At 40.8% G+C, this 107,197-nt stretch overlaps 1 protein-coding gene across 5 annotated transcripts; it reads right to left on the reverse strand.

Moving 5' to 3' along the window:
• Positions 1 to 20,463: 20,463 nt before the first annotated feature.
• Positions 20,464 to 97,542, reverse strand: IGF1 (insulin like growth factor 1). 5 transcript variants are annotated; one of them, XM_023728975.1, is made up of 5 exons: positions 97,316 to 97,449; positions 92,365 to 92,521; positions 37,036 to 37,217; positions 35,327 to 35,381; positions 21,067 to 21,116 (listed from the first exon to the last, which is right to left on the reverse strand). In XM_023728975.1, exons 1-5 carry the CDS (start codon positions 97,376 to 97,378, stop codon positions 21,091 to 21,093), a joined length of 483 nt encoding a protein of 160 aa, XP_023584743.1. In that variant the 5' UTR covers positions 97,379 to 97,449; the 3' UTR covers positions 21,067 to 21,090. The 5 variants fall into 5 exon arrangements, with proteins under 5 accessions (XP_004373822.1, XP_004373823.1, XP_023584744.1 ...); XM_004373765.2 differs by lacking the exon at positions 35,327 to 35,381 and having other exon boundaries at positions 20,464 to 21,116; positions 97,316 to 97,542; XM_004373766.2 differs by lacking the exons at positions 35,327 to 35,381; positions 97,316 to 97,449 and adding an exon at positions 95,475 to 95,714 and having other exon boundaries at positions 21,008 to 21,116.
• Between the last annotated feature and the right edge of the window lie 9,655 nt (positions 97,543 to 107,197).

Here is a 107,197-nt window from a genome sequence, read left to right on the forward strand (position 1 = left end):
TTGCTTATTGGTCCAGTTGTGAGGATTTTTGTTTTCTTTATGTTGAGGTATAATCCATACTGAAGGCTGTGGTCTTTGATCTTCGTCAGTAAGTGCTTCAAGTCCTCTTCCCTTTCAGCAAGCCAGGTTGTGTCGTCTGTATAATGCAGGTTGTTAATGAGTCTTCCTCCAATCCTGATGCCCTGTTCTTCTTCATATAGTCCAGGTTCTTGGATTATTTACTCAGCATACAGAACGAATAGGTATGGTGAAAGGATACAACCATGAGGCACACCTTTCCTGACTTTAAACCACGCAGTATCCCCTTGTTCTGTCCAAATGACTGCCTTTTGATTTATGTACAGGTTCCTCATGAGCACAATTAAGTGTTCTGGAATTCCCATTCTTTGAAATGTTATTCACAATTTATTATGATCCGCACAGTCCAATGCCTTTGCATAGTCAATAAAACACAGGTAAACATCTATCTGGTATTCTCTACTTTTAGCCAGGATCCATCTGACATCAACAATGATATCCCTGGTTCCACGTCCTCTTCTGAATCCTGCTTGAATTGTATTTTTATAGGAATTATATATATGTTCTGAATTCTTTTATTTCTATTGTATGCATTATATATGTTGAAGCTACTTAACCTTTCTAAACCCAGTTTGCTCAATAGATAAAAGGGGGAAAATAATCATGATTGCTTAATAGAGTTGTGGATTATTGTGATAAAATGTTAAAAACCCTTAATGCAGTACCTGGCACACAGAAATCTCTCAAAGAATGGTGCTGTTATTGTTGTTTATATATTTTTACCTTAATGTATAATTTCTTTCCCTTCAAAAAATCCTACGAGATTTTCCTCAGGAGCCAACTCAGTTATTCATTCATTCATTCATGCATTCTACTAATCTTTATTGAGGGCCTGTAACTGGACCAATAATCAAAATCATGATAAATGAAGAAAAAAATTGAAGTTGTTAGTGATTTCATTGTACTTGGATCAACAGTCAGCGTACATGGAAGCCACATCAAGAGATCAAATGATGTATTACATTGGGCAAATCTGCTGTAAAAAAAAAACCTCTCCCCCCACCCCCATTGTGAAAGTTTCTCTTTAAAGTTCTAAAAAAGCAAACTTATCACTCTGATGACTAAGGTGCACTTGACCCAAGCCGTGATCTTTTCAGTTGTCTCTTATGCATGTAAAAGCTGGGCAATAAAAAACAAAGATATGACAAGAATTGATGCATTTGAATGGTGGTGTTGGCGAAGAATATTGAATATACTATGGATTGCCAGAAGAAGGAACAAATTAGTCTTAGAAGAAATATAAGCAGAACGCTCCTAGGAAGAGAGAAGGGTGAGATTTGGCTTGCATACTTTTGACACATAATCAGGGAAGACCAATTGCTAGAAAAGGATATCATAACTGCCAAAGTAGAGGGTTAGCAAAAATAAGGGAAATCCTCAATGAGATGGATTGACAGAATAGCCAAAACAATGGACTCAAACATATCAAAGATTGTGAAGATGACGCAGGACAGGGCAATGTTTTGTTCTGTTATACATAAGGTCGCCATGAGTCCGAGCCAACTCCATGGCAACTAACAACAACAACATTATGTATCAGAGAATGTTTTAGGTGCTAGGGATGCATCAATGAACAAAATGCAGAGTCCCTGCTCCTACAAGCAGACATGCTAGTGAGATAGACTGACAATAAGCCAAAAAATACACGTATCATATGTGTGATATAGAGTCATTGGAGAGGGCTATGAGGAAGGATAAAGGGATTGAAAATTCAGGACAAGATGTGCTATTTTAGGTAGGGTGGTCAGAGAAGTTCTCTCTGAGTAGGTGACATTTAAGCAGAAACCTGCATAAAGTGAGGGAGATCCATGGGAATAGCTATGGAAAGAACCTTCCAGGCAGAGGAAACAGCAAATGCACAGGTAGGGACATAATTTTGCTTTCCAGGAATAGCCAGAGGCCAGAGAAATTAGAGTAGAGTGAGAGGGATATCTGAGATAGCCAGAAAGCAGGTCATATCAGGCCTGGAAGTCCATGTGCAGGACTTTCAGTATTCTCCCGAGTATGATGAGATGCCAAGGAAGGGGAGATTGTGAACAGGGAGTGCCTTGATCTGATTTGATCTGATTTACATTCAAACAGGTCACTCTGGGTGCTGTGTTAAGGATAGACCATGGAAGCCATAAGGGCAGTAAGGAACTGAATTAGAATTGTGAAAGATGACAGGGCCTGTGATGAGGGTGTGTGTATGAAGATGGTGAGCAGTTGGAATGTATATATTTTTAAGGAATAGCTAATGGGATTTGCTGATTGGTTTGACTTGGAGTGTGAGAGAGAGACATCAAGGATGACTCAAATTTTTGATCTGAGCCATTGGGTCAGTAAACCAAAAAAACCAAACCTGTTGCCATCGAGTCGATTCTGACTCATAGCAACCCTTTAGGACAGAGTAGAACTATCCCACAGGGTTTCCAAGGAGTGGCTGGTGGATTCGAACTGCCAACCTTTTGGTTAGCAGCTGTAGCTCTTAACCACTGAGCTACAGCAACTGGGTCAACAGAGAAGCCAGTTTTGGAGGGAAAGGATTATTAAAACTTTCCTGATCACTTTAATAATATAGTGCAGACATTATGGTGTCCACTAAGAATATTGAAGATATCATGGACTGCCAGAAGAATGAACAAATCTGTCCTGGAAGAAGTACAGCCAGAATGCTCCTTAGAAAGGAGGATGGTGAAACTAAGTCTTGCTTACTTTGGACATGTCATCAGGAAATACCAGTCTGTAGAAAAGGACATCATGTTTGGTAAATTAGAGGGTCAGTGAAAAGAAGGGAAACCCTCTATGAGATGGATTGACACAGTGGCTGCAATAGTGGGCCCAAACATAGCAACGATTGTGAGGATGGTGCAGGACCAGGCAGTGTTTTGTTCTGTTGTACGTAGGATCACTATGAGTAGGAACCAACTGGACAGCACCTAACAACAACAACAAGAACAACAACAACAGCAACAACATAGACATTAAGAGCAAGTTGTGACCCACATGGTATCACATAGACTTCGACTCACAACTTAGTGTTGTGCCTTTGGGCGTGTTACTTAATTTCCTTGGGCCCGGGATCTCCATCTCAAAAAGGAGCACAGTAATATCTACCTCATAACATTGTTGGGATGATTGAATGTGGTTGTCCATTTGAAATAGTTACTGACAAGCAGGCAGTACTCCCTCCATAAATCTTATTCCAAAAGGAACCTACAAATATTCCTGAGGTCCTTTTGAATATCCTATTCTTTGATTCTGATATTGATGTCATGCATTAGAAAGATTCATATGGCAGCAGCATATAGTTTAGACTGGTGTTTTGGAGCCCTGGTGAAGCAGTGGTTAAGAGTTCAGCTGCTAACCAAAGGGTCAGCAGTTCAAATCCTCTAGCCGCTCCTTGAAAACCCTGTGGGGCAGTTCTACTCTGCCCTGTAGTGTCACTATGAGTCAGAATCAACTTGAGGGCAGTGGGTTTGGTTTGGTGTTATGGATTGAATTGTGTCCTTCAAAAAGGGATGTGTTGAAGTCCTAAGCCCTATACCTGTGAATGTGACCCTGTTTGAAAATAGGTTCTTTCTTTGAAGATGTTATCAGTTAATGAGGTCATACCTGAGTAGGGTGGGTCCTAATCCCTTCTGGGTGGTGCCTTATTAAAGAAAGAACAGAGACAAAGTCACACAGGGGAAGATGCTATGTGAAGATACATCTTCAAGCCAAGGAATGCTAAGAGATATCTGGGACTACCAGAAGCTGGAAGAGACAAGGAAGGATTTTCCCCTAGAGTAGACAGAGAAAACATGACCCTGCCAATGCCTTGAATTCGGACTCCTGCCTTCAGAATTGTGAACAATGTATTTCTGTTCTTTAAAGCCACCCACTTCATAATATTTTGTTATAGCAGTCCTAGGAAATTAAGACAACTGGAATGGGGAGACTTGGAGGCAGGGGCCTGCTAAATTGTCCTTTGAGAAGTGTCATGGTCAGTGCCTGAGAAAAGAGGGGACTGAGGACACCGAGAAGATGATGCAGAGGGAGACTGCACAGGACTTGGAAAAAGAACTGTGAGAAGTAGGAAGACTTGGAAGAAGAAGAAGAGGCATATTCAATTTAGATTCACCAACCTGAAGTACTGGCAGGACTTGAAGTTAAACACTAAGTCAAACAGTGCCTGGCTTGCAATAAGTGCTCAGTGTCTGTTGAATGAATGGTAGAACTTCTATATAAGCACTGCCCAACAGAAATATAATGAGAGCCACAAACATGAGTGTTATGGATTGAATTGTGCCCACCCCCCCCCAAAATGTGTGTCAATTTGGGTAGTCCATGATTCCCAGTATTGTGTGATTGTCCACCATTTTGTCATCTGATGTGATTTTCCTATTTGTTGTAAATCCTTCCTCTATGATGTTAATGAGGTGGGATTAGTGGCAGTTATGTTAATGAGGCAAGACTCAAACTACTAGATTAGGTTGTGTTTTAAGTTGATCTCTTTTGAGATATAAAAGACAGAAACGAGCAGAGAGACATGGGGACCTCATACCACCAAGAAAGAGCCAGGAACGTGTGTCCTTTGGACCTGGGGTCCCTGCGCTGAGAGGCTCCTGGATCAGGGGGAGATTGATGACAAGGACCTTCCACCAGAGCTGACAGAGAGAGAAAGCCTTCCCCTGGACCTGACGCCCTGAATTTGGACTTCCAGCCTCCTAGACTGCGAGAGAATAAACTGTTTGTTGAAGTCATCCACTTGTGGTATTTCTGTTACAGCAGCACTAGATAACTAAGACAACGAGCTGCATGTAATTTAAAATTTTTCTAGTCATCACATTATAAAAAAAGAAAAAAGAAACAGATGAAACTAACAGTGATAATATGTTTTATTTAACCTGATATATCCCAAATACTATCATTTCAACATGCGTTCAATATAAAAATATAAATTATGTTATAATTGTTTTCTTCATGCTAAGTCTTCGGAATCTGGTATTTTACACCTACAACATAGCCCAATTTGGATCAGCCACATTGCAAGTGTTCAGTGGCTGCTGTGTTGGACAGTATAATTCTTGGTGGTGGTGTCAGGCAGTGGATTATACTGACTGAAGCTCAGAAGACAGATCAGTCTGGTATCACCTGCATGGAAGAGGAAACCAGATAATTGAATGAAATTTGTAAGGGAGAGAATGCTAGAGAAGAAGGGAACCCGGGACAGAACGGGGAGACAATTCATTTTGTAAAGCTCTCACTTTCTTATTAGACTGCCTGGCCCCAGAAGAGAGCTGAATTAGTAGTAGTGATTCAATCCATGTTTTATAATATCACCCTCTTTTGTTTCCTGTGCTCTACTATTTGCAAGTACCTGTTCATGTACAGTACTTATTTCTTGTTCATCTCTCCCTTACTATGATGTAAGTCTGTTTTGTTCACCACTCTATTCCCAGAATAGTACCTCTCACACATTATTGTTGTGTCTAGCTGCCATAGAGCCTACCCCTGACTCATAGTGACCCCATGTACAACGGAACAAACACTGCCTGGTCCTGTGCCATCCTCATGATTGGTTGCAGATCGAACAATTGTGATCCATAGTGTTTTTACTGATTTTCAGAAGCAGATCGTCGGCCTTTCTTTCTAGTCCATCTTAGTCTGGAAGCTCCATTGAAATTTGTTCAGCATCATAGAAACCTGAAAGCCTCCACTGACAGATGGATGGTGGCTGCATGTGGGGTGCACTGACTGGGAGTGGAACCCAGGTCTCTTGCATGGAAGGCGAGAATTCTATCACGGAACCACCACTGCCTCCACTCTCACATGCTAGGACTCAATAAATGCCTGTGGGGTAAAACCCAAATCCTTGCCTTCAGAGAATTGGCAATATGATTGGCAGACAAGCATTACATAGGGAAAAAATAAACTAATGATAGATTAGTAGAGAATTAGATTCCTAAATGAACAATAATGCTAACGCAGGCTCCAGGAGTTTAGAGTGAAAAATTCAAAAGGTTGAAGTAGCCTGGAAAATATGAATCATAGTACACGCTACGTCTTAAATGATGGATAGACTGAGTCAGTATAAGAAAGGGGAATACTTTCTAGGTAGGGTAAATGACTTATACAAAGGTGAGAGTGCATAGTTTAGTTGTAACAGATATTAGGAAAAAGTAACATATCAGATTGAAAGGGTAGGGTATTGGGGAACCACTGAAGGTTTTTGAAAAGGGGTGCTAAACAGAGTTTTAAGAATGGTGTATAAAATGGATTGGAGGTTGGAGAGCTGGTAGGCAGTTATTTTAACTGTCTAGAAGGTGAAGAGGGTTGGACTAAGATGATACTTAAGGCGACAGGCAGGAGGAGACATATGAGAGATGTTTGAATAAAAGCCTGGATGGACTTTGTTTTGGACTAAATGTGCATTGGATGGTTGAATGTGTTGCTAAGGACAACTCCAACCAATGTGAACTTGACTGACTGATTGAGTGATAGTGCCATAGAGTAAAAGTTTCCAATGGCAAATTACATTTAGGGATGGGGGCTGAGAGAGGGAAATGGGTTGAAATCAAAGTGATGGAAGATATCCAAGTGGAAATTTCCAGTAAGCCTTTGGATAACTAAGGGATTCAGAGAATGCAAGCTCTTTCCAAATCTTCTGTTCTTTTTGCCTATATAGAAAGTGTTTACTTTATGTGTTTCCCTGTGGTTCTGTTGATTACATTCTTATGTGTGGTTTGCAGCTCTTCTGGCTTCAAACCTGTATTTGTTTTGGGCATGGTTGGAGTAGAGTGCTAACGAGCTCAAGGTCATAGGTTTGATCCCCAGAAGGGCCGGTTAGCTACACGGAGAGGAAAGTTGTGTTCCATGGTTCACAGACTTCACCCCTAATCCTGTCTACTTGTCTCTAAAATGTGTAGTGTTGGTCCCAAGGGGGTCTGGTGAGAAAGTGTGAGTGGTTGTGTGCAATCTGTCAAAACTACTGGAAGAAGAGCTGCACGTAGGAGTATCCAAGTTGTATCTTCAGGAAGCTTTGTCTGTCTTCCTCAGCTCTTAGAACAGAGACCACATTTTCAGAGACAACACCATGGCCAAACGCACATGGAACTGTCATGTCCATGCCCACCCACATCTGCTTTCCCACATTCATTTACTTCTCAGGTAAAGGGCAGTGCGGGAGTGGAATGATCCAGGAGTGTGTAGTTCTTCTGTACATGTGTCTACTAGTTGCAGCACTATTAGCTGGAGTTTGAGAATTGTTGCACTGGTGGTTCAGTGCTAGAATTCTCACCTTCCATGAGGGAGACTCAGGTTTGAATCCTAGCTAGTGCACCTCATGCATAGCTACCACCTGTCTGTCAGTGGAAGCTTTCGGGTTGTTATAATGCTAATCAGGTTTCAGGGGAGCTTCCAGACTAAGAGGGACTAGAAGAAAGGCCCGGCGCTTACTTCCAAAAAATCAGCCAGTGAAAACCCTATGGATCACAATGGTCTGATTCACAACCCATCATAGGGATGGTGCAGGACCTGGTAGCATTTTGTTCCATCATGCATATGGTTGCCATGAGTTGGGGTTGCCATGAGTCAAGGGAACTCTACGGCCGTCAACAACAACAACAACAACAGTATTGTACAAACAAACCCAGAGAGCATGAATGTTTCCAAAAGACTAAGCAAACCTTTCACAGGCAAAATTTCCCTATCTTACCTGGCCGCTTGGCTTTCTGCATACTCTTACTGGGAAATATAAGTCTCCACACGGAAGTTTTGCAAAGTGGTCATACAAGGATATGGCATAGAATGTGCTGTGTTTAAAAGAATGATGGTATCCATAGAATGGCCCTTAGACAAACCCACAGAAGGCATCTTCCACACAAGTACAGAGCTGCCAGCATATGCTGGGATAGCATCTAAAGTCTGTTTCCGTGGATACTGCATTTTCAAAAATCAGTCCTAGAGGTTCTCAAATTGCTTTTCCAGTTGACTGATACACCCCTGGGTCCTGCAAAAACAACCCCAAAGAGCATCTGGAGTAATGTTACGCACATATTGAAAGATTCAAAATAAATCCTCGCAGCTTAAGAAGGACTTGAAAATGGGTTCACTTTTCCTTCAGGGAACCAGAGTTTGCCACATCAGGGATATTTCTATTATTTGACATTATGGAAATTTTAAAAGTCTGAGGAGTAAGAGACCAGACCATCAAATACGACTTAATAGATTGCTCAGAATAATAGCGATGGCTCAGAATGAGTATGCTGTGGAATAAATGTTATGAATAGCAAAAGGCACAATAGCTAAAGTTGTATGCTAATAAGTTCAGGAAAACTTGTTGACAAACTAGCGGTGTTTGCTTTGTGCATAAGGACAAACAACTGACTTCTTTGCGTTGTTCCCTTGAATTGATTATAACTACCAGAGTAATTATTTTGGTATTATATGGGCATAGACTGAAAGTATCATATTAGTAGTTAAAAATTATTATGTGAAAAGGTTGTACTTCTGTCGGCTGGGCTGGGGTGAGGTGAAGAAAGAGGAAGAATTATAGCAACACAGGCCAGAAAATGTTAGACTTGATATTTTACATTTTGCCTTGTGGTACAAAGGTTTTTAGGTTCAAACACTAGTAGTTTTTCACTTGATTTTGCTGAGTCGGAGTTAAATCTGGGGAAAAGGTGGCCACTTGATCACTGTTAGAAAAGTTGAGACTACAAGCCATAAAATATATGAAAAGGGTGTGACAAACCCAGCAAAAATAATTCCACCTCAGTATGAGTCCCTGAGAAGCCCTGGTGGTGCAGTGGTTAGTCACGTGGCTGCTAACCGACCCCACCAGCAGCTCCACAGGAGATAGGTACAGCAGTCTGCATCTGTAAAGTTTTACAGCCTTGGAAGCCCTATGGAGCAGTTTTTCTCTGTCCTACAGGGCTGCTGTGAGTCGGAACCAACTTGATGGCAGCGGGTTTGGTTTTGGTATTTTTTTTAATGAGTCCCTAGGTGTGCAGCTATTTAAGTGCGTGGCTGCTAACTCTTTCAGCAGTATGAGTCCGCTCAGAGGCACCTCAGAAGAAAGGCCTAGAGACCTACTTCCAAAAAATCAGCCATTGAAAACACTTTGGAGCACAGCTCTACTCTGACACACATGGGGTCATCATGAGTTGGAATCAACTCTGCGGCAACTGGTTTGGTTTGGTTTATCTTAGATCCTTGATTAATATTCTTATTCCTAATAATAACAATGGAAGGAATAGTAGTAAAAATTCCAGGACCCATGCCAAACAAGAGCTGATGAGCAGGCTAATGCTGCACTGTGTCAGTATTGTCACCTAGCCACAGAGAAACTAAAATGTTGAAAAAAATTAGTTAAGACAATGTAATGAGTTTTCTGTAAAGCTAAATTTATTCAATTTAGGAAACTGCCCTCCATTCTCAGTATATCCATGCCATTTTTAAAAAATTAATTATCTTGTAATGAAATGATAGTGATGAGAGATAGTAATTTTTGCTTACGTCCTTATTTTGACCAAAAAAAGATTTTGCCACCCTATGTCAATTTCTCCCTACTTCGAGTTTAATTTTTGGAAACTTCAAAACTAGTTTGAGAAAACTGAAAGTTTAGAACTATTGTATGACAATGTTTAATCCTCAAACACCAATATTAGGTGGTTATTATTATTACTACCTTTTCAAAGAAGAAAAAGCTGAGTCTCCCAGATGTTTTAATTTGTCCAAAGATCCCATCTAGAAGTATAATGGCCACGATACAAACCCACTTTTGCTTTACTATGTTATTCCTGTCTGTATTTGTTAGGGTCCAGTTAGGGGAACAGACACCATTCTAAATATTTTAATCAGAAAGGATTTAATGTGGGTGATAGAAGAGCTGAGTAGTGAAATTAAGGAGGGAGCCAACCCAGAGATGAACAATATCAGAAAGTCACTACCATCCCTAGGCCTAGAGAGACACAGAGAGGAGGTGGTGTTCCCATCCGGGAGGCACCATCTGAATAGGTTTAGGTCCACATAGTGAGGGGTGAATGGTGCTTGCCTAGGGTGGGGGGCAAGGACCATGGAGGGAGGAGGTACAACTACTGCTGAAGATACTACTCGAAACAGAGAAAAGGGAGGAAATACTCTGGCTTCTTCCTTCCTCTGCCCTCCATCTTTTGCTACTACCTCCTGTTGGCCAAATTAGAGAACCTAGGTGCTGGGAAATGTAATTCCTTGTGAAACAAATCACATCAAGGGAATGGTGAGGAAATGGATTTGAGAGCGAATAAGTCAACAACTGGCACATTCTAGTATAAATATGTTTCAAATTATTTCGTTGTGCAGTTTACTGTGGCACTGAGTTCTACAGATACCAGGAGAGACTTTTCAATATTAACAGGCTAAGAGAATCTATTTGTCTATTGGAGGGAGTTGGGAATGTCTCAATTCCCAAATGACCTTTAAAGCAAAGAGAGAGGCAAAGAAATAAGGAGAGAAATTTGGTGCTGGGGTAACCCAGTCTTTGAGTATTTAAGGTTGCATGATGGTGGCTGAGTTAGATGCTCTGGGCCAAATAAGATGGAAAGCATAGCCCTGGGGTAAACTTTCTGCCTGTCTTATTCTTGTCTCCTTCCCTCTCTTGAAGCGCAATCATGCTCCCTCTTTTTCTCTCTCCCTCTCTCTCATTTCACACACACACACATACACACACACATACACACACACACACACTTTTTAGAGATTTGGGAATGGGAAGGACAACTCCATGTTTGTGAAGTGAAATGATGGACTCAACCATAGTGCTTGCATAGAGAAGATGCCCTGAATAGAGTCTGTGACCTCCACCATTTCCATTTGAAGACCCTCCAGAGATGGCTGGGGAGCTAAGCAGGAGCCATTGAGTTAAACAAGAGAGGTAGAGTTAGGAAGTTACAGGACAGTTACTCAATCTTTACCTCTCCTGGTAGTAACCACTAAAAAGAGAAATCTCCCTACCAGGCCCCATTTCCTACCTTACTTGAAGTCCAAGGTCAAATTTTACTTCTGATGTACCGCTGCAGTTGTCTCAAATCCAGTTTACATCTGTTGCTGTTTTTAGTGACTGCTTTATTCTTTTCAAAGTCATCTCATCCCATCACAGGGTGAAGGAAAGAACATTTAGAAACCAGATGTTGCATTAACCATAACCATTATCCTTTATTGGTTCCCAAAGATGTTTAATCTCTACACATAAACAGGTGAGAAGGAGTAGCTTTCAGCTCGGCTGTACATTTAGGTTACCTCACTAAGAAGGGGGCAAAGGCTCTGTCTTCCAGACTACACATTCCAGAGAGTGTCATAATTGGTGTGTATAGGAGTGGCTCCACTCTATCCAACCCAGTGCCCCCCTTTATATAACAAAGATTTTTACTCTACCCTTTAACATCCCAAAGTGAAATTCATAAATAATATTGACACATACAATTTCAACAAAATCAAAATGATGCCTGAGCTATAATATAAAGGAGAAATAAAAGGAAAGCAATTTGCAATAAAATAATATGCATTGCAACATAGAAACACTCAGGCACAGCTCTACTAGAAAACATAATGAAGTGGTCGATGTTTGCACCTAGATGGGAAATGCCATGAATGTGACAACTGTAAGTGCAGGCTGATACTAGTGGGGAGTGGAGAGACTCAAATACCACAATTAACATTGCTATCAATGATATGATTTTCTAAAACAGTGGACAACTCTTGGTTAAGTTCCAAACAAAATAAAGTACCACCTTCCCTTGATTTACATGGTAGTGCATTTTCAGAAAATTCAGCTTATATTAAAATCATGCAAAAATACTTTGCGTGTATAAATAAATTGGAGCTATATTCTAAGCTTAGGTAATTATATACAGGTTTATCATCTACATGAATGTCTGGAGCTCTGACCCTTGCCCAATAAATGCCAGTAACAACACCCATCATGTAATAACCCAAGATGTCCCCATCTAGGGCCAACACTGTATCCTTTGGGAACCACTGTACCCTTTGTGCTGACAGACATTTTTGATGGGCAGGGATACAGCAACATGAGTCTCATGAAACTGTAGGCTGTGACTCTATGTTTGTGTCTCTGGAAGCACTGATTCACCCATATCCCTTGAGACCACCCTGATTTTGATAAGCCGCCAAGAGAAAAGTAGGGGGATTGTTGGCCAGAGCTTTTGGCAAGATTCTTTATGATCAGCTTTTAGTTTTCCTTATAAGTAGTTTATTCCTTACTGAGGTATTGTGAGAGTGGTTTACCATTGAATGTTCTATACAGAAAGTGAAGAACTATGAAGAACTGACATTGCAATGTGAACAAGTAGAGGAACTGCAGTGGGTGATATTGAAAGCCCATTAGATACATTGATTATTGTACGGACATGCTTATTTATCTTGATAATATCATGCTTAAAAGTAGTTTATCACTCAAATCTGTAATTAATTGTATTTCTGCCTGTAGCACGTAAAGCCAGACTTGAACAAGAATGTATCAGTTAGTATATGAAGCGGTCCTTGTATCTATGAATTTGGGCATGAATGGTAAAGTAGTTAATAGCAAAGGTTTTGATATCCTTAGACCCAGGTTCAAGGCTGGCTTTGCCTTTCTGTGACCTTCAGGAAGTTAAATGATGTCTTTGTGCCGCCATTTCCTCATCTGTAAAGTGGAGTTAATAATAGTGCCTGACTCACAGGATTGTTAAAAGACCTAATGAGATAATATAGGTAAACCAGTTAGGGTAGTGACTGGACCACAGTAAGTGCTCAGCAAATATGAACCATTGTACTTGTTGGGTGGTGGTTATTACCACTGATACAGATCTTACAGGAAGGAAACAATGTTATTTTTAAAAGAGGCTGTAATTTGATCCAGATAAACTGTCCCTTAGGGACAGAATTGACCTTTTGTTTAGGAAAACACACTTTTAGGGCATCTTCAGTAATGAAAGGTAAGCCCTACCAGCACCCCACCGTGGGGAAAGCTGGCATGTACAAAGGGTGAGACTGCTCTGCATCAGAACATGATAGAATTTCCCTGCAAGATCTTTCAAAGGGAGGAGATAAAGGGATGGATAGGAAGGAGTTCCTAGGAGATCTGACAGCAGAGAGGAAGCAATCTTACTAAGATGATAGGAGGTACACAGTAGCCAGAAATTCCTTGATAGATCTGTAGGAACAGTGATGTCTGACATTGAATTAGAGTCGTTTTCTACACTGTGCTGAACAGCCTCCCACTTCATTATTTACAAAACCTTCAATGAAAGGCTGTACCCAGATTACCAGTGGCCCTTGAGTCGATTCTGACTCACGGCAACCCCGTGTGTTTTCAATGGCTGATTTTTCAGAAGTAGATGGTCAGGCTTTTCTTCTGTGGCACCTCTGGGTGAACTCAAACCTTCAACCTTTTGGATAGCACCTGAGTTTGTTAGCTGTTTGCACCCCCGCAGTGACTTCGTCACCAGATTAGCCTCCTGTGAATGATGTTTTAGGGGAATGAAGGCAGAAAGGTATTATCCAGGGTGGTGGTGAGGGGAACAGAGGATGGTGAGGGGAGAAGAAATACAGATAGAAGAAATGACCACTTGAGAAAGAGGCAACCTGGAGAAGTCAGCCCCAGGGAGATCCATGAAAACCCTGGGGAACAAGGTTGGGAGTGATGATGAGCTGGGCTACCAATGGCTTGTGGGAAGATATTAAAGGAAACTTCAGTATTATTATTTCCTTAAAACCAAATATAAAGCTCATGAGCCTTTTTTGAATTTGGTTAACTTTCTAAATAGCTAATGGCAAGCTTAACAAAAGGAAAATGGAATGAGGTGCTCTTATACCATAAGAGGGAAATTACTAATCTTTTCACCTTGTGAGTCTACAGATGGTGTTGTTGATCACAATATCTATTCAGAAACGAATTAGAAAGATTTATTGAAACAAAAACTCCATGCTTAGTGATCACATTCTTATAAAATCTCTCAGGAGTGTATGAAATACAACTTCTATATTATGTACCCTGTATACTATGGTGTGGAGCCCTGGTAGCACAGTGGTTTAAGAGCTCGGCTGCTAACCAATAGGTCAGCAGTTCGAATCCACCAGCCACTCCATGGAAACCCTATGGGGGCAGTTCTACTCTATTCTTCTATTTGGATCTTTTGGCAAGAAAGTCTTCTCCCAAACACTTTACGTCATAGGTTGTAACTCACTGTGGGATTACGGTGAGTGGGATCAGTTACTTTAACCTGCTTTATTGTTAATGCATGTATTATACAATTCATACATCTCTTACATAGTTGGTACAAGTCCTTTGAAACATATTTATTTTGGAATATAATCTATAAATTATATATCTCCATTTTGGCATATGATTAATTTCATTTTGCTGGGTAAGTTTTCATGTTTATCTGTTGCAATGACTTTAATTAGTAAAACTGCTACGTAACAGTAGAATTCTTAAGGAATGACACATTACACCAACATTATCCAAAAGAACTAATTAATCAAACATGATTAATTTTAATGTAATCACTAAAGAAAGATATATCATTTTATTATGACACTCTAGCCATACATTTTCAAAATATGCTTATTAAACAGTAAAAGTAAGATAATGATTCAGTTAGTTACATTTTCAGAAGTCATTAGGATTGATACTCCTCTGCCATAAATGAACTGAATAATAATTTCAAATACACTCAGAATTAATTTAATAAAAAAATATGCTTTGGAACTAAGATCTCATGAAGGATCAATCACTCTTTTCTGGTTTCTAAATAGCAGGGAAAGTTAATTCAGTGTCTGTAAGTTTATTTATCACACTTGGCCTATAAATGTGATAAAAACATTGTAAAGCAAAATACATGATGTAATCCCAGTTCTCAGAGTTCATGAACTTTCTTAGCCAAAGGAGATCTGATGTGGTATTTGGGGCCTTTATGGAAAATGAATACAAGCTGCATGACGCTGGAAAGTTTTTGACGTTCTGAATAGACATTTTCATGATACACAGACACAGATAAGAGATGGGAGTCGACAGTTGAAGTTTCCAGGTCCCTCCTGCAGTGTGTTTAGCAGCAGGTACAAGATAAATATCCAAACAAAATCAGATTAAGGGATTAACAGAAGTGACTTTGCTAGGGGTGGGTGAGTGGGCCAGTGGGTGGCTTGGAAGGGATTTTAGAGTTCTGTTTTCATTTTTCCTACTTTACATCAGTGCATTTTGAGTGAAAGAAAATAAGTAATGTTTTCTTCCTTTCAGGATACAGTAGGCCTGGGCAATTAAGAAAAGACAGATTCTAGGGATTGAGAAAAGTCCTTTTGAAGGGGACAGGTGATTCACGGTAGGAGTTATTAAGTAGGAGAAACTCTGTCTCCATCTTAGCTTATATTTCAATTATGCAATAACATTTAGACTTTTGTGTTTTTTTTTAATTAAAAAAATGTTATTGTCGTTTTCCCCTGAAAAGACCACATCAATGACAGATGAAGAACGCAGAGAGAGAGGGACCATGTTTCAGATCCATGTGTAATCATAAATTAAGAGAGAACACATGAAATGCATGTTTTTCTAAAAGGTTCCTTTAATTCTGGGGTTCCAGGTTGGTCGACCCTTTTTAAAATTCTGAGGTGCATACTGTAAGAATAAGAACTGGAAGGAATAAAATCCAGAAATCCCCTGGGCCCACTGTCTCATCTATGAGAGATTCCTTTAAAAAAAAAAAAAAAAAATTGTTCCAGGTAGGGACTTGGTTATTTAAATTGATATCTTTATCCTGTACCATATGTACTTAAAGCTTCAGACAGTCCTCTCATCTCCTTTACTTTTAAATAAAAGTCACACAAAAAAGATATATATGTATCAGGTTCTAACACCTACCAGAAAAGTCTTTAAGAATATTAAAATAGCAATAAGCAAATATGTACTACAGGATTAAATACTAGCACTGAAAATAAACGAAGAGTCAACAAAATTTTCCTCTTATTTCTGCCCCCTCAGATTCTGGACTTTATGCTCATTACAGGGAGGGGGAAAAGAATCCCAATTCTTCCATTTTAAAATAAATGATGACATAGCACAAATCCGATCTGTCTTTTGAAAGCACTGATGGGAAAGTCCACATGATTTGAGTGGGGACGCCCTTTCTTATGAAGAGAGCCAAAAGGTTCTGTCTCTAATAAATTAGTACACTCTTTTAAGATTAAAAATAGTAAAACACTTTAAATAGTCTGATTATAGTTTCAACAACAAGTCAAACATACATTTCTACCTAGCCTATAGTTTTAAGGAGTCTATGTGGGTTTAACTTATTATTCCTCATTCCAATATTAAAAAAAAAGAAAAAGAAACAAGTCATTTTTGAACATTAGGATTTCATTAAGACTGTATAAAGTAAAAAACAAAAACAACAAGAACAAAAAACAAAAAAATCTTCACAGATTATTAGCCATCTCTGTCAACAATTTCTCGTAAGTTCTCTCTCCTTATCAGTAGATAGCCCCCGTCTCACAAGGAAATACATCCCAACACTTCCTAATGAGATCAGTGATTGCTTTTCATGAGAGCCACTGCTCTTTGAGATGTTCAGGTGAAGGGAGAATATCTTCTGCGAACCAGTAAATGCCAAAGAATCACCCAAGGGCGGTGTGGCAGAAGCTGTTTTTAGCAGGTAAATCTATGGAGGTTTTTTTCCTCTTTGTTTTTATTTTCTCCAGGTGCTAAATATCTGTTTTTAGAGCAGAGAGCACAAAAATCAGTAAGTAACCTTATCATCCTTTGGTTCTGCCATTTGCCTATAAGGCCTTTTTTTTTTTTTTTTCCCCTCCCTATTTATACTCCATGCTCTTGATCAAGGTGTTTACGGTGGATAATACGTCGCTAATTTTTGCCGAGTCTGAGAGCCAACAAAATAATGGCGCCTTCTAATTTTTAAACGTTTCCATCTCCTGCCCCTGCACCCCCAAACTCACAGTTTGGTGAGAACAGTACATTTACTTGTGAGTGATAAAAACTTGAAAGGTGGTGGTGACAAGACCTAATGCTATTTTATTAAGCCGTCTATCTATAGAATTGTTGTTCTCATACTTTAAAAAAATATGTCTATGCTTTCTTTTTTTTTCTTTTTTCTTTTTTTAGTCAAGTACTTTCTTAAAGAAACAATAGCACCACATTGGCAGAGCTGGCCAAACAATAAATGGGAAAACAAAATGTGCTACATACATCTTTTACTCTAAGCCTTTTCCCAAGAGCATCAACTAGTAACAGAAACCCTGGAGCCACAACGTATGACGTGGTTTCATCTACACAAACATGGACTTTCTAAGGAGGGGGAGAATTCTTTAATGGAGGCAAGTTTTTGTGTTTTTTTTAAGATTTTTTTAAGATTAAGTGATTTTTTTGATTCTCACTATTCCATTGTACACTTAGGGTGAGCGCGTATTTGTGTTATTCCATCGTACGCTTAGGGTGAGCGTGTTTGTGTGGGCGTGTGTGTATGTGTAGGGTGGGTGTTGAGTTTTTCTTTATCTCTAGGAGAGTGGGATCCTAATGTGCAAATTAAACCTTAAAATGTTCAAATAAGACTGTTATACTCTTTGGGGAGATGGGAACAGAGATTTGATCTAGGTATTGAGTACTGTCAATTAAACTGGACATTAACCTATCCACTGAAAGCTCATTCCTACCGATATTTATAGCTCTTTCATAAAGATCTTGAAATTGTCCCATTTTTAAATTCTACAGCAATAGAATTCTAAAGTAAAGCTTATAAAGTTTTGAGTTGGGAAATTTTAGCTGCTCCCTTGTATCAATTCCGGGTCATTCCACTGTATTATATAGTGATCAACTGACTTTGAGAGTTTATATCAATTTATCTTCTAGTTTATTCCTTTGAAAATAAATAGTGGGTTAGTGCAAGAGTCGATTTTTAATTAGTTGATTTATAAGCCAGTAGGAGAGTGGGTGCAGTGATTAAGAGCTCTGCTACTAACCAAAAGGTCAGCAGTTCAAATCCACCAGCTGCTCCTTGGAAACCCTGTGGGGCAGATCTACTCTGTCCTATAGGGTCGCTATGAGTTGGAATAGACTTGATGGCAGTGAGTAGGAGAGGGTCATGTGTTGGCCAAAGTTAAGAAAGATAACATGGCTTTGCATGTTAAAGCTTTCTACCTTGGGAGATTTTTGGCTGGGAATAGAATCAAGAGAATAAGTCATAGCTACTCTTAGAATTACCATATCCATCTATGTCAGGAAACTCGTAAATTGGCAGAATTGTGCCTGTAAAGTTTCGCTGGCAGTCAGTAATATTAAAGATACACACAGGGAACAAGAAAATAAAAGTCAGAAGTACCATGTTGGGAAGGACAGCCCAGCATCTCCTCCACAGAACCTCTGTCTGGAAAACAGGGGGAGGGCAAAAATGACTTACTTACTTAGTTTCTTTTGTATCTGTCTATAGTGGTCAGAACCTTGCTCAGCATGCCCAAGGTGCTCAATTCAAATCATGCCATGGACTGAGAGAGTTAACACGCTTGTTGACTGAGCAAGAGTGCCTTCCTTTTGCATGTATTCAGAGATCGAGGAAGTCTCTTTTCTGGCCTCTAAACTTTGAGATGACCCAGTGGGAGGATAACCAAAGATGTGGTTATTTTTGTTTTTCATATAAACTTCCCAAGAATATAAAGGATAAAGTTTGCATGATGTAATCAAACTTGGGTGTTTTTCACCAAAAAGTTCTAAGGCAGATAAAAAGAACTAAATGCTGGGTCATTTATTGTTCTAATAAGAAAATCTTGATCCATAGATGGGAAACCCTTCTCTAGGCTACTAAGGGCCCATCCCCACCATGAGAAATTCTCCATAGCAATTTTTAGTTGACTGGTTAAGACAAACCACAGAGGGCTAAGTAGGAGCCACTCTCTTAAGCAGACATGTGGGAAACTTTCCGATTTAAAGGAATTATTGCCTCTCCAAGAGCTACTCTAGTCTAGCATATTTTAACAAAAATTATATATATATATATGTGATACACATACTACACACTACACACACACATACACACCCACACACACCCCCAAAGGTAAGAGTAAAATTCATTAAGGAAAGTAACTTTGTGACTTTTTATTAGATATTATTTCAATATTTAAAATGTAGGGCCATTTTTCTCATATTGCCTAAAGAGAAGAAATAAATATGTTTTCCAAAAGGAAGAGAGTTCTCATTTATAGTATTAAAAGAGGTATTACTAGATAGATAGTAACTGCCTGGAAGAGCGATTGAGTTCTAGCAAATGGAGTAATTTAATCACCCTTACACTGGTAGAAATCTCTTTTAATTTTTCTCCTTTGTCTTTTTCTTTCTTGCTTGCTGTTTTACTTATCTTTGTATTCATAAATCTAATGCAGAATTCAAAGTTCAAGTGTACATCAGATGTTTCTAACTTAATTTGAAAAGTGTTTGAAAAGCTATTGAGTTGTTTGGAGAGTTTCACTGACAAGACTTGAGATGTCGGGTGCATTTGGTTAATCAATTCTCTAGCTATGCTGTGAAAGGGTTGTTTACAGAATTCCTTGCATCCTAGCAACTCAAGGGCTCTGACATTGCATCCTCAGAGCAATCCAGGATAAAAATCTGGAGCATTATCTTTTTAATCCTCACACCACCCCTGTGAGGTAGGTAGATGACATATTGCCCCCATTTTGCAGATGAGGAAACTGAGGCACAGAGAGGTGAAGTGACTTGCCCAAGGTCACACAGTGGTGAGTCCATGGCAGAGCCAGTAGATGTTTGTTTCTTCAGTGAGAAAAAGAAACCAGGACTATTAAAATTCCTAGCTTTATGCTTTTTCCACTCATGGCTTCCTCTCTGGACTCGCCAATCAAATTTACCTCGGTGGACTTTTGTGTCTTAAGTTCCTTTTGGAAGGCATAACTGGGGGGATTTTGCCTTCTTTCCCAAATGGATGAGTTTTACAGTACCCTTCCTCTTTGTGTGATCTTTGGCTCCAGGCTTCATCTTTTGTTTTGCTTTCACCTTTTACTGTTTTGGCCAGATTCTTTCATATAACAAACTACAAAATAGCACCATTGTACTAAAAAAAAAACAGAGTTTTACATACTGTTTGATATATTCTGTATTATTGATATGCTAAATTTACATACTGCTCTATATGGAAAAAATAAAAAAAGGGAAGTTACTAATTAGGTTGCACTCTAACTCATCATTCAAAAGAACCATTGAGAGTTTGAGACTTTCTGTGCTTAAAACATGCGCCTAAAAACAATTGGCCTTGAAGTTGCAACTATTTGCATTTTTAATTTTAGCAAGATGTGGAAAAATAAAGCTTTGTGTCTAAAATAAATGCATCCAACTTATATTTACTACAAATGCCACAGATGGAATCTTGTGGGTTAAAAATGAGTGTGCTACTTGATGCTTACTGCTGCTATTGAGGAGGCCAAGTTTGGCAAATACAAATGTGATGGAGCGGCAATGGGGATAGACAAACAAGGTTATCAGACACTGTAAAACAAAGAGCCCGTGTTGCGTAGAAAGAAGTGCAAATAAGAAAAAAATTAATAAAACCACTTAGACAAGGCTGCTAATGGATGGCTCCAACAGCCAAGATGGAGAGACAAATTTAGTGCAACTGGATCTATGAAACACCCATGCATTTGTGGCTCTTGAGAGGCAGGGACTAAGATATATATATATATAGATAGATAGATATATATATATTTCTCTATAGAACATCATTGATAAAGGATCAACAGCAATCTACCAATTCCAGGGCCATAGCTGCAAGGTGCAAAGCTTTTAACAATCACTCCTAAAGACAACGTTGGAATGTTTACTTGCGTATTTCATTGGGGGGAATGCCCATCTTTCGAAATGTTATCAAATGTGTTTTTTTGGTAGATCTTCCAATGTTTAACAGGTAACATATGCAGAGCAAAGGATTCCGCCAGTGGCATGTCATTCTTCACTCCTCAAGACAGTCTTCCTACATTCTGTAGTTCTTGTTTCCTGTACTCCCTCTACTTGTGTTCTTCAAATGTACTTCCTATAAACAAGGGAGAAAAAATGACATTAATTTGATGAAGTTTTATGTACCCATCTATTTCTAGCATTGGATCTCAACCTCCGGCCCTAGTGTTTCTGAGAAGAACATAAACAGGTCTTTTGGCCAAACCTCACCCAGGCTACTTCTGTGTACCTGTGGTTACACAGATATCACAGATTTCTTTATAATGACACAAAGATGCGTTTTCCTGTTTCTCCACTGCTATCACTAATTCACTGATAGGAAGGGCATCCTGAAAATCCAGCCTTCTCTGTAACATTTTTTTCCTAGTGAGGAAACAACAACAACAACAAAAAATAAAAAAATGGATTCTGGGATCATACTTTGTTGTTTCATTGCAGTTTGCTCTCTTTTCTTTTTTTTTCATCTGGAGAGAAGCAGGGTTTTCAAAGTAGATGACCGGGATGTTTTGTAATTGATTTAGACATATGTAAAATCACAGACTTTTTCTTTTGGTATGACATATTAAGCTGGGTTCAAATTCTAGCTCTTAAATTTTCTAGCTATGTAGACTTGAATAAGTGACAATCTCTTTGTGCCTCAGTTTCTTTATCTATAAAAATAGGATAATGATAGTATCTACCTTATAAGATTAAGGATTGAATAATCAATGTATGTAAAATCACTTACAATAGGCCTGGCCCATCGTAAGCACTACATAAGTATTAGCTATTATTATTATTACATATTTGTTCTTCTTATATTACTTCATCTCTATTGAAAATTAACCATCCCTGGACTAAAAATCCTGAGTTTCTTGCTTTGGAGCTACTGATCACTCAACAAGAAGCAATGCTGGGAAAAAAAAAAAAAAAAAAGAAGAAGAAGAAACAACAATATTCCAAGGAATGTTGAGTTTTGTTTAGATTATAGACTCTATGAGAGCAGGGACTTGTCTGTCTGTTCATTGTTACAGCCCCAGTGTCTAGAACAGTGCCCAGGATATTGCAGGTGCTTAATAAATATTTGTAGAATGAATTCAATAAATGAATGGATGAGTATGAGGGGCCCTGTGATAATTTGCAGAATTGTCATACTTTTCCTGTAGTTATTATTTTATCCTTTAAAAAATAATATTTAAATAGAAAAATTTACTTAGACAAATAAGGGATACGTGAAACAAAATCGAGGGGGACATGGTATTTACATGCATACATTTACAGTGCTTCCTCTATTGGTTTCACCTCTAGCCAGAGCTCTGGAAGGATGGAGTGGACAACTATTGGTATAGAGTGAGGTACAAGAGCCACAGTACCCTTCTTCCCCAGAAAATGTTTCCATCAAGACTGATAACAAGATTTCTCACCAAAGTGGCTGGAATTCCCAAACTCTTCCTTTTGGCTAAGGTAGTGACTGCCTCACACAATCACAATATTGTTAGGAGCTAAGGGACCTTAGAAAGCACTCAGACCTGAGACCCAAGGCCAGAAAGAGTAACAGGTTTTAATGCTGAGGCTAAGGGAAAATCAATTTCCACTCCCTGGAAATAACACTGTAGGCCCATCATTATTTGGCAATCTCTCTAACACATGGTTTTCAGCTCCACATGGGGCATTAGAGTTATCACCAAGTCCTTCATGAAAGTTGGTTAGCACTTTGTGAGCTGATGGTCAATATCGTGTACTGACTGAAGAGAAGGGAGATGACATTATTGTGTAAAAATGTTTATTAAAATATCTAGTTCAGTGGTGACTGCAACAAGCTGGTGGGACAAAATTGGACCTTTGTAGAGGATAGCTTCAAATATCATGTGTTTAGAATTCTGGCACTTTCTCCCCAAATATCATTTTACCAAGTCCACTCTGCATGTATTTGTTGCTATACACAGCATCACTTGTTAAGACACCAGTAAATTTGTCTTCCTAATCGTACATCTTATTCTTACAGGAGTTCTCTAGAAAAATGAAAGAAAGACATAAGGGAGTAGAGAGTAGAATCACTCATGTCCCCAAGTTTCTCGAAACATTTCTGTTCACTTCTTAATGGATCCTACTGATAGTATGTGGTTCATCCAAACCCAAAGCAGCTATTATAAATAATGTCACTTCTCTGCCAACCTACTAACCAAATTAACTAACAGGAAGCAAAATACACTAATTTGAGTTTTACCTTCTCAGCTCAGAAACAGATTTCTAAGAATCTGGATAATCCCCAAACTAGGAAAATGCTTAAGAATTAAATGTTAACACAACAAAAGAAAACTACGTGGGGTGTATAATCCCTGGGCTTCATCTTAAGTCAAATTAACTTGAATGTTCTAGAAGAAAACATTCAGGTATCTTCTTGATACCCTTATTGAATTCATGATGGCCATAGCAAATAGGTTAGACTGGCCAATCTTAGCCTTTGTTTCCAACAGTGGAATTCTTTTTCTTTTCTCTCAGAGCAGAAGGTGTTAAGTGTGAAGTCTAAGCAGAGGGATCCTCTATTTTTTCTAGGTTTGTCTCAGCATCACAACAAAACTATGGGCAGAAACTCCCTTGAGTAAAGTCAAGTCTGCTCCAAGTAGCCAACTCTGCTCCAAGCAGCATGGCTCCCATGCACACACGAATACGGTGGAGGCCATTCAAAACCAGCTGGGATGTCATCTGGTTTGTATTTGGCTCTTTTCCCAGGCTCTTACATGTGACCTCGTTGTTTCAGACAACGAGAGTGACAAAACTAAAGCACTCAGGGACTTGGTCTCCATTGCATCTGTTGCTTTGCTCATTTTCTTAATTTAATTATGCCAGCCACCCTTGACAGTGGGCTGCAAGGGAGGCGTGTTAGAAGCAGCCGTCAGAGCTGGCACCCACCGTCAATGCACTTCTTGAAGGGTTATGAAACTGTCCCACATTCAGCCAAGCAAAAAATTTTCACTTCAACAGCTTGTCCAAGACAAACAAACCAGCCGAAACTGTTTCTAGCATGCAACTAGACAGATTTTTGAAAGGAAAACAGTAGTAAATACTCTTTCCTATTGACACCAGACAAGCTAAGATTATTAAAAAATACATAGATCTTGGTCCTCCAGATCACTGGGATGGGTTGAGGAAATTTATCCTTCTGAAGGAAGAGTTAACCAACTCATTGGGGAATAAGTTTGAGAAGGGCTTAATTTGTGATATAATTATACCCATGTGTACCATACACAGAGAATTAGGAAGCTAGGAAAGGCCCTAAAGAGGCCATTAACATTCTCCATTATTTCTCGGCTGTTATCCTAGCTCCAAACTTTCCTTTGGAAATCTACCCACAAACTTTTTGACTAAAATCACTGAAGGCTAACAACAATGGCAATAATAATAATAATCTTGCTTAACATTTGCAGGGTGCTCGATATTTTACAAAACGGTCTCACCGGATCCTCACAAAACCTTTTGAAGTAGACAATATTTTTATCAGTCTCATTGTACAAGCTGAGGGTTGCTAAGGTTTAATGACTTGCTGGAGGTCACATGGGAACAAAGCGATAGACACAGGACTGAAATAATTACAGTTTACATTGCCTGAACATTTATTATATGCTGGGATTATATTATGCATGTTAATTGCATGTATTTTCTTATTTAATGCTCATAATAAACTTTGGGGATGGGTATAGCATCTTGCCCCTTTGTAGCTTTAAAGAACCTGAAGTTTAGAAAGGTGAAACAAATTGCTTTATTTCTTAAACTGAAGACGTGACAGTGGTTGGGATTTGGACCAGCTCTTTCTGATTCTGGAGCCCACTATTATCTACTCTGCTATACTGCCTTCCCAAGATGCAAAACAATAGTTGGTGCCTCCAGCTCCAAAGCTCTTTCCAGTAGCAGTAGTCAATAATGTCACGAGCTGCCCATGATTCCAGATGTTGGTTGATGCTGGTTTAGAGGGTAAGGCAATGCCCCGAGGACAGACAGAAGACTCTAAACTAGGAAGGTGGCTGCCCTCCCTTACCATAGATGTGAGCTAAACCCACTTGTATGACTGCTGACAGAGGGCTGGTAGCACAGTATTCAATCAGCAAAAACTGTTGTTGTTTGTTGCCATTGAGTTGGCTCCAACACCTGCCGACCTTATGTATAACAGAATGAAGCATTGCCGGCTCCTGTACCAACTTCATGCAAAAGCTACACCCCTGAATATTACAATCCCTTCTTTTTCTCCCTGCCTATCTTTATGAGATTTTTGCCTGAGAGACAGAATCTAAAAGAGGGATGATAATAAGCTCTTTAAATTTCAGGGAGGCAGCAGCGATATTTTCAACAGGCTATGTTTCCATCTCCACCCACTCCAAACAAGTTATGTATTATGTAACATAAAGTCTAGGAAAAGCTTGACACCCTATAAAATACTGGGATAATACTGTCCAACATTGGCTATTAGCAGCCTGTTGTACAGCATAAAAGTCTTAACTCAGCATCGAATTTCTCCCCAAAAGGGCAAAATTGGGGGGAAAAAAAAGAGCAGCTATATTACTGGCAAGATGGTCCAGATATCAGCTCTTTACCTGTTGAAAAGGATGTGCTGTAGTTATAGTGCTGGTTTATTCTGGAGACACATGACATTGCAGAGGATGATTTAGATGTCTCAATATCAACTTTGATGTCCCTCTACTTCAGGGAATCACAACAAGTTCAAATTCCAGGTTAAGTCGGCCTTTCATCTCTGGGAGCCAAGCAGAGTGAATGTCATGGGATCAACCTATCCCTTTGGGATGTGACTTAAAATCAAAGCACAAGGTGCACATTTCGAGAGACCCTTGCTCCTCATGTGCATGGCTGCCTCTTTAACAACGAGTAGGAAGTGTGCATTTACTGGACACAATGTTGGTCTGCCCAGCCTCTTGCTTTTTCTGGAAACTGCTTCATCCCTCTTTTATGGGGTTACTGGGGGAGTGGCCATTTTTTACAATATGACCCTCTCCTCTGGCCATAGTTGGATGACCTAGGCTGGGCCCCTCACCCAAGCCAATTACTGAGTATGGAGATGACCCTAAGGCAGACCCATTCCTTAGAAACCTGGGACTCCTTTGTTAGCCAACTTCAGCTCAAGGACTCTCTGATGGCTTTGCTGAGTGTTCCTTAGACTGTACGGCAGTCTAGGACATTTGCACCCAACCCTCTCTCCCTCTTCCCCTCACATGGGGTCAGACTTGCATTGCGGTGATGGCTTGCTGACTCTTCCCAGATCCTCTACTACTTCCTTTCACACAGGCATTTCCCCTAATCAGATCCTTGCTCATTTAACCCTGTCTCTTCTGCTTTTCAGAGGATCTGGACTTACACTCCTGGATTGGGTTGCAGCTACCGCACACAGGAGTTGTTTGACCTTGATAATCACTATGTTCTATATCAGTTTCCTCTTCCTGTAAAATGAAAGGGTGGAGTAACAGCACCTCCAACTCATAATGTTGTTATGATTGAACATAATGACCCTTACACATTTACCTGGCATGGAGAGATTTCGAGAATTCATGTTGTGAGGTTGATGTTAGCAACATCAATCTGTTATGGCTTCTGTGCTGTCAGAGTCTACTCTGGTTCTACATTTGTTAAGAGCATAGACATGCTATAGATTCAATTATGCACGTTTGTCTCTCCACTAAGGAGTAAGTTCCTTGAGAGCAGGTAGCATGTTTCCTTCATCTCTGTATCCAAGCCAGGAAATGCTTGTTAATTTAAATTTCCTGCAGGAGTGGTAGAATAGAGTTCAGGTCAACAGCAAGCACTGCATGGCTACCTACTTCCTGCTGTGCTCTGTACAAGGACAAATAGCACAGAAGTTCCTCCTGCCTCAAAGCTTACAAGTGGTGAGTTGTGGTACGGTAAATATCAATTAAGAAATGCAGGAGAGAGAGCAGTGCATGTTCAATACACTGGAGTCCTCCTTGGGTTTGGGTTCTGAATTCTGCCACTTGCTAGCGCAAGAACTCGGCAAGACAGGTAGCCTAACTCATTCTAAGTTTTCTCATCTAAATGGACATAATTATAGTATCTACCCCATAGGATTATGGTAAAGATTAAATAAGGTAACTCACCATAGCCTGTACCACAAGGCAAGTACTTAATAAATATCAGCAATTATTATTGCTTTTTTTTTTTTTTGTACTCACTATTGCTAATACACTTCCCATGTATGGGTTGCCCCTTCTCTAGTCCAGTGCAGGGCAAGAGTAGCTACCTCCTGGGTGCTCAGAGCTTCCTTGAGTGCTAGGATAGTAGAAGTATAGCTCTTTTTCCTAGTGATTGGTGAGTCCCTATGTGGTCCAAATGGTTAACACGCTTGACTGCTAACCGAAAAGTTGGTGGTTCGAGTCCAACAAAGGGCACCTTGTAAGAAAGGCCTGGTGACTATTTCCCCAAAATCAGCCATTGAAACATTGAACCCTATGAACACAGTTCTACTCTGATACACCTGGGATCGCTACGAGTTGGAGTTGATTTCAGGGCTTTGAACTGGTTCTAAACTGGTTCAAGACTGGATTATTGGCAGGACTGTGGAGAGCAACACACATTCAACGTGCCACGGTTGGCAGCCGTCTTTGAGCGGGACACCACTGCCGGTTTCCTACTCAGGTCAAAAGCCAAGGCCCAAGAGATTTGATTGCTATGCAATGCGTATGCTGCCCTTGTTTCTGATGGGCCATGACTGAACCGCTTTGTAGCCCTGCCCTGTTTCTGTCTGCCATGACTGAACCATTTGGAACCGATCTGAAGCCCTAGTTGACTTGACTGTATGGCAACTGGATGGCGCATCCCTAGCAAATCCCCAGGAATCAGGAAACATGTATTTGCCGCATCATTATTTGAAGATTATCCTGACTTAGCAACTTTCTTACTCTTCAAAACACCAGTGGACTCTATTTCAAATATTCCTACCTATGATGTAAGAAATCACTACCAACGTGGTTTAGAAGCTTGGGGGAGGTGGGGGCGAGTAGAGAGAAAGAAAGAAAGAAAAGAAAAAAAAAAAAAAACTGCTGAAGGGTACTTTCCCTTGCTGGCAAGAGATATCTATGTTGACTTTAATAGTCTTGAAGGATGTTTGTAAAATACAGGGCTGCTTAGACTGCTGATTTTATGGGCAGCTTGTTTAGTTAGCTGTTTGTGTTTGTGTTACATTTTTAAATAAGAGTTTAAGCACACTATCTTTCCCAGAGAGAGTTGATTTTGGAATTGCTGAAAAGTTCAAATGTTGTGGTATTTAAAAAAGTAAAACACCAGATTCTAGCAATTTCACTGATATGTGCTAAAGATTCAGCACATTCTTACCTAAATACTGGACTTGATTATTCTTTTTCTCTTAAGCTTCCAAAATGCCATTGTTTCATCCGATACACAATTTATGCTAGAGAACTTCAACCAGTGTGTGTGGTAATTTATACGCATCCTGTGGGGAGGTGTAAGCCCAGGGTTTTAGCTTTTGGTGTTGTTTCATCGCAATAGTGATGAGTTCACAGGGTTAGTAGGAAAGGGTGTTGCCCTCTTCCACTCATTCTTTGTGTGTGTGACAAATCTGGGCAGAACATTCAAATGCCGTGTTCTGAATTTTCCTTCTCACTGAATTGAGAGAAATTTTGGAAGTTTGGAAAGCTCTTCTGAAATTTTAGGATGAACAAAATAACACTATGACAAGTTAAAGTGATTTGCATCTGTTTGAGGTTGATGGAAGCCTTCAGCCTATAAAAGTAAACATGCAGGGTGCCAGCCAGTGTTTTTCCAAGGCAGAAAACATGGCACAATAACAATTCATGCGTGTATACAGTTTTAAAAAATCAGAATTGCCATGTTGTGCCAAAAGCACCTCTACTTCCATCCTAGAAGAAGGAAACAAATGTCATTATTTACAGAGAGAGAAACCAGGGCATTCAACAGTGACCTAGGTCAACCAATACTGATAAAATACCAATTATCATGCTGTAACTTATTGATTGATTCATACCTTCCATGTCTTCTAGTCCTACAACACCCCATGAACTCTTCAGCATACCACACTGGCACCATGACTACATGTTCCCAAGTCTACAACTGTCAACCGATTAGGTATCTGTACCCAACCCTCAACTTGCCATGGTGTTGCTCCTAATCATTGGAATTTTTGTCATGCCGTAATTGTTATTGACAGGTGTGAAAATAGCACATCATATTTTCACAGATGGCACTGCTACTTGGTCTTTGATTACTTAACCTCCTGGCGTTAGCCAGACAGAAACCTCCATGAGAACGTTTACACATTTTATACAGAGTTTTGTAAAACGTTTGGCATATGAATCCTAGCTTGGAAGCCTGGGCCATTTGGCCAGTTTGAGTTTGATGTAAAAATTCTTGGTATTTCATTGGAAACTTTGGAGCTATTTTACCAGAGAGAAGAGTTGCCATGATGTTCAACTGTTTGCAAGTCTTGCTCTTAACATCCCACTTTCCTATGGAAATTCTGACCATGCCAGTTAGAGGAGTTAAGAAGGACAGTAAATAAATGTATGTTCCTTTATCTGACCCAATGGGGATGAAAGTGTATGCCAGAGTAAATAGAGGAGGTTAAAGGTTTATGGTCAAGTAAGGGGGAAGAGGTGCAAGAGGCATTTGATAATTTTTGCCCATAATCCTGAATTTCTAATATCCATAGGATTTCAGGATGATAGAAGGAAGACTGATGGATGCACTGATCCTGGATTATGCTAGGTCCAGAATTATTCCTGGAAATTTCTAAAGTTGCAAATTGGATCTATAGGAAAGTTACTATTTTTGTAACACACGCCTCTCTGAAGACCAGATAAGAAGTGGTCGAAGCCCCTGAATCCTTAGAAGATACAATAGAAAGAGAGCTGATGTCTATCTGCCCATCCAACAATGTTCCTTTTATTTCCCGAGTAATATTTAATTTAAGTCTAGAACCTAGGCCTTTGAGAAGACAAGAAACTTACGCAGTTCCTCCTCAGTGATGATTAGTTTTTATAGAGGAATTTACCTTCACTTAAAGAAAAAGCCAGGAAACTGTATTTATCTAGAATTTCAGAAAATCATTCACCCCAAATCCCCACTGGGTGCAACAATGCTAGAACACAAAACTACGTACACAAAAAGACAGAGAATAAGAAGAAGAGAAAGTGAGATAGAGGAAAAAGAAAATACTTCTCCTCCTCTCAAGTAAATCTCCACCTAAAACCAGTTTCTTGTAGTTAATTGCAGATTCTTAGTCACCACAAAGACATTTAGAATGAAAATCAGTTGGATGAAACTTTCGTATTCTTATATCTATCAAATCTGCCCTTTTTCAAAAGAATTAGTTTTTTGACCAGTGGTTCTGAAAACTATAAACATATTAGTTAATAAAATAGAGATGGGAATTCTCCAATACGTTTTCTAGCTTCTGTTACTCATCTAGCAACAGCACATTGAAGGTGTAACTGAGTTCCTACCATGATGAGAGCTTTCTTAGCTGTTATCTAGAAATACCTGACATGGACCCCTAGACCAATTGTTTCATGTCTCTCATCATTTGCTGCTATTTCCAATGTCCATTTCCCTCTTCTTGAGGTTAAAACTTAAGTTTATATCCTTAAATTATTTCTTATGGTTGCTGGATACAAATGGGGTAGTACTGAAGGCATTAAGGTATCGCATTAAAGAAGGACCCAGATATGTGGGCACCAGGGGAAGAGTCTCAGCTTTCAGTTTGACCCTTGAGGATGGGGAAGCTGATTTTGGCTTTGCAGCAGCTACTCCATTTTAAAAAGTGGATTTGTTTTGCTTAGGGCAATAAATATTACTGCTTTTCAAAGGAATCAGTAATTGAGATTTAAGCGTTGAGGTTGAGCATCCAGCTCCAGGTGTCGTCAAGTCAATTCCAACTTAAGGTGAGCCCATGTGTGTCAGAGTAGAACTGTGCTCTGTAGGGTTTTCAATGGCTGATTTTTCAGAAGTGGATTGCCAGACTTCATAAGAGAGGATTCTGCTTCATCTAAAATTATTCATCTTGTCATTGCTACCCAAGGCTTCCTTCCACTTTAACTTCAGAGTATCAGCTCTGTCTTTGGGTTAAAAGTCAGCTCCGTGTTATTTAATTGAAAAAAGCCCTACTCCCTTCATACAGACAAGTGACGAGAGTAGACCTCATCTTCCCCCTTGGATGCTCATGGCCTTAAGAAACTGCAACCTTTATTACTTAAGAAAACATTGATTCCCCTCAGGGGAGGTGAGGTGGCCATAAGACGGAGGAGGAAAAAGGGCGTTGCTCTTGGGGAGCCCATTTCTTTGCCTCCTTTTCCACCCTTACATCCTAACATTACACACATTTTAAGCTGTATGAGGTTTTGTTTGTTTTCAAGAGACGTTTGAAAGAAGATCAAATGCTTGTGAAAGGCACTGGATTGGCAGCCCTAGAAACTGAAGTGTCCCGGAAGCTGTGTGAGCCCGGAAATATCCCACGTTTCTATTTATTTTGGCAATTTTACTTAAAACTAGCAAGAGCTAGAGTTCATGCTACAATTAAATTTTCCCCAGGCACCATGAAATGAAAATACATACTACTTTTGAGTTTAATTGATTGAAAATGGTGGTTTTCTGAAAGTTCATTCTATGGCCTCGAAATAAAAGTTAACAGTTCCTCACATGGGAGAGCTGCGCTATCATTATCATTTAAGTTGGGATTCATCACAGAACCAGGGATTCTCTGGATTGGAAGGGTGGTTAGGTCATCTAGTGCTCTTCTTCTCCTATCGTATGCTTGAATTCCTATTACTACATCACCAGAAAGTGTTGGCAAGCTGGGGCTTGAAGTTTTTGGTGATATGAAACTCACTTCTACTTGAGGAGGTCTATTTCTTTTTCAGTTGGCTCTATTTTTGGAACTAGGTAAAATAATATTAGCTAATACTTTAACAGTGCTTACTATATGCTAGGTACCATTTTAAGCACTATAATATGCATTTGTTTCCACACACATACACACACATACATTTATATGTATATTATCTCAGTAAGTCCTCAGAACAACTCTTGGGTAGATTCAATTATTACCTCCACTCAACAGATGAGGAAACTGAGGCACAGGGACATTACATGACTTTCCCAAGGCCACACAGCGAGTAAGTAATAGAGACAGAATTTGATTCTGTACTGTCAGTCTGATTCTGTAGTCTCAATGAGTATGTTTTATTGACTCTCAAATCTATGTAACTGTCCTTGATACCTACTATAGAGGCTTGCACATTGTAGGTGCTCAATAAAAACTATTTTCAACAATTTTATTTAAGGATCATGATTCCTTACATATTGCCATTAGTTTCATACACAATCATCAATTTGGCCTAAGTGCTGAAGTGGAAACAGTGGAATTTTAAATGACGATTATTACTTTGCCTACTTCAGGAAGGCACTGAGGGGCCTAATATGTACATAGCATTTAAAGTACTCAGCAGTTGCCACCTGTAGGAGTAGTTCTTCCAACAGTTTCAGTTTAGGCTAGAAAAGGCAATCCCAAACATACAAGGTTTGTGTTAAACTCAGCTTCTCTGCCTTCCTTTTTTTACTTGCCTCACTATCGTATGTGGGACGAGAGGAATCATTTCATCTCAGAAATACAATTTATTTTCTGCCTATTTCATTTGTCCATCCATCCATCCAGCACTATGTGCCATATATCATCATGTGCTTAGGTGCTGATACTAGAAAGGAGGAGGTGGAAAAACAATAATAGATACTTTCTGCTTTCTAGTTCATATTATTCAGTAATCATATATAGGCCTTTAAGACGCTTGCTTTAATCCATCCCAAAAAGAAGTGTGCTTTAATGCATACTCTGGGAGTTAAGCATTTTTTAAGCAGAAAGTTCTAGTGCTTTTTTTTTTTTTTCTTTAAAAGCCTTGTTATAGTTCTTCTTGAATTAAGTTTCTCGTTGGGTATAATTTTAGGCTAGGGAAGACTGGATGTTTTCTGATGACAGCTAAAGCAAATCAAGAATTATAGTTTACTCAAAGCCTTGAGTTGTAATTGACATTTACTCAGTCATCAATGAAAGAGGGAAGAGATAACCCTGCAAGGGACATTTCCATGGTCTTGAACCCTTAATTCTTCTGCTGAACTGTGGTCCCTCGAAGAGGCATCTGTGTTTGCAGGCTACTCTCAAGTGATGGTCACAGTAGGGACTGGCCAGAGCCTGAGGCTGGTCCCAAAGCATGGATGTCTTAGCAGGAGAACTCAGTGTCTCCTGCTTCCTTAGTCCTAAGGCTCAGTATCTCCAGGTGGCTGACCAGGTGGGCTCAGATAACAGTCTAGCTGTCATCTATCCTGATAAGCCAGGATCCACTTTGCAACTCTATGTGGCGGTGGCTTGGTTCCCATCTGTGGTTTTGATATGCTTCTGATTGGGCCTTTTCCTGCTGGGTTGAGCCTTGGGCATCTCCACTGTATTCTAGGGATCTTGAGTTTTCAGTGAACTGTGGAGGAAGGATGATGCTGACGTAGAAGGCAAGGCAGGGGCGTGAAGGAACAGGCAGAAGACATTTCCTTTATACTATGACATCTTCAAAGTAGGCTATGTGGATGAAATCCTTCACTTGTCAGTGTAGTCCTCTTCCTACCTTCACATGTCATCATTTGCTTGGCCAACCACTTCTTTCCTGCACCTTCTCTCAGCTCTCATAGGTGACAATTTGGATGATCTGAAATACTTTTTGATTCATTGTCTAGGAAGATGCTAACCCTAATGATTAAACAAAGGAGTTGAATGAGATGATCTCTAAGACCTAAATTATGTGATGCTACTTAGCTTTTCTTAACTCTCAGGAAAATCCAGTGCCGTTGTTCTCATTCACCTCCTTCCTTTTGGTGGAAAAATATTAAACTAATGGGGTACTTCATGGGTTCATTTCGGCCCCATCTTTTAATTTTGGAAATGTTTCTTAGTTCATGTTGATTATGTGCTGTTCTTTGTTGACCAGAAGGAGAGCAGCCTAGAACCCAAGCAAGTCATTTCCCATTTCTAGATTTCACTGTTATCTTTAAAGTAAGGGATTAAACCAAATGATTTCTGAGTCCTCTTTAAGCTCTAACATAACACAACCAATTTCTGTTGAGTTGATTCCAACTTATGATGAATCCATGTACATCAGAGTAGAACCGTACTCCATAGGGTTGTCAATGGCTGAATTTTTGGAAGTAGATCACCAGGCCTTTCTTCCAAGGTACCTCTGGATGGACTCAAACCTCCAGCCTTTTCATTAGCAACTGACTGCATTAACTGTTTGCACCATCCAGGGACTCCTCTAACATAACATGGTCCTAATGTTTTTATGGAGCAGAAGTTCACAGGATTTCAGATCTAGACATCTGGAGGGGTGTGTGTGTGTGTGTGTGTGTGTGTGTGTGTGTGTGTGTGTGCGCGCGTGCTCATGAGAGAGAAGGAGAGGGATATTTCTAGGAGATGGAATCAGAAGGCAGCAGTTAGACATCAGAATTCCAAAGTGCAAAAAAAAAAAAAAAAAAGGTCAGTGACCACCTCTCACAGGTTACCTCACAGGCCTGACAAGCCGTTAAGCAAATACCAGATGTCCTTTGAACCAAAATCTGGACTTGACTAAGAAACGCAGCCTCCAGTGACGCTGAAGGAAAGGAAATCTGGAAACATCTATGACACAATTCAGTCCGGCAGAGAATTTTGGGCTAATATTTAACCCTGGACATATATTGACATGGCAATTCTTCTACAATAGATTCACACAAAATTTTAAAAAATGCATATAAAAGCCTTGATTTTTTGTCTGAAATTTTTATACTCTTATTAAAAAAAATTGTTTTTCTTGAGGGAGGATGTTGTGTCATGTTTGCTTCTTTTAGTATTTCTTTTTGTTTTCATTCTTGGCACGGTCTTTCTTTGGACTTTCTTGGGCATTGCATTTTTCTTTTCCATTTTCTCCGCTGTTTGTAGCCACATTCTACAGAATGTTTACTCCTCTTCCTTCCATCACGTGTTATCTCTCCCCACCAGGCCTGTGTGTCTTCATTTCCTCTATGGTGTTTCCTGCCTTCCTTTCTGCTGTCTGTTTCTCTCTCATCGTCCTTGCCTCTGTCTGCTTACTCCTTCTCGCCTCCATTTTCCTCTTTTGCCTCTGTGTTAAGAGTTTCTAGTTCCAGTCTCCCTTCTCTGCTCTTTCTTCCGTCCTCTGATCTGCTGACTGGCTTCTGCCCCCTCATTCTGCTCCCCTCCTGGGTGTTTCATTGGCCCACCTTTCCATCTCCTCTGAGACTTCGTTGTTTTCTTGTTGGTGGATGGGGGCTGATGCTGTAAACATCACAAGAATAATTGCATTGAGAACAGGTGGTTCCTGTGGTGTCCCCGGAAGACAGAGCCTCTGAGTCTGGGCTCCATATGGTGTGAGGGACGGAGCATCAGTGCCGGAAATGTGTCTATACCTTAGTCCCAAGACCCAACATTGCAGATCTTTGGGACTTGTCTCTGACACCTGCCCCCTCCCTAACTAGACATCGAGAGGAACTAGGTCACCTTGGAAGAGAAAGAATTAACCTGCCTTCACCCCGTCAAGCACTTTCCTGACACGTTCACCTAAAAGTTACCTCTGAGGTACGTGCTCCCTGACTCCCCGAGTGGCTACCGCGTTCTTTCTGGTTCCTTCTATCACCCAGGGTGGCTGCCTGGGGATGCACCTCTGCTAAACCCACAGCCCTCCTTCAGCCTTGGCTGCAGTTTAGGACCAGGAAGCAGCCAAGGTGTCACTGTGAATTTCTTGGTCTCTCATCTCTTGCTTTCTGCACATGTTAGTTTTGGCTCCAAAGGTGAAAACCACATGCTGGCATTTTTTAAGAATCCCCGAAGAGAACTAAATGAGAGCTGTTTATTTCTCTACTCATCCTGCTTTTCCTTTTTCCTCCTTCACCTTCTCTTTAGTTCTCATTCTTTCTACTTCATGAATGAACTAAAATTTTACTTAATCGCTTGTATTCATTTGGTCATTCATTCATTCACTCATCAACAAAAATTCATCAAGTGGCTAATGGGCATTAGTTGTTTTCTATATTTCTGATGGCATAGACAGTACTTCTAAGCTTTGTTCAAAGTCTAGCTCTTAGAAAAAGACATCTGCCGATTTGGTCCTTAGAAATTTCTAGGTGTTCTTAGAGCCAAACAGAAATTTCTGTTTTTAACATTTAAAAAAAAAGTTATATTTGCCACTGAATGTGAATTTCAAATAGTTCCCATTTTAGTGTATTTTCTTTTACTTTGCACCATCACAAAATCCCAGAATTTGAAAGGGTACATGCCTCGTTATTAATGACAGACGCTAACACTTATTCGACACTGACTTTGTGCAGGCACATGAAAAGCATCATATGTGCATTGACTTACTTAATTTTTACAACAACCTGCTATGGTAGATATTATTATTATCTCCATTTTACTGATGAAACTGAGGCTTGGATAGGTAGTGTTATTTGCCCAAGGACTCTCAGCTGGTGAGCGGTGACTTTAGTTTTGTCTAATACCAATAGTTTAATCTCTACTCTCTACTGTCTTCCAGATCATCCAGAGCAGTTGGAGGGAGAACTTGCAATGCCAAAGGACCAAAGGATGAACATCTAAGATGGGAATGGAACTTTCTTGACCTGTAAACTAGGTGACTATCAGTTGCTGTCAAGCTGACTCCTACTTATGGTGGCCCTATGTGTGTCAGGGTAGAACTGTGCTCCATAGGGTTTTCAGTGGCTGATTTTTGGAAGTAGATCACCAGGCCTTTCTTCTGAGGCACCTCTGGACTTAAACCACCAACCTTTTGGTTAGATGCCAAGCATGTTAACCATTTCTACCACCCAGGAACTCTAAACTAGGAGACTATGGGGCATGATTTCTGTTTGGCCTATCCCTACATCTAAGAGAGAGATCACTTGAGGATGGCCAGATCCCACCCGGGCTGGCTTACCTTCTGAGCCTTGGGCATGTCAGTGTGGCGCTGGGCACGGACGGAGCGGGCTGACTTGGAGGGCTTGAGGGGTGCGCAGTACATCTCCAGCCTCCTCAGATCACAGCTCCGGAAGCAGCACTCGTCCACGATGCCCGTCTGAGGCGCCCGCCGACTGCTGGAGCCGTACCCTGTGGGCTTGTCTGTACAAATCAAATGCAGAGTGGCCTGTCTTAAGAGGGGAGTCTGATATCTTCGAGTCTTCCACCCAATTCCTGACACCTTTCCTCTCCCCACATCTAGTCAACCTACACATTCTCCAGTGTCTCAACCTCTCCTTGATGCTTCCCCAACAATCCCAGACCACACAGATCCTTCTGGAATCCGTTCTGGAATCTCTTGGAGTCTGTACCACACTCGTTAGCACTAACGCATTCACTACGTACTTCATTTGTGCTAATTATCACCACCGCCTTAGTAACTTGTAGCCAAGAAGCTTGTCTATGCCCAATCCTAGCACTTCCCTACCTGTTGGGTTAGTTGGCAGGTGGCCAGGAATATTAATTAAAAGAAGATCCTGTGCTAAGACCCCTTAATCTTTTTAGCATTGTTGTTGTTACTTGCCTTCAAATCTATCTTGATTTCTGGTGACCGCGTGTGCAGAGTAGAACTGCTCCATAGGGTTTTCAAGGCTATGACCTTTCGGAAGCAGGTTGACAGGCCTTTCTTCTGAGCTGCCTCTGGGTGGGTTTGAATTGCCAGCCTTTCAGCTGGTAGTCAGGTGCCTAACCATTTGCGCCACCTAGGGACTCCTCTTTTTAGCATTAAGTTCCCTTAATCTTTTTATATGCAGGACAGCTCAAATGTTTGCTCTTTTGCTTAACTGCTCCACTGTAAAATCAGACCGAACAGCAGAGAGGTTTCAAATCTGGAAAGGACTCCTCATTTGATTGAGTGAATGTGGAAACTGAGACTCAGAGTTGGGAATGACTTGCTCAAGGTCATTCATATGCCAAGTGATGGAGCCAGAATTTAAACTCACACTTATTTGCTGCAAAGCCCAAGCGCCTCATAGAGCCCAGGAAACCTGTCGTATGAATCTTTAAAACTCACTTAAGCTCTCTTGAGTCTCCCTTTACCAATTTGTATAATGGGCCAATAACATCTTCCTTGTAAGGACTGTTTGAGGATTCAGTGAAATAATGTACGAAAAGTGCTTAGCACAGCCCGACACATAGTAGATCCTAAATACATATTGGTTCCCACCTTCTGAGCCCCCCTTTCCAGGGTCTTCTATGGCCTGTGAAGGAATGGTAGTATCACAATCAATTGCCTCCCGTAGCCTCAGAACTTAGAGCTGATGACAATGCCCGTGTGATAGTGCTCTCTCTCCCACATCCCCAGAGAGATCAGAATAATCAGTTTTATTTTCTTATGGAATAACTCCTAGGCTGAGACAGAATGAACTCAATTTCCATCTTTCAGGTGATTCTGATAGCTTGGATACCATGAATCAAATTTCTTTTGATATTTGCAAATCACTTAGACCTCTCCATTTGGCAAGTAGGTTTGGGTTTGGTTTGATTTTGTTTTATTGTGTTTTGCACACACTTTTCCTGGCTCTAGAATTAAAAGAGGACAAAACAAGCTTACACAGAACTAAAAATATACTGAGTTAGTTGTAAACTTTTTGTCAAAGTATAACATTTATTAAACCAAAACTTTCATAAAAACTAACATAGAAAACAGACAAAAGTGAAGTTGCTCTGGCTGAGGCATGGGCAGGAGGTCTATATCTCTACCTTCTTTCATCTTCCTCACCTCCCTCGGGGGAGGTTGGGGTGGGTAGGTCTTCTCTAATGATGCCCAGGCTTCATGGGAGAAATTTTGTGAACTATTGATCCAGAAGAATGCAATAAATCAATCTGACATATTTTCGCTCTCAATTCCTAACACAGAAGAACGCATTATATTTTAAATCAAGTCTTTCAAGTCGCGATGACACCACCCTTCAGGATGGGGCTTTGAAAGTCAAAATCCCCATGTACATTTTGAACTCTGTAGTTGGGGGAGTTCAGACCCATGGTAATGGCCTGCTACCAAACTAGTTTGGCTGTCAGTCACTGAGGCAAGCTTCCTGTGGCTGCTTGCTGCTCAAAGCACCAGTCGTTGATGGCATCTCTAAGGGCACAGATATTATCCTCTGCTGGATGCTTCCTCCATAAGTCAGGTTTATTGTCATTCTTAGGGCAGCTGGAGGTAGTAACTCAGTGAGGGTTCATTTGTAGTCTCTCTGGGCGGGGTCCGCTGCTTTCCCTTGGAGCAAACCCTATGGTTTCCTCCTGGTTGTGGGGCTGGGGAGGAACCAGATAGCTGGCCCCAGTCGCGCCTCAGCAATGCTTTCTCTTGCCATTGGAGGATCAACTTAGTGCAGAAGCGGTCTCTTGGCTTCTGCTCACAAGCCAGACCCTGGCAAACCAAGACAAGACTGGTCCCCCGAGTTCTATAAAGAATTTTTTTTTTTGTTGTTGTTTTTATAGTCTTTCCCTGGGACTATAAATTAGAGGAAAAACACAAATGGCTTGCATGGTTCTTTGTAATCCACAAAGGACCTCTACATACTTCCTGCTAAGTGGCTATTTCAAGAGGCCAAAGGGGTCAACTAGTAAAGAGCAGTTGATACGCTTTGGTTTTTCTCTTAGAGTGGGGATGGAGGAGAAGGTTACTTGGTCTAGAACATGGGAACTGTCCCCGTAGTTCGACACAAGTAATGACAAATTATTGAGGCTATAAATTTCTTAATGGGACATAATTGGGACTTGCTTGTTGATTATGCAATAGCAATGTGGTGGTTGGGTGTGAGATGATGGGAATGGTTCTAGAAACTTTCAAACTTGTCTAACTCAGAAACAACTGATTTCAAAATGCTTGCTTATTGGTTGTAGATGGAGAGAGATGGGCTTTGGGATTCCAGGACTTATTTACCATTTCCATTTCAAGCATCTCCCACTTGATCCTGCTTTTTGATATCGTATAGGTGCTGGAGCTCCTTGCCTGCTACTGGAGGAGGCACCAACCTTCACCTTGGAATGGCAGAGAACATTTCTATGTGTTGCTATAATTCTCTTCTTGTGACTATCAACAGTTATGAAACTCATCAGAGTTTTTCCTCTTGTAAAATGGAGAGTAATCACCAGTACATCAAAAATAATAGCACACACCAAACATCTGGTTTGTTACCTCTCGTAGGCGAGCTCAGAGTTTGACAAGGCTCAGTCTATAAGATAGCTGTGCTCTTCAGTCCACAGACTGATGAATTTAGAAATGGAGAATTAGGACTTTTCTGTAATGTTCCATAAAGGAGGTTCATCTGAAGTTCATATCTGTTTTTTAAATGCAGTTGAAGTAGTGCTATACAGACTTGGATTTTGCCTTAGCTGTAACTATCTCTAGCTGCCGCAGTTCTACAGAGATGTTTTTCTTTGTCTATTCATAATGTCTACAATTGACTCATTGTACTTCATTGGGAATATCTGAATATAACAAGCTTTACCTATTGGCTTTTGAAGTTTAATTCATCCTCTGAAGTGTCCTATAGACTTGATTTCTGGTTCTACAACAAGATATTAAAAAAAAAAAATAGCCATTTCTCACCAATGGAGAGGCCACAGCTGAGGGTCAAAGGCTTGCCCTTTATCTTCAAATGCTTTAGATTGCTTCTTTTTCCAGAAACAAAGTAAAGATATTTGCTGTTATGGGCTAAAGCTGGAAACTTGATACAATGTGGTTTGCTAGAAAGACAGTAAACCAATTTGCTCCTGTATCAATTTTGAGAAAAATAGATATTTTTAATGACCTCTAAATGGAAGCTGTTGTCATTATGATTAATTTTTAAATGAGATGTAACCAATTGTTCCATATTTGCCTTTAAAAACTCCTTATCAGGCGCTATGTGATTCTGTCCCAATGGGCAGAATCAGAACCAGTTGGTGAATAGAAAACAAATATTGGCTTGATATAAGAAAAAAGTTGCTAATGATTTGAACTCAAAAGGGTTAAAAATGGGACGGGCTTTCTTGAAAGGTAATGGACTCCCCATTAGTGGAAATAGTTAAGTAAAGGCTGCATGAACACCTGTCAGAGGTCCTAGGAGCAGATTCCTGTATTGAACAGTAGATTACTGGTAAGGTCCTTTCTAATCCTAAGGTTTTATAACACATGAAAATATGGAGGCAAAATCTCATCTGGGCCAAATATCCAGTATGGGTGGAAATCACTTGCATTGTCTTTAAGAAAGAAATTCAAATATTTTCTAGCTTATCAGCTGCCTTCAAGTCGATTCCAACTCACAGAGACCCCATGTGTATGAGAGTAGATCTGTGCTCCATAAGGTTGTCAATGACTGATTTTTCAGAAGTAGATAGACAGACCTTTCTTCTGAGTTGCTTCTGGGTGGACTTGAACCGAAAACCTTTTGGTTAGTAGCTGAGCATTACCCATTTGCACCACCCAGGGACTCCGTAGCTTAGAAGGTGAAAATTTGTTATCTGTTTATCAGAGTTCCCTAAGATGCTCAAAACATTTTTTTGTCATGCTTCCTTGAGGCAACAACAAAATATAAGTGACTGAGATAGTCCTTCCTACAGCAGGTACAGTCTAAGAGTTCTGCCATATTAGCATTATGAAGTATCCATATACTCACTCAACCATTAGAGTGAACAGACATGTATAAAATTTTACAGAATATTTCTTGCTGACAAAATCGTAACACCGAAAAAAATGTATATTTTGTCAGTAGTTTTTCTCCAGAGTTTTCATAGCATGAAGGCTAAAGATTGCTTAGCAGATGAGTTGGCTACCGCCTAACTTAGACCTTGACTCTCCTACCAGTAGACATAATGTTTAGTCACAATGCACTGCTGTTTCTTGAAAGTTGGCCAACAGACAGAATTCCAATGGTTAAACAGCTGGCTTCTATAATAACAGCACTTCCCTTTAAATAATGCATGGTCAGTGGGGTAATTCAATAATCTTCAGGGCAAACTTGCTAGTTACAAGGGTTTTCGGCAGAATTGTGGCATCATCAAAACCACACCAATTAGCTGAGTCTCACATTTTGTCATGGATGCAAGCAGCTCGCTTCCTTCCATCTCTGAAGGGGAATGTGGAATGCTGAGATTTAACTGGGGTCATCAATTCTGGAGCAAAGAGCTGTGGTGGTTCATCACTGGTAAAACGGTACCACCTCTGCTAGTGTTGCATAAACTTGAGTTTCTTTTAGGTTTCTGGAAGTGCGGTTGGGACCTGTACTGGGCTGTGATTTCTTTTGATGCTTCTCTTGCCTACTGAGAGAGCTTTACTTTACCTACTTTATTTCTATCATTGGAAAGAGGAAAAATTAATTTGAAGAACAGGTATTTAAATAGTAAAATAACGAACACATTTTTTCCAAATAGGGACATATCCCGTCTAAAGACAAGCATTTGTCCCTCTTTGGGTTCTGAGCATAAAACTATTCTCTAGAAATTGCTAGCAGGAGGAAGTTCTAAAATGGATAATTTTTTGAAAGCAAGAAAAAAGAAAATAATTCAGATGGGATTTTCAGGGCTATTTCTAGACAGTTCTCAATTATGGGTCTGACGGATAACACAAATGGGATTAGATAATAAGAAACGAATTTGCATTTAACTTTTGATTAATTGAGTATTGATTATACTATTAAATATTACAGTTAAAATCTATAGATGCCAGGAAATTATATTTCTTATACCAACTATTTATCCAAAACCTCTAGACATGTTGACAATTTAGAATAACTTGGAATGGTTAGTTTATTAGGACAACATTGCTCTGTGGACCATCTTACCTAACACAAATTTATTAATTTGACATTTTTCCGTGGGATGTTGTTGTTGTTAGGTGCCGTCAAATTAGTTTCGACTCCTAGCGACCCAATGTACAACAGAATGAAACACAGCCCGTTCCTGCGCCATCCTCACAATTGTTGCTATGTTTGAGCCCATTGTTGCAGCCACTGTGTCAGTCCATCTTGTTGAGGGTCTTTCTCTTTTTTGCTGGCCCTCTACTTTACCAAGCATAATGTCCTTCTCCAGGGATTCGTCCCTCCTGAAAACATGACCAAAGTATGTAAGATGAAGTCTCACCATCCTTGCTTCTAAGGAGCATTCTGGCTATATGTCTTCCAAGACAGATTTGTTCATTCTTCTGGCAGTCCATGGTATATTTAATAATCTGTGGGATACTAGTAGGAAACTTGGGTAAAATGTGAGTAATCCTACAATTGTCTCCATTTTAGCATCTTAATTGCTATTTTCATTTGTGGAAAAGGGAGAATCATTTTCCAATATTTCCTCCAAATTTGATGGCTTTCTGTGAAAAACTGAGCTCTTTTTGTGAATTCCTAGTATAGGGAAAATTATAATAAGACTGTCATCTAGACCCAAAATGTAATACATTGAATGGTTTATATTTCCTGAATTTATAGGATTTTCATTTAATTTAAAGTTTCTTGGCGAGTCAATATTTTGCCTTTAAATTTTTTTTTTTTAATAAAAATCACACTCGAATTGAAATAATTATTAGGATATATACAGTCATCTGCTTAGTAAAGATATGGAAGGAAGCTTTTACTATAGTAAACTGACCACATCATCATGCACTTGGAACAATGTATGTAATCAAACATATATTTGGGGGATTAAGTGAATTATTATCAATATCAAAGCTGATGTAAAACCATTTTGAAATTAGGATCATTTTTAAAAAAGTTTTTCTGAATATATATATATTGCCTGCCTTATGTGTTGATAGAGAATCCCCTGCATTTCTGCTTTTCTGGGGAAGGATCTTTCCGAGTAGAATTGACCTTTGGCATTTTTAAAAATGAACACTGAGAAAATGTTCTCCTTTCTATGAACTGCATGTCATAAACTTTTCTTGAAAACCTATCAAATTTAGGCATTGATTTCACTTTTGGCCTGTGTTAATTTTTAATTGCCAGTGTTTGCTGGTCCCACTACCTCTGGATTGGGTGATCATTCTTTTCTAGGAATCATGGCTTATTTGACCTGTCACCACCCCCACCACTCAGCAACTTTTTCTCAGCTATTAATCCCCATAACCCAAAAGACCAAAGTCTCCCCATTACCCAATCAAGTCAATGTTTGTGATCTCTGGGTCAAAAAGGAATGAATCCCAGCTCCATGTGGCTGCTGCTTTCTCCAGACCCTCCCTTCTTTTGAAAACCTCAACTCAAGGGCAGGTGTGAAAAGGATGCTGTTCAGCCCACTTCTGTTTCCAAGGTCAGGGAGCTAAACACAAGGCCTGGGTGGCAGGCACAACTAGAGATTCAGAGCAGACACGTTGCTGTTTTAGGACTCTTTGGAGAAATGGGCAGACAGAGTGGGAAGCAAAGTGATGTATTACTTTAGCCTGATACAATTCCCCGGACGGGGAACATCTTGCCAGGACGGCACAATTTACTAGCTTAGGTGTGATTCCAGGGCTTGGAAGAGATGAATGCAGCCAATGAAATTATACTTGGGCAAGAGAAATGCTTTGCTGGACAGAAATGTCATCCTAAGGGACTGGTTTGGTTTATCAACGTCTAAGGTAAAAGATAATCAAATGCCAAGAGGTCATTTTTATGTCTGAATGATTTCAGTGGGGCCTGCTATATAAGTTAGCTACCATTTCCAGTTATAGAGTTTCTATTATTTAGAACATATTGTAGGATGTGAGAATGATCTGCCTGTGAGATCTGTCATATCAATGAAGGAGGTATTATGTGGAGTGGTTAAAACCACCGGTTTTGGAGTCAGACAGGCCTGGATTCTGCCATTTATTCACTGTCCACATTGGACAAGGACCAAACCTTCTAAGCCTCAGATCCTCATATATAAAATGAGGATAATCAGAATACCTGTTGTGAAGATTAAGTAATAATGTATGTGAAGTGTTTTGCACAGCGACTGGTATATAGTAAACTCTAAATAAATGTTAACTATTATAATTATTGGGGCCCTGGTGGCGCAGTGGTTAAGAGCTCAGGCTGCTAACCAAAAGGTTGGCAGTTCTAATCTACCAGCCATTCCTTGGAAACCCTATGAGGCAGTTCTACTCTGTCCTTTAGGGTCACTATGAGTCAGAATCAACTCGACGGCAATGAGTTTGGTTTGTTTTATATTATTAATATTATTGGAGTTCCAGGGTGGTACAAACAGTTAACATGCTCAGCTGCCAACCAAATGGGTGGAGGTTTGAGTCTACCCAAAGGTGCCTCAGAAGAAAGGCCTGGTGATCTACTTCCAAGAAATCAGCCATTGAAAACACTATGGAGCATAGTTCTACTCTGACACACATGGGGTCTCCAAGAGTAGGACTGGACAGCCACTGGCTGAGTTCATTATAATTATTACTATGGAGTTGAGTTGGCTAATCTAGCTAGCTGGGCAGGTGTCCTCTTCCTCTTTTACTTTTCCAAAATGCATCCCTTCCAACGTTTGGTTGAAGAAGATGACTTTTCTAAATGGAGGACTATAGTCTATTCAAATAAATGCATAATTGTTCCCCTGAAAGAAAATAAAGCTTTATGTTGTATGGACTGTTACAAATAGTTTTAAGCCAGGGTAGATACTCTATGAGAATGGATACTCTAATCAAGTAAGCAAGTCAAAGTCAAATGGGGTTATCTTCACCCATTGTTACCTTTGATTTCTCCCAAATAATCCCCCAGCTAAAATAATTGGTTTTGAGTCTTAGCATCCATCCACTTATTTCTAAACAATGTTGCAAGGCATAGGGTAGGTGAGAGAGAAATACATACAATGGAATATTATTCAGCCATAAAGAGAAATGAAGTCCTGATACATGATACAACATGGATGAACCTTGAAAACATTATGCTGAGTGAAATAAGTCTGTCACAGAAGGACCAATATTGTATGATCTCACTTACATAAAATATCTAGAATATACAATTGCATAGAGTCCAAAGTTAATTAGTGGTTACTAGGGGGATGGGGAAAGGAGGGGTAAAGGCGGTGGGGGCGGGGTCTCACTGCTTAGGAACACTGAGCTTCTGTTAAAGGTGATGGAAAAATTTGGAAATGGATAATGATGATGGTTGAACAACATAATAGACATAATTAATGTCACTGAATTGTACATGTGAAGAACGTTGAAATAGCAAATATTTTGTTACATATATTTACCACAATAAAAAAGAAAAAGAAAAAATGGAAATACATGGTCAGAGCAGATTCCCAATCACTTTCAACCAGCATATGTATTTCTCGTCTCTCTCTTCACTCCATGCCCCACTTCTATCTTTCCTCTTCTTTCTTTCTTTCTATTGCCATCCTTCCTCTCCGACTATTGACAGCCATTGGCACGCCTCTTACTCACTGATAAACTTTGGGGCAAAAGCTCATGGCTTGCAGAGTTCATGATAGGCTAGGAATTAGAGTTGAGTTCCCTCCCTGGAATGACTGCAAACTATGGCTTCCTCTTTTGCCAACCTTGCTTTGGGAATGAGCAGTCACCAAGTATACAATGTCACCAGGCCCACTTAATCACTACTCCATCTTGGACCCACGCCTGGATTAGATTAAAACAGATATCAAGAGAAAGAATAAGAAGGGACGTTGAGGAATCGTGTATGTGGACCTCGGTTATCTCATTTTGTTGGGAAAGACTGTGACGAAAATTGTAAGCTGAGTCTGGCTCCAACCTGGAGATTGTAGCCATGCCACCAGCATTATCTCCTATACTTACACTGTTATTGTTAATTTACTTTTTCAGATGTGGGAAGAGAGGCCTTGCAGGCAAAACATAAGGCATTCATGAATAGAAGGGGGTAATGTCCTTCTTTCTGGTGCCACAGAGAGATGAATCAGCCAAAGGGGTATTAAAACACTTTCTCTTTATTTTTAGTTTCACTCCAAAGTCTATCATTTCTCTTTTCTTTACAACTTGGCACCCGCCTTGTGTTCTCAGGGGCCCTGCTCCCAGTCAGTCTCCTCACTCGGGCCCCTGCTTTTTGCTTGGGGCACATCTGCAGATTTTCCCAGAGGTGGGTGTGACACGGTCAGGATGGTAGTTGAAGGGGTGATGGCTGCCAGGGAAGTCTGGCTTGTCTGAAGGGAGAGTGCTGGGAGGTGAAGGCCCCGTAAGGAGAGGCATCCGGACCTGCATCAGGGAGTGAACTGTTGGAAGGCAGCCTCCGCAGCAAGAGACTGCCCTTGGCACTATGGCAGAGAAGGAAACAGCCAGAGTCAGTGACATATTGAACACAGGGAGAGGAGGAGGGTGGGAGGGAGGAGATGGGTAGGGCGCTACATGATATTAATAACCCCATGGTTTGCACTTGAATGCCAGTTGGGTTGTGTGTGATGTCCCTTTCATGCCAGTGTGTCAACACTGTTATTCTTGCATTGAAGGCTCCTAGAGAGTGTTTTCTATAGCACCTAGCACAGTGCCATATGCAGAGAGGAAATAAAAAGAAGGCAATATGGTATATTGAAAACAACACTGGATGCTAGCCCTGGCTCCTCTGTGTGAACTCACAAGTCTCCAGACTGTCTGAGATTCTGTTTTCTTGCATAGACAACCAATGTACTGAATAATATCAAGTGCCGCTTCTAACAATACAACTCTAAAGATCATTTGGATGGTTATGCTACCCACTTTTAATCAATTATCTATGTTTGGTGTATCAGTGTTTCTCCCTAATAATAGGGAAGTATAACAGTGAAGAGAAGTTTGATGGGGGAACCAGGAGTTTCCTCTTTTTAAGATTTAATTTTAGATAAAAACAAGATTTATAGGCCTGATGTAATGAAAGCAAAAATCAGTGTTGATCTTGATGGCAGAAAATATCCAATATGGAGGAGGGCTTGAGAGTTTAGGGTATTTGTGAGTTCACACAAAGGAGCCAGGGCTGGCTTCTAGAGTTATTTTCAAGACATCAGGAGACAGATCATGTTTGGGAGTTGCACAAGCCAGCACAAAGTAGGATACAGGTTGTCATGGATTGAATTGTGTCCCCCAGAAATATCTGTCAACTTGGCTGGGTCGTGATTCCCAGTATTGTATGATTATGTACCATTTTGAATCTGATGTGAGTTCCTTATGTGTTGTAAACTCTATCACTATGATGTAATAAGACGAATTAGCGGCAGTTATACTGATGAAGTCTACAAGATTAGATAGTGTCTTAAGCCAATCTCTTTAGAGATATAAAAGAGAGAAGCGAGCAGAGACACATGGGAACCTCATACCACCAAGAAAGCAGTTCCGGGAGCAGAGCGCATCTTTTGGACCTGAGGTTCCTGTGCTGAGATGCTCCCAGACCAAGGGAAGACAGGCATCACAAGGACCTTCCTCCAGAGCTGACAGAGAGAGAAAGAAAGCCTTCTCCTGGAGCTGATGCCCTGAATTTGGGTTTGTGGTCTACTACACCGTGAGAAAATAAATTTCTCTTTGTAAAAGCTATCTACTTGTAGTATTTCTGTTATAGCAGCACCAGATGACTAAGACACAGGTGTGAATTAGAAGGAAGCTAAAAAAGGGGGCTTAAGAGTATTTGGTGGAGTTGTTGAAGCAGTAGGAAAGCATCAAACTACATTTTGAAAACCAGGATGCTAAAGGACTTAAGGAGCAGAGATCGCCCTTACTTCTGTTGACACTCGGGTTTAAGAGTTAGTGTGAGAAGAATCTTTCTAGAAATCTGCAGGCATGGCCTTTTCTCATTACTCTTCACAAAGCTGCATCTTTGAAAGATGAGTAAATATGAATAAATGTCTCTCTCTGTCCTGGGGTGGGGAGGAACAGTTGCCATTGAGTCAATTCTGACTCATGGCAACCTCATGTGTGTCAGAGTAGAACAGTAGAAGGTTTTCAATGGATGATTTTTCAGAAGTAGATTGCCAGGCCTTTCTTCCAAGGTGCCTGTGGGTAGACTTAAACTTCTAACCATTCGGTTAGCAGCCAATCGTATTAACTATCTACACCACCCAGGGACTCTTCTGTCCTAGAAGGGTTGTTAATATTGTTGACCAGAATGCTTAACTTACTAGTGCTTGATGTATGCTACCATTTAGTTTCACCAGTTTCCTTAGTGTCTGTCAATGGTGTATGAATCCTCTGTATGATATTCATTCCCTTTCAGTGGGACAAATGCATATTTTGTCTGGAAAATTCCAGCCACAACTACATATTATCTCATCTCTGAGAATCTGAATAGGCTTCCAGATAAGCCAGCCTCTGTGTCATTGTACCCAATGTCTGCCTGGAGGACAAAATCAGAAGATATCAATTACAAACATGGTTTTATAAATGCCACTCCCCCTCCTCCCCTTTTTGGTAAAACAATCTAATGTTAAGATTATTAAAACTTTTAAAGTCCGTACAAGGAATTCTCAAGCAAGTTGCAGTGTTATTGATCAGAAGTCCGAGAAAGTATGCAGAATGAGGATGAAGCTTAAGGGTTCCTTTAGAGTGAGACTGCAATATTTCAGGAACTTTCAGATAAAACCCAGGCTCATCAGACCATTCTTTCTTTCTTTTCTTTCTATGGAATTTTGCTGCTATAATTTTTCTCCTTTTCCCTTTAATATTTGATTGCTTAAGCATGACAAAGTGACTTTAAGTTCTTTCCTTGAATTATTATATTTTAGAATTTCACGTATCTTTGGATATGAGAACAAACTCAGGGTCAACAGAAAAGGTTTCTTAGTACTCTTCTGGCAATCATTGAGCCTTTTAGCTTTTAGCCACCACACTCCTCTGACTCCCCACACTGAATATTATTTTCCTGAATTGAAGAAGTGAGCTATGAATAAGGGGAAAAAAAGAGGGGTGGTTAAGTTGTAACTTGTCTCTGAGCTAAATCATGTTCTTATTTCATTTGGGATCGACATCATGCCTGCATCCCCAAACTAACTCATTAAATGCTTTTTTAGCAAATTTCATTATCCGTCAGGAAAAATCTCTGATTTTCTGACTTAAATTCAGCAAAGAAAAGTATTTTCAGTTTGTGATATTGGCTGGAGAAATCAAACTCTTTTTAAATTCTTCCTCACACACTCAAACACTGTGAGTGACCACATCACTCTGCCCTGGGACTCCACTCTGAGGCAATGGCCTCTTGACCTTTTAGCCTGTCACTCACTTCTGTGAATTTCCTTTCTGAGGACTAGAGTTGGGTGGTCCAGGAATCATTTTCCAATGTATCATATAACCTATCAAGGCACCCTGGTGGTAAAGCGGTTGGCTGCTGAGAGGTCAGTGGTTCGAACCCACTAGCCGCTCCATAGGAGAAAGATGAGGCAATCGGCTTCAGTAAGGATTACAGCCTTGGAAACCCTATGGGGCAGTTCTACTCTGTCCTATAGGGTCACTGTGAGTTGGCATCAACTCAGTGGTAGTCGGTTTGGTTTTTTTTTTTGATCATGGTTGCAGAATCGATTGGCCTCATTGGGAGCAAACAACATGAGGCCTAATGTGACATAAGATGAGGAGGCTCCTTTGGTGCAGTGACATTAAGGAAGGGTGACTGTGGACCATTTTAATTCCTCTGAAACGTGCCTTCTCTCTGCTCTCTTTTGTCTCAGATCTGGGCTTGGGAAGACTGCCATGAGGCATTGTTTATGCTAATACCTGTGCGTCTAATTTGTTATTAGTTGACTTTGAGTCAACTCTGACTCATGGTGACCCCATGTACAACAGAACAAAATGTTGTCCAGTCCTGCACCATCTTCATGATCACTGGTATGCTTGAGTCCATTGTTGTATCCACTGTGTATTTTGAGTGCCTTCCAACCTAGGGGGCTCATCTTCCAGCACCATATCAGACAGTATTCTCTTATGATCCATAGGGTTTTCATTAGCTAATTTTCGTAAGTAGATTTCCAAGCCTTTCTTTCTAGTCTGTCTTAGTCTGGAAGCTCTGCTGAAACATGTCTGTCATGTGGGACCCTGTTGGTATTTGAAATACTGGTGGCACAACACATAAGTAACCGCAGTTATCACAAACTGACAGACAGGTGTTGGGTGCATATAATTAGCTCTGACCTACCTCTGGCAGGAAGTGAGGGACTGAGTTCAGGGGCTAAATGCTCTCTTCTGATAGTCTTTCAGCAGGGAAGCCTCCTTTCTCTCGTCCCAGCCTGGTGATATACTTCTGAAAATCATCCAATGAAAACCATATGGATCATAACAGAATATTGTCTAATATAGTGCTGGAAGATGAGCCCCTAGGTTGGAAGTCACTCAAAATACTCAGTGGTTCCAAGAATAAACTTGAGCATACCAGCCATGGTGAAGATGGCACAGGACTGGGAAATGTTTTGTTTTGTTGTACATGGGATCACCAAGAGCCAGAGCCAACTTGACAGCAACTAACAACAACAACAGATTGATGAGAAGAATGACCCTCAAGGGCTTGTAGCAGCTTCTATATTATAGAGATGGAAGGAGAGAAGTGAAACTTCTTGATTCTGAGTGGTAGACGTGCTACTAAGAGAAAGTGGAGAAAGCTACGTACATCCTTGTTCCTGAACTGTGAGATAAAGTAACTGAAGATAGCTTTTAAAGAAAAGAATGATAGGAAAAAGGGGACTGTTGGTTCAGCAACATTTTAATCTACTTCTAAAGACTTGCTGATTTACTTTTTTCTTCTCAAGCAACTTCTCCTCCTCCTTATTCTTCTTTTTCATTTCCAGTTCAAGAAGATACTCTGGTAAAGGTCATGTGTGAAGTCCCAGCCTTCCCATATCTTCTCCTTGAGCCAGTCCTCCCATGGGCCATTGAGATCTGCCCTCAGCAGGCATTTCCCGCAGTCAGACTATGAAGCGTCAGAAATTCCTTGCATTCTGCAGAACATCTGTGTCTTCTTTTGCCACATCTTTTTGCCTGGTACTCAACAGGCTACAAATCACCCCGTATTTCTCTTTCCAGGCTGTTGATGTCTTAACACTCTTCTTTCAAACAAGATGACTCTCTTGTCCTTGGCTGTGGTTCTTGACTTCCCAATCTTCTCGTGCCCCCATCTGGGTTACTCATCTGTGGCATCACCAACACTGTCTCTTTTTCCTAGAATTCTGTATGGTCTGAAATTACTCATTTCTCCAAATGTCAGAGTTACTATGCAAACCATACTACTGGTTTGAAGTTTAGTTAAGCTCCCTGACGTGATTTAAACACAGTCGTGCCAAAAAGGCCTCCATGCAGGCAAAAACACTTGCGAACACTCAAACCTAGAGGATACTGACTAATGAGGGAGAAGAAGCTATGTATAATAAGACCTAAAGATGCAACCAAGTGAGTCTGGAAATTTCTCCATTAAGCATGAGTTTCTTGTGGGATTGAAAGGGGGGCATTTCATTCCTCCATTCATTTTATATTTAAACTTATTTCTTTGAGACTTAGAAAAATGGGAGCCTTTGAAATAACACTACCAATACCAACCAACCAACCAGTTGCTGTTGAGTCAATTCGGAGTCATAGTGAGCCCGTGTGTGTCAGAGTAGAACTATGCTTCATAGGGTTTTCAGTGGCTAATATTTTGGAAGGTGGTTGTCAGGCCTTTCTTCCGAGGTGCCTCTCTGGCACCTTTCAGTTAGCAGCCGAGTCCACTAACTGTTTGTACCACCAGGGACTCCACACTACCAATACTTTCCCTTTATTGAATGCTTTCTATTAAGCTACTATAGTGAATATTACTTTTTATGCCTTATCTCATTTATATCCTTATAGTAACCACATGGACTAGGCACTATTACTATATCCATTTTACATATGAGGAAACTGAGGCTTAGCAAGGTTAAGTAACTGGACCCAAATCCTACAGCTAGTAAGTTGCAGAGCCAGTTCACTTCAACTGGGACTTCTTGAAAGTAGAATTCCCTGGTGAGCAAAAACTCGGAAGTTCATACTGTGACTGGGCTTCTTAAAGGCACTGTGATGCTAATATTCAGGAATAATAGGGATGAAGTCATCAGAGTCAGCTCACCAACCCCTGGGTCTGAGGACATGCAGTAGATAGAGTTTTCTCCTAAGTATTCTGGAGAATGCCAGAAGGAATGTCATACATGGCTTTTGCCCTTGAGAGAGAGAGAGCAATCTGTGCTACCCAGCAGTTTAGGGCTCGGTTGGGTATTGGATGCTCACATCTCACCCAGTACACTGTGACTCTTTCCAATTTTGGAAGGGACAGTCAGCTCTGCAATGCAAACAGACGATCCTGTTTCCAATCCCCTGAATTGCACAAAGCTGTAACAACTTCAACAGCAATTGAAATAAAGTAATTGTATTCATAATCCTAGTATCCTAACAAATCACATTATCTTCAATTTCTCTATTTTTTCGAGTTCTCATCTAGATGCACACATCATTTGACATATAGTCACAGTCTAGATTTAATGAAGCATTGTGCTTTTCTCACTTAACATTATGTTGCAAGCATTTTCCACATTGCTACATAATCTTCATAGTCATAATTTCAAAGGCTGCATAATATTTTATTGAATGGGTTTGCTATCATTGATTTCTCTCACCATTCTCCTATTATTAGACACTTAGGCTATTTCCAGCTTATCATTATTTTAATTAATGCAGCAATAGGTGTCTTTGTACACATAATTTTCTATTCCTTTTAAATCATTTATAAGAATAAATTCCCCAGAATGGAATTACTGAGTAAAAGGGTATTATCAGACAATCCTATTTTGATGAAAGCCCACGATTTTGCACAAGGACCAGAAGGAATTTAATCAACAAAGCAGAAAAATTAGATCCAGATTTTTCTCTCAGGATTAGAAAAGAGACAGCCAAGATGGAGTACAAACAGGAATCTTACCTGCAACCTGTGAATTAGAATAAAAGAACCGATTTCTATTTTCAATTACTCGTGCAGTTTCCTCTGACGGAAACATGGGGTGTAACCAAGACTTGGGCTTGGCATCCTAAGTTGGCTAAGTAGAAGAAAAACCAAGGAAAACGAAATGGATGACAAGAGACCCTGGTTCTTAACTTTCAAAATCACCAAGTACTTGTGAGTTTTCTTGTCTATGAGGCGGTTAGGTGGAGGCTCAAGGAACACAGCCGCCACGGCAGCCCCACACCTCAGGGTATGGAGTGGGGGAGTTTGCATCCTAAATTACAAAGGGTCTGCTCCCATGCTTTTTCTGAACCCAGATCCTCCCTAGAGAACCTGGCTCCTGCCCAGTCCAGTGTTTCTCAGCCTTCTTTCAGACTGTAATACCTCTGACAACCTGCCTCCCTCTCCAGTCCAAAACCTGGCTAACCACATCTCCCCTCCTTCCAACACATTATTCCTCTCCTGCTTATACTCATTCAATCACAATTATTTACTGAGCACCTACTATGTTCTAGGGAGTCCCTGGGTGGTGCAAATGGTTAATGTGCTCAGCTGCTAACCTCAAGGTTGGAGGTTTGAGTCCACCCATTGGCACCTCAAAAGAAAGGCTTGGCAATCTACTTCTGAAAAACCAGCCATTGAAAACCTTCTGGAGCACAGTTCTACTCTGACACACATAGGGTGACCATGAGTTGAAATCGACTCAACAGCAACTGGTAACTGGCGTCATGTTCCAGACACTGTTCTCAACACTGGGGATGTGAAGTGAATGAAACAGACAAAAATGGGACAACAGGTCACTATCCTCTTTATAACTCCGATTACCGTGACAATTTTAAAGGAAACTAATGCGGGAATACTGAACTCAACAGTTGAATGACAATTGCCCAGCGCCCAGCTATTTGTTGATGTTTGAGTCTTTACTTTCTGTTTTGTGAAGACTGGCCCATTTCCCCAACATGATTTTAAGAGTCTTGAAGGCACAGACTGCATCTCAGGCTTCTGTGTTTAGAAGCGCAGCACTGGGCACCCATCACATACTTCAAAAATGCTCATCGATTACTGGGCTGGTAGGTCGAAGTGTAAAACAGTACACAGAAGTAACGTGAAGACATTTTTACATTGGAGAGAAGAAACCAGATTCTCTGCTTCCTCTATTGTTAAAGGGGGAAGATAATAGAACCTATTTCTATAGGGTTGTTGTGAGTTAAGACACATAGAATGCTTAGAACAGTGTGGGGCACAGAGCAAGTACCTACAAAATCTCATCTCACATCATCATATTAGCATCATCATCAATTAAATAATTGTGTAGCTGGTTGGTGCAGTGGTTAAAGCATAGGCTCTGGTGCCGATTTGCCTGAGTTTAAATCCTGGCTCTACCACTTCTTGCTATGTGGCCGTGGGTAAGTTACTTAACCTCTCAGGTCTCACCTGAAAATGGGGATGCAAAGACTACCTACCTCACAGGGTGCTTGTGATGACTGCATGAGTAGGCACTTGCTGACTGTTAGTTCATATTATTATTCAAAAAAGAGTCAGTGAGTGCCAACTATCCGCCTGGCACTGAACTCCATGCTCAGAATACAGAAGAAGAAACAGTAGACACAGTTCCGGCCTTCCGGGAGCCTGCAGTTCGTAATGCACTTTGGCATTACTGATAGTTAATTCCAGCGAGTGCCTGACAATCCACAAATCACTTTCACACACGTTCTGTCCTTCAGTCATTTCAACAACTCTATGAGGCAGATGGAATTATTCCCATTTTATAGATGAGGAAACTGAGAGTTTAAATGACTTATGAATCTGGAAGTTCCTTTAATTTCACACGGTAAGCCCTCTCCACTCACATACCAAAAAACCAAAACCAAACCTATAGCCGTAGAGTCTATTCTGACTCATAGTGACCCTATAGGACAGAGAAGAACTGCCCCATAGGGTTCCCAAGGAGCAGCTGGTAGATTCAAACTGCCAGCCTTTTGATTAGCAGCCGAGCTCTTACCACTGTGCCACCAGAGCTCCACTCACATACCTGCCCTCACCCCCCATGAGTGGATTAATTTCTGTTTCTGTGAGGCTTCCTGAAACAGCTAGGGCCCAACATGACTAACACACCATGGGGTGATGGTTACACAGTTACACATACCAAACCCAACCCAAAACCAAACCCATTGCCGTCGAGTTGATTCTAACTCATATCGACCCTTTAGGACAGAGAAGAACTGCTCCATAGGGTTTCCAGGAGTGGCTGGTGGATTTGAACTGTCAGCCTTTTGGTTAGCAGCCTGAGCTCTTAACCACTGTGCCACCAGGGCCCTGTGACACATACCAGTGGTTCTCAAATTTGAGCCTGTATCAGAATCACAAAAATTATAAAATACGAATTGCTGGGCCCCACCCCCGGAGTTCCCGATTCAGGAGGTCTGGGGGTGGGACTCAAGAATTTGCATTTCTAACAATTTCCTACTGATGCTGCTGCTTCTGTGTGATTATCCTTCTGACACGTGTATGTACTATATGATTCAGCGCTATAGCACCTGGGAGAAGGAACGAGCCAGTGAGGACTGGAGTCCTGGGAAAGACTTCTTACACTTCAAAACCCCCAGAAAGGCATTTTACCTCTTTTGATAACTGCCTAGTAAAGGTATCCATATGTTAGTCTGGTAGCAGAATCAGTTTTATTGCAATAAGAAAGAAAAAAAAAAAATCATGACCCTCCAAAGTAAGAAAAAAATGAACTGAAACGAAAAACACATGTTGACCTTTTTCCCTTCCCTGTATTTTTTATTTGTGCAGTTTGTGTCATTCTGAATTCCAGCTAGCACCTGCACACAACACGCCAGGTTGCAAGGAAGGAAATTAGCACCTTAACCAATTCCCCAGACAAATGGAAAGCTAGAAACACAAGGACGACCTCTGATATTGAAAGCTGCCTTTCCAAAGAACCAGGTTCAATTTATTTTTAAGCTTACAAAATTGTCAGGTGGGATTCAAACCAATCTGCTCAACTGTAAAACTTAGCTCAGAGGACAGACTTCCTGACAACCCCAGTCTTCTACCTTCTCTATGCCTTCCCCTTTATGACCTCCTAGGGTAATGCAGAAAAGCCAAAAATGTGGAGTGGGTCCTTGGCACACTTTCAGGGTCACATCATCAAAACACCCTTTCACAGATCATTTGAAACTCACAGCAAAGGAGAACTAAAGGGAAATACATCACCGGTGATTGCATATAGAACCAAGGTGGTTATATAAGCCAGAGGATATTCAATTTTGCAAAAGGAAAAATTATAATTTGTTATTTGTCAGTCAGGCAACACATAATCATCAAAATTTCTCAAGCAAATGTTCAGATCAATCCCACTGAGTGAAGAGGGTTAATTAATCCAACTGCTTCAATACATAAATGTCAGGAAGAGGGCAAACGATGCTCTATTTCTTTTCCGAGCCCTTCTTGTGAGGCTGTGTGTGAGGCTCCCATAGCTTTAAATCAAATGATGTCCCACAGGGCAGAAAATCCATATTGGGAGCACCAGGAGGGAAAGCAGGGGCCACTGCTAGCTTGACAATTATAACCTTCCTCCAAGTCCCTGTTTCCATTTCCCTTTAAAGAAGAAGTTGGGTTTTTAATGATTCCCTTTCTAGTCACTTCCTTCCCATTGCCTCACTAGGTCATTACAGCGTGCGCCTTCTTCACAGATCTATTTCTGGAAAAGATCAGAGGGAAAATGATCTCATTCACTAATTGGGAAGCCAACTGGGTATCCCCAGGGCTGACCGGTACCTCTGTGTGAGGAGTCTCCCCCACCTTCTCTAGCTGTTTCTCATACAGAAGTCATCACAGGATTCTATTTGGAGTCAGCTAGCCATGGGCACAGGAGTGCTTATTAAGTATCCCTTATGTGGAGAACACTCCACCAAAACTGAAGGAAGCTTGGGAGAATGTAGGACACTTGGTTTGGGCCCAAGAAACCCACAGGCTAATAAAAAATATGGACCAAAAGATCAAAAAAATTTAGTAGAATTTTAGCGTTGGACAGAGCCTTAAAAATCTTTCAGTCCTGGTTTTTTTTTGTTTGTTTTTTTTTTAAATCTTGGGGTCTATGGGTGAGTTTTGGTACAAGGTCTGTGAGCCCTCTGACATGGTGTACAATTATGCATGCCTATGGATTTTCCTGGAGAGAGGAAGTGCAGACTCCCAAAAGCTTCTTCAAAGGCTCCATGACCAATCCAAGAAAACTAGAGAGGGACAGGCTCAAGCTCACAGAGAAGCAGAGGCAAAATCAGGAACAGGACTTCCTGCCTTCCGTGGCAGTCTTCTTTCTATTATACCTTTCAGAAACAACAAGGGCTGCTTATGATTTGGAATCATATCCAATGTTAAAAAACACCAAAGGATCCCAGGTATCATCTCAACCTAGCATTCTCCAGAGAATGTTCTTCAAGACGCTCCATGCAAAAGCTTAGGAAACAGCTGCAAATGTTATCCCATTCTGGAGATTCTTAAGATCCATCAGCCTATTCAATGTTGTGAAAAGTTCTGCAGTGAAGAAATCTATTTGATGGTGTGCAATCTGCTTTCCCCACACTTAATGGGCCACTGGACCCTGGTTTTCAAGGAATAACTATAAACTTCCTAAGGAATAAAGGCTCCTGTATGATGACATTCCTCCCATGTATCAGTTCTTTGGATTAAAGACCATGAAAGAATTCTTTGGAAATGTGAGTAAGTAACTGAGGAGCAATGCATTATCAACCATGAACATACCAGCAAAATTAGTTCTGGGACTGGGAGAAGAGAACAGGAAGAAGATTGGTTTATGAAAGGAGACTCGTTCAGAAGAGCAGAACCTGCTAAGCATTAAGGTCTTGAGAGTCCCCTCCTTGGGGAGACTTTTTCTGTTCATCCCATCTAAAATAGCCACCACTTTGAAGTCTAACACTCTATTGTTTCTTTCAAAACACTTATCATGAGTTGGCATGGTCCTGATTATTTGTTGGTTGACTTGTACTTTGTCTCCCTATTCCCTCATCCCCATGTTGGAGTCTAAGATCCATGGAGGCAAGAGCCTTGTACGTCCTGTTCACTGCTATGGCCCCAGAACAGGACCGTACAGAGTAAATGCTTACTGAATACATTTCTTATACATGTATAGACACGTTAACGAATGGATAAACTGTGATTTGTTCATTGCTATATTTCCAGTGCCTATTACTGGTACATGACAGAGTTTGCTGAATAAATGAATGGGGGCTGGTGGTCTGTGTTGTTTTTCATGCCCAAACCACGCTCCTGGGTGTTGGGAGAAATGAATGATATAGTCAGCCCTTTCTAGAACTAATATAAGATTGAGATTCCTTGCTCAATGTTTGAAATAAAAGAATGTTTTTCAGATTATACCAAGTTGGAAAGTATCTTCTAATATTAGAAGTTTGGACTGGAATTTGAAGCAACCTTTAACAACTTAGAAAGGAGGTCATTAAAGACAAGATGTTTAAAATGGACAAAAATGTGCTCCAACTGGCAGATACAAGTACTATAGCAAAATAGCTGTGGGCCCTGTGTGAGCAAGATAGTACTACAACAGAACTGTAATACGAGGCTGGCGTATGCAGAGAATTATGAAATGAAAGCCTAGAGAGTAATCCTTCCACAAAACTTGGCAATGCTGAGGTTTTAATTAGAGTGGAAACTCAGATTTCATCCTACTATTTTAAGCCTCATTTGGAGAAGCTGGAAAGAATCCAGATAGGAGTAAGGAAAATGATTAACTGGGTGGAAAATGAAGTTAAGGTTTAGCCCAAAAGAGAAAAGGCTGAAGTTGACTTAATCACCACCATCAGGTACAAGAAGGGTTATTATCACACAGACTATTTTTCTTCTTGTTCCACTGAGGCCTGGACAAGGGTAAACACACTCATGCTACACTGAAAGTGTTTCCACTTAAACATCGGGAAGAACTTTTGATTTTAAGGGGGAAACACGCTGACCCAGGGCGCTGTGGGAAGCTGAGCAATTGGTACCCTGGAGATCTTTAAACGTAGGATGACAACCATCTGCCTTGGAAGGCTTAGATAGAGGCGGGGGACTGGGCCTAAGAACCTCTTGGCTTTACTTCCATCTTTGATTCTGCGTTCAGAATCATGGCCACTAAGTGCCCCCATTCCACAGTAATCCTTGCATTCCCGGCATAAGACAGACCCCACACTGTCAGAATTCGAATGGTTTCCCCTGGGAGGAGCTCAATTGTTCTCTTCTGAATGGGAAGGAAACTGATAGTGTTGCTTCAGCTGCTTCCCTTCTCCAGCCCCCACAGAGAAAAGGCCAGCTTTTGTCCTGACAAGCCTCCCCAAATTCTGGAATGGACCTGCTCTCCATCTTGTGTGGGATTGGAGACAGTTGATTCTTCCAAGAATCGTGGAATGTCAGAGCTGCAAGGCCTTTCAGAGCTAATCCAGCCCAATCCCCTTGCTGCTCAAATGAAGAAACAGAGACCTTGAAAGATGAAATGACTCCAGGTCATGCAGCTAGTCCTTTCTAGAGCTGAGGCTAAAATGCAGGCCATCTGGCTTCTTGTTCCACACTGTCTCTTCACTACCTGGGCTCATACTCCAGTTGGAGGGAACATTTTTAATGCAGATGAATGTCTAAAAACATATCTTGTGTATCTGAACTGTAGGTTAAAAAATGAGCAAAGAACAGCAGAAATTCTAATAGTAGGTTATGGATACCTGGTAGTGTTATTCAGCTGGAGTGAGCAAGGTCAGGTGACCCATACTCTCTAAAAGGTCAATTTCCCCATGCTTCAGTGAGGCGTTCGGACCAGGAAATTTTCAAGTCTTATTCCAATACTTTATAATTCTGTGATTGTAAATTTCAGTTACAAAAATAATAATAAGTAGAAAATCAGGTGGTAACTAAAGGGATGAATATTCTGTAAGATCATTTGTAGTATAACTTGGTAGTGCTTAGCCCCTTTGAGAGTCTAAGAATGGACATTTTCTTTTCTTTTTATTTTTAAAATTAAATTTTAATTTTAATATTAAGGGGGTGCTTCAGTTATCACTCATACAAGGAAACTTCCAAACTGACTCCTCTGGGCTGCCCTCTCTCTAAGCTTTGCTCAGGTCCATTAATGACTCACATGAATTGTCTTCTGAATGCCCAGCTATCATCCAGTACCTACAAAACTAAAGTCAATGTCTTTGCCATTGACCAAAGTTAACCAAGGTCAAATTCTCCTCTGGATTTGCCTGTTGGCATCTTCATCCTCTTACTTACCCAGACTCCAAATCTTAGAATCATCTTTGTCCACTTTATACCACCTTCGAGCAAAGATAGCAGGTGATAGAGGACAGCAATTGCAGGAGTCAGGAGAGATGACTGCAGTGGGCCTTAGTTGGGAAGCAGACTGTGGTGTGGACTAACTTGGGAGATGTGCTGTGTCACAAACTGTCATAGCTCTTGGGCAGAGCATGGACTTCCAATGGAATGTGGAATGGAGTCAAAAGACATTTTATGTAGATATTGGAGAAAAGTGTGATCCAAGGAGACTGGGAAGCTTGGGGACATCTGGTTTACACATACATTCTCTCATTTAACTCTTACAGCAATACTATAGATGACATTATCCCAATTTTACAGTTGAAAACAATGATACTTAGAAAAAAAAGCTTATTTATCTAGAGGATACCCACCTATTAAGTAGCCAAATCAAGATTCAAATTGAGGTCTGCTCAATCACTAAATAATTCTACTAAACTGCTTCTCAACTTAAGAAGAAAATTCCTGATAAAGGAGAAGCTCAGTGGTGCGAAAGACTATGTATGAAAGAGGACTAATTGGCAAAAACACATTATTGCTTAATAGCTAATATACTGGACAATGAATAAGGAAGAATTGATGCCTTTGATTTATGGTGTTGGTGAAGAATATTGAATAAACCACAGACTGCCAGAAGAATGAACAAATCTACCTGGGAAGAAGTACAGCCAGAATGCTTCTTAGAAGCAAGGATGGTGAAACTTTGTCTCACATACTTTGAATATGTTATCAGGAGGGACATCCCTGGAGAAGGACATCATGCTTGGTAAAGTAGTGGGTCAGTGAAAAAGAGGAAGACCTCCACAGGATGGATTGACCCAGTGGCTGCAACAATGGACTCAAGCATAACAATGATTGTGAGGATGGCGTAGGACTGGGCAGTGTTTTGTACTGTTGCACATAGGGTAGCTATGAGTCATAACTGACTCGACGGCACCTAACAACAACAAAGCTAATATACTGGGATTAAAACTGGAAGAGACTTTCCCGTGCAACTCTATGAGTGGTTATGAACAAAAGAATCAAGCATCCAAAATCAAAGCCAGCTTTGTCCACTGAGGTAGAAACTGCTTTATTCTTCATTGAGCTCCATGGGACCTCATATGTAACAACTCCTATATGTCTGTTGAAAACCACACCACAAGCATCACTGTCATTGAATGTACTGGGTCATGGATTTTATAAATAATGTCCCCCTCCCCCTTAGTTTGAAACTTTACAAGAGGTACCAAAGGCCCAAGTACTGTTTTCAAGGGCCTTTGCTTCTCTGTTCTCATTCATCCTGGTGTCTATAGTTTTCTGTCCTTAGCATCTTCCAAGAGGAACTTAGTATGAAATAATGGAAAACCCAGTACACCAAGCCATAGGAGCCCTGGTGGTGAAACTGTTAAGTGCTTGGCTGCTAACCAAAAAGACAGTGGCTTGAACCCCTCAGTTACTGTACGGTAGAAAAGACCTATTCCCATAAGGATTACAGCCTTGGAAAACCTATGGGGCAGTTCTACTCTGTCATATAGGGTCGCTATGAGTCAGAACTGACTGAAAGGCAGACAACAACACCAAACCATGGTCTTTTCAATCACCTCATATGCATGTGAAAGCTGGACAATGAAATAGGAAGACAAAAGAATTAATGCATTTGAAATGTAGCGTTGGTGAAGGTTATTGAATATACTGTGGACTGACAAAAGAATGAACAAATCAATCTTAGAAGAAATACAACCAGAATGTTCCTTAGAAGTGAGAATGGCGAGACTTTGGCTTGTTTACTTTGGATATGTCTTCAGGAAAGACCAATTGCTAGCAAAGGACATCATGGCTGGAAAAGTAGAGGGTTAGTAAAGACAAGGGAAACCCTCAATGAGATGGATTGACACAATAGCCCAATAGCCACAACAGTGGACTCAAACATACCAGTGATCATGAGGATGGCACAGGACTGGGCAACATTTAGTTCTGTTATACATAAGGTCACCATGAGTAGGAGCTGACTTGATGGCACCTAACGACAATAACACCTCTTAACGCAAGTAAAGTGGCATCATGGACAGTGCCAAAAGAGTAATATTTTTTTCTATCCTTTTTCGGAGGGACTTCTCACACTAGGTTGCTTGACCTGATACATAGGACAAAGTGAAAATGAATGTTCTTTGTATTCTAAAAGACTCACCACCCTGACCGCCATCATTTTAGACTCTTTTTTTGAGCTCTGCTGATCCTAACTGTCATCTTGTATGGTACTGAGTTTATTAATTGCTTCTGTATTGTTCAGCACCATCCAAAAAGACAGAAAGGAAAGGGCAACTGAGGATAAAGATATTCTCCTGAGCAGCCACTCAATTTGCTCCAACACATCTGGCTAATGGATAGGGTGTGAAATTGCTCAAGAATCACAGCCACCAGAAGCCTTGTTAATGTTTTCATGCCCAAGGCCTAAAGTCTGGAGCTGAGGACCTTGTGGAACAGAACTGTTGTAGCAGTCTCTGAACTATCTACCTAGGGACTTTTACATGAGAGAGTAATCAACTTCCATCTTATTTAAGCCAATGTAATTCTGGGTCTCTGTTACTCGCAGAGTATCTTAGTGGTAACCGCTTCTTGAATGAACAGAGTTGAACAGGTCACTGGCTGGTTACTGGTGCCTCAAATGTCCCCATTACAGATTTATTCCACTGGATTAGGATATATTTATACAAAGCTTCTGGAAAGGAAGGTAATAGATTACCCAGAGAGTATAAATAAAGCAGGAGGAGGCACAGAATAGGGAAGTTTGAGATGCCAGAGGCAGAGGCAGGCTTTGGTAGGGTACTGCTGTGGACAATGAGGGGCTAAGATGGAAGGGACCCAGTGGAGTCAGGACCTCCCCTGCTCTTAACATCATGGACAGGATAAGTCCAATTTATATTTAGTCTACGTACGAGTGTTGCCCAGGGGCTATTCTTTTCTAGGAAATTCACCCCAGATCTGTGATTACACAGAGCAAAAGTTCAGGTTACATCAGTGTTGGATTAACAGTGATTATGACACATTTGTATCACGGATTCTAGACTGAAAAAAAGGATAGTTAGGATCAGAGGAATAAAACATTTTCCCAATACTGCCTCAATTCACAGAGGAAAAGTGGAGCTCTTTCCATGAGCAGTCGTTCACTGATTAATTAGTTTATAAATTCATTCAACAAACTTATTTCTAATCTAAAATCATATCTAATATAGACAGTCTTCCTGAAAAACTAGGTTGCAATTCAATTTAAAAATAACTCAATTTAAAAAGCAAACAAAACTATTGGTTTTCTGCCATATTTAAGGCACTATCCTAGGTGCTGTGGAGTATGAGAAAATGAATGAGTAAGGCAATGTCATGGCCTTCGAGGAGTTAATGATTCAACGGGGGGATGAGATAACCCACAAATAACTATAATACAAAGCAAAATAAGGTGAAGCGCCTTAGAAGGTACAAGGGACAATGAAGGTTCAGAGAAGGAGCCCTGCTCTGAGTTACTGAAGGGCGGCCTCCACTCATTACAGAGATGAGAGTTTCTTGGATTGGTGTAACACATCATTGCTAAGGCTTTAGGTTTGCAGAACAAGGGAGCACAGTAGAGATGTGTTCTCAGCTGGAGGAATTTGAGCGGAGGCCTCTGTCAGGATGTTGAAGAAGGGTTGCCTTCTCAGCAGAGGGATTCTGTGAGTTCAAAGGTCTTTTCCAACCCTAAAATTCGATGTCTCCTCTGCCACTGGTCTTGACAGAAGCTCTTATCCTCTGGACTACCTGGGGTCTCTAAGTCTTGTCATGTTATATCCACTTGGCAGAAATGGAGCACAAAGGTGGGTAGTCATGGAGACCTCCAAAGAACACCACCTTGTGGATTCTCCTATTTCATCTCATCCAGTAAAGTGAAGAGAGGCAGAATGTCCAAGGAGTAAGTGCTCAACCACATCAAATGTGAGGGCATGTGATGGAGACTTAAAAAGCATCTTATCGAAGTTATAGATTCTTCTGAATTGAGAAAATTCATTCAGAGTGTATCTATTTTATCGGTGTAGATTTTCACATAGTAGATTTTTCAAAGGGGAAAGCACTCTTTTCCAGGGATTTTATATTATTCTCCTTATCACTCTTTCTTTCCTTCGCTAAATTTCAAGCTTTCCTTGCCTAATTCACTCATTTAGTGCTCGAAGCTAAAGATCTCCTTACTTTTCCACAACTCTCACAGCAGTTGTTTCATAACGAAGAGTAAGAGGGTAGCACAAAGAGCTACGTGAACTATTTTGGATGTGACAGGAACTGTATTTGCCTTGGTCCACTTTCTGGCTTCCTTTGTGAGCCTTCTCTTACTCTCATGGCCCCAGTAGCTTTCCGTAAGGAACCAAAACCTGGTTACCATGCAGTGCTTCTCTTGGAGACAAATGGACTTCCAACTGCTATAAGACTAAATTAGACCTGATAAAGCACCACTCTTTGGACTCCTCAATCTCCTTTGCACCCCTGTTTGCACAATTGTAGGCTAAAGCTCTACACCATCTAATTTGGAGATTATGGTTATTACCACTCTGTGTTGATAATACAGAAGAAGTACACATTTGCCTTTCTTTTTTCAAACTCATTGTCATTGTTAGGTGTTGTCAAGTCGCTTCTGACTCATAGTGACCCTATAGGACAGAGTAGAACTGCTTCATAGGGTTTCCAAGGAGTGGCTGGTGGATTTGAACTGCTGACCTATTGGTTAGCATCTGAGCTCTTAATCACTGCGCCACCAAGGCTCCTCAAACTCATTAGGTATACTTAAAGAAGTTCCTTTGCTATTTTAAATTTTGTTTTCTCAATGTTTGTGTGCTGTTTGTCAGTCCTCATTCCTTCCATTTATGCATCTCATGTTTTTTCCTTCTTTCCAATTCCTCCAGTAATACCTTGCACAGATTTTCAGAAGAAGGGTCTTGAGTAATTTTCTCCTAAACCTCTGTTAATTGTAGTCAGGATTTGAGGTCTAAGGATATAGAGTGACAGAAGTTCAGCCTTGAAAGAGGCTTTAGAGGCAAACTCTCTCCTTAATTTAGGGAGGATCTTGTAATGGTAGGTTAGTCTGATGGTCCCAGAGGAGAGCAAGAAGTATTTTGGAAAATTAGATTTCTCATGAGAAGATAAGCAAATGTCAAAATATAAACTCTAATGCCATATCTAGCAAGTCATAGTTCCACGTCTGGAATTTGAACAATGGTTTCCCACCCCTAGTCCAGATTATCTATTCTCAGAACTCTTCTAGGTAGACCAGTTGGCTCATAGGTAGGAATTGATTTCATCAATGAAGTTGTATCAAAACCTGTGACTTCTATGCACTGATCTTCAAGGATCAGAGACCATTGCTCATCTTTCCACAGAACACTTTAGTATTTCTCAAACAAGTAACTTGAAAATGATTTAGTTTGTTTTTCTTATGTCTGTTTTGCTCGTTTACTCGAGTGGGTAATGAGCTTTCAGGAAGCCAGAGCTTCCAGAAATTTGAGATCAAGGTGCCAAGATACAGATAGGCCCATGGACATTTTATGGTTTCCTTTGCATAACACCTCAGGAACTGTGGGCTTTCCTCGGACAAGAGACTCCAGTATACCTGGAATGCTTCAGTGCGTATAGGAAAATGGAGAAAAACGATGAGTCAGATGGAGACCGACACATCAATATAAGTTGGTTGGGATAAGAAGCAGAAAGACCAAGAGCCCAAAGTGAACCTAATAGTGGGGCTTGCTTGCCAGAAAGGATTTAAACCAGTTGCTGTATCTATCAGTAGATGTTCCACAATGCATGCTGTAGAAGGTGCTGAGAAGACAAAAAAAGGTGAAAAGAAAAAGAAGAACAAATGATGAGAAAAATATTCCAACAGTTGGGAAGGAAAGATAGCTTGGGAAATACACTGTATAGCTATTTTCCCTGATGATTCCAGTTTATGAGGTTCTCTCCTTTCCTTGATCTCCCTAAGCATTGGATCTGCACCTTTATGGGTAAACTGTAAGCACCTAGGGGATCCCTGAAAGTTCAGTTCAGTACAATATCCCCAGTACCTGGGACAGATTTTCAGAAGAAGGGTCTTGGGTCATATGTGTCTGGCACATAATAGATACTCTGTAAATATCTGTCCCATTGTAGTGCTCAACTTTGCAGACCTATAATGGCTCAATCTGTGCCAGGTTAGTCTCACCAATTAGATAATTGTTGGCTATATCATATACTTGTTTGATATCCTCCCAGAGTGTGTTGTGCTCTGCTTACTGTTGTTATTGACTCTCTGAGTTTGGAGAGAACGAATGACAGATATTAAAAGTATGCTTTTAAAAAGATAAGATGTTCTCTTCCTAATGGCTAATATCACCTATGGGAGAATGAAAACTTCCAGGTCAGATAAGAGTTGAGTAAAAGAGGGCGAGCTTGGGCTGGAATCTTCCAGAGCAATTTGGCCCTCAGAGACATCTAAGCAGTAAAGCAATCTAAGGACATGGGCCCTAAAAAGAAAACAGCACCTGCCTTGCTGAGCAGTCTAGTCTGGAAACTGCTGGGTTAGCAACACGTTGCATCCTGTGAAAATCTGTGACTTCAATGTGAAAATAAGAGGTTTTAATTAAATTGGGTGTTTCTGAGTCTTTTGCAGGGAGTTGGGGTTTGAGGTCGAGAAGCTGGAAACTTTATCAGGATGAAGGGAGACTTCTCAGAAATCCTGGAACCCCACGGTTCTTGAGATACATCATCCACGTGTGGCCGCATTTCTTGCCTTTAGGAGTGCTGATACCACTAGCATTCTTTTGTAGCCAAGCAGGGCTAAACTTGGAATGGTGTTTTTGGTCTGTGGCCTGGGACTGTCCACATTGTCCTTGTCTAAACTGTTTTTTATGGGTTGTCAGTTTTCAGGAGTGGGGAAGCTCCCTGTGGAGCTCATCATTTCTTTGTCGTTTTGTTTTTAATTTGGAAAGATGATCTTAAAAAGGTATGATAGGATGAGGGAACATTTGTTTAGGCATCAACGAGTGGACTCTGGTATTCAACTCAATTCAGGCAATGTTAATGCGGCACCTTGTACATACCAAGCACTGTTCCAGTTTCTGAGGATATAAAGAGGATTATGACATCAATTCTGGCCTCAAGAATTTCCCAAGTGAACACATAACTGACTCGTATACAAGTAAGATTGAGAAAATTACTGTAGATATGAATAAAAAGGAGCCTGGAGTAGGAAAAGATAAATTCTTGTTGATGGAGTTGGAAGAGGCCTCACTAAGGAGAAAAAAAAAATGAGCTTGGCCTTAGGGGTAACAGCATTTACACAGTTAGGGAAGAGGGTATAGAAGAAAACCCAAAAACTAAAGGCATGCTAGAGGCAGTATACTGTAAAGGTTAGGAATATGGGTGCTGGTGTTGACTGTCTGATTTACAACCTTGCTTTTGTCACACTTAGAAGCATTGTGCCCTTATGCATGTGAGGTACTTCTCTGTGTGCAGAGCTTCCACTAAATATCTGTGCATGTACTGATGCCATTGTAGAGCTCAACTTTGTAGACCTATAATGGCTCAGTCTGTGCTAGGATGGTCTCATCAATTAGATAATTGTAGGCCATATCATATGCTTGTTAACATCCTTCCAGAGTATGTTGTGTCCAGTGGCCTCATTTGTAGAGTGAGGATAATGATAGTACCTACCTCTCCAGGGTTGTTGTTAGGATTAAAAGAGCTAATACATATAAGTGCTTAAAATAGTACCATGCACAGAAGAGCTTGGAAAGCACTAGCTATTATATACATGTTGGGCTTATCTTGCACTACTGTCTTTTCAGGCTTATCCTACACTACTCCCCACTACTACATTACCCAACAAGAGGCTCGATGTCTCATATAACCTGCAAACATGCCCCCGTACTTTGCCATCTGCAGACTTTTCCATTCGATTAGCTTCTCTGCCTCAGATTTCTCCATCTGTCAAAATCCTACCCATTCAAGGCCTAAACACATGCTTTGACTTCCAGACAAGCAGGAGTACCTTCATTGCACTTCACAGACATTTTGGCAAGCTTTCTGAAACTTGCCACTATCCAACACCGCTACTGACCCTCCTTAGTGATTCATGAGGTTTGGGGAATGACAGGGTTTTCTCCTCCTTCTCCCTGGGTGAGGACTGCATGCACCAGGGGGAAGGGCAGATTGATCTCTCTGCTATTCCTAGATTTCTCTGAAAGATGAAAGCAACACAGAAGGAACAAGATAAATGCTCACATCAGCTGGTCACCTGCACGTGCCAGTGTTTGACTTAACCAAGCTGAAGGCTGCTGCCACTTTTGTGAATAAGCCAGTACTCAGTGCTCTTCAAAAAGCTCCCAAGAACATTCTAGGCCAGGCTATTTAAGAATAAAAAGAGGGTTCATTTTTGAAAATTGTTTCACAGATTGAGCCAGGGGAGTGATCCAATATGGATGGAAGATTCTCCATGAGGGGGTCAAGTGAGTCAGAGACCAGCACTGGATATAAAGTCAGGCCGTTGGATAGAACCCCAAATAAATGCAGGGACGAGTAGGAAAAAGATGCCTTTCCTATTTGTTGTTTACCTATCAATTTGGGAGACAAACTGGTGATGCCGGGCTTGTGTCTTCACATTAAGCTGTGTCAGAGCCCAACATTAGGGCAGGGTTCGGCAGAGAGGTTCAGGGCTGAACACACAGGACCAGAGCTTCTTTCTCACTTCAGCTCTCTCAAGCCTGCAGAATCTTGGCAGGCCATGTGGGGGAAAAGAAAGGGAGGAAGGAGGACATGGCCTCAGCCACCCACCATGCCATTCCTGGGTTTTGATTAAAGGGGAAAATATTGGCTCTGACATCCTCCGTTTGCAAGATCCAAATGTGTTTTGACTTTTTAGAAGCACCAGGGGCTCAGGTTTCGTGAGAATGATCTGCTCAGAACTTCTGACTCAAAACTTAGAGCTGCTCGGCTTCTCAGTGGTTGAATGTACAGCAAGTGCAGTTAGCAAAGTGACATTGCTATGGCTGTGAGTTGCACAACAGCATGATGTCAGCCTTCTGATGGGATCTTGGGTGTTGAGCAATGCCACTTGGAAGAGAAAGGTCACGCACAGAAACCTGTCCAACGGTTCTAAGAATTTTATATCTTCAAACATTTTCAATATATTTCTTTATGTGTTGGGACTCAGACTTTCCAAACCCCTGATTAATGTTTTTCCAGAAATCTCCCCTGAATCTCGGGTCACGCAGTGAATTTCCAGTTGACAAGCTAAGTTCTTTTAAAAACATCTCACACTGAATCCAGAAACAGGGAATTTAAAGTGGGGGAAGAGTTTCCCAAGAGGGTCCCTACTCATTGCATCTGTCTAAGGGCTTCAAACCAGTCAGAACCGGTTTAGTCATGGCTGACCAAGTGAAATTGGAACAGACCCGAATTTTTACAATTTGAGTACTCTGGAATGGTAACCGGAATAGGCAGAATTACGGATGGAAGCCCTGGAATGGGACGAGGCGTAGTGAGCCCTTTCGAGGGGCCTGATGAGGGAAATTGGGTTACTGGCAGCACTGTGGAGAGCGACACACATTTAAAGCGCATGTGGTCACTTGCTGTCCTTGAGTGGTGCACCACTGTTTTCGGTTCTGCTCAAAATCCGAGGGGCCAGAGATTTGGTTGCTATGCAGTGCGTACCCTGCCCTTGTTTTCTAAGGCGGAGATTAGGTTTCTAGCAGGGCTTTGACCCATATTTTTTCCCATTCCAGTTAACATTCCGGTTCACCCAATTTTTAATAATTTGGGTCTGTTCCGGTTTTGGTTTCTCAGCCATGACTGAACTGGGAAGAACTGGTTTGAAACCCTGATCTGCCCTCTCTTCCCACTCCTCTCTACCTAAAAACAAAAAACAAAAATAGTTGCTGTCAAGTTGACTCTGACTCATGGCAACACCATGTATCAGAGTAGAACTGTGCTCCATAGGGTTTTCAGTGGAGAATTTTTCAGAAGTAGATCCCCAGGACTTTCTTCCAAGGTGTTTCTGAATGGACTTGAGCTGCTAACCTTTTGGTTAGCAGCTAAGCACTTAACCACTTGTGCCGCCCAGGGACTCCTCTCTACCTGAAGCGTTCTCCTAAGGCTGGGTCTATGAGGAGCCCTTGTGGCACAGTGGTTAAGTGCTAGGTTGCTAACTGAAATGTGGTGGTTTGAACCCACCAGCTGCTCCTCGGAAGAAAGAATGATGTGGCAGTCTAATTCTATAAAGATTTACAGCCGTGGAAACCCTATGGGGCAGTTTTACTCTGTTCTAAAGGGTCTCTATGAGTTGGAATTGACTCAACGGAAATGGGTAAGGCTGGGTCTGGGGAAGCTGGAACCAAGAACTTCCCTGAAATAAGGTGGGTAGACTCAGGTAAGATTTCCCATTCCCTCATCTTAGCAGGCAGGAGACACACATTCCATTGTGCCTGGTAGAGGATTGAGATACCCTGCTGCTCCATCCACCATCCCTTGTCCCAGGATGAACCTAGAAGACTGCTTGGATGGGAAGCTGGCTTTCTCTCCCTGGTACTGGCAGAAATGAGTCATGAATAGGAGGAGAGGACAAGTAGTCAGTTAACCAGACCTAAAGAGTTGGGATCCCTCTAGAGAATGGTTCCCCCAGAGTGAAAGGAAAATGGCCCCATATGTGACAAGTGCCAATTAGCAACAGCCTATGGGATGTTGCCCTTCCTCTACTTATCTTTTGTTCCCTCTCTTTGGTCATTGTGCTCACTGCTAAGACATGTTTACTAAAGGGTGCACATGCACACAGTAATTCAGTAAAGAATCTCCTTCATGGAAAGGAGGACTTTTGGAATAGGATATGGTGGCCACCTTGGGAGCATCTGAGGAGAAAGTTTTACTCCATTTTGAATTCCTGACACTGATATTCAATTTTTTTATTTAAAGAAAGGCATGTGTGTGTTTTTACATGTGTCTATGTAAGTGTGTGTGTGCACACATGTGTGCTATATAATCTTCAAGGTAATAGGAGGTTCTGGGGAGCTAATGAGATATGAACAAATGTACTTCAAAAACTAAACTGAATTCTGAACTCAAATGAGAAGAGTCTTCATTTAGGGAAAATCAGAGAAAATACCTCAGGGAGGAAAGGTATCAAATCTGACTGCTAGTATGTAATAATATTTTGTCAGAAGTTTTTCTCTCATTTCTGTTCAACTATAGACTTTCAGCTAACATTAATCTTCTAATCAAAAGGGAACACATCTATTTATAATTGACACAAATGATAGTCCTATTTATAGTTCACTTTGGCATTCATGTTTCTCTGTGGGAGATTTTCCCAGAAACAAAAGCCTAGTTTTTGAAGCAAATGTGTTCTGGGGCAGCCTTGATCATATCTGTTGCCCAAGAAATGTATTTGATTAACCTCTTATCCCTACACATGGGATGGTGGAATGTGGGAAGCCATTAATAGACCAGTAACAAAGATACTCCTACTTTTGTCCTTCTAATTCCAGTCCACAGAAATCATACATGACCCATAAAGGAGTGGTAGTTCCCAACCTCTAGAGGAAGATGCATGGCTGCCATCTTGGCTAGCCCACTAGCAACTTCAGAATCTACTCTGGTGGTAGCCTTCCTTTAATTCCAACAACACTTACTTGAATTCTTTCTAGAAATCTGTAACTGGCCTTGATTTCTTGGGAATTTTGTGATGATTTCATAGGCATAATTTCAAAATACCCAATTCTCTCTCTCTCGTACACACACACACACACACACACACACACACACACACAAAACCCTTTTGGTAGGCAGGGTTGGGCTTATTGTGCCCATTTTACAAATGACAGACTTGCCCAAAGGCACCCAGCTTATAATCAGCAAAGCCAAGACACCTCAGTGTGTCTAAGTCTCCTTACCTTGTATTTGGAGCTCTTGCTGATACCCAGTGTTATGTCTTGGGTAGCAAAATAAATATTGTTCAACTAGACCCTCCCAGTTGGGTTTCTTTTTAACTCAGAAAAATCTCTGTTGTGAGGAATCCTTGTGCTGGAGGAAAAGGAATCAACAATTCCATGTTCTCTATGTCAGATACTAGCTGGACTAGGTGATACAGAGGGTCAGGTGGGAAGGGAACCTCATGACTCTACACAGAATTTGGATGCATCACAACTTGAGTTGGAAAGACTGGCCTGGCAACTTCACAAGAGGAAGGATTTTTTCATGAGCTTTCCGTCAACTCAAAGTCAAAGCAGCTTGTTCTCACAGTATTTCTGGCCTTTCTCAGGCAACAGAGCACATCCATACATACCTCTACCTAGCCAAGGACCCAGGCAGACAGAGGGCACATGAAGGTGACAAATTCCACCTTACTTTCAAACATCAATAAAAACTTCACAAGATTGTATATAGGCTGAGGAGAATGAAAATTATTGCTATTCAATCGGAAATTCAATAAACATATTTAGAGATCCGCCATGTCAGGGGGAATCAGGAAAAAAAATACCAGTTTTATTCGTTATTATTTACACTTACATTAATGCTGTATTGACTCAATGGCAATGGGTTTGGTTTTTTGGCTTAATGCTGTAGGTTTACTTTGCTGCTTATTCCTACATATGGTAAGTGTTGCTTTCTTAACCAGACTGAATGTATCTTAAGGTGGGTGCTAACATGATACTTTGAGATAGAGGTAGATGCTCATTAATATTAGTTGCCTCCTCTGTCTTTCCTTTTTTTTCAGCCTTCTCTGGATTCCTATCAGTATGCTGGGTACATTAAACATTGCTGAGTTGAATTACATTTTAAAAGAGTGACTTTCGTCTCTTTGGTCCACATTTTACAGTTGATTATTTGGATCCAAATCCATTGAGTTGGATCCATTTCTGGAGCTAAGGAGATTTGACTATAACCTCACAACTTTTTGACAGTCTTTCTGCCAGGGCAAACAAGAATGAAAGCTCCTTTGTGGGCACTCAGTAACTTTGGAAATGGACACATATGAGTGTAGTGCACAGAACTCTTTCTCTTTAATTTTTTCCAGGGTATCTGTACTCTACCTGACATTGGCTCAATTCACTGTTTCACTTGGGCCCCAGGAATAGACTCCTGTGATACTAACACAAGTTGAGCACACTAAAGGATTTCCTGATGTTCCTTGTGAGGCATGCAACAGTGCTTTAATTTGGAGATCACAGACACCTTCCAACAAAAAGGATCATGTTCTGTTTACCTAAAATCTCTCAGTAGTTTCCTTTAAATATAGTATTCCTCACTCCCTACTTGAAAATGCTAAAAAAGTCCATGGGGGCCTTCCGACTTAGTGGTGTCCACATTTCTAGTGAGTTACTGCCTTCTTAGGGGCATACACAACTAATATAGGCCTGTAAGGCCAAAGGAAAATGAATAACTTAATTAATGCCAGGCAGACATTGACTGTACTGCATAGAAGGGACTATGTGAGACCTTACAGAGATTATAATGCATAGTCCTTTTCTACATGGAGCTTAGAGTCAACCAGATGGTATAAGGTAAGAATACTCAATAAATAAATAACCCCACACGATATAGAAAAGATTATAAATTCTGTAGAGTAATATTATTGCTATTTACAGGAAAGAGAGCTGAAATATGGTAAAATATTTTACAGAGGAAGTTAGATTTGTGAGAAGAACATGAGGAAAGCTCAAGAAAGAAAAAATATGGGGTAGAACGTCATCTAGGTTAGATGTTGCAATATGTAGAGGGCAGCTGTAAATCTCAATGCCTACCAGGGCCAAGCAAGTAAAGGAGTGACATGATCCAGAATCATACAATAGAGAGTGGTGGGGACTTGGGTAAAGTGGAAAGCATGTGCAAATCTAAAGGGAAAAGTCATTTAGTAAATATTTGCAGATAATTCAAATGTTTATAAAAGTCCTGTATTTGCCAAACAAAATCTTTCTGAGGACTGAATAAGACCTACAGACAGCAAGTTTGTGAGCGCTGCTGTAGGGAAATATTAGGAAATACAACCGGAAAGCCAGATAGGGGCCTTACGTAAAATGCCTTGCTGTCAAATTAGAGAGTTTGGACTCAATTTACTTAGCCATGGACAGTCACTGGAAATTGTTTAGAAAAGGGATAAAGTGATTAGAACTGTGCTTCAGAAAGATTAATCTCATGGGTGGGATGGCTGGTGTCAAGCAAGATTGGTCACAGAGTGATCATTGAGGAGGCTGTTGCAATAGTTTTGGTGAGTGATGAGGAGTACCTAAATAGTGATGGGAATGTAAGAAGGGACACATGTGTAATCTTCCAGTGAATTGGTAACAGCTGTTCTGGATCTTGGTGCAAAACAAACTACAATGCTACAACACCCTTTGCCTGAAGAGTTGGGTTTGATGGTCTCCACTGTCCTAAACACTGTGGGTGATTGCATAACCTGTCCATTGCATTGGCTGGGAATCTGGCCTCTCCTGCTTTACAAGGTCACTGGCCAAAAACTCCACTTGCTCTTGAAGAAATATACCTTTAATGATCTCTAAATTATTGAATGCTTAGTTTTTTCATATCTGGGTTCTTCCTTTACCAGGAGGCCTTGGTTGTCTTTTCAATTCTAGCTGAGTTGTACCCTTGCTATGGGGAACTATGGAGTTCTTATGGGGCCCTGGTGGCACAGTGATTAAATGTTCAGCTGCTAACCAACAGGTGGGCAGTTCAAATCCACCAGCTGCTCCTTGGAAATCCTATGGTGCAGTTCTACTCTGTCCTGTTGAGTTGCTGTGAGTCGGAATCGACTCAATGGCAATGGGTTTGGTTTTGTATGGAGTTCTTTAAAGATAAGGTTTGTATCTTATTCATACCAATCAGCAGTGGCTAGCCTAGTTGCTGGGTGATAATATGCACTCAATAAATACATGCTGAATTGATTACAAAAGAAAGGTGTATGGTTAAAATTCAAAGATACAGTTCATATCTGGAGCAGGGGTAATATGTGCCAATATTTGTTGAGACCAGATAGGTATATAAATGAATAAAGCAAGCCTGCAAGGTACTGCGAAGTGCTGGAGTGGCACACATCCTGCCTGAAGTCCTCCAGCTGACAGCCGCCACTCAGGAGCGCAAGACTGGCATTGTTACACATCCAGCTTTTCAGGAGAAGCTATTAATCTGAGTTTTTATTTAAAATGTCTTGATTTTTACAATTCTAAAAATTTAAAATATATTATATGAACCAAACAAAACATGTATGTGGGCTGGATTCAGCTGGGGTAGGAGTGGGGGATGGCACCATTCTGTGATATCTATTATAGAGTATTATTAACTTCCTGAAGGTAGGGGCTATCATTAGAGTCTGGCTAACCAAAAGGCACTCAGTAAATGGTGAATAGGAGTAATATAGGGAGAATTATTCCCATCTGACTCAAGCTTGGGGGTGTATGATTGATATTTAATTGGTCCTCGCACACTAGAGTGAAACCTTTTTGAAGGCCTGGCTTCATCCTCCCCTTGTGCATTGCTTAACCCAGAGCAGATGCCCAGCTGACGATTCTACAATTAAATTGATTAATGCTATAATTTTGCTTCCATACATTTTACTAAAACATGAAGCAAAAGTAATGAAAGAAGAATGCTAACAAAAAACAAACAATGAGGTTCATATCCAATCGGATTTCTTAAAGGATTTTAGAGATTGCCATGAGACAATATTAGATGTTAGTTCTGGAAAAGATCTTAGAGGTTATCTTGTCAACATTATTTCAAGGGGAAGAATGCCAAGGAATCAGGGATATTGTTGTATTAAAATATTGTTGGATTAAGTCGAAATGAGATAAATATATAATTGTGGGCTATGTCCAATACCGCTTTATCCTAGATTGGAATATAGTCAAGAGGGGGCAGGTGCTTAAAGTTCAAGGAAAATGTATGGGAAAAAAATGTGAAGACTGTATCTATGGCTTATTTTTTTTCCTGGAAAACTGGCAACAGAGATCACAATGATCCCATTTCAGAAGTGGAATGCCTTGGTTCATCTTACAGAATTTCATTGTTCTAATGTAAAAGGGTTTCCAGACCCTAGGGACTAATCAACAAGTTTATGAAATTATTTAGTGGCAGAACTCTGAGTAAACTCAGGATTTCCTAAGTCTCCAATTCAAAGCCCTCCCTTTTTTCTAGTGTCCTTTCAGGAACAGAAGTTACAAACTGATCCTCTCTACCTCACTTTCCTGTTCTGCTGCAGGATAACATTCTTCTGAGGAAGCCATGCCTTTCAGATACCTAAACCAGTTGCCAGTGAGTCAATTTCAACTCATGGTGACCTCACGTTTGTCAGAGTAGAACTGTGCTCCGTAGGGCTTTCAATGGCTGATTTTTTTTCAGAAGTAGATCACCAGGTCTTTCTTCTGAGGTGCCTCTGGATGGACTCGAACCTCCAACCTTTCGGTTAGCAGCTGAGCACGTTAACTGTTTGTCCCACCCAGGCACTCCTAAACAACAACAACAAAAAACCAAACCAGTTGCCATCAATTCAATTCCAACTCGTGATGATTCCATGTACTTAACAGTAGAAATTCATTCTACAGAGTTTTCAATGGCTGTGATCTTTTGGAAGTAGATTTCCAGACCTTTCTTCCAAAGCACCTCTGGGTGGATTTGAACCATTAACCTTGTGGTTAGTAGCCAAGTGCTTAACTGTTTGAGCTACCAAGGGACTCTTAGACCTTCAATAATGGGCTTAGGCTGGGGAAGCTGTTGAATTCCAGAACAGAGTCCAATGAAGGCTGTCAACTGGGAAGCCAGCTGTGTCTTTTTGAAAAAGTTGTTTTAAACCTTCTGATAGGTTACAGAAACACACTTTTCTCAGCTTTAAACCATTTCTCTTAAATCCCGATAGGAATCGTAATGGAACTAATCAACTCAGACTCATTATGCAGGGGTATATCTAAGGTATGGCAGGTAGGGCGCCTGCCCCGGGCGCCGCTTAGAGGAGGGGCGCTAACGAGCAGTTTCTACTGGCCATCACCAGCTGTGAGAGATCATTCAGCAAATTAAAACTAATTGCCATAGGTGCTATTTTCAGTAGATAGGCCCCTGCTCATAAGAAATAATATTAGAACCTGGCTAAGCATGACAAAAGAAGCAATTCGATCTGAGTAAAACACACGTTTGTCCACTCAATGCAATTAGAAATATTTTTTTTTTTTAAGGAGTCTTGTTTGGCTGTTCTTGAAAAATGTAACTATTGAAAAAGAACCTGGCAAGATCTTTATGGCTGGAGCTCAGTTCCTGGCCTCAGTGATGGGCTTGGAAATTGCAGCTACAGCAACTAGGAGTTCCAATTTCCAGTTCACAGAAGGTCAGCCCATGGGGTTATCCTTGGAGCATTGCTATACTTCCTCTGAGGACAAGCTCCATCAGCTTGGGGGAATTGGGACTTGATAGAGTTCAATCAGCACATACATTGTTAATGCCCACAATCAGGTTTGACCCCAACCACATTTTTCAAATCTTCAATAAAAATTCAGCTCCATCTTGTGTTTTCTCTCTTAACAGATGAGAGCCACCAATTGACAAGAACCTGTTATTTCCTATCAGCCCCTAGACCCAGGCTCCTGAAATGCTACTGTCCATACAAATCCCCTGGACATCTGCTTAAAATGCAAATTTTGATTTAATTGGTCTAGATTCTGCAGATTTAATGATTTAAATGACAATATAGATTTAATGATAAAATTTTAATGATTCTGCATTTCTAACAAGCCCTCAGGTTGCTTTGAGTAGCAAGGCTCTAGGTCGTCTTCACAAACTAAGCTGTATTTTTGCTAAGCAACAGTGACATGTACCCCTTGGAAGATTTGTGTATCAAACCAAATTTGCCCATCATAAACAAGAAGTTGCTTCTTGCCACAAAACACTTTTTATGGCTACCAATCAAGTCTGGTTTCTTCTAAGAGATACACCCCTCTGTTCTTTATTATTGCTGTTGTTTTTATTAGGGGGGCATCAAAATCAATTACATAAGCCGACCACCCATTGAATGACTTTAAGACCCTACAGTTGCCTATACCTCACTTTCGAGAACCAGTCAGAGCAGTCCTTCTGTGTGTCTTTAGCTTACACATAATGGTGTTTTGTGCAATGTTACTTCACCTTCGTCTACCTTCTCTGGTGGGGAGATTTCCATAATAACATGCAAAGCACTAATAATCTACAGAAATGCCAGCCAGATTTGTGGCACTAATTCCTTTCACAAGACTTATACTTCATATGACTCAGGGCCCATTTACTGTCTCTCTTAAGGTAAGCCTGATATGCCTATTGTATGAGTGTGCCATTGATCTTAGACTCTATCCCCAAATATCTGTTCCATAGGGGGAGGCAAGAATTGGCAGGAAAGAAGGAATCTTTGGAGAGCCAAAAAAATCTCTACACCAAATTGGGAGAGTGGACTTATAAGGTGAATGCAATTAACTGGCAGTTGCGTCTATGCTGAAAACACAGTCATCCCTGTAATAGAGAACATTTGCTGTGCTTGACAAACTCATAGCGAAATGGTTGGATCCATAGGAAGGAACATGCTGAAAATGGTTTCAATATGATCCTGTTTTTTCACTCAATAGCCATTGATTGAGGGTGTGCAGCCAAAAACAATGAGAAAATGAGCCAACAATAGTCTTACCCTTTGACCATATTAGATATAGCTGCAGCTGAAATTTGTTATATATTTCAGGGATAACAAACATCTATACAGAACAAATATTTGGCAGCGAGGCAGCTGATGAAACCAGGAAAAATTAGACAAATTATCAATTGCTCGCTCTCAAATTACCCCAAAAAGAAATTAGATCCATTTTCAGTAGCTTTGCTTTCAAATTTCTTCATTCCATGAGTCACCACTCCCCTCTGCCAAACTAAATATGTCTATGAACGGTTGGAAACTTTAATGGAAAGAAACATAAAACTCAAAAGACGTAGGGAAATTTAAGCTTCATGGAAGACCTTCATGGAAGACTAGCAAGTCAGGAATGTGGGGAGACAGAGATAATGCACTGACAGTATCTTTTGTTTTGAGTAGCTTCTGAGTTAGCAAGCAATTCAGGATGTATGTGCCAGTCAACCAGCTGACGTGACTTCAAATTCAAATTAGCTCTGCAAAGAAACTAGCTCTTTACTCTTTTTTTTTTTTAAGCCTCCAACCCATCAGACTACTAGGGTCTAGGAAGATCCATAGCCAGACAGTCAGTTTGATCAGATTTTGGATAAAAGGACTTGATGATGTTATCCAATGGATGGAAGCAACTGTAAAAAGTTTTTATAAATGGTTAAGGGCTTGAAATTTCAAAGAACATTCTGATTTTTTCAGGGACAGGTCACCCAATATGCAAGGTAGGCATGGGCTTGATTGTGTTTACATACTAATCTGTAGTGCACAATTTCACATGAGTTTCAAAGATGTGGTGCAAAACACATGAAATTGTGTACTACAGATTAATAAGTAAGCACAAGTAAGCCCATGCGTACCATGCTTACTGGTTAATCGCCCATGGATATGTTACACAAAAATAATATGACATAGCAATTTGCTCTGCATTTATGGACTGTGGTTACTAGTATTACTTTCATGTGAGTTTATCAAGATTTAGTTTAAAATGTCTAGCTGTGCAAAGAGCTCCAGACTGAGAGTGAGGAGACTGAATTCTAGACCTGACTTTCCTACTAGCATGCTTTGTGATCTCATGTACATCAGGTACCTCCATGGATCTTGGTTCCTTCATTTGGGAAGTGAGAGCAATGGACCAGATTGACCTATGGTTCTTTCTACCTCTCCAATTCTTCAGTTCTGCTTTGGCAGATAGAAGTTACTTGTAGTGTCCTGTAAGGACTGGTGCTTCATCTGTTATATCTGCCTTGGGGCTTATCTGCTGGGGCTGTACTATTTGTCATGGGGCCTTCCCTTAACTACCACCACTTCTTTTATTGTAAGTGCTTCTGCTAGAATGTAAGAGAGGAGTTGAGTGGAGGTTCTGGTCGCAAAACCACTTCCACAACTGGAATCTATTTGTGATAGCTACTGTGGTGACCCAAAACCAAACCCATTGCTGTCAAGTCGATTCCGACTCATAGCAACCCTATAGGACAGAGTAGAACTGCCCCATCGGGTTTCCAAGGCTGTAAATCTTCCCAGAAGCAAATTGCCACATCTTTCTCCCATGGAGTCACTGGTGGGTTCGAACCACTGACCTTTTGGTTAGCAGCCATGTACTTTACTGCTGTGCCACCAGGGCTCCTTGCTCTTGTGGTAGCCCTTGAAAACTGCCTGTGGCTAGAATTAGCTCTCTGTTGAACTAGAAGAAGTTTTCAGTGGGGGCAGCAGTGAAGGAGGTCCCAAGAAGTGACACTTCAGACTGACTTTTTTTTTACTCCGATATCTTTAATCTCCGATCCACAATGGTAGTAATGGCAAATGGAAAGTTACAGGATATATTCTAGGGACTGGTAGAAGGAAATAGTTTTTGGGATCATTTTTTTTAAAAAAACATCCAGTCAAAGAGTTTTATTAAGTACCCAATGCTGAATGCTGTGAAGGACAGAAAAAGAAAAAAAAAAAAAAAAAACTTAAGCACTTAGCCTCTGTTTCAAGGAACTTTAACATCTGGAATGACAACTTCCAAAGGAGCTCAAAATAAAATAGAGAGGATGGAATTCATGGCAGCAATAACCAGTATTTGAGTGTGTAGTTCAGAATTGACTTTGCTACGTCAAATATTGAGTCTCTGAGAATCTTTGATTGTGAGGCCTCTGGAGTAGAAAAATTACATAGTCACTGGCCCCTATGATGATAAAATTCACAATTTTTATTTCATCAAAAACATGCCCAAAAAAAAAAAAAAATCAATTCCTCTAAGTCAGCCTGTGATAAGGAAGCAGTTAGCTGGGCAACCTGAGAGTACAAAAATACTTTTCTGATTAGTGAGTACATTCCCTCTGCTGAGCACTTCTTTTTGAGGCTAAGCAGAAATCACCAACAGCTGACTTAGGAGAATGGAAATCTTTTGCCCGCGTATGATACCTCAGGAGCTACCTAACCACCTTGCAGGGGACAAACTCCTTAAGCGAGCTCAGGGTGGTAGAGTGACAGGCCTCATCTCTTCCTTGCTTCCTCCAAGTTAAAGGAAGCAAAGGGTGATACTAAATGAGCATTCTGAAGATCCATTATTTAACTCTTGGGAGATGTTCTAAATGCAAAGTGATATGAGAGTAGGAAAATACCAACAGACTTTTCTTTTTAATTAATAACGTTGAGAAGATACACTGCCAAATTAACTTTTCTAGATTATAACTATCGCAGAGGTTGTGTTTAAGCTGAACCATTGAACTGATTTGTGACTGATTAGGCCATAGGCAAACGATCCAATTCTATCTATTAATAGTGACTTATATTTGGATAGTCCTTTCAGTGTTTGAAGCCCTTCCATATGTGAGCCTCAAAACAACTCTAAAGTATAATATTTTTTATTCCCATTTTACTGATGAACACCATAAGACCCAGGGACATTAGGTAACTTCTCCAAGGTCACAGATCTGTTAAGCAGGGGAGCTGGATGGGACGCAAACATGGAACTTCTGACTTCCAAAGTAGTATTTCATTAATCTCTTTTTGCTTTTTGGTAGGATGGTTTCCAAGCAATGAAATGACTGTGATGATACTCAGATAGGAAAGACACAAGAAGAGAGGAGAAAAACTGTGATCACTACCTACAGGCCTTTTCACTTGTGAGGAATTGAGAGCTTATTTATTATGGGACCAAGACAGGGAACGGCTACAAATGTTGAGGTCAGAGATAACCAGCTTCATTTTCATTTGCTCCAAGTGGTCACAATCGAACTTTTAAGCACACATTTTTGCTCTAGACCATTTCTGCATACCGTTACCACTCTTACTGAAATAAAATGAGTTCTGTAACTATATGGCCAAAGGGAGGACCTGCAAATAACTTTTTAAATAGTCTACGGAAAGAGCTTTCTGTTTTCAGAGAAAAGCTTTCAGAATCACAGTGACTCTTCCCATTGCTTACTCCCGGAGATGGGCCACAGACTCCTGACTAGCAGTTAATTAGTTTGTGTGTCGCTTGCACTTCTGGCTTTCCCATCTCTCTAGTCACTTCCTTTCTGGTGACTTCTCTAGTCTACTGGTTCTTGACAGGGGGTGATTTTATCCCCCTGGTGACATTTGGCAATGTCTGGAGACATTTTTCATTGTCATGACTGGGAGAGGGGTACTACTGGCATCTAGTGGGTAGAGGCCAGGTATGCTGCTAAACATTTCTAAATGATCTGAACAGGCCTCCCTACCCCACCCCCTCCCAACAAAAAAATCATCTAGCCCAAAATACCAGTAGTGCTGAGGTTGAAAAACCCTATGGCCAATGGCACTGTTGGAGAAATTGAATAGGGAGTATGAGAAAGAATAGGATTTAAAAATCATGTCAAGAGGAGGGAAGGGAAGAAAGAGGAAGCTGAGGTTTACAATGTCCCCAAATCAGTTTAATCCAGAATTCTAACTCCTAATGCTCCCTTCCCCAGTTTCATAGACAATCAGTAGTTGGCTACATATGAGTTGGCTCAGCGAAGACTTTCTTAATCACTTGCCTCTGATGAAAGACCCATTTCATTAGGGTAAATGGCACAGAGTTAGTCCCAACTTCCCACCAATAGTCACAGAATTGACTGTATGACTGACACTTATTCAAAGTTTAAAAAGACCCTTCAAATAGCCTTTCTAGGACTTCATAAAGACCACAGATGAAAGAAGAAAGTCAGAAGAGATGCATAAAGTATTTGCTTGGAAGTCCGCAAAAAAAAATCAGGTGTAAATTTCTTTTGGCCTGGGGCTGTCAGAGAAATCTCCAGCAAAAAAGTTGGTCCAACAACTCGTCAGACTGTTTCAGATTTTCCAGGAGCACAGCTTTGCTAAGTCATTCCAAAGCAGTTCTACCCAAGTTGACATTGGAGAGAGTGACCAAAGAGTCAGAATAATATAATATACAATAATAGTCTAAATTATGACCTTAAGTGGACTTGGAATGCCTGAAGCACATCTGAAAGCTTTGTGCACCTTATAGGAAACAGGCAGGGAATCACTCGAGTGGGTGCAAATTTCTACAGCAGGGGAAATGAAATCATTAACTTAAGGCTTAGGTGAGCTTATTGGAATAAAATTGCCAACAAGATCTATGTTCATGTGGGTGAGCTCCACTGGAGCTCCACATGAAATAAAATTAAAAAAACCCAGTTGCTGTTCAGTAGATTCCAACTCATGGCAACCCCATGCATGTCAGGGCAGCACTGTGTTCCATAGGGTTTTAAATGACTGATTTTTTGGAAGTAGATGGCCAGGACTTTCTTTCAAGGCATGCTGGGTAGGCTCAAACCTCCAATCTTTTGGTTAGCAGGGTAGCATGTTAATGCACCGTTCCACCCAGGGACTCCAACTTTGACATAGGCATGGTTAATTACTGCTCAATGGAGGAACACTGCCCTGGAATCAGAAAACAGATTCAACAGTATCTCCTTCTACCTCTGCCACTAATTAGCTGTGTGACCTTGGACATGTTACTTCTCTTTGGGTTTCAGACTCCTCATCTTAAACATTAGCTTTTGGCTATTTAATTTTTCAAGGCCTTCCAATCTTGTAGCTATCCACAATTTTACTTCCTTTGAACAATCAGAAAATTTTAAGAGGGAGATATTAGCATAATGTATACTTAATTAATAATCAGGTTCTTGGGTGGCTTCCCACAGCCTGCAACATGCCTTCTTTTGCATGGAACCAGTTATCCCTGTGGAAAGTCTGAGCATTTAAAGTAAAAGGTTTTAATTAAAAAAACCATGTGGTCCCCACTGGTTGCACGATTTCTCTTTGTGTCCATGCTGCTGCTGATCAAGTATTGCAAAGCCATTAATTATCCTAGGACAAATTCAGAGGGCCATGTGCAAAGGTTCTGGCCAATTGCACAAAGCAATATGCCAGATGTAAAGTAAGTGAAGGGTTTTTCTTGGTATTTAAGGTTCAGTGAAAAACTAAGAGGGGCAGCTATGCCAAGAATGAAAAGCCAGAGCTTGCCAAGTGCTTCTTTAAGTGGCTTTAGCCAATGCGAGACTAAACAATGCATTAAATAGGCATACAATTCACTGCAGTTAAGGAATTGCATGTCAAATAACAGCTCTTTGCTATGTTTTAAGCATGATCTTGCATATAGATAATGACAAACAAAATGCTGTGTTGTCATCTCCTTAGTCTAACAGCTAATAAGTCCTGGGGATTTGAACTTTCCAGGCAACCAAAAGTAATTCCTTGGGATCTAAGAGCTTGCTGATGTTTTGCAGCGAGGTGTAGGATGGAACTCTGCCAGGGCAGCAGCTCAGTGCAAAAATGATTTTTTTTGCCACCATGGTTGTCAGAGATGTCTGGCTGCATAAAAGAGCAAAGCTTCGCAGCCAGTCATGGAGAACAATGAGGAATCTCCTTGGAAAAAACCTCCTGCCTGTTTTCAGCGTGTCAGATTCTTTGTTGTGGGCTGTGTAATCAGAATGTAGGCTGCTAGAGAGACGAGGCTGGCTCTAATGGAGGCTCTGAAGGAGGCTTGTTTGGCACATGATGTCTGGACAGAGTATATAAAGGCCTATAGAACTTGTAGAATGCCCAAACTCTCTCTTGGACCCAAAATGTCTACCCTACCGGCCGGTAAAGACAGGACACATTCCAATACCAGTGGTCTTCAATCAACTGATTGAGTGATACCTATGCAGGTGGAAGTCTTGAATACGAACATCTGGCTGCTACCACAGCTGTTTTCACTGTCAAGTGGGGAAAGTGTGTCCCTGCTTTGTTCCCCGTCTGGATTATAGGGCCCTGTGACCACCTCCCCTTTACAGTCTCTCTCATAGTGCCCCAAGAAAGATCCTTGCTAAAATAATCCTTCTTCAACAGATCTTTGAGAAAAATCAATGCAACTAATAGCTGAAAGAAATTAAACACTTTAGGTTTGCTGGCAGAGGACTCTGAAGTCTGCCAGATGAGAGCTTCCCCAGATCATACTGCATGTCCTGGTGCCCACAGGTGAGCTACAGCAGTGTTCTGCTGAGTGGGGTCTAAGAATCCAGACTGAGAAGGCTCTTGGACAGCAGCAGTCTCTAACCAAAGACTTTTCTCCTCTACCCTGAGAAAATTCTACTAGTGGTTTCTTCAAAATTCCCAGAAGGTAAATATAAGGTCGTGGATATCTCCCTCATGCCTCCTTTCAAGGAAGTACTCAACATCAACTGAGTCACCCAGGAATTCCTGCTGCTTATCTCCCTAAAGAGGACTGGGGTTTTAGAAGCAACTCTCTTCCTCTACAACACCTTCAGTCTCTAAACAACGCAGATGGTCAAATGAACACACATCTTGGAGACAAGAGACCTTGACCATGTTTCTGGATCCACCCAATAGGGTAAGTCACAGTGTCTCACATTTCTCATTTGTCCGATGAAGCATGATCCTTGCCCACCAAGACTGAGGTAAAGACAAAGTGGAAGAATCAATACAACTGATTTTTAAAATTTAATTTATGCTGGACAAACGTAAGACTTTCTTCTTGTTCATGTTACTAATATAACTACATAATTGTTGCTACTAAAAGTGGGTTATATCAGCTGCCCCCAAGGAGAGGAAATGAGTGTACGGTTAATTGGGCTGTTCAGATACCTCACCCTTTGCAACAGATTCTGCAAGTGATCTCAGAAGGGAATAAATAAGTGTAATAGCTAACATGTATATGGTGTTTACCATGTGTCAGGCAGTATTCTAAATTAATAAATTCTAATATATTAACTCATTTAACCTAACACTAACTCTATGAGGTAGGTCTCATTTTACAGATGAAGAAACTGAGGATCAAAGAGGTTAAGTAATTTTCTCAAGATCTCCCACCAAGTAAGTTGCTGAGCTGGGATTCAAATCTGGGATGTTTGGCAATAGAAGCCAGACTTTTGGTCTTAAACCCTTCACTCTCTTGCTTTTCGTAATTCTCCATTAGGGAGGAGATGGTCTTGAAGGGAGTGAGTGTGTCTGCAAATGCCCAAAATTGCACACTTTCTTCTTTAATTGCAGGTAAGTCGGTACTAATAGGTTGAAAAAGACTTTTGGTCAAGGTTTAGAGGTCTATAGGTTCTTATTCATTCCTTCTAATTTAATAAAGTCCAACTAAAAACTGACCTACTCATTTGTCCTCACATCCAAGAGAGAGAAAATGTAAAGATGAGAGCCATCAGCTGGTCCTTTCTAGCAAAGAAACATGGAGGCCTGCTTTCTTAAGGCATGTGCTCCATTGACCAGATGATCTGCATGTATTTGGTTATGTATGAGCTTCTATTCCATCCCTGAGGAGTTGAAACCCAGCTTAAAAGAAAACAAAGAAGTTGGATCTTCTTTCTTTAAGTTCTTTTCGTGGAATCTCCTATCTCTGTGGGCCAATAGAAACTGTGTTAGCAAGGCAAAGGAGACTAAACGTTCTTTGGTCACTACTTAAACCCAAGGTTTTCCTTTCTTGAAAAGCACCAAATCCTTGTTAATTACAACCTAGAATATGAGTCTGTTAAAGTTAGAAGAGGTCATTTACTTTAACAAAATCCTCTCATTTTATAGACAAGAACATTTTAGTCCAGGAAGTTTAAATGCCTGTCAAAGTAATAAGGCTAATGAATGACAGGTCTGGGAGCAGTTTACTGAGCACTATATTTCAAATGAAAGAAGTTTGAATTAATAATAATAACCTAGCTCTAGCAAGGTCGTTGCAATCAATAACAATGAAAGTTAATTGCAAAGTTTCACTTCAGCTCTGTAAAAAATAGTATATTTTGACACATAAAGAATGCCATTTGTTTATTCAGACCTGTTCTTAATAACTATGCATTGGAAGCATGTTTTACAAAAGCTATAAATCTGGAATAGCCCAAAGCATATCCAATGTTTTTTCTAATTGATTTACTTCTCCTTTTCCCCCCAGACTGCTGAGGTAAAGCATATACAGTTTATTTAAGGGTCTGTTTATAGACTCTTAAAACTAAAAAGGACCCCAGAAACTCTCTTTCTTTTGGTTGCTCTTAATTGAAACCACCCAAAATGGCTGGTTGTCCACCAATTTCTTAACTAGATCCAAGGAGAGAAATTCCACCAGCCCCTAAAAAGCATGTTAAAATGGTTAATCACCATGGCTGTCAAAAATTATATCTATGGCAAGCTTAACTTGTATTTCACTTGAGGCTCTTTTCCTCTTGCTGGTTTCCTACAAAATGAGGTTATAACAAGCCAGTCTCTATGCGGGCTCCATCAATCTGGTCAGATAATAGCTAGCTCTTCCCCAATGTGCTTTCACATCCATTATGCCACCATTTTTCTCACAGGACTGTGAGAGTACAAGGCTGGTTGATAGGGTCTATTACTATGACGCATAAGGAAGAATCGGTAATTAGCTCTTCACTGGAACTTTCATTTCATAAAATGTCTGGGGAAGCTGCGTTAATTATAGATGAACTGTTCCACTTAGGCTGGGAAGATGTTCACAGAACAGATAATCCAGAAAGTTGCTTCTACTGTGCTCTAGTGGAACTTGGGCTTGTAGGAAAATATGAGCCCATTCACAACATTAGATCAATCAGTACAAAATAAGCATTACATAAACTTTTACTCAGAACAGCTCTGTTTCTAATAGGGTTAAAAACTCTCTTTGTTAAGTATTCTGGATGGACAAAAACGATACAGTTACAGAGGTAGTTTTCTTGTAGATGCTTGAATTTCAAACTAAGATCAGAAACTGCCTTCCACTATTAAAAAAAAAAAAAAAAATCCAGGCTTACTTCCAAAATGAATTTGAAGCAGCTTAACATAAAAGGCACAGACACAATGAAACTTTGAAATTAACGATAAAAACAAAAAAACAAAACAAAACCAAGAGTCAGTTGATACGAGGTAGAGGTGGGGAAGACCGTTTTCCTCTGAAAAGTATTTTAAAGACTGCAAAGGCTTAGAGCTGACTTCTCCACACACAATAAATCTCAAGGGATGAAAAGGAAACTCAATAAAATTTGTTGACAACAGCTAATGCCTGTAAGAATAATTGGCTCAGACACAAAGCAGACCATCACTGTAGCTTGGGGATGACCAAATGCAGCCTCTAAGTCATTGTCAGTATATATTGTATTCAGTTAAATAAAAGAAACACAGTTTTATCTAATAACTGGGTAAACCTGAGGTGACAATTATCCCAAGTAGTGGATAAAACCTAACTCTTGATGGTTATTATGACTAAGGTCCCAAACATGTAATACATTCAATTTAATTGGATTCAACTGGATTAAATTGGATTCATTTAGAGTCAATTCAATTCACCAATCAAATGTGGACAGCTACTAAGTCAGTCAGGCATTAGGCTATACACTGGGATTCAAAAGTGAATAAATATGGCCTTTGGTATCAAGAAGCCAGTCAAGAGGGCATTATTCTTGAGAGAGTAGAACCTGGTAAAGGCAGGTGATTCAAAAACTTCTCCCAAAATTACTCAGGAAAAGCATAAAGAACTATAATCTGTTCTTCCATGGTTATTTTTCCTCTTATCACACTTGATAATACTTGTGTGCATGTTTTTACCTCCTAACTAGACTGTGAGTTCCTTCAAGGTAAGCTCAATCTCTCTAGGCATCTCATTCATGCCTGGTACAATGCCTTACAGACACTAGATAGATGTTCTATAGTTGTTTTTAATTAAAGAATTCAAAGGAGATAACTTCTATTAGACAAAGAGGACTGTTGACTAGAAATTTAAAAAAGAATACTTTTGTTCATGAGGATCTATGTCAGGCAAGAGATGAACATAAATCATGGAATTCTATAAGGCAGAACATATGAAACATATATACTTCATGACGGTAATAATACATAATCTCCTAGGATTTACAAAACCACTTTCTATCCAAAGTCATATACTAAACATCAAGAGTTGTCTTATATAACCTTACCCTCCATGTTATTAAGGTAGAATCAAAACACATTTGCCACAAATACATCATTGAAGTGACAGAATGAAAGAACTTTTTCTATGCCTTGAAACTGGTTTCTGTCACAGGTGTCCAATATTCTCACGTGTCTGTGTTAATATATATAAACAAGTATCATATAGTTATTTAGGACCAAATCATTCTTTCTATTCTCATTTTTCATCATCTAATGCAGATATCACAGGCACAGAAGTATCCAGCTTCCATGCACCGTGCATGGAAATCCTGGAGCATGTCATGTTGAACATCATAACAGAGGATGCTTGTAGTTTTGGCAATTACCTAGTGAACTGGATCAAAGGAAATTGCACAAATAGATTATCAAGGCAACATAGCATCCTCTTGGGCATAGTAAAGTGAGAACCACTTATTCATATTTTTAAGATGTGGATCAGTAGCAGCAAATCATAGAATAATTACAACCCATTGTTGGTTGATGTTGATGTTGCGTGTTTGCCTTCTGCAGGTTATTTCAGAGGTAAGACAAGTCTGCTATTCTAAAAGCACCCACCCAATAAACTCATTCATCTACTCCGTAACAAAGAACTGGATAAATTCACTCAATTAAAGCATTGACTGGAAGCAGAGTGGGAATGTAACCATTCAAATGGTAGAAAGCAAGTCCTATTCTCTGTCACTAGTCATTTAAAGGCTATTTGTCGCCAAAGCCACAGTGAGTAGAAATCATTAGTCTCTGACCAGCCTTTTCCTTCTCATCTCCCCTACCCATCCTGAGAACACACACACACACACACACACACACACACACACACACACACACACACACGCGACACCTGCCTAAAGAGAAGCTGAGATCTGGGAAGAAGCTGAGAGGGACTTGAAATGTGTGAGTCATCACAGGAGCTATTCAAAGCCTAGTGGGTAACTGAGGTAACCTATCTACACTTGAGTGATATGAACCTTTAAGAATGATTCATGCTCACTGTGGGTCATCAGTTTCCTGGATTCTAAAATTCCAAAGAAGTATACAGAATGAGCATCTGGCTTTAAATCTTTCATTGCCTTGTAATATACGAGACAGATGCACTTAATGTAGATTATTTAGGTGATCAGTTCCCTCAGGCAACATTGACTTGTTGTGTTTATTATTTGCAAGCATTGACTTTGCTGTCTACTTTTTACTGACTGTGTACTTTTTAATCACTTGAGACTCACGTATGGGATAAGTGGCCCTGCACTTGTCAAAGACCTTTTCCAGATCTAAATATCCCTGGAGACTCTGAGAGACGAGCTATGGCAAAGGAGAGCAATAACAAACAAACAAAAAAACCCAAGGTCAATTTGCATAGAGGGCAAATTAGTACAGTTTGCATTTAGAGAGAGCCTGGGTATTTGCAAACTTGACTGTGAGCGAAGTTCAGCTTCTGGCAGTTCTTGGTGATTTCGTGTTGCATGGGGACATCTGAGATGTGCCCCCTTAATTCTTTTTTCCAAATCCACATGGCTGGAGAGTCTTACTATTTCACCCCAAAGTACATAGCACTTAAAACAGGACTTCATGCTTCATATGTTTATACGTGCACCCATAGGTCTCAAAACCCAAAACCTCAATACCCCAGGACTCATCTGTACTGTCCTTTCATTGAAAGGCAGGAGTCCTGGTGGTGCAGAGGTTCAGAGCTCAGCTGCTAACCAGAGGATCTGCAGTTTGAACCCACCAGCACTTCATTGGAAACCCCATGGGGCAGTACTACTCTGTCCTATAGGGTCGCTGTGAATCGGAATCAACTTGAGGGCAGTGAGCTTCATTGAACGGAGTGGAATAGCAAGAGTAGACCTTAATTGTTGAAGGAAAGTTCAGCAGGAAGTAGTTAAAAGCCAAACTGTTAAGGAGGAAAATTTCATCCTAAGTCTGTGGAACCTGTCAAAGGCTCAATGAAGCACTCCACTTCCTTTAAAGTGAGGAACCTGAGGCTGACGATGGCTGCCAGCCATGGGCAGTCATTCAGTCACTCACACACACTCCCTGCGGTTGTAAATCCACAGAGCTATACACCTCAGACTTTAGGAGTGCAGTGAGGGGGAGGGCTACTTACTGAAATAAAAGCCCCTATCTCCACACACGAACTGAAGAGCATCCACCAACTCAGCCCCGCAGAGCGTCTCCGGCCCCGCTGTGGCAGAGCTGGTGAAGGTGAGCAAGCACAGGGCCAGGTAGAAGAGGTGCGACGAGGACATGATGTGCATCTTCACCTGTGGGGAAACAGAAGGAGGGTCACGTTTCCTCCTGGGTCCTTGCAAGGGGAGTGGGAGGGGACAGGGCTGCATTCCTCCCTCCCCAAAGAAGTTGCCATTTAGTCAATTCCAACTCATGGCAACTCCTCTTGTTACAGAGTATAGCTGCTCCATACGGTTTTCTTGGCTGTAATCTTGATGGAAGCAGATTGCCAGGCCTTTCTTCCACAGTGTCTCTGGGTTGGTTTGAACCACCAATCTTTAGGTTAGTAGTCAAGCACAAACCGTTTGCACCACCCAGGGTGCAATCTCCCCCAGTATTCCATCATTGTCATTGATCAGAACTACCCCCACAGAAGCACAACAAAGTACGGGAGAGGCCACTGGGTGTCGTGGACTGAGAGTGTCTTGTCATCAAACCACCAGTGTTTGAGTCCCCCTTGCTACTTTGAAACCTTGGAGAAGTCCCCCCTGAACCTCAGCTGCCTTTGGGGGAGAAATGGAGTTACTGTAATTTTCTCTATGGGTTCCTGCTACAATTAAATGAGATAAAATACCTAAAAATATTTATTACATAAATGATGAATGCTATTAGTACCATGAAGAGTCCATAGCACTCTGGGAGGCTAGTGGAACTTTCTGAATCAACAAACATTAAATTGTGTTCAGCATAGATTTGGGGCCAAATATGTTTTGTTAATTTAAATTCTTTAAAAGTGGGCTATCCACAGCTGGCATATGATCCATTATTGACCAGAATATTAAATTAACCAGAATGTATTCTCCAGCTACTGAACAAAGAGAATTTATCGTGGCCAAAAAAAAAAAAAAAAAGAGACAGAGAGAGAGGGTAGAGAGAGAGAGAGAGTGAGAAGAAAAAGGAGAAAGAGAAAAGAGAGAGAAGAGAAGAGACTGAGAGAGAGTGATTTCTTACCTGGGGTATATCAGCAGTTAACACAACCGCAAGTGGAAGGAAAAACAAACCCCAAAACAGGAAAAACATGAGAATTTAGGAGTGAAGTTGACTCATCCTAAGTAGACTGCTACTCTTGCTGCATACTAAAGCCCCTCGTGTCATGTGGAATACCAAATCAACACATGTATAGCAAGTGCCTTCTATGCATAGGCGCTGAGCTCAAAACCTGCAAAAGCTTTTTAAAAAAATTTTTTTCTTTTTTCGTCACGAGAATTCTGACTTCATCTCTTGGAGGGACTTATGTATCACTGTATCCATTTTGTAGCACAATATACCCAGGGACCTCATGGGTGTGATTTAGCCCATGATAGGCAGCCAACTGTAGCCCTGCCAGAAGCAGGATTCCTGTGGCGCTAGTCTACATCCTCATTCCATAGAAAGGACGATAAAGGATAAGGTGATTGTTAAGTTTTTTCCATATTGCTACTCGTGGCACAAAGAGGTGGCTTCTTCCAGGAGGCCGTCCAAGGTAAGTAGTCTTGCCTCTCCCGGATGTGTCTACTTTCAGTGACTTTGGAAGAGCAACTGGCAGTATGGTAGGCAAGGGACCCTATTAAAAGGGTCATGGAGTTAGGCTGGAAGCTATAGTTATAAAAAGAGTCTTTTTCAACGTCCTAATAGTGGCAGGTCCATCCAACACTATCACTTTTGAAGAAGCTGACTCAGAAAGTTATTTTCTGACCACCCGCCTTGCACACTGCGAACTCTCAACTTAATGGCTGTATATCAGTGGCAAGGCTTGTTCAACCATTTTAATTAAGATTTCCTTTTTTGTGGCCAGACCTTCAGCCCAGCAATTGGGGAAAAATTAAAAACAAAAACAAAAACCAAAAAACCCAAACCCCTGACTCTCATTAACACAACATAAATATTTAGTTAATCCTTGTAAAACAGCTGAAGATGAAAAGCGCCCTCTATTTGCAAATTATCATGAATAATGGAAATGAAGTAAAAGAGAAGGTGAGAGCTCAACTGAACATTTTTTCCATTTTCTCAGTAGACCTCTACTTGGAAGCTCTCCACCCCCCACTAGCCAAAGCTACTGGGCCTGCTAGAAACAAGTTATCAGTCAGCCCTTATTTTTCTTAGTTGTAAAAGGAGTAGTGGTTTCTTTCCGCGTTCGGTATCTTCCCCAGAAACCTCGACAAATGGGCTTCATCGCCCTTCTCAGAAGAGCAACCCTACAATTGATCTTATAGGACATACTCCCCCACCCCCACATTCTGCAATGGGTTGGTTCTAGAATGTATGTGATTTTACCAATCCTGTTTCTCTGCCCCTCCTTTCTCTGTTGAGTTTATAGAAATGCTGAATGCCAAACACCTGCAATTATAGATGCCTTCTAGTTCTTCGGTTCTCATGAAATCCAGTGGGAAAAGCCATTCACCTCATAGCTTCCATGAATTGAGAACTTCATTAGATGTCAAAACTATATTTTTAATACCTGTTTCTGGTATAACCCATTTAGGCCCAGCAATACTTATCAATCTCCAGCATTTAAGAACGTAAGCTTTTTACACAATTTTTTTTTTTTTGCTGAATTATGTTCTCAGATAAATATCGGCTCTTTAGTTCTAGGACAAGATCGAACCTCTATTGCATTTTCCTTTAGTTCAGGGAACAGTCCAGTACACCCACAGAGAACCAGAGACTTTATCACGTTATGTTCTCAAAAGGGAAAACAATAAATGAACTTGCTGAGGAGTTAAACTTTGAAACAATTGGCCCCATATGTTCATAATTTCCTTGCCCTTTTATTTTGCCAAACACAAAAGAAAATGAAGAGGAAGGGAAGATATGATAGAGAGAAAGGAAGAAGCAGAAGAGAAAAGAAAAACAATCCAGAGTACTCTTCCTCAAAAATCATTCACAAATCCAAATTTTAAAAGAGCTTTCTGTCTTCAATAAATGGAATATCAATTGGCTCCAGATGTCTGGGCTACAGTGAAAAGGACCAGTAAAATTGGAGGGTGCTAGTCATAAGAAAATACTCACTGTAGGTGTACCCATTTTTGTTTGTTCCAGGTCTTTTACAGCAGGTCAGGGTGGGTGTTATGAGACTGATGTGAATAGAAAACCAAGGACTTAAACACATGTGCTGCTCTGTGGGTGTGGTTTGTGAAAGCATCTAGTTACATTTGGACACCCAGGCAGGTATGCTATGAGTCTGGGTAAACTGCCTTTTGTCCACTCAAACAATGAACAAATTGCACAGCTGGGATTTGAGTCAATCTTTTCCCCCCGATCAAGCCACCGATTTCCATTGTGCGTCTATTACAGCTGCCCAGATAGTGAGCCAAGCTCCAGCCCTCTGTCTTGTCCTCTTCCCTCCGACTCCCCCACGCACTAGGAAATAGCTTGAGACTCAGAGTACAATCAGCCAGTGAGTTCTGCTGCCTCTAGGCAGGGCACCTTGACTTATTGAAATTACAGTGGAAAGACCATGCAGCTCCCCCAAACCACTTCCTGCTTCAAGCGCAGGGAAAAGTAACTGTTGATTGCTAGCTCCACTTCTAAAGAGTTCAGCATACCCAGAATGAAAAATCCATTTGGACCTAGTTTCCCAAATTTGTAATTAATGCAGAGATAACTCTCCACGACCTCTTTTGTGATCATCTAAATAGGAAGAAAAATACCCCAACTGTCGGACAACGTAGTATATCTGTATATTGACTTCATTTCATTTAAAGAAAGGTGGCAAACGTGTCTTGAAATCTCAAGGACAGCCTACTCAGGTGCCTGGCTGACAAGGGAGTATCCTTAACTCTCAAGCCACTTACTTGACCAAGCAAAGTCCTAGCGGTGGAGTATTTGAAAGCAGCGGATGAATGCTGCATTAAGCGGCAGGGACGTTTTATGAATTGAGCCCGCAAGCAATTGCGGCAGCGGAGCCAGTGACAGCTGCTTAAAAGTGCTTGCAAATTGAAAAAACACACGTCTTGAAGGATATAATTTTGCTGAGAATGGAAACTTGAACTAGGGCCAGTGATTGGAAGCGAGAAGTCAGTGCATTGACAACGGCAGCCAGATTTACTTACAGAGACTTTACAACACCGAGCATAAAATCAGAGTTTTACAACACGCAATCCCAAGGCAAAACTTTGCCCACGAAAGTCCTCTTCAAAAGAGTCAAGTTGGACAGGCAGCTGCTTGAAAGTTTCCGCTTTCCATCTACAGTATGCATTTGTTTAAATCCTACGAATATGCAAGGTCAGCAAGAGTTGTCAAGGAGTTCTTTTTCTTTTCGGAAGAGCACATTAAACTTCACTCTAACTTTGACTCTCTGGACAAAAGTGCAGAGAGTTCCGGGACCTTAGCTCCAAAGATCATATTTAAAAGCTTTAACATCATCTCAAATGTAACTCTTCATATCCGGCATGCCTTGTAAATAAAGTCCTGACAAGTTACACACGCACGCACACACACACACACACACACACACTCACACACAAATATGGTCTTAAAAATAAAACATCGCACCTGCAAAAAAAAGAAAAAAAAAATCCAAAAGTTCATATCCATGTTCTATAGCCCTTAACCATAGACAGGATTTACAGGAATCTTCTATAATGACACCACAGAAACCCTGCAAAAGTGGAGGATTTAGCATAAGTACCTTGCAATAGTTTCTGCTCATATAGATATCTGTGCAAATGCATCCATCTCCCGAAGCTGTTTTTTCAGATCCCACAGAATTGCATATTCAGCAATTCATAAATAACTCCCAGTTCCGAAACAAAGATAATTCTAAAGTGAATAACATTTCTAGGCAGCAGCAAACGGTACACAATTTAAATAAAATTCCCCAATGACTTCAAAGAGTAAGAAATATTTACCTTCAAGAAATCACAAAAGCAGCACTTAAATAATTGGGTTGGAAGACTGCTGATTTTTCCCATTGCTTCTGAAGTGCAAAGTCTGGAAATGAATTGGTTAGCAGGAATAATGAGGCAAAAAAGAAATCCAGAGAGATGGGAGATGTTGAGAGCAATGTCACATTTCAATTTTGAGGACTTTATTCCATTGCGCAGGCTCTATCTGCTCTGAATTTAGCAGTGACAGTGAGATTTAGCAAACAGAAGAGGGATTTAGAGAAAATCCTCACATTTATCTACAAAACACAGACACTGTAGACAGGAAACAGCTGGGGGAACAGTTGCCTTCTCTCTCTCTCCCTCTTCTGGCAAAGTTATCGAGTAAGGACTTTTTTGGGCATGGTGACAAATAACATCATACCTTTGCATTTTAAAACTAGAGCACAGAAGCATTTTTTTCCCTTAAAAGAATGCGTGTTAGTGACAGGGTTAGCAGACATTAAAATACTTATTCTGCCATAGAAAATAAGGCTCTCTTCTCTGATTAACTTTTTACTGGGCATGAAGACACGCACATCTGTGAATACACCTTCACGGTGTTAAAGGAATATACACGGGGGAGGGGTGAGCGATTTTATATTCCAGAGCAAATGCAAAATTTAAAAATAAAGAAATGAAGAGGCAAACCCTACGTCAAGCAAACCCTATAATTTTAACCCTGAAATGACTGGGGTAGGCTAGATTGGAAGACAGAGCTGGGTGATCCCTTGTCCCAGCTGCCAAGTCAGGGAGATGATCTCATTTTTTAGAACCTACAACAGGGGCAGGCAACATCACAACTGGCTCCCTTTAGAATATTGTCTCATGCTTCTTGCCCACGAGTAGGCAAAGACTTTGCTGAGCTGTAAAGCTAACTGGAAAAATAAAATACAATCTTTTTTTTTCTTTCCTCTGCTAGGCAGCCTGTCATCTCCCAGGGGAAGGGCACCTGAGGGGCAAACTGTTTTCCCGTTGTTCATATTTTTCTGCATAACTTGAACCTGTGTGTGTGTGTGTGTGTTTTCTCTCTCCAATTTTTGTGTATTCTAAATAACCACCAGCTGGCTAGCAATACCCTCTCAAGGGTTATGATGTCATCCAAATCCCTCAACTGGGTGAGTGGCCTGCAGTGTGGTCCAAGCCAGCTGTCTTGCTATTTATAATGTATACTTGCCTTTGCCATTGAGAATCACGTTCTGATCTTTCGTCGATACAATTTGTACCAATTTCTCTTTGGTTTTGTGAGGTAGTAGATAAGAAATTGGGTTAGGAAATACAAGCCCAGATCTGACAGAACACTTTCCCTAGCTCTCTCCCTAGGCATGATTTCCCGGGGAGGGTAGGAATAACCTGGAGCTTGCACTTCTGGCTCCCGAGTCCCAGGGGACTCAATGAAGCTATGAAGCACCTGAAAAGAAAGGTCTGCTTCTGGTTCTTTATGTTGTCTGTGGCCAGAAATTGGTTTGCAGAAGTGGGTGCCCTCAAAGGAAAACCTGGTGGGTTTTAAAAGGGGGTTGGGTTTGGTCAAGTTTTCTGTGTGTTTAATAACCTGTAGCAATGTTTCCCTTCCAGAAATAAACGTTAGGAATCTCGGATTATACTGTTTCAAATGTTCACTGTATTCAGCATCATTTAGTCAGCACCTACTATGTGCTCGACTGCATGCATCCCTAGAGAAACAAAGAGGAATGTGATACAGTCAATACCCAATGGGAGCTGTCCGCTGAGCGGAGGAGACGGAGAGGAAAACATTACTATCATGTGCTCTTTAAAAAATACGAACAAGTCATGGCGGTGGGAAGGGGTGGGCAGCGACACTTTCTTTGAAAAGACAAGGAAATGAAACCCTTTTGTAAATCCAGAGCAGAGGAGGGGTCGTGTCATGAGGAGCTTTTTGGTAAAAGGTTGGGAAGTTTCAGTGGATACGATTCAGCCAGCAGAGGACTGTATACAAATAGACACCATCAAGAGGTGGCCATTCAGGCATCTACAGGTTTGAGCGTGATCCCTGTACTTGAACAATCCAAGGCTTCCTTTAACAAACTCCCCTCGTACACCTGACTTAGGACTTGATTTACCAAAGATCCTTTTTTTAATGCAGATTTTTCAGATCATGCCCTTTATGAAAAACAAAGTCCTCCTCACAGGGGCATTGATGATGTAGATTATATGGAACCAGAGAGCTGCTCACCTGTTTCACAGGTGAGAAAAAACTGTGATTTCCAACTGCAGGTACGGACAGGAGTCTTGGCAATGCAGTGCCTTATTCCACCACCAGGCATCTTGACAGGTGAAGGCCTTGGCTTTGCTCCACGCCCTCCCCATTACGGATTTAGCATATCTTAATCCTTCCCAGATATCCTAGAAGCTCGCTACATTTCTCCAAGTCTGTAAACCAGTCTGATGCACTCCCTTGGCACGTACAGTGCCCAGATCATCTTATCCCCAGCCATTTCACAGAGGCTACTTTGGGAGGCAGAACACATGCCGTTCCATCAGACACTGTTCTCCTGCTATATCGACACACTGACTCACAGTCTTTTGGTTTTATAACCCCAATTACCCTGAAATGATAATTGGGTTTTAATTTATGTGCCGGTTTTTATGTTACAATCAAATAAAACTGAAATTTCAGGGAGTCGTAATTGTCATCAGCTGCGCTGTGGAAACATTCTGATGTGAGCTATCAGTTTCCAATAGTGAAAGCAATTTCCTGAAGTGATTATTGTATACTTCAATTTGGAGAATAGTCTATACTTCTGGGTAGGGTGAGCCAGCAACAGAGCAGGGCAATAATTCCTAGGAAAATGGTCATTTTCTTTGCTAATTCCAAGAGTCAATATGAAAAAGAAAGGGCAAGAAACATACCATATGATTTCGTCTTAATGACTGAGTGCTGTACCTGTTTAGAAAAGAAATGAACGTACCTATTGACTAGGGACTTCAGGGTAGTAGTAAATCTAATTCCCAAGAAAAGTTCAGGCCGTGAAGTCTCCTTTAAGAGAAACATACAGGGCCATTCTAAAATCACTGAATGGTTATATAGTCTCCTGCCTGGAAAAATCTGACAGTTAGATATGGGAATTGTGTGCCACCAAATTAGCTAACTGCAAGGAGGTGCTTATCATGAGAACATCCACTCCTGGAAATTCAGAGATTCAGTTTCACCTTTTGCATGGGTAATGCCTGTTGGATATAAATAACTCTCCCCTAAAGCCTTCTTCTCAGAGTAGTATATTTGCATAAAGCCTCAATTTCGGTAGCCTTCTTGACACCTCTCTTAAAAAAAAAAAGCTGGTCACTTCCTTAAAGGGCAGGTACACAGAAAGGGATAGGCAGGGCCTAGTGCCCCCTCTTTTTGCTCAAAGCCACATTCTCAGTCTTTTCTGTGTTAGCTGGAAAAGCGCTCATCTAAAAGGTAACTTCATATCTGTGTGCAATATGGCATATTTACAATTTATTTCATTGATATCTTTTCTGACTGCCAAGAAAATCCTAGAAAGGATATTTTGAGGTAAGGGGACTTTGGAATCAAACGAAGGATGAGATCATGGGTTCTGGAGCAACCCACCAGGCAAAGAACTTGGGGACACTGTTGGATGTTTCTCTTGGATCACTGTGGGGAGGGTCGGTTTGAGAGCATATTCTGCAAAGTTGAGATCAAGGGCTCTTCAGTTCAGTACTTAAAGCTCTGAGGAAAAGGCTGGACCTCAAGACAGAGCAAGGGGACTGAAGTGAGCTCCAAAAGATCTCAGAAGGAATGCTGGTAACTCCTCAGAAAGATCTTTTTTAGCTAGAAGGAGCTGCTCAAAATCCTTAAAAGAACATTTCCCTCACAGCTAGGGAAAACGGTAATAGGAAAGAGAAATCTCCTCACTAAAGAAATCATTGTTTTCTTTCCAACATCAGACTTGGATCTTATGTTTTCTAAAACATTAAAAGAGCAAACGCTGGAAAGAAAAAAAAAAACTGTTGAGGTTTTGTGAGGAAAAGAATTCTTCGTCATGGCAGATGAGGAACCATTGCATGGGGTGAAGATGGGCTGGGGGATTGAAAGAGCCTTAGGGCTTACCACCCTTGCCCTAAATTGAGTGGCAAGTGGGGAAAGGAGACCCAATTCCAAACTTCAGGGGTAGTCCCCACAAACAAGCTTTCTTGTGGAATAGAAAAATGTGCGTGCCCTCTAGTGGGCTTCTGGGAAACTGCCACTGCAATCTCAACTGATGTGTGGCCGCTGGGGGTGGGGGGGCGGTTTCAGAGGCTCTAGACTCAAATATACTTCAAGCTACACTTATCTTTAGTTTTATCCAGCATTTTGAAATAAATAAACTAGGCATTTGATTCATTGTAGTTTAAAAAGGGGGAAGTGCTCAGGGAGGAAAGGAAGATTGTAAGTTTCATGAGGACAAGGATGTCTTGTTCATAGCCATATCCCCAATTCTTAAACCCTAGTATTGGCTCAAAAGTTTTGTGAATGAGTGAAAGTCTGTAAAATAAATGGGGTGTGAATTGACCAACATCCTCATTTTACAGATAGGAAAAAATGAGACTGGGGGTGGTAGAGAAATGACTTGTTCAAAATAAACAAATTCAAACCAAAAAGTCAAACCCATTGCCACCGAGTTGATTCTGTCCCATAGCGTCCCTATAGGACAGAATAGAACTGCCGCTTAGGGTTTTCAAGGCTGCAAATCTTTACAGAAGCAGATTGCCACATCTTTCCCCCACAGAACGGCGGGTGGGTTTGAACCACCGACCTTTAGGTTAGTAGCCATCACTTAACCACTGTGTCACCAGGGATCCTTGAAACAAATATAGGTGATGGGAAATGGCACTCAAGTGCAGTCTCCTTGTCTGTTTTGTGCTCTTCCTGCCACATCCGTGATCACACGGGTGATCAAAGAAATGGCATTGAAGAATCACATAGGACAGAGGTGGTTCCACTTTCAATTCTTTCCCTCCTTCTCAATTTACCAAGAGGAAAGTTTCAGTTTGATACTAGTATGTCTTCAATGCCTCTCTATCACTTGCTAATCTCCCTTTATAACAAAAAGAAAGCTGATTGCCAGCCCCAAGTTTTTGTAGGCAGCAGTTTTTACCCAGAATTTAATAATACTGTTTTGTTTTTATGGTCTTTGTTTTAAGCAAACCTTCTACTTAGAGCAAATGATGCAGGTTTTAAAATAGATATTTTAAAGTTCAGTTTTAAAAAATATGTATCTAAGTCTCAAAAAGTAAACCCTGGTGGTGCAGTGGTTAAGCACTCAGCTGCTAACCTAAAGGTCAGCAGTGTGAACGCACCAGCTGCTCCACAGGAGAAAGATGTGGCAGTCTGCTTCTGTGAGGATTACAGTCTTGGAAACCCTATGAGGCAGTTCTACTCTGTCTTACAGGGTTGCTACAAGTTGGAATCAACTCAGTGGCAATGGGTTTGGTTTTGGTTGGAAGTCTCAAAAATATCAATTAAAAAAAATTATTTTTTAAGTAAGTAAATAATATTGCTGTCGTTGTTGGGTGCCATTGAGTCGGTTCTGACTCATAATGACCCCATGTGACATAGTAGAACTGCTCCATAGGATTTTCTAGGCTGTGATCGTTATGGGAGCAGATTCCATGTTGCTGCTGGTGGGTTTGAACTGCCAGTCTTTCAGTTAGCAGCCAGGCACTTAACTATTGCACCGCCAGCTCTCCTTCTTTGCTGTGGAGCCCCTTTATTCCCCCCCATCCTTCCATAGCTAAAACCAGTTGCCACTGAGTCAACTCCAAGTAGAACTGTGATTTCAGAATAGAGCTATTGACCCATTGGGTTTTCAATGGCCGATTTTTCAGATTACCAGGACGTTCTTCTAAGGCCTCCAACCTCCAGTTAGCAGCCAAGTGTATTAACTGTTTGCACCACCCAGGGACTCCAGTCACAGAGCTTGTTGTTAGGTGCAGTTGGGTTTGACTCATAGGGTGACCTATGTACAAGAGAATGAAACCCTACCCAGTCCTGCGCCATCCTCACAATCATTGCTATGTTTGAGCCCATTATTGCAGCCACTGTGTCAATCCATCTAGTCCAGGGTCTTCCTCTTTTTCACTGACCCTCTTCTTTACCAAGCATGATGTCCTTCTCTAGGGACTGGTCTCTTCTGATAACCTGTCCTCTCTTCTAAGGTGCACTCTGGCTGTATTTCTTCCAAGACAGATTTGTTTGTTCTTCTGGCAGTCCATGGTGTATTCAGTACTCTTCACCAATACCATAATTCAAAGGCATCAATTCTTCTTCAGTCTTTCTTATTCATTGTCCAGCTTTTGTATGCATACGAGATGATTGAAAATAGCATGGCTTGAGTCAAGCGCACGTTAGTCCTCAAAGTGACATCTTTGCTTTTTAACACTTTAAAGAGGTCTTTTGCAGCAATTCAGATAACTCCACTACCACCCATTGCCACCAAGTTGATTCTGACTCATAGCGACTCTGTGGGACAGAGTAAAACTGCCCCACAGAGTTTCCAAAGAGCACCTGGTGGATTTGAACGGCCAACCCTTTGGTTAGCAGCTGTAGCACTTAACCGCTACGCCACCAGGGTTTCTTCACAGAGCTAGAAGGCTGGAAAACAGGTCTTAATTCCATGTTTCTCTTGTACACGAAGATTTGTGTGTAAATTGAATACATGATTAACCCTGGAAATGGCATAGTGCCTCAAGGTAGATACACAGTAACAGAGCTGGGTTACATTACAATCAATCTGAGCAGTTCAGGGAAAGAAGGACTGAGGTGCAGATTGATCATACAATGGTCTTGCCAGATATTCCATTTTGAAAGATTCAATTGTAGTGTTTATACTTTGGTAAATAGATTTTCCACTACCCGTCTGTCAGTTTGTCATACCGTGGTGACTAGTGTGTTGCTATGATGTTGGGAGCTATGCCATCATTATTTCAGATACCAGTAGGGTCACCCATGGTAGACAAGTTTTAGCAGAGCTTCCAGACTAAGACAGATTAGGAAGAAAGGCCTGGAGATCTACTTCAGAAAATTAGTCGATGAAAACCTTATGGGTCACAGCAGAACGTTGTACAACTCGCTTGCTTTGGATGTGCCATTAGAAGGGATCAGTCCCTGAAAGAGGACATCATGTTTGGTGAAGTTGAGGGCCAGGGAGGGAGACCCTCAGTGAGATGGATTGGCACAATAGCCACAATGATGGACTGAAAAAGGCCAACACTTGTGAGGCTGCAGGACCAGGCAATTTTTCGTTCTGATGTACATAAGGTCATCATGATTTGGAGTTGATTTATTTATGGGCAGCTATCTATCTGTTGGAGTCCTGGTCACGCATTGGTTAAGAGCTTGGCTTCTAACCGAAAGGTAGGCAGTTCAAATTCAGAGGCTGCTCCTTGAAAACCCTATGTGGCAGTTCTGCTCTGTCCTAGAGGGTCTCTATGAGTCAGAACTGACTCTATGGCACCTAACAACAACAACAACATCTGTCTGTCTATCTACCTACCTGCCTGCCTGCCTGTCTGTCTATCTATCTGTCTGTCATGGATTGAATTATGTTCCCCCAAAAATGTGTGTATCAGTTTGGCTGGGCCATGATTCCCAATACTGTGTGGTCGTCCTTAATTTTGTGATCATAATTTTATGTTAAGAAGGATTAGGGTGGGATTGTAACACCCTTACTAAGGTCACATCCCTGATCCAATGCAAAGGGAGTTTCCCTGGGGTGTGGCCTACATCACCTTTTATCTTACAGGAGATAAAAGGAAAGGAAAGCAAGCAGAGAGTTGGGGACCTCATACCACCAAGAAAGCAGTGCCGGGAGTTGAGCATGTCCCTTGGACCCGAGGTTCCTGCCCAGAGAAGCTCCTAGTCCAGGGTAAAATTGACGATGAGGGCCTTCCTCCAGAGCAGACAGAGAGAGAAAGACTCCCCCTGGAGATGATGTCCTGAATTTGGACTTCTAGCCTACTAGATAGTGAGAAAATAAATTTCTCTTTGTTAAATCCATCCACTTGTGGTATTTCTGTCATAGCAGCACTAGATAACTAAGACTTATCTACCTATATTTTAATACAAAAATGAAATGACTGCACTTGGTAAAGATTGTTCACAATAAGAGTTGAGGCAAAAAGATCTTGTTTCTGGCAATCCCTGAACTTCCTGGGAAAACTGATTCATCAGAGCATCACACTTTTCACATGGGTCAATGAAGGTTAGATTTATTGTGTTCTTCCAGAACACGATAGTCACACAGCCTCCAGCCTTAATCTTTCCCTTGAAGGTCAGTGCTGGGGAGTTTTCAGACTGTTCCCTGTTGGGGTCTTCTGCATAAACAGAATTTTAAGTAACCAGTTGAGAGGTAGAAACAGCATCTAGGGAAACCATTGGTCATGATCCACCCAGTAAGCATGTACCCTTGGAGACGGTACCTCGTCCTCCGCCCAGCACAGATCCTTGAGCAAGGAACAAAGGTGTGCCGTGGGATATGTTGCAGACTCTAAGAAATAGTTACAGCAGGCTTTCCTCCTTTTCAAAACACCTTGATGAAGGCCTCAGATTTTCTCAGAGCTGAAAACAAATATTTAAACCTGGTGGTCCTCAGAAGATGCATTCATAGGACAGGAAAACTGGGCGATAATAATAGTCTTTTCCCAGTTGCAAAAAAACAAAAACAAAAACACATAAAACAAAACAAAAATTCAAGTTAATGAACTGCATTTTTCAATTCTATGTTTTCTTCTCATGCATTTTTTTCTTAAACCTTTTCTTAAGCCTCCTGCCCTTACCTGTCCCCTGATCCTTGCCAAAGGGAAATCATGGGATACTTGCTTTGGCCATGTCATTAATATTTTACTAAGACGCACTCATTGATGACTACAGTGATTGTCAAGAACTAGAATGTGTTTTGTTTTTTCCTACCACAAAAGGGGACAAATATGTACAGAATAGACACACACCATGTTCAAACACTTACACACAAACACACACCTAAACACATGGGCTTAATTTCTATGGGTAATAAAAAGTGCTTTCATTCCCTTCTCAGACAATTTGCTAGCTAGACCAATGGAGAAAAGTTGCAGGCCTAAGAGGGCAGGGGTGGGGCAATATCCTGCCTTTTGGCAAAATGTGAAGAGAGGTCTCCCAGATGCTTCTTCCCCCTGAGACTCTGTGCTCCCATTGGGGAGCAGGATGTCAAGTGATTTTAACTTTCTTCTTAATATTTTCTGCACGTTCTAATTTCTTTTTCCTACACTGAGCATGTATTACTTTCATAGTCAGGAAAAGACTCACAAAACAGTTGTTAAACACATCATTGTTTTTGTTAGGTATTGTTGAGTCGATTTTGGCTCATAGTAACCCCAGATAACAGAGTAGAACTTCCCTATAGGGTTTTCTTGGCCATAATCTTTATGGGAGCAGATCTCCAGGTTTTTCTTCCATGGAACCACTGGGTAGGTTTGAACTACCAACCTTTCAGTTAGCAGCTGAGTGCTTAACTGTTGTGCCACATTGATAGGTACTATATATGCTAACTATCCTTAGTATTTACCCCCACGCATCTGTCAGTTTGTCATACTGTGGGGGCTTGTGTGTTGCTGTGATGTTGGAAGCTATGCCACTGGTATTCAAATACCAGCAGGGTCACTCATGGTGGACAGGTTTCAGCTGAGCTTCCAGACTAAGACAGACTAGGAAGAAGGACCCGGTGGTCTACTTCTGAAAAGAAGTAGTGAGTGAAAACTTTATGAATAGCAGCAGAACATTGTCTGATATAGTGCCAGAAAAATGGAGCCAGGGATATCATTGCTGATGTCAGGTGGATCCTGGCTGAAAGAAGAGAATACCAGAAAGATGTTTGCCTGTGTTTC

The sequence above is a fragment of the Trichechus manatus genome, unplaced genomic scaffold (genome assembly GCF_000243295.1).
Source record: "Trichechus manatus latirostris isolate Lorelei unplaced genomic scaffold, TriManLat1.0 scaffold00027, whole genome shotgun sequence".
NCBI lineage: Eukaryota > Metazoa > Chordata > Mammalia > Sirenia > Trichechidae > Trichechus > Trichechus manatus.

Coding starts and splice junctions, on each gene's coding strand:
- IGF1 (XM_004373764.3), bottom strand. CDS start 97,378: ATGGGAAAAATCAGCAGTCTTCCAACCCAATTATTTAAGTGCTGCTTT. Junction 37,218..92,364: donor AGATAGGGGCTTTTATTTCA/GTAAGTAGCCCT, acceptor TGATTTGTACAG/ACAAGCCCACAGGGTACGGC. Junction 35,382..37,035: donor ACATGCCCAAGGCTCAGAAG/GTAAGCCAGCCC, acceptor TGATGTTTACAG/CATCAGCCCCCATCCACCAA.